Source organism: Chelon labrosus (genome assembly GCF_963514085.1).
Source record: "Chelon labrosus genome assembly, chromosome: 13".
NCBI lineage: Eukaryota > Metazoa > Chordata > Actinopteri > Mugiliformes > Mugilidae > Chelon > Chelon labrosus.
The window spans coordinates 20111686-20214421 of record NC_140346.1 but is presented as its reverse complement, the minus strand read 5'-3'; the positions used below and the strand labels follow the sequence as shown (position 1 = coordinate 20214421).

General features: G+C 40.9%; 5 protein-coding genes across 6 annotated transcripts; 3 read left to right on the top strand and 2 right to left on the bottom strand.

Moving 5' to 3' along the window:
- Window positions 1-3306: 3306 nt before the first annotated feature.
- On the top strand, window positions 3307-13428 carry jam3a (junctional adhesion molecule 3a; the record flags this gene model as incomplete). Its single annotated transcript, XM_084559542.1, has 9 exons — window positions 3307-3454; window positions 9113-9184; window positions 9297-9410; window positions 9594-9746; window positions 11001-11203; window positions 11659-11758; window positions 13024-13153; window positions 13255-13306; window positions 13393-13428. The coding sequence occupies 9 exons, from the start codon at window positions 3307-3309 to the stop codon at window positions 13426-13428; spliced, it is 1008 nt and encodes a 335-aa protein (XP_084415668.1).
- Window positions 13429-15214: 1786 nt separating this feature from the next.
- Window positions 15215-20735, top strand: vps26b (VPS26, retromer complex component B). The gene is made up of 6 exons (XM_084558296.1): window positions 15215-16083; window positions 17727-17883; window positions 17987-18151; window positions 18683-18858; window positions 18952-19094; window positions 19594-20735. The coding sequence occupies exons 1-6, from the start codon at window positions 15861-15863 to the stop codon at window positions 19729-19731; spliced, it is 1002 nt and encodes a 333-aa protein (XP_084414422.1). The 5' UTR covers window positions 15215-15860; the 3' UTR covers window positions 19732-20735.
- Window positions 20736-20871: 136 nt separating this feature from the next.
- thyn1 (thymocyte nuclear protein 1) lies at window positions 20872-24548 on the bottom strand. Of its 2 annotated transcripts, XM_084558297.1 has the most exons (8): window positions 24290-24548; window positions 22820-22878; window positions 22577-22746; window positions 22420-22488; window positions 22205-22297; window positions 22035-22130; window positions 21807-21957; window positions 20872-21723 (listed from the first exon to the last, which is right to left on the bottom strand). In XM_084558297.1, exons 2-8 carry the CDS (start codon window positions 22866-22868, stop codon window positions 21677-21679), a joined length of 675 nt encoding a protein of 224 aa, XP_084414423.1. In that variant the 5' UTR covers window positions 22869-22878; window positions 24290-24548; the 3' UTR covers window positions 20872-21676. The 2 variants fall into 2 exon arrangements, with proteins under 2 accessions (XP_084414423.1, XP_084414424.1); XM_084558298.1 differs by lacking the exon at window positions 24290-24548 and having other exon boundaries at window positions 22820-23297.
- Window positions 24549-24668: 120 nt separating this feature from the next.
- acad8 (acyl-CoA dehydrogenase family, member 8) lies at window positions 24669-29194 on the top strand. The gene is made up of 11 exons (XM_084559114.1): window positions 24669-24787; window positions 25283-25383; window positions 25968-26137; window positions 26517-26626; window positions 26763-26839; window positions 26920-27057; window positions 27177-27312; window positions 27713-27810; window positions 27899-28051; window positions 28139-28241; window positions 28326-29194. The coding sequence occupies exons 1-11, from the start codon at window positions 24670-24672 to the stop codon at window positions 28379-28381; spliced, it is 1260 nt and encodes a 419-aa protein (XP_084415240.1). The 5' UTR covers window position 24669; the 3' UTR covers window positions 28382-29194.
- Window positions 29195-29347: 153 nt separating this feature from the next.
- Window positions 29348-80462, bottom strand: esamb (endothelial cell adhesion molecule b; the record flags this gene model as incomplete). The annotated part of the gene is made up of 8 exons (XM_084559115.1): window positions 29348-30663; window positions 32201-32330; window positions 32437-32559; window positions 35710-35754; window positions 37367-37522; window positions 37899-38100; window positions 38720-38865; window positions 80405-80462. 8 exons carry the CDS (start codon window positions 80460-80462, stop codon window positions 30192-30194), a joined length of 1332 nt encoding a protein of 443 aa, XP_084415241.1. The 3' UTR covers window positions 29348-30191.
- Window positions 80463-102736: the final 22274 nt, after the last annotated feature.

Genomic DNA, 102736 nt, shown 5'->3' with positions numbered 1-102736 from the left:
AAACGGGAGGGAGAATGATACAGCAGTGAAAAATGTTGGCGAGGATCTTGAAATCAGAGGGAGAGCTGCCTCCTCTGGATTTGGACACCTGCGCCAGATCGACTCTACGACCAAGGAGACGCTGCACTTCATTCTTTGGAGATATGGTGCACCTTCTTGTTTGAATGTTTGCGGAGAAGGATTCACACCGCAACAAGATAACGAACCCAAACACACACACCAAAGACCTTCAGGAACAACTCGCCACAGGACAAAAGAAGACCAGGGGGATCAGCTGACCGCAATGCTACTGAACACTGATGAAGCACTTAAATCCAAAGTAACTCTTTGGATCTGATCATGCCTGGATAGCACGATTTATCAGGTTTGAACAAACTTATGGAGTCCGTGCAGCTGCCACTGAAGCAAAGAGGGGGCCAAACAAAAACCATTAACATATTCTGAAATTGATGGATGTTTTTCAGAGACAACTCTGCTCAGTTAAACTAATATTTGCATCTGTAATTTAAAAATGTATTACATTTCAAACAAATGCACAGTAGCTTGGTGGTCTCAGACGTCATAGGCCTGTATAAAATATACACTCACTTGCTAGTTCATTAGGTCCACTAGTGAAAATAAATGCATACTAACGCAGCAGTCCTGCACTAAATCTTAGCTTCATGAAGGTTGTGGTATTCAGCATTAGTTTTAAATAACTTCTGTAGTACTATTGAATAGTGTTGTGTTGTGTTGTACTGGCGCGTTTCTATTATTTTGACACCCCATTTTAGTTAGTGGGCTAAATAACAGAAACAGCACCACAAACTACATCTTTCTAAATGATCACAAAGTTGATTTACCATCCGTCTGATGCTGTTCCAACATAAACTGAACATTATAACCTTCAGGAAGCTCAGATTTAGTGCAAAACTGTTTACCTAAATGAAGTCCCAAGTGAGTGTTTATGCATATTTTTATACAATATATCTGCACAAAAAATAGCATGTCCATGTTTTGATCTCAAATTCAAACTCAAATGCCACATATATTCGGATGCTCCTCTCCAGTGTCAATAACGCACATGCGGGTCTCATTCTGATAGATGGACGGATACTTTATTGATCCCGTGGGAAATTCAGTATCCAGTAGCGTCAGTACACAGAGACAAGGAGGAGATCACGAGTCAGCACGCCCTTGAATACAGTATTAAGTACAAAAAGATTATATATAAAAAAAAAGATTATATTACATAAAATCTTTATCTCAAAAAAATTAGATTACATCTAATCTTTTTAGACACCACCCCCACTATCAGCCATATAAACACTGTTCATACTCTGTAAATATCATGTAAACATCCTGTTAACGCTGCACATTATGTAGGACAAAGCATCACTTAAGCTCTAATACCGTCACCTCTGTATACTGTATACCCGCAATTTCTGAAACTAAAACACTTCTAATTTGCATCTGTGGTTAGACGCTAACTGTATTTCATTGGCTCTGCACCTGTTCCTTGCACAATGGCAGTGAAGGTGAATCTATGTGGAGGGCACTGCAATATTCATTCATTAATACACAGGACTAGATGTTACAATCCCTTGTGCCAAAATCCCAGGCAAAACACATTTAGAGGCCCTGTCCAACTGAGAAACCCAAACAAACCTACAGTCATGAGATATGACGATTAACCTACAATCTAAATGAACTAAGTAAAGGCTGCTGGCTTGTATGGCCCGCTCAGCAGCAGATGCTAACTCAAACCTTGTGAAATATAAGCTAACCAAATGCTGCTGGCTAGCTTAACCTGCAATCTAAATGAACCAAGTAAATGCTGCTGGCTTGTCGGCCCACAGAGCAGCAGAGGATAATTCAAACCTTGTGAAATATAAGCTAACCTAACGCTGCTGGCTTGTATGGCCCGCTCAGCAGCTTACCAAACAAAGAAATATCGCAACCAACCAACATGAAGACATCAAGATACCTGGCCTAGTCAACAGCAGTATGCAGCATGTCATTGGGGTTTTCAAGTGGGCACCTCCCTTCTCCGATGTTTCGTTAACATAAACATAACACATAACTAGCTCCACCTTGAACAGCTTCATGTTGCAACATTTTCCTGCAGAACTTAAGCAATTAAACTTAGAGTCACTGACTGGTAGGTTACACCAGTAGGACGTCATCCTGGTCAGACAGTAACTCCCTGGAGAGGGTGGAATATTCTTGCCTGGTCTGTGGAAGATGCTAAAGGCATGTCTCTTGAGTTGGAATAACATCTTCTGAAGTAGGACAGACACCTTTAACGGTGAGGAGACAGTTTCTTACCAGGGTTAGCAAGAGCCACCGCTCGTTGAGGCAAATTCTACCAAAGAAAACAATGTGTTGGGCAGATTTCCAACTATAGTCTCTAAACACCATAGCTTTGTTGTCGTGTGCAATATACAGACGTACGACTTTTCTATTGTATTTAATTTTCTATTTTTAGTACTTATTTATCTCCTGTGTACACTGTCCATAAATTATCTTCTGTTGCAACTCTGCAAATGTCTCCATTCTGGGATAAATAAAAAAGGCTTATCTTATCTTAAGAAGGGGTTTGTTTACTGAAAATTGAATACTCTTTAAATTTCCACAGAGAAGCCTAACCACTAGAGGCTTCTCTGCCACTAGCCACTTTCCCACGATAACATACACTGATCAGGCATAACATTATGACCACCTTCTTGATATTGTGTAGGTCTCCCTTGTGTTGTGGCTCATCAGAGAATGGACATGGACCTTCTGAGGGTGTCCTGTGGTGTCTGGAAACAGGATGTTGTCAGTGGGGGGGGGGTTAAGGGGATAAGGGGAGAGGTCTCTGTGGATCAGGCTTGTTCCAGTGTATCCCACAGACAGATAGTTTGGGATCTAGTGAATTTGGAGCTCGGGTCATGTTTTTTCAGTTGTTCCTGAACGATTTTTGTGTGTGTGCCTGTGTCAGGCTGCAGCCTTCTGGGGATGGCTGTTGTCATTAAGGAGTGTCATTACTATGGGGTGGGGGTGCCTGGGCTGGTCTGGTCTGGTCTAGGTGGGTGGTACATGTCTAAGTAACATCCACATGACTGCCAGGTCCAAAAGTTTCCCAGCAGAACATTGCATTGTCACAAGATGTTCAAAGCTATTTGCTTCGCCTGTCAGTGTTTTGCCTGATCAGTGCACACATACGGTGTATGTGTGTGTTTCGGAGGAGGAGGAAGGCTTTATTCGGCTCCGCCTTCCTCCTGTCAGGCAGCGTTCAGGGCTGAACAATGGTGCCTCAGCCCTTGTAGCTATGGAAACTCGTCGATGGCAACATCCACCAGTCTGTTCTGCCCCCATCCTCATAGCTACCTCTCAGAGGTGCTGACTGTGTGCAGCTGGAGCCGACAAATCATACGCTGCAAGATGGCGATTGTGCGACTCGTAGCTTGTTTCGCTCTTTACACCAGCTTCGGTAAGTTAACTCACCGTACCCTTGTCTCGGGAAGCCGCTGTTAGTTAACGAGCTCCGGCGGCCGTTAGTTAAATCAAAGCTGTCGTTACGGAGCTAACGGTGCAGCGGACGTTAGTTAGCTTGACACAAACAGGCTGGCAAATGTCAAGAAAGCCTTATTGTTGTCTATTCTAGTCTTTTAACTGTCTTTGTTCTTTTTTTTATTTTTATTTTTATTATTTTTTTTACATTGAAGCAAGGGTCAACATAAAAGCAGAAACATTACGTCGCCGTAAAAGCAGCTTTTTAATCTGCCAACGTTTCAAAATAAAAGCGTCAACGGTTAATTGCTTCACAATAGAAACGCGTTAGCATTAGCTAGCGTGAGATTCACTTGTCAATTTAAAAACAACGACTTAAACAAAAGCTATAGTCACATGGTGGAGAACTGTGGGTTATTCGAAATAAAAAGGCCCGCAAGAGCATCAAATTTCAACCATCTACTACACATTTAAAACATGATTTATTACTCAGATATAGTTAAAAGTTGTAATTGACCTTTTCTCATCACGTGTTGCATGGTGATGGTGAGATAACAGGGAGGCAGGTGGAGGGTACCAGCTGCAGATGACGTCTTAACTATATCTGTATATTTGGTGCTGATTAGCTGACTGACATGTTGATATCCACCCTCCTCTGCATAAATTAGCAGTGTAAGAGAGTGCGTGAGTAAGTGTTGAACTTTTAAACCCAGGATCTGTGCTAAACATCAATCAAAACGACTAAGTGACCGAGTGTCAGAGCTCCATTTGTCAGTTTTGGTTGTACAAGTCATCGTGGATGCTCTGGGTAAAGTTTTACACGGCCCCTCAGGTTTGAATAATTGATAAAGAATGAGAATTAGCATTGTTTAATTCATGAGTCGTATAATTGGAGACACACTGGTGCATAAACCCGAATTATTTTTGCTAGAAATGAGACAAAATTAATGATTTCTGATGTTTGTTGTTCTCCTGGTTGTGATTTTGGACTAAGATCCTTTAATATTTCCCTTTTATGTAAGTTTCAGAGTGAAAAATTGACACTATTCCACAGTGAAAGCATCATATGCAGTGTTTAAATTGTCATAACTTGATTTAGTCTATAAAATGTATTCAGATTGGTTGTTTCAGTCGAACAACAGACAAAAAAAATACAAATTTGAGAAGCAGGAAAGGGTAAGGGGGTGTACTAGATATTTTAGATCAATAAATTGATCATCAAATTCATCATATTTCCACAAAATACAGTCTAACGCATTTTAAATAGACGGGAAAAAGCCAGACCGCCGGGGTAAAACAAACTGGAGCTGTGACGTTTTCCTTCATTTGTGTCGTACGTACGTGAGGCTTTCAACTCACGCGCGTGTCTCTTTCTTAGATTTCCCCCAAGCTTTTATGACAACGCGACTTTCTCAATCTAATCTATCTGAGTGGATTACTTGTTGTCCCACTGTCGCTCCAGTATGCCGCGAATCCCTGCGGTCCTCGCTTCATCCCTTTTGCCTTCGGCATATTTGCAGCGTCTGCACTGGAATGTCTGGGAAAAGGCTTTTTATAGATTCACTGGATCAACAACTTTTGTTTGCAGGGGGACGGGGGACGGGTGGTTGTTTTCATATTTAGCGCATAAGAGGATTGCAGAACGTGGCTATTTAAAAAGACGGGCTTCTCTCAGACGGAACGGGCTATAGACCTACTTTGTCTGTGCATTACAATAACAGAGGGATTAAAAAAAAATGAGCTTGAGCGCTGAGATTATTTTCACAATTTAGAAATATTGTCCTCTCTCTTCAGCCTACATTGTGTCACAAGAGGGGGACCAAGCATTGTTGTCTGGATGCTTTTATTCTAAGATTAGTAATTAGTTACTAACACATTGTCTTGTTAATTGGCTGTGGTTTATTCTTTTCCCACGGCCCTACTTTTTGTTTTGTTTCGGAAGAGACGAGAAGAACCTCTAACGGGTTAAAATTATGACTAAATTAAGCGTTGAGCAATGTTTAGTTTAGATTTTGTGACCTGCAGCCCCAAGTATCAGTAATTGTGTAATAATGTAAATAAAAAAAGGCTGAAAATGTTTTATTCGGTTTGTGTTTCGGCCAAATGAACGTGGGGGCAGGTGATGTGTAATAGAGGTCATCTCCAAGGACCTTTTGTCAGAGGGCTTATGAAACCAGCAAAAGTGTCTCCTGTTAACGTGGAACAACACATTACACGCAGGGACGTTGCCAAATTGTTGAAAAGGGAATTGCGAAAGCTGTTGTTGTAGGTGGTTTGATACAGATTTAATTAAATGTGTAATGTTTGATTTTCTGAAAACCGGTCCTCCTAGCTCAACGCTGTCTTAGCCCGTAGAAGAAACAAACTGAAAGGTCCGGTTCAAGCAGACACCGAGGGAGCGTTTGTTGGACGAGCTCTCCCTGTGTCTCTCAGGATGTCCAGTCACAGCTGGGGTAAAAATAGCCCCCCCGATGTTCAGGGTGGGAAAGTCAGCAACGGCCGACGGAAGCCGAGACCTGGGAGTCAGATCTGATCAACGTCCGCAGCTGCGCTTATGCGACCGGGATGCTTTGGCGTGGACCCACGTTTTCATCACGTTCAGGCCCAATGTCAGCGATACGCTCGCTCCCCTTGGTCGACAGTCACACTGTACATCTCAGGGTCACGGACAAAGGCTGCTTTTGAGTAGTGCGCAGTGCCTCAGGCAAACAGGAGGGGACATCTTGTGCGTTGGGTATTATTGTCTAATTTCAGCCTTTTCGTTTGAAAGCCTTTACACTGCCCCCACTGGGAGCAGGAATGCCTTTATTACTCAGCATGGGCACTGTTAGTTGCTCCAGTACCCAGCAATTACTGCATTTGGAAGAGGCACAGACACAAAGAGTTAAGTATAGGCTATGACTGGAAGGCAGAAACATGCTTATTTATCCACAGAGTTTTAAAACACACACTTTTCTATTATCCGTACGTTTGAAACAGCAATTTTCCTAATTTGTTGCCGCTCTGTTCTCCCCCCGCTCCCCCAAACTCACATGTTTTCTGCCTTAATTGCCATCGTAGTGGCACATATCTGACAAAAGTTGTGAATGGTGCCTCTTGCCATTAAAATCTGACATTTGCAAAATAACGCTGATCGCTTTAAGCAGTTCATTCAAGCGCAGAACTTAAACTAAGTGCATCTCATGTGTTGTGTTTGTGCCAGAGGGAAACCAAGATGGCCGATTAAATACGGTTCAAATGTAAACACATTCCCTCTGTTAAGTTATTTTTGTCCTTCCGATTTGGTTTGTTTAGGGATTTTAATAAATTATTTATTTTGTACTCTCAGTATAAATTAGCGTCCCACTAAACCTGAAAGAATGCGTGTGCTCTTTCAGGGTGCAAAGCTGCTAATTAACAGCGTTATTACGACTAAACGTCACGCATCTTCACCAAACCCGTCGTTTATTCTTGGGTGAGTAAATGTTTTAAAGCACATTGGCCCAAATTTGTCGGAGAAAAGAAACGAGAGCTCTCTGCTCTAATGGGTGACACATCATTGACCAACTGCAGCCTCCCCTCAGAGGCACGTCGTCATCCACACACTAGTGAGACGAAGGGAACTAGTGATGCAGACACTCGCATTTTAACAGCTGTGTTTTAGTGAAAACGGAGGATTTCTGCCCCCATTTGTATGCGTGGATGTAAACTTTTTTCTTTTTTGTCTTTACGTTCTGGTTCAACTTGGAACAAAATGACTAAAGTCTACGTGACGTTTACCTCTCCAGACCTGGCTGCACTGCAGTGTTGAGCACAAAACCTCTGGTTCTGTCTTGTCTTGAAATGGGACAATGTTACGCTACTTATCTGCCTTCATTTGCCAATTCGTTGGGTACACAAGTGAGAGTTTATTCCAATGTAACGGCCCCGCACTAAGGGCCCGTCCACACGGAGACGCGTTTTGGTCTAAACGCAGATGTTTTGCATCGTTTTGGCCTTTCGTCCACACGTATCCTGTAAACGCGTTGCCCTAAAACGCACTTTTCTGAAAACGGGTCCCAGGGTGGAAAAATTCGAAAACGCAGCTCTTGCGTTTTCATGTGGACGGCGAATACGGGGAAAACGATGACGTCATCGCCACACTCCCGAGCAGCCTTCCACATCCCGCGAGACGTCTCGTAACAACATCAACAACAATGGCGGACTACATGCTAGTTTTCATGCTGGAGACGATATTGAGCCTATTAGGGTTACTAGGGCAAAATATCATGCTCCTGTGCCACCACGCTGAGCAAAGAAGGCGATTTGTAAACAGCGCTCAAGATTTATGCGCATGCTCCGCATCTTCCTCTCCATTTTTGGTGAATTTCTGAAACCGAAACAGCGCCACTTATAGGCCTGGAATATGAAGTAGCGTTTTCGGTCGTGCTGAAACGGATCTGTGTGGACGCGGATATTTCTTGAAACGATGATCGAAAACGGAGAGGAAAAAGATCGTTTTCGTACGTGTGGACGGGCCCTAAAAACGGGTCCCAGGGTGGAAAAATTCGCACCTCTTGCATTTTCGTGTGGACGGCGAAAACGGAGAAGTGCGTTTCGATGATGTCATCGCCACACCCCTCGAGCAGCCTTCCACCTCTTATATCCCGCGAGACGTCTCATAGCAACGTCAACAACAATGGCGGACTACATGCTCGTGTTCCTGCTGGAGAAGATGTTGAGCCTATTATGGTTACCAGGGCAACATGTCATTTCTCCTTGAGTTTGGTTTCTTCTAAAGCCGATTTGTAAACGGCGCTCAAGCTTTGTGCGCGTGCTCCGCCTCTTCCTCTCCGTTTTTTGGTGAATTTCTGAAACTGAAACAGCGCCACCTATAGGCCTGGAATATGAAGTAGCGTTTTAAAACAGATCCGTGTGGACGCAGATATTTCTTGAAACGATGCCAGGGAAAACGGAGAGGGACGTGTGGACGTGGCCTAAATAAAGGTTACGGTGGTTTGTAGCACTATTGAATTGACTTGTGTTGTATCGGCACGTGTTCCTATTACTTTGAAAACCCCATTTCAGTCAGTAGGCTAGGCCAATTGCCACCTTTCTGATACTGGTTCAACATAAACTGAGCATTACACCAGCCATGAGGGGGGATTTAATAGAGGACTGTTATATTAAAATGTGTTAATTTACTGGTGTACCTAATGAAGTGGCAAGTGAGTGTATTTCAAAAGGCAACGAACTGGATTGAAGCCAAAACAATTAAAAAATGGGTCGCTCTCCGAATATTTACAGAACTTGCTCTTTCTTTTCATGATTCGTCGCCAGTTAATTATAATCTAATTAACCACCACAAAGGAGTTAAATAATAAATATTTCTTTTCATTTATTCCAAGAGCCTGTTCCGTGCAGGACACATGTTCATTAAACTGTTGGACGTTTTGGCTCCAGGCGTCAGTCTTCTTAAACAGAAATGGGAAGTAATTAATGGGATATATTCACCCCTGAATCACATCCCAAGGCTCTCTGTGTTTATCAGTCTAATCCACTGTTTATTAGGCAACGCGCCCGCTTGATAATGTCTGCTAATGAAAACGCTTGTGTGCAATCAGGGTTACTCTGTGTTCAGTGTCTTTCCTCTCTTGTGTGTTTTTTTTCTTCTCCACAGGCCACATTCCATCATCGCTCGCGGTAATCCTCCGAACCACAGACAAGATTGTGTGGGCAAATGAGTTTGAGCGTAAGTTTCTGGGAAATCACTCGATTTAACCAAAGCACCTTTTTTCTTTTCCTGATTTGGACTCTCTCTCTCTCTCTCTCTCCACCTCTCACGCGTTTCATTTTCTTCACAGCCATCGAACTGACCTGTTTAATAGAGTCCATCTCGACAAACAACCCAAGGATCGAGTGGAAAAAGATTAAAAACGGCGTCCCCAGTTATGTGTACTTTCAAAACAAGATATCAGGTAAACCTTTCTTTCTGAAAAAACCCACCAACCCGTAGACCACAGCACCGTCTCCGGACTTGCAGCTTAGCTTAATGAATGGCACCTTGAAAGAACTTGGCTCTGAATACTGTTTCTGAACTGTGAAGTCTCACTGTGTGTCTGAATGAGCTATTGTAAAGAGTTTTTTTCTTTCTCAAAAAGGGGACTTGGAGCACAGAGCTCAGCTCAGAGAGCCGGCCAACATTCTGATCTTCAACACCACTCGATCCGACACCGCAGAGTACCGCTGTGAGGTGGCCGCCATCGAAGATCAAAGGGACTTTGATGAGATACTTATTAGTCTTGCGGTTAGAGGTATGGAGAGCAAATACTGAGCTGTGATAGCACCCCATTGACCGGCCCATGACTGATTTAAGATTTTATAGACTTAATATAAAAGTATACTTGACTTTCTTTTCATGAGAAAGGGAAATACACTCATAGGATTCACTTTCTTACGGAAGGTCTGATGATAAGATCAATAACGCTCCTGTATCTATGCCTTAAAAAAAGCTTCAGTCAAAAGCTGTCATTGTCACTGTCGGGTTGCCAGGCAACCCGCTGTTTCCTCTGGATCTTGTGGTAGGTTAAGCTAAAGGCGGCTGGGACAGAAATCAGAGGACTTGAACGCATACTGCAGGCCAAGCAGGTTCTGTTTACCAGCTACTCTGAGCAAGGGGGCGAAAGGCAACATTACAGAGAGAGACTTTAAAACTCTGTTTACTGCTTTAGAAAAAGGTAGCGTGTCCCTGTCACGCAGAGCTTTGCAGATAAATGTCCGTCTACCTCCTGTAGCTGTCTGCTGCCACTTGGCTGACCTGCCACGCCAGATGGGTTGGTCGACAGAGCCACAACACTATCTGTTGCCTTGACAATCCACAGACAGAGTAGTCCTGAAACCTTGCAAGTAGTCAGTGTAGTCATGTAGTTAGTCAGTTCTGTCTTAGGAAAACAGTCATAGCTGCCAGAGCAGTAGTTCCTCACAGGACACTGACTGGTCTGCATCTCTGTGGATCACCAACCGGCACGCTCATGACTTTCTCAAGAAACCTTGCAAGGTGACCACCGGGTGGCAGTGTCACAAATATGCATGGGAACCTGAAACGTAGGGTGGTGGTGTGCTGCACTGCAGGTTTGCCTCATCGCAGTCAATAAAAATGTATTCGATGGCAGTACTCTGAGAAACACCACCATGGTCTGGCTGACAGGAAGAAACCCTGAAGGCTGCTGCATGTGGCCTAAATAGATCAGGTTGATGGCACACCCAGGCACATGGCCCTTCAGTTTAGCCACTGCCTCACAGCAAATGTAAAATACACAATGATGATACAGGTCGGTCCTCTTACAGAGGTACTAGTCTTCTCATATACAGTAACTGTGTGAAAGAAAGTACCTATAATTCTGGCTAATTAATGAAAAAACTCCACATGTCCTTGTTGCTGAAATGTTACCCCTTTAGTGTTAGTAGGAGTAGTACTAGTAGTAGCAGTAGTAGAAGTGATATCAGTAATAGACTGTGTAAATGTTTTTATACCTGGCGTAGAGTGATGTGAGCTTCTTTGTGTGCAGTGAAACCTGTTGTACCTCGGTGCAGCGTGCCAGAAGCAGTCACGGTAGGAACATCAACGGAGCTGCGATGTCTGGAGAACGAGGGCTTCCCCGCTTCCCAGTACCGCTGGTTCCACAACAGTGAAGAACTTCCTCAGGATCCCAAAAACAACCCCAGATTTGTCAACTCTTCCTACAGCATCAACCCCGACACCGGAGGCCTGGTAAGACAGACAGAACACAAGTTATTGTTACATCTCTTAGTTGGTTTTACTTTTCATCGCCAGCACAAAGTATCACTAGAAGAATTAGTATTTATTATGAATATACTATAAGGAACTGGTTGTAGCTGGGACTCTGTAGCATCATAAATACTCAGCCACAGCTTGTAAAATATAAATGTAAACAGCTTAACGTGAATAAATCCTATGACTGGTTGCAGGATTAATCCCTATATGTACAAGACAAACATATGGCTTATGAAAGGAGCATAATGCTGCATTTAAAGCCTAGCAGAGGTGTTTATGGTTTAAAGACATAGTAGCCAGGTAAAACAGTTTAAACCATGTTACAAAACACATTATCAAGTTCATAGAACAAGCTACACAACATGTTGCATTTGGTCGATAGTGCAGGTGTGTGTCAATGCACTGAAAGTTTTCTAAAAATGTCTCCCCAGAAATTTCGAAGGGTGAGGAAGGAGGACGCAGGCGAGTACTACTGCCAGGCAAAGAACGATGCAGGACATGCACAGTGTCCCCCACAAATAATGGAAGTCTGTGAGTGACATGCACACGTATGCACAGTCTTGTGGGCAATACTTGAACCTGAAAACAAAATCAGGATGGTGGAACAAAAAATACTTAAAAGTTTGGCAGGCAGATCTGGAAAACCAAAAAAAAGAGGAAACTGGTGATTAAGTCAAAAAGACAAATTTGGAAAATATAGAATTAAGGTTATTTTGTTCAAGGTCACAGAGAGAAGGAGAATATCCTCATATTACACCGTGGACAGGTTGATAGTGTGTCACAGGGCCAGCGGTGCATTCAAGTGTGGTAATGTTTAATGGGTAACAGTGAGAAGATTTCATCTAAACGTCTCACTGATGCGATATTTATGACTCTCACAAATTTGCCTCGAGGGGTTTTTACAGTCTGCACGCCGTATAACACCCTCTGTCCTCAGAGCCTCAACTTGGACAAGAAGAACTCATAAAAAAGAAATCTCTGGAAGAGCGACTGAGAAGGGATAACTCTTCTAGGACAGACATCTGTTCAGGAACACAACACAGACGAGCTGCAGTATAGAGCTGAACATATTTTAATTTGGAAAAATAAAGAATGTGATCTGAGAGAACATCAAGCAGCTTCGATGTTGCCAGACTGACAGAGGCTTAGACACATGACAAACACAAAGGAGGAGCGCGCACAGAAACACTTATCTGCAAAGTAAACAAGAAAGTATTTTTGTTGTCAGCTCCCAAGCAGCAGTGTTTCAACAGCTTGAACCGTTCGTGTGCTCATCCTCCCATATTAAAAATAACTTCCATTTGGAGGCAGCAGAGACACAGCTAATTCACCCAACCGACACAGCCCCAGCTGACCTTTAACTTCCCGCAGAGAAAGAACAGTTTTCTCTACTTAGCTTCTTAACTAACAAAATGTAGAAGCAGGAGCTGCACGCTGAGGAGGAACTGCAGAAGAGGAAGCAGTTGTCCCCACTGTCTCAGGTTATTTATCACTAAATAGTTCAAATGTATGAATCTGAAAAAGAATCATCCTGCTAATTAAATATTAAAACAAATTGCTCAGTATTTTTATCGTTTGTGTGCGTTACATTTGTTCTTTTTAGTAATATAGAATAGATATATATGTTTTTTTAATCCATGATATCAGTTTGTTTATTTATTTAAAGCTGCCTTATTCAATGAGATAGGCTGCCACTAAAAGGATTTATTTCAGTATTTGATATCTTGACTTTATAGCTGGCTGACATTTATTATGTCTTAGCTCATCTGTTAAGACTTCTTTGTGTCCCCTTCCAGATGATGTTGACATCCTTGGGATTTTCCTCAAGTCCTTTGGGGCAGTGCTTGTATTCTTCTGTTTGGCTGCTTCCATTTGTCACTCCTTTAGACGTGGATGCTTCCACAAAAAAGGGCACAATGAGAATAAGTGAGTACAGGCTGCGGTCCTGAATAAGGACAGGGGCAACTCTGTTCATCTGCATCAAGGATTTTGTATTTTATTCATTTTTATCTTTTTATTTCTTTCAGCTACAACTGGCCAGCACAGAATGATGGCGTTGAATATGGCGATGCAGATGAGGTGAACAACTGCAAAGCACACACGGCATTTATTTCACATCTTACTTGTTTCAAAGCAAATTATACTAATTCTCTACTTTTTCACAGGGCCATTTCCGCCACAAGTCTTCCTTCGTCATTTGACTGCTGACGTTAGAAACAAGGCAAACACTGTTGAGGTTAACTTGCAACAATGAGGCTCCAGGTGGTAAAGTCTGAGGTGTAACATGGCACATTTTTCTCTGATGCACATCAAAATCAAATCAACCAACTTGCCAAAGTAATTTGAATATTATTTTGTGGCACAGTTTCATTATTTTTGTAATGCCACAGATTTTTTTATTTACTTTTCTTTGTGTTGATTTTCATTAAATCGTTTTCCAACATGATTTTGTTCGTACAACAAAAACCCTTTGAAAGCTGTGAAATTTGATATCTGGCCAAGCGTCATCACAAAGGTTACTGTAAGCTACATCCCGACACCGTTTTTTGGACAAATCCTCTTTTATAACTCTTAAACTTTTTACTGTGTACACTGAACTTGTTTTACAAAACTCTTTTACGTTATCTTAGTTCATAAGATACACATATTCTGTGTTTGTTACATGCAGAAGAGTTCAAAACTTGTTTTGTATATACTGTAGTTATACAGGCAATAAGTAGCAGACTGCAAAAAGCTGATCAGCTCGGATTCATGAGGCACAATTTATCAGCCTTTTACTATATTTAGAGGTGATGATAACAAATATGTACAAGTACAAATTTAACCATGGATTTGAAAACCATATATGCTGCAGAGTCAATATGTACTAAAAAGGTGATGAAGTATGATATTTTAGAGTGCTGTTTCTGTGTATAAGTGACCTTTTGTGCTTTACTAATTATTTTGAGTATTGGACATATTGTCCAGGTCGGACTCAGTATTATATGTATATAAGTACATACATTTTTTTCGATCTTTTACTTTTCATTGCACTCATACCTTATTGTAAATACTGCATTAAACTGTTTGTTGGAGATATATTTACAGTATTTACCGTTCAGTGTGTATCTGCAGTGTTGAGCCTGTCCGTAACAACAGTATGTCATTTCAGACATTAGTGTCAATGATTTGTGTAACAACTCAGGAACTGTTGTTAAATGTCCACTGTTCATTTGATATTAATGCTGTATGTTAATGTTATTTTGTTACTATTAAATATGTTTGAACTGTTGTTCTGAGTCCCCGATGTTTTGTTATGAGAATTTATTGTCTGATTCCATCGATGTATGAGAAAGGATCAACTACATTAAAACAAGTATTTAATTATAAAAATATTGAGACTCCTCTAATAACTCGTCTCTGTGATGGAAGAAGTATTAAAATACTTAACTAACTGAAAAAAATATATATATCAGTGCCACACAGTAAAAATACTACATGAATGATTCATGAATTTAAAACTGTGCTAAAGTAAATACACATGCACGTAAATAATGTGTCATAAATTAGAAACATCCTTTTAATGTCGTTGCTGGTTGATCTGGACAGAGTTTAACTACTTTATCTGTTATTGGTTAGTTTAATCGCTAATCGTATTGTATACAGTAACTTCAAAGAAGTAGGTAGTAGACAGCAGAATAAAACAAAACGATAACGGTGGAGCTAATGCCATTGATTAATGTTTTTTTTTCTTTTATGCTGCTTTACACTTTTACTCCTCTATTTTTTCATATATATTTACATAATTAGATAATTAGATAAAATGTGACAAGTTTATAAAATTCGGCATTACAAAAATAAAACTACTACATACTATAAAGAATACTACTAGTATAGAAGTAATATTTACTCATCTGGGTACATTTACTTTTGATATTTTAAATATATTTGAATGCAGTTTTAGCAATGTGGTATTCTAATACTATTGCTTGAAGTGTCTAAACTATTTCTGCTCCAATATATTTTGCTATCTGAGTAAATTTACTTTCAACTACTGCTCTTTATTCGCGATAGAAAACTCAAAAACAACAACACGGACGTCTCACTTCCGGCTTTATTTTGAAAATCGCCACCCGGAAGCAGTTAAGCTAATGCAGGTAGCGTAAGCTAACGCTACATCCTGATCGATTGACAACATTCACCCGTTTTCTTTCAGAAAAACAAACATGTAATATATTTATTTGCGCAGCGAAAATCGTGTGTCAGTTTCAGACTAATTCGTCGCCGCTGTTGACAGTTTTTTGGCCGCATTAAGTTGAAGAGAGGACGAGAAAGGAGACGGCTAATTTGCTGATGGACATATTATTGTGCGTTTTCGTGCTGCTACAGTCCGTATTGCTAGTCTGAGCATGGACATGTAGCTAATGTGGAGTTTTTCTCTGATTTAATTCAAGACTTTTTTATGTCTGACTGTGTGCTTTGTGCTGTGAGAGGGAACTGAGCTCGCGTCAACGCCAGAGGCCTTAATGTGTGGCTGTTTTCTACTTTAAAAACACATTTGGCAGGGCTTTGAATTAGTTTGCGCTAACAAGTCAGAGGAAAGACAAGGGTCGACTTACATAAGATAAGAGTTAGCCCCAGACGTTGAGTTATCATGAGTTTCTTTAGTTTTGGACAAAGTGCTGAGATAGATGTGGTCCTGAATGACGCCGAGACGAGGAAGAAGGCTGAACACAAGACTGAGGATGGAAAGAAAGACAAATACTTTCTTTTCTACGACGGAGAAACTGTCAGTGGGAAGGTGAACGTCACACTGAAGAACCCCGGAAAGAGGCTGGAGCACCTGGGCATCAAAATTGAATTTGTCGGACAAATAGGTAACTATAAATACTCACACACAGACAAAGATGAAACATTTCTACATATAAATTCAGTTTATTATTGAACACCCAATGCAAACATCCTCTAACATGCAGATAATACATACATAAAAAATATATATATATTCTGTAGCACCTTTAAAAAAAGAGATACAGTGCTTTACATAAGACCTTAGAGGCATTAAAACGAGATTAAAAAAAATATGTAAAATACATATATATGGGGCTATAAACTATGCAAACAAATTGTTCCGAATTTTATTTAATCAATGGCAGCAGCAAATCCTTTAAAGGAACTGTGCTGGAATAGAGTTTGTTTCAGATATTTGGTGTGTAGAGAGAAATGTTTATTGGTGCTTGTTTAGAGGATACGCCAATTGAATCACACAACATCTCATTGAATCAAAAAGCACTCTCGACTGGTTGCCAGATTTTCTGTAAAAGCCTGTCTTGAGTTCGACAGCGTCTCACGTATCTCCCCACAGTTCAGTTCGCTTCCTGATTCCTGTGACAAATCAAATGTTCTTCTGGGATTTTCAAAACTTCAGAGTCAGTTTTCCTACTAGCAGTGCAGGTAGAGAGACGGTCTGGGCGTCATACCTGTCGTTGTCTCCACACGAAGAGCGCAGTTATGGGGGCAAATGAAATCTCTGCTTTTGAAAGCCTTTGGAAATTCAAATCAACTTGAGAAACCCAAAAAGATAGTAGCCTGTGATACTGGAGGAATATGTGAGATATCATCTGTTCAACTTTTGACAGCAAGCACAAAAGTCCCAGAGAGAAATGTCTGTTTGACTCTGAACCATTCAGGTCTTTATCGTTTTAATATTTTTTGATAAGCAGGCAGAACGAGACAGATGTGGTTCTTGTCCTGTATCAGCTGCTGCATCTTTATTCTGCGGAGGCTAAATTAAATGTACCAGTCCGGTGTTTTTTTTTAGTTTTTTTTATTGCCTTTCAATAATGAGGAGAAGGAGCTGTTTTATTTTGTCTTTATTGAGGGGACAGTCTAAAGAAAAAACTAATAAGCTGGAGAAGGCCTCTCATTTCTTATCGTCACATTCGAGTCACAAGTTGGGAGCTTTTTTCTAGGCATCTGAGAGGCGTCCGGAAAAAACGCTCTAAACACTTTAGACCACTGGAATAAATTGTGCTCACTGTGCTACATTATCAGTGATACCAACAGTCTGTTTTCTCTTGAACTGGCCGACCTCAAGCAGATGGCTCCCCCATACGAGCTACGTTCTGCTTAAAGTTTCTTCCTGTTAAAAAAAAAAATAATAATTTTCCATCACCATGACCTTGGGGTTTGTTGTGGGGGTTTGTTTTTGAACTCTGGGTTTTATAACAGTGAGACAGTTATTGGCACTATATAAAGTAAACTGAATACAAGTAGTGATAATAAATATGTTTTGGTCCTGATTTCTAAATATTAATTCAGCAAAACAACAAACAAATAACAGTTATCCTATATCTTGTTACCTAATAACTTTTGTACAGCTCCTGAGTGGAAAGCACAGAAAATGTTGACAGACCTTCCTGCCTCTCTGCCGCAGAATTTACACTTATTTATTAAAATCAGTGGTGTGTTAAATTTGTCTCTTAAATCAGCTCTTCTCTGTAACGTCTTTCTGTTGCAGAGCTGTATTACGACAGAGGAAACCATCATGAATTTGTTTCCCTGGTGAAAGATCTTGCAAGACCTGGCGAAATAACTCAGTCGCAGACTTTCGACTTTGAGTTCACTCACGTTGAGAAACCGTACGAGTCCTACACAGGCCAGAACGTCAAGCTAAGGTACGTTTGATCATTCACTCTCCTCTGCACGCGGCGCAATGAGTGACACTTTAACATGAATGGCTGCATTTAACCTGAGCTACCTTTCACTTGATTTTTTCAGATATTTTCTCCGTGCCACGGTGATAAGAAGACTAAATGACATCAGTAAAGAGTTGGACATCGTGGTCCACACACTGAGCACCTACCCCGAACTCAACTCCTCCATAAAGATGGAAGTTGGAATCGAGGACTGTCTCCACATTGAGTTTGAGTACAACAAATCCAAGTAAGACCTGCGGGGATGCAACAAACTTTTTCATTCACCGAGTTGTAAACAAACAACTGATGAGTTTAAAACAAAATCCGGAAATTGTCTTTCAACTCTTAAGCAACATGGCAGCATTAATATTTATCTGTCGGGGTAAACACACAGCACATATTTTTATAAGGACTGAAGTCATTAGTGGGAACTAATTTGTTGCAGAAACGAAGTACTGTAAAATAAACAGATGTACCAGAGTAACATAGTGCATCTATAAAGCAATCACATCATTATTTTACGCTCTCATTTAATTATTGAATATTATCGATGTGTAAAATATTAAGTGCCCTTAAAGTGTCTTATTTTCAAACATAAGCAGCATGTATTCACATTTAAAAAGATGAAACTAGTGATTCCTCACTCATTAATTCATTTCGACCAGTTGGATTAAAAATGCCCTGTTGCAGTGTCAAGCGACTTGACATTAAAAGATGTCCCTACTAACCTGCAGCCCTCATTCTCATGCTGTTTGTCTCATCTTTTGTTTTCCGACAGGTACCATCTCAAAGATGTCATCGTGGGGAAGATCTACTTCCTGCTGGTGAGGATTAAGATAAAACACATGGAGATCGACATCATCAAGCGTGAGACAACCGGCACCGGTCCGAGCGTGTACCACGAAAACGACACTATCGCCAAGTACGAGATCATGGACGGAGCTCCGGTCAGAGGTAAACGACTCGCGTTCACCGTTATTTCAAGCATTAAACAAATCAGTCGAGATAGAAGGTGCTTTAACATATTGTAATGTGTTTCATTTTCAGGAGAGTCCATCCCCATCCGATTATTCCTGGCTGGCTACGACCTGACTCCCACCATGAGAGACATCAACAAGAAGTTCTCGGTGCGCTACTACCTGAACCTGGTGCTGATCGACGAGGAGGAGAGACGCTACTTCAAACAACAGGTGGGATTAAAATAAATAAATAAAACACACGATCATTTTCCTGATAAATGAGACAAATCTTGTTTCTTTGTTCACATAAAATCGTAGTCATTGTCATTCTTTTGGCTGTGACGCACCAAGCCGACAGTCGGTCATTTGATGATGAGAGTCTGGTCATAGTTTTGCCACGAGCCGGACTCCTATTGGCGGCTTTTCAGCTGATTTAGCATCTTCAATAGGAACCTATATAACCTATGTGCCATCAGGCTGTTTGGTGTGTTCAAGTGCAACTTTTTGGTCCAGGCAACATGAGGCCTTTGTTGCCAGTAGTTGGTTTGCAAAGCTTTTTTCATTAAGTTGGCAAAATGCTTCATAAACTAAACTGAATATATAAACGTGTCCTTGGACAAGAGGTTACAGTGATTCACTTACAACAACAAAGGTTTTGTAGGCGATTAAAAAGCTTAAAAATGGTCTTTACCTCTCATAAACATAAATCTTGTTTTCTCCCCCTCTGCAGGAAATCACACTGTGGAGGAAAGGCGACGTGGTGAGGAAGAGCATGTCCCACCAGGCCGCCATCGCCTCTCAGCGGTTCGAGGGCTCGGCCGCCTCGGAGAGCGCGCTGGAGCAGGCCGCGAAGGAGGAGAGCGGGTAGAATCGCTGCCGCCGCTGCCCCCTCCGCTCACAAGACATCCGGAGAGGCAGCTGTTTTACTTGTAGCCGCTGCTGGTAAAAAAAAGGGAGGAAGAAGGCAGACCGACCGACCGACCGACACAACGGTAAAACTGAACAATGAAACAGTTTGCATGAGGCATTCAGAGTGGCTCCAGGCTGCTGGTCTTGTCCTTCCTCGCCCACGCTTTCTGTTTTTTCTTTATGGGAATCAAACTAATCACCTGTCGCTGATGTCCGCTGAGTAAAACCATGTGAAATTCTTAAAAGCCCTATTGTTTGTTACCTTCTAACTCTTTTTGGGATTCATTTGATTTCTAATCTGTTAATTATTGTAAATGACTCATCGTGACGTATATATATACATATATATATATAATTATATATCTCAGACATTCCACATTTAATGAATGCATTCCTAACATTGTTTATAAGGTCAAGACATCTGAGATAACTTTGCACTGCTTTATCTTGCTGAGCACATTTTGTTTTGTTTTGTTTTTTTTTCTTTGAGTGTTTGCACACACACAAAAAAATGGTGAAAGTGGAAACTGGAATCTCTTGCTGCTGTTTGAGCGAGAGGCCTAAAGTATTAACCCATGTGTTTTGTTTTTAAATGTGTAAATAAGACCAGTTGAACCTGTTCCAGCTTGTGTACACTGATTATCAACGACTACACGGCTGCAAAACGACCTCCCGCGTCCATGTGCTTTACCTCGGCATTCCAGTGGTGTTAGGGAAGGGTGTCAAAAGTGTTTGTATTAAGGTCCGGTAGTATGAAATCTTCTCTATCTTCTTCATTAGAGACCTACAAGTTGTGCCTACGTGTGTCGAGCAAATGGAGTCCTCCTGCCTCTAACATAATTTTAGTCTTTTAACCAGAGACATGTTGCAGTAGAACTATCTATCTTTTGCAAAATGCTAACCGATTACTCCTTGTCCCCGAAAGTCAAATAAACTGATGCCAAATGGAAAAAGAAAACGTGACTGTGTTGCAGAGAACGAGTGAATTTGTTGCACCGTAAACACACGCAGAACCTGGACACTACACTATATGAGATAACAAATGCTTTCCACTACAGCAGTACTGCAATAAATCCTTTGTTTGTTTTGAAACAGTGTAAGAAATGTGTTAATTGTAACCGTATGATGTATCACTTTTAACAGAAATGTGAAACTGGAGCTTATATCAGACCCTTTAAAACTAATTTCCATCTGAATAACAGACCAGATGTTCCCACACAAGACCTCACCGGGAATAAATTCATGACGATTTCTGTGTAATTGAATGGTTAAAACATGGTGTATTGTCTTTCATGCTCCGTTTCCTGTCACACTAGCACCACTCCTCATTTTTTTGCATTTATTTTATTGTTATTAAGGGGGAGAGATGGAAAGTGGAGGCTGGAATCACAAATAGGGTGAGGACTATAGCCTCAGATTTCTTTTGGGGGGTATCCACTCAACCAGGTGGGCTATTGAGCCACCCACAGTTCAGCAGTGTGGAAAGTAACCAGCATTTTTCATTATCCAGGACATGAAATGTTTCTGATGCAACACCTGAACGTCACTGAAAGGTTTTTCCTTATTTTCTTAAATGTGTAGCAACAGGCTAATCAAGTAACGCATTCCAGTTCCTCTTATGGGATACAAAGGCTGTCCCAGAGTTATTTTCATTGCATTGTAAAAACAAATGTCGCATTGAACAGGAGTAATAAAACAAACCCTGAAGTTATCTTGAGGAAAAAATGGCCACACTAACCAACACTTCAGATTATACTTTATATTCTTTGTTGCATCTACTTCTTACAAATGTGGGTGCCGTTTTCCAACAAAACGAAGCTCTCAGATTAATTTGATATTTAATATTATTAGCAAAAACATGACAACTGTTACATAATTACTGGTTAGCTCCTGGGCGACTCTCTTCACAGCGGCTCTTTGTCCTCCAGACTCAGGATAAACTCAAACTCCTCTGCAAAGAACCAAAAACCGTCAATAAAACAACTGCGCGATAAAACAGGACAATATAAGTGTATTGCTTTGGTTTGTATGTACCAGCGGTGAGGGGTTGGACAGAGAGTCTGGCCCTTGTAAAGAGCGCCATGTCCTTCAGGGGCCCTCCCTTAGCGCGGTGCTGCAGGTGGTACTTCTTCAGCTCCGACAGAGGAAGAAAGCGCTTCGTCATTCGTTGATACTTAACATCTACCTGAAAGAGAAGGAAACAAGTTCAACACTCACGCTTCATTATCATAATCAGTATCTGTACTTCCTAATTTAATTCACCATGCTCCACTTGGGGTTGTCTTTTTTGCTGCTTGCATCATAATGAACGTCTTTCTTGTCAAACTGAGTGTGGTCCACGTAAGCTTCCTTCACAATCTGGAAAAAGAGGAAATCCAGCTGAGCATCACGGCCGTCAGGAGTTTTTATTTAAAGAGAGAAGACGGACTCACTTTCATGACTCCTGCTATTCCTGGATCCTTGCAGTTGCTGTGGTAAAAGAAAGCCAGCTGCCCTTCTTTCATCTGCCTCATGAAATTGCGCGCCTGCACACGACACACAGAACTTATTCATTATTTTGTTGAGATGGTGAGAGTTGGCGCGCTGCTCCCTTTCTTCAGATAAACATCTTTTAATCGCCAGGAGTCGGGGTTTTTTGTGGCTCTACCTGATAATTGCGGACGCCATCCCAGCAGTCGGTCTGATCAGGCAGAGCCTTCAGATCCTCGATGCCAAACTGCAGATTGAACCAGGAGCGTTAGGCGAAGGCAGCCAACTCACATTTTACATTTTTTTTTTTTTCTTTTTCTAACGAGGCTTGGTACCTTCACGTCGATGCCGTTCTCAAAGCGGCTCTCGGGCTCAGACTTCATCAGCCAGCGAGAGAACTGCGGAGGACCAGACGCCTCTGAGCTCCCCTTATCTTTTCCACCAGAAGCTGCAGCTTTCCTCTTCTCGCCAGCCGAAGACACGGTCTCCCCGCCGTCATCTTTGCCTGTGTTGCAGAGGTGCTTGTTAGAAAACTACATCAGATAAGAGGTTTTTACATTGTGGTTCCAGTGGCTTACCTGAACTTGCAGTTATTTTGCTCACTCTGGCCTTTTTCTTTGGTGGCATCTCTCACAGTCTGTAAAGATTCATGATAGGTTTGGGTCATTTGATATTGCTTTGATAAGTTAAATTGTGGTCAACATAATTTCTTTCTTTTTTGTTTTGACAAGTCTTGTGGGAGACTTAGACTAGAGGTGGAAACACTGCACCATCCCCACTGTGTAGCATGGAGGTGGCAGCATCATGCTATGGGGATGCTTCTTAGCAAGAGGCCCTTGGCGGCTTGTAAAGGTAGAGGGTAAAATAAATAAATGCAGCAAAACATAAGGAGATCCTCGGGCATAGTCTGAATCAGAAAGACTTGGGAGAAGATTTATTTTCCAGTAAGACGATGGCATTAAACATTCAGCGAAACTCTCAGTCATCCAGGTCACGGTTTATCCAAAAAACAAAGACAAGTGGATTAGTTAAGTTTTTCTTGATATTGCAAAATTTAGACACTACAAGAGGATGCTTTCAATGCCAGTTAATGTCATGCAAAATGCAGTAAGCAAAGCACAGTTTCGCTTGTGCCATTTCTGTCTCTCAAAGTAATGCTTGACTGACTCCATCATGTTGAAATCAGGTTTCTGTGGGGTTCATACTAACTCAATTTTTTTTTTTTTCCTTTCTGTTACTTCTTTATGACTTTGGTTGTTTGTCTGGGGTCGTTGTCCTGCAGCGAAAAAAATAAAAAATATGGACAATCGACCAGATGATGCTGCACCTACTGTATGTGCACATCCTTAATGTTCTTATATATGTATATAGACACTGTAATGTGGAATTATATACACTGTGATATTAGAAATTAGATCTTACAAAAGAATAAGAATAAGAATTGTTTGCGCAGTCTGTATTTATAATTTAAGGATGAAATGAAGGCAGCTCAATGCAACAGTACAGAAGTTAATCCTGTGTGACATGACATTGACTATATATATATATATATATATATATATATATATATATATATATATATATATACATACATACATATACATATATTGAACATTTAGGTTACAATATTTGTTTTTTTATGAATGGACTTGACTTCATCATCATTTTAGTGTTTCTAATAATTTGTCCGAGCCATTAATCTCCATTAAAACAAACAAACAAACAAAAAAAAACATTAAACCATTAAAAAACACTACATTTTAACCGTCAATAAGATATTAATCTCTTAATTTGATATATTGTGCTTGAGTTACACAATTAATAATCTGTATTAGTATTATGAGAGGAAGTAAATGTGCACAAACCTGCGATTTCCAGTGTTAAATTATTATGTAAGTGTTCTTAATTCTGCGTATACTGAGCGTCTGAAAAGTGGCGCAGCTTATTAGCAGCAACACGTGTAAATTAAACGCACCTATCGTTATAATTATACGTCTAAATGCATATTTTGTCAGCAGATAAAATCCAGAAAGACTCTCAAGTCTTACCTTCAGTCGTGCAGCCAGTCGACCATTGAAACCCCGCGAAAAAACCCACCACACGTGATGTCAACAAACTCATCGGTGCACTTGATTTATTTACAAGCTACTGCCGTTAGCTTGCTGTTAGCTAACCGTTACCGTTGACTGTATATACGACCGTTACTTATCTTACGCAAGGTGGCATTTCACAAACCGGAAGCGGCGTTAAGTGTACTGTTAGTTATATTTTATAATTATAAATTATAGTAAATAAAAGTTATATAAAAAGAGAACTTCAGAGTGAGGAAGCGTCTACAGGCAGCATGCGCCCATCCCACGTTAATAAAACTACATTACCCAGCAGCATTAGCGGCTGAGTGACATAACGCACCAGTGTGGAGGAAAACATGGCGGCCATCAGACCTCTAGCAAGACTCTCCAGACTGGGCTCTAACATCTGCAGGAACCACTATTTATTATGTTACAAAAACTCACAGAGACGAGGGATAGCTTCGGGTATCGACCGTAAGTATCATAAAATAAAACTGTTATCTTTGATTTATGTGAGAAAACCGGAATGACAGCGTTAACTTTGTTAGCTAACAGGCTAACCACTGTTTACAGCTCTTTAGCACCAAAACCAAGCAGGTCAACTGTTATTAATACAAGATAAAATATATTTGAATTTTTTGGTGGTTTGATAAGATGTTTACCTCGGCTGTCCGTCATTGGCTGGCTTTGGCTCTGTGGTCCTCCAGTCGTGAAGCAGAGGAGGCTACACACCCCTTAACACCGCCCCTCTGGCCAGGAAGGATGTTTGATGTGTTATATAAAAGCTGAAGTTCATTATTTAATACTTTGAATCTTTTTTATACGTTATATAAGATATATTGAAGTCTGTTTCTTTATTTTAAATGCATCTATAGCCTATAGTTGCATAACTTTGCGTCTACTTGATTAAACGCACATGTAATCTGTATATCTGATTGTTCCTGTATGTCCTGTGCCCTTTGTTGACAGCTGCCTATGGACTCACAGATGAGCAGAAGGAGTTTCAGAAAGTGGCCTTTGACTTTGCAGCCAATGAAATGGCTCCGCACATGGCAGAGTGGGACCAAAAGGTACGCTGTGAGGAACGACTTTGCACCGATTAAGATCCATAATCTGTTATTCTCATTAAGTAATCACCCGGTGAGAGAGACTCATCTAAAGGCAGGTGTTCTTTGTAAGCACCTGTAGAAGATCTGGTGTTCGGACAGAGATTGTTTTTAAAACTGAACTGTTGTTGCTGTCATTTTAATATGTTTGGCCTATTTATCTTATCTTAACACATTAATGCATCAGTAAATAAAATCTAACACGTACTGCCATGCAAGAGGAGGCAGGAAAAAAATACTTTGAAGGATACTATAAAAACACAGCCTTAATTAATGTTAAAGAAGAAGTACTATTAGTTGATAATACGTCTGTAAAGACCCTAAGTCATAACAGTCGTGGTAAAAACAGAGCTAAAACTAAGGGAACTGGACTTGTTTGGCTTTTCTTGAAGATGTTTCATCACTTGTTTAAGTGTCTTCTTCAGTTCTAATTGATTGGCAGGGAGTTGTTTATTATATTTTTAACTCTTATATATATATATCAGCTGCTCAGGCATAAATCCAGCATTGAACTGGTTGTACTAATTGCTAATTTTTTTTTCTTCCAGGAAATCTTTCCGGTAGAGACGATGCGGAAAGCAGCCCAGTTGGGGTTTGGTGGCATCTACACTCAGACGGACGTTGGCGGGTCGGGCCTTTCTCGTCTGGACACGTCCATCATCTTTGAGGCCTTGTCCACAGGATGTGTGAGCACCACAGCCTACATCAGTATCCACAAGTACGGACCGCTTCATACGGCAATGAAGACACGTACCTGTATTTACGACTGAATGATTTATAAGTGGAGAAGATGGCTTTTTTTTTTTTTTTTCAGATGAAAGATTCAGGAAATACACCTAGATAACCACATTTGCCTGATCAGTCACCAGTTTTGTGACAAAAAGTGTCAATTAATTGACTATTTATACTTATAAAATAGAGAAATATTGTGTACTGCAATTCTGAAACTTGCTTTTTGTAAAGTAATCTCAGTCAAAAATCACAAAGGCTTCTTTCCATCTTTCAGTTTTTGGTTTAGTGAATTATTTTATATCCACAGATACACTATCGTAGTTTTTCTGTGCTTGCTAATCTGTAGCATGCTCCTTTCTTTGCAGCATGTGCGCCTGGATGATCGACACCTTTGGCAACAACGAGCAGAGGGAAAAGTTCTGTCCTGATCTCTGCTCCATGGAAAAGTTTGCGTCCTATTGTCTCACCGAACCAGGTCAGTCTGAAAGACCTTGCAAATTAAAGATATAGAGTAAAATTATTTGTAGTTGTTGATGTGAGGAGTTTGTCTCAGATACACAATTTGTTTAAGCTCCAGATAAGACACAATAAACCCGTGATCTTTGTTTCAGGAAGTGGCAGTGACGCTGCTTCACTTCTAACCACTGCACAGCGGAAAGGTGACCAGTACATCTTAAACGGCTCTAAGGTAATTTAAATCTCTCTCGTGTGGTTTTCTTCACTGTAAGTCGTTTCTCCAAACTAACTGGTCTCTTTATGACATTTCAGGCCTTCATCAGCGGAGGAGGAGACACAGACGTCTATGTTGTGATGTGCAGAACTGGCGGTAAAGGACCTAAAGGCATCTCATGTTTGGTGGTGGAGAAGGGAACGCCAGGTCTCAGTTTTGGCAAAAAAGAAAAGAAGGTAAGAGTTCACAGTTGATCCACTTTAACCGTTTGATGCCTGTGAGTGTCCGCAGGTAACCACTAGATGGCAGAATTAGGTCACAGTCACTCAGCTCGTCTGTTCAATCTGTTCTCCAGGTGGGCTGGAACTCCCAGCCGACCAGGGCGGTGATATTTGAGGATTGCGCGGTTCCAGTGAGCAACCGGCTCGGAGAGGAAGGGCAGGGCTTCAACATTGCTATGAAAGGCCTGAACGGAGGCAGGATTAATATCGGTGAGGAGGAAAACAGACAAGTCTCTTGAACGGTAGTCTCTGATGCACAAATATGACAGATATGCTCACAGTCCAAGCTGATAGAAATGTAAGTAATGGTAGCTAATCAGACTAAACTTTCAATGAACCTTTGAGCTACAAGTTTCAGCTTAAATTATGTGTATGAAAAGTTTAAAAATGATTGAATGGCATCCTTGCTCATATCAGAGCCTGTGCTGCTCCAGACTACATGTCTCCTGGTTTGCCTTTATCAAACATTACTGTCTCATATTATTCACAAAGTTCAGTATTTGGATAAAGAATGAAAAGCAAAATGGAAAAAAGTATCCTGGTGAGATTTTCTCTTCTGCTTGCCACGATGTCACTCATCAGGTTTCCTTTACACCCTCTCTACCATCAGCTTCCTGTTCTCTCGGGGCGGCGCATGCCTCCGTGCAGCTAGCGAGGGATCACCTGTTGGTACGCAAGCAATTTGGAGAAACGCTCTCCAACAACCAGGTAAGCCTCTCTCCTTTTCATTTTCAAAGACGTTTCTGAACCAGAGTGTTTAGATTGAATTTTGCGTCTCTCTGTGTGGCGTTGGTAGTTTCTTCAGTTCAAACTGGCAGAAATGGCCACCAAGCTGGTCACGTCCCGTCTTCTGGTGCGCGAAGCAGCGAAGGCGTTGCAGGAGAACCGACCCGAAGCCGTTTCCCTCTGCTCCATGGCCAAGCTCTTTGTCACCGATGAGTGCTTTAACGTGAGTTAACGCTGAGTGATAACAGCCGTAGTTATTTTCACAAAGCAGCTGTCAAGTCGTTCCTTATTGTTATCCCGTAATCAACAGATCTGCAACGAGGCTCTGCAGATGCACGGCGGGTACGGTTACCTCAAAGACTACGCGGTGCAGCAGTTTGTACGGGACATCAGAGTCCATCAGATCCTAGAGGGTGAGCTCTTCATCAGGTCTTTATCCGATTTGTTTTTGTTTTGTTTGTGTGATTTTTTTATTCCTCTTTTAATTTCTACAAAAGGAACCAACGAGGTGATGAGGATGATCATTTCCCGAAATCTACTGACGGAGTCGTGATAAATCTGTTCCTCCAGATCCCCAGCTGATCACGTTATTACGGGCTTCACGTCTGGTTTGTTACTGAATGACTGGTCCTGAATTTCCCTCTGAAGCCAGGTTTGCACAAAATGCGCAAAAAGTCATTAGAAAATTTAGGGAAACAGTCAGACATTATTATTTTTTCTAGTATTATATTAAAATAGTTGTTTCATTATGAGTCCAATTGCTGATTCTTGAAATCCCCTGAACGTTCATGTAGCACCACCTGCAACACTAAAATAAATAATGACAGAATTTCCATTCATAATTTAACATCAGTGCTAAAACAGGATGCTAAACACTAGCATGTTAGAACAGCATGCCAACATTAGTGTTCAGCTCGTAAGCACAACTTGGGTAAACTTTTTATTTATTAACTTCTACCAAAAGTCTCATCATTCTGAATTAATAATGCGGTATCAAGTCATGGCACTGAGCATAATGAAATAAACATTTTCTCTGCCTAAACCTCCAGTAGTGTTAAAGAATTTAAATATATATTCAAGTTGTGATTTTTCTTCCAGAAAACGTGGCTCCTGTGAAGCTGCTGGTGTGAATATAGAGTTTTATTTGAACAAAAGGCTGCTGTGTTACAACAGTTTCACTCGGAAAATCACTCAAACTCAAAAGAAGTTTGGATTTTTTCCTCCATCATTTTGACCAGCATGGTCGTTCTGTATCACCTGCAGTATCTCTGTCCTCTAAGTGTCCTTTCAGAACGTATTTATATCACGTTTACGTCATTGTTTTTGTGTTTTATGTTGTGTAGCTGCTTTTCAAACGTCACACTCCAAATAAAATGATCTCAGCTTTCCTAAAAGGAGTCCGCCGTCTGTTTGTCACCCTGAATCACACTCGCGCGGATGTTTTCTGTGTGAGTGTTTGTGTTTACGAGTAAATTAATTATAATTCACGTCAAACACTCCAGTACACTTTATTGAACACTCAGAACTCCATTACAAACGCTACCTGTAGCCTCTCAACACCAATAAACCACTTATTTCCAGAGTTCAACATCATCACAAGAAAACAAACAAACCACGAGCAGATTAATTCTAATCTGCTGGATTGTTTTTCTTGACAAATCTCAACCGAGACCCCTGAAACAACCAGAAGCCATCAACGTCATTATTATACTCACTATTTTGGTTACATTCCAGCTAGCATAACAGGCAAAATACTCATAAAGTATTAAAGTACTCTCAGTAGACACCTTGAAACCATACTGACACTGCAACAGCAGGGTAAATTAACAACCCTTAAGTGAACACGAAGCAAACGTGGGTCAAAGAAAGTGAAACACTTGACCTGAATTGTGGGTTTTTGCTCTGAACTGGTGCCTGAGAAAACGTGATCCTTACACAGCCAGGTAAAGTAAATAAAAACGTGTTTATATTTAAGTTATTCATATACAAACGTAGCCTAAATATTAACTGTACACTGTGTAAAACTGAACTCTTCATTATGGTTTATTATATCCAGACAGATCGCCGCCTGAAGCCACAACGCCGCTGGATATAATAATGAAGTTCTCTTTCTAAAGCATGTAATTAAAAATATATTCCTCTTTAGTGAGCTTGAACGCAGCATAAAAAAGAAACAAAATGAGGAACGCTGCACAGAGTCATTTAACGAACCCAAGAGGGAGTTTTGCGCAAGCACAAACGACGCGCGAGGCGTTTTTCCTCCCTCACAACTTTTCAAGTCTTCACGGAGAAAGTTCTTTCCACTTGAGGGCACGCTCCCTCTGTGTGTCTTTTTTATTTTCCGTCACAGGAGCTTCTGCTGGCTACACCAGAGAGCCAGCTTGGCTCTGAGCAGGCACCATGACCGCGACAGCTCCCATGCGCGTCAGCGTGGAGGAGCTGATTTGTGGGGACACAGTGAGTGGAGGTGGAACCTGAGGCTGAGCCCCATCAGTCCGTTTGGGGATGGCGACCACGGGGCTCCTGAGAAGCTGCGGAGGGGCCCCGTTGGTAGTGGGAGGCCGCTTGTGTTTACGAGTGGGCGTGCCTCCGATGTTGTAGCCGGGGAGACCCTGTAAAGGGTTGGCTTCTCCGGGTCGCAACTGGTAGGCGTTGATCACTGACCCCGTGTCTGACGCCGACGTCGGGGAGTAGGGGTAGTGGAAGTTGGGCTGATGGGGGTCTCGAGGTCGAGGGCTGGTAGTTATTGAGGACAGCGTGCCGTTCTTGGACACGTTGTCGGAGTTGGTGTTGCTCTTTGCCCACGACACTCGCTTTGGTGCCTGAGCGTCCTCCCTGTGGCAGATGGGAGAGGAATTTAATCCCTTAAATGCATCAACTCATGCAGAACACTTCTACGCTTTAGCATTTTGCACTAAAATACATCACGTTGTTAAGTTTTTAAATTATCCATACTGGCACTTGTGTAAAAATACAAAGCCATAATAATCCTTTTACTTCCACGTAAAAGTCCCTCGGATGAAAGTATTATAAGCAAAATGTTGGACTTGTAATTCATAAAGGATTTTGATGTCTTTCTTGAACAGGGTGGAGTAAGTTTTACAAGATGGACTTACAAATTTATGGTTCTTTTAATCTATAGTGGATTATATTTTACTACATGATCATATGGTTTATGCATAATCAGAACCCTTAAAGGGGAACTACTGTTTTTCACAACCTGGACCTTATTTCTGGCATAAAATACGGTTGTTTACTCAACTATATAACTTTGGTGTCATTCGTATTCCTTCAGAGATATTTAGATCTGCGTATATCCATATAGTGGGAGTGACTGGGGCACCGAAACACAGCCTCTAAATAACGCATTATCTGCCACAAGACTCGTTCATTTCACCAATATTCTGTTATTGTACACTAGTGCTATTCCCAGTTGAGTCCGGAGTTAGCTGTTATCATCATCCGGGGTCTGTAGGTTGACCCACTAACTTCTGACCTGTTTACCTGCAATCTGCTACTGATAATTTTTTAAAACAGGGCTGAATATTTTTTCGATTCTGAGGCTGTGGACGAACCATAAAGTCCGGAGTTACCTGAAGATAACAGGTAACTCCGGACTCAACAGGGAATAGCACTAGCGTACGATAACAAAATATTGCTGAAATGAACGAATTTCGCGGCAGATAATGCGTTATTTAGAGGCTGCGTTTCGGTGCCCCAGTCACTCCCACTATATGAATTTACGCAGATCTAAATATATCCCAAATGACTACAAATGACACCAAAGTTATATGGGTGAGTAAACGACCGTATTTTATGCCAGAAATAAGGTCCAGGTTGTGAAAAACAGTAGTTCCCCTTTAAAGCTCAGCTATGTATAGAAATATAAAATGTGAATATTTTTATTTCTTAATCTGTAATTTCCATGAGAAAACACGTCCAGGTTTAATATAGCGCAGTAAAGCGCTTATAACTTGCACTTGTTGATGTTTGAATGAATTGTGTCTTTTGCAGCGTGAGCAAAATATCCATTTTACAAACGTATAATAGTAACTGTGGTTATAATACTTTGAATATAAGGAAAGTATTATTTTTTCAGAAGTAAAATCACGCATGAAAGAATGGATTTTAATTTATAAAAATTAAACTGAGACATAGAGTACTCAAAATATAGTTATCAAGTATATATATAATGAAATCCAGCATTACAGCACCTACAATGTTCAGTTTTCTTAGTCGGAGCGCTGGATTTTATATTCTCAGGTGTTTCTAATATTCAGCATCTAACATGAGTAAACGGAGCATTATGCACTTTGCAAATGTAGGATTGCATTAGATGTTCCTAATGAAGTGGCCACAAAGTGAAACTCACTTGATCTCGTTGGCTATCTCCTCCTCAGTGTCCCGTTTCCGTCTCAGTATGAATATGAGGAAGAGGACCATGGCCACCAGTCCCACTACCGACCCCAGAGTAGCTGCTGCAATCATGCCCGTGTTGGAAGCTGGGAAACGCAGACACAGACGGTATTTACACTCAATGAGCGCCACACACGTGTGGTCGTATAAAAAAAAACACGGTGTTGGATAGAGATTCCTTCGTGTGCTTACAGGTGATAACCTCCAGGTTAATGGAGCAGCTGTCGGAGCCGGCGGTGTTGCTGGCTCGGCAGATGTACTTCCCTGACATGCTTTTAGTGAGGTTGCTCAGCTTGAGGGTGCCGTGTCTCTCATCTGCAAGACAACCACGGCGTTACTCACACTTCACCATCATTTATTCATGACGTCCAAGCGAGCGAAACGAGTCTACAACAACACGCACAAAAATACACGCTGGGGAACAAACACAAACCTACTGTAACGTTGTAATGTCATTATAATTTAAACTCAGAGCTGGAGGGGTAAGGTTTTATTTGCTTTTTCTTTATAATACCTGCTGCAGTAACTATACAACGATCAGCCGTAACATTATGACTGATCAATGTTATCGTCAGTGTGTGGGATTTATTGGGCAGCACGTGAAGGTTTTGTCTTCAAAGTGGAAGAATGTGAGTGACTTTGACAAGGACCAGGTGTTGACGACTGGACGAGCATCCCCAAAACATTTGAGGTCTTCCTGTTCTGCATTGGTCAGGACCAAAAGTGGTCCAAGAAAGGAAAAGTAGTGAACCAGCCACAGGGCCATGGGCGACCAAAAGCTCACTGATACACCAGAGTTAATGGTGTTTCTGATAGAGAGGTGCCACAACACACAGCACAACTCAGCTGTTTGGTATGAGGCCGCGTAGCTGCAGATCAGTCACGCTGCTCATGGTGACATCTGTCCACCGCTGAAAACAGAAACATGAATGACGTGTGCATCGCTTATCTGGGGAGCATATGGCGCCGGGATGCAACAAACACAGCCTTTCTGTTGCCATGGGAGTGTTGAGATCATGGTACGTATCAAAATAGCAGCCACACAGATGCCAGGAACCAGGCTTCCCAGAAGAACGTTAAATCTAAACAAGATTGAATCACTGTTATTCACTACTCCAGTTGGTGGTTTTAATGTTGTGGCTGGTTGGTGTATCTTACCAGCGTTAAATCATTAGTTGCCAATTCGTACTCCTAATCCAGAACATAATCCATCACTGGCTCATTTCCACTGCCTTGGTGCCGCTGCTCATGATTCTGCAGTGTTGCCATATAATGATGTTAGTCAGCAATTGTTGTTTTCTGACACCAAGGTCATGACACGAGTCAACAAGTGTGTGTGTGTGCATCTGCCTCACAATCTGCTCCTCCTCTTAGCACATCTGGCTTTAAAATGTTGTGTTGCAAACACAGGCCACTGTAAAATAAACAAACATTATGAGGGACTTATCACCACAAATCCTCTGAAATCCAATCTTGAGCGTCACACATTCAGCACGTCTTCATCTCAAGTGTCGCTGCTTTCGCGACAACACTAAGAAAATGCCTGCGGCGTTTTCTGTGGAATCGGACAGAACGGGCGGGCGTCTTGTTTTTGTGAATGTCGGAGTCAATCCCCGAAGAGAGAAAAGTAATGCAACCCAGGGACTCATCCAAATCATCCCAGATGAAATGTCAAGGTTCACATTATGCCCGCCAGAAACATAATGCGAGAGACCAGAAAATCCTTAACAATCATTGTGTCCAAACAGCTGCCTTCATCCCAGAACTTAGTGGAGCTTTGAGTTTTGTCTGCACCATCTGCTGCTGCACCACCGGCTCAGGCTAATGTAGGTACGTGAACACAACTGTGTAACTTTGGTAATTTAACAAAACGTCTGTTGACATGTTGGTATCACCTGCCTCTGTTGGCCGGGGGATCAAAATAAAAGCAAGTGCAAAATAAAACAGTTGCGGATGAGTGTGATATGCACCTGTCCCCCTCTGATTATTTAATCCCCAGGATAGAAAACCAGCTGTGAAGAAGCAAACCCAACTGTGGCAGATTAGCAGCATGTCAGCTGACTCTGAGCCTGGAGCGAGTTCAAACCCGATCAGGTCCCAGAGGCGGCAGAGCTGCAGGGGATCTGACGTTACAGTAGGTGCTGCTTCACATCGAGATGGAGGCATTACTCATATCATGCTGCCGTCACCGCAAGGTCAATGAGCAGCATTTGTCAAAGCCTTGATGCATGACATGTGATTAATGTAAATCAGCAGATTTTCTATATGCAGCTCATGGTATCGTCGTCTACCTCGCATGACACAGTAGGGGATCTCCTGCGCAGGATTAGTTTTCATAATTAATGACAAAAACCACACATATAGTTCACATGTCAGTAAGGCACATTATTTAACAAAGAGGAATTATTGACTACACTAACATGAATTCAGTTTTATGAGGCTACAGGACGAGGATTTAACAACTGGATTTCTATTTAAATCTGCATTCTAGAGGAATTTAAGAAACTAAACCTGGACCGTACGGGACACAGCTGCCTTTTGATTCATTCATTTATTTGTCTTCATTTAAACAATGCTCTAATTTTTACACCGTCTTCAAAAAGGTCAGTAAATAAAAACCTAAAAACACCAAGACATTCAGTTTACACTGATTTTAAAATCTATTTTGAAATAAAAACAGTTTAAAAAGCAAAATGAACTGAAATGATGGTTGAAACTCACATGTTAGCATACAGCTAGCAACTAATTAGCTTAGCACCACAATACTAACTAGCTTTATTCAAGTGTTAAAGCTGAACTCATCTCACTAATCAAAATATAATAGTTTGAACTCGCAAAAACCAAAGTGCGCACATGGTTTCATGACTTTCTTTATGAATTTAAATTAGCAAGTTGGTGAGCTCAAACTGCTAATGATAGCCTAGCTTTGTCCTACGCTAACAAACCTACAACTACATAAGCAGCATTAGTTAACTGGCTAGTTAGCTTGCTAATGACAACTTTGCTTTATTTATTTATTTATTTATTTTTAGATTTACCATGTGAGTGAGACTTAGCTGCTCAGCTAGCTGTTTCCTTTGCTAATGGGCTAAGCTAATTGTCTGCTGGGCTTCCAAAAATATAAAAACTATTCCTTTAAAGTTCATATTTTTAGCACACATGACAAAAATGAATGAATGCAACAAGGCAGCAAAATCTAAAACAGCACTATAAAGATTTAAAGGACAAATTCAACCCTTTATCATGAAATATCAATATATGCAAGTATGGAAATGAATAAATGCTTTTGTAGGTAATAGTGTTACTGGGTTGATTTTTATTTCTCCTTTAAAGCTTTTCTACAGCTCATGGAGCGCCATCTTTAATCCAGAAAATGCAACTCCTCAGGATGTGAAGGTTAGCAGGTAAAGGTGAGATGGATCTGGGGGGAAATAGGTGAAAAATGTATGAGTGTAAACCCCTTACCCATGAACCCAAGGACAAGCATGGGCTGGGGACAGGTTCTCCATTCTGGATTTGTTTTTTTTGCAGAAGGAAAGACGGCAGAGACAGTGAGCATGAATGAGAGGTGGCAAAGGAGTGTTACAAACTGATGAGGAGGGGGGTGGAAGAGAGGAAAGCGGTGCACTTTCAATCCCAAATCCAACTTATGCCTCTTAGGGGGGTTGATCAAGTAATGACATGGGGCTTGTTAGATCAGGCACCAAGGTCAACAGGAAATGAGGAGTGCCACGAGAGGATCAGCAGGGGGAGAAGACAGAGAGTGAGAGAGATTGCTGGAAGAGATAAGCAGCGACGGCAGATTTAAGTTCAAGTGTCATCCAGTTATCATACATCAGTGCAGATAAAAAGATGAGTGCAGCGTTTGAAGTCGACGGCATGTGAGAGAGTGAACGTACACATGCGACGTAGGAGCGTGCGCACGGCACAACCAAACCCAGGGTCAGTGCACAATCAGAGGGAGTAGTTTTCATTTTATGAGTCTGAGGACTTTTCTGCTATAAAGAGATGAGGACTAGAGATCAAAGCAGTTAAGTCAATACTCAATCAATCAGCCTAAGTCCTGTTGCTCAGAAACAGATGGTGTTTTCTCTTTGAAAACAACTATTTGAAAAATAATGCAAGAAATTATTTTTTATTTTTTTCTCTCTCTCCCTCTTGCACGGGCGGCGCTACGGGAGGACGCCGCTGCTGTGTGTTGTCTCTGTCTGTAAAGAGGATTTCACGCCGCATGTTATGGCAAGACCGAGTCTGACGTACATTTGGAAGATCTACAGCCGCAATCAGAATTATTCAAACCGCCTTATCCTGCAGGGCGCTCTGCTCTTGTGAGTGCAATTTCATAAAAACGTCAGCCAAAGCCTTGGGGACCATTCAAGGAAAGTCGGATATTTGGCTGATCTTTGGAAACATAAAGCGTATTAGTACTACTAAAGACGAGTCAAAATATAAGCTTGATCCACGAATTGACCTTTAAGCTTCTCACACCTCTTGTTTTAGTATTTCGGTGCGTTCCTCAGGTGCAAAAGCAGCCAGCGGGACTAATATTCTTTGGTTTATGATTTTCAGTGGGATTAAGGAACAAACTTCTTTAGCTAAAAAAAAAAAAAAAAAAAACTATTTTAGCCTTGGTTAGTTTCTTTAGTCTTCCTGTCAGGCTGCATACAGCCCCAACAAGGGAACATGTGTACAGCCTGAGAGGCAAAACAAAGGGCAAAAGTAAGCCATCAAAAAACTACCTGCATTGCTCTTTAACTCATCTGAAAAAGTACGGACACACCGAACCGACATCAGAGTCTGGACCGAAAAGTTAGAACACGCCGCAAAGACTGCAGCCAACTACTAGATGCCACATACGTTCTGCGCTTGCATGAAAGGAAGTAACTCTTCCTATCAGCTGGTAGCAGTAGTCATTCAAAAGGGAAAACCGTTATTCCTCCCTGCGAATAACGGTCCACAGTTTATTAACTCTAAATAATCATGTTGATGTGAAAGAGATGAAGATTTAAAATGAGAAGATCCATCTGCGTGACTTTAAACTTAAAAACTAGGGCCGTGGACGCTTATTGATGGCACAACACCGTCATCTTGGTGTGTCATGGCTGTACATGCAAGTACTCACTCTGCATCGGGGAGAAGAAGACCTCAGACATGGGTGCAGCCTTGGTCCATTTGTACTGCGGGGCTGGTTTTCCATGACTGGACTTACAGCTCAGAGTCACGTTGCCTTTCACCACCGGGTCCCCCGTCATGGTGCACACTGGTGGAGAAGGAGGGACTGGGCCCAGAGCAGACAGTGTCATCAAGTTAACACATGCGAAGATGAGAACGAAGGATCACTGACCCCTTCTTGAACTTGTACATATGTTAGATTTAATCTGCCGCAGTGGCTGCACTGCATGAGAATAAGTAGATGTTCTTCTGTTTCCATCTGCTGCTTGAGGATGACATAGTGACCTCAGAGACCAAGGAATCCCTTATAACAGCAGTTATATTTGGACGTCGCTTTCTCGTATAAATATATGATTATTTAACAGGCTGGTTCTGCTGCTTCTGCTTTGCCCCAAATCTTCAAATGAAATGCGCGAGCTGCACTGCAGACGGTCCTGATTAAATCTAACCTTTGAAATCCCTCTGAAGCTGCAGACCATTACCTTTGACATGAAGGCGCATCTCTCCGGAAAGGCCGGGAGCTTTGGGCACGATAACGCTGCAGAAGTAGAGACCCGAGTCAGATTCCTGGGTGTTGTTGATGTAGATGGAGAGGTTGGCCGAGGGCATGGTCGCGCTGAAGCCCACTCTTTTGGTGAACTCGTTCTGGCCGTGCCCCACCTCGCCTGAGCTGAAGTTTATCACCTGCCACGGGGAAAAAACAAAAAAACACTGGTTTATAAATTAAAAGACTTAAACGATATGGTTTTAATTTATTGGCTGCAGCCATATTAAGATGTGCAGATTAAGAACAGTCCTTCATAAAGATAATCCTGACATGTACAGATGGTGGACGTTGAATTTTAGGCTGATTTTCTGTTTGAGATAAGCTCGCCAGCGTCGGACACTGAAACAGTTTAGATTATATTAGTCATGAAGCGTGCTGTATATACATGCAACATATAGGAGGTAGAATCATCATTAGTGGCGTGTTTCCGTTACCTCCATTCCCGCTGTGACGAATTAGACGACAGCAGTGGCGTTAGCATTAATCCTAATCTCTACAGATCGTGTTTCACCTTAAAGATCATTAGATGAGTTTGTCACGATGTAACGGCGTCATGCAACACTAGACATGCTCTTAGAAGAAGAGAAGACAGCCTTGGTGCTTTATGTATTCAACCGATGGTGCGTGATGCTTCTGCTAGAGCAGCCAGAGGATCAGCCACACATTGAACTTCACTGTAATCCCTTTAGAGAAGCTCTCTGGTCTCCACAAGGGGTCAGAGCACGGTCAACTTTGGATCATTTCAGGCTTCCTCACCTGCTTCGACTCGTTCCCCGTGAAGTGCCAAATGACGGTGTTTTTGGATATGTCCGTCGTGGGGGTGTACCAGGCTTGCAACACCACCATCTGACCCTTCACCACCTCCATCTCTTTTCTGGGGAACTCCACCTTCTGGGTGTCACCTTGAACGACAGCGACAACAGAAGAGGACGCGTGGTTTTTAATACGTTACATCAACATTCAGTGTTTTTTTTGTCAGGGCTTCAACTAAAACTATTTTCCCAGTTAAAGGGTCAGACCACAGAGGAAAAGAAAAGGCATATTTACCGAAACCAAATGTGACATCTTGAAGCGTCATGTTTTGTCAGACCAACTGTTCGAAACAATTATATTAAGTAGGAAAAGACAGCAAATCCTCACATTTATGAAACTGAAAACAAACAAATGAATATCTGGCAATAACATCTTGAAAAATCAATTTTTTTTTGTTTGTTTTTTGTATCGCTTGATCTTTTCTGCTTCTTTTTCATTTCGTAAATGTGTGTTATGTACATCCTTCATTGCTGGAATCGGAAAAAAAATGGCACAGGGCTAAGACTGGGCTAAGAAGTACAAGAAATGTGGGAGAGTTGTGCGGAGTCAAAATGAGAACAAACAACGATTACTGAATTTTGTGGTCAATCTGGGTTTTATAACCCTCATCTGATCTGTTAACAACAGCCTCATTAACATCTCTTTAGCCTCCAAGACAAATGTGCGTGTGTCCTTTTGACTTCTGCACACTTTAGAGCAAGTCAAACATATCACATCATAAACCAGCAGAAGAAAAGGAAAGAAACTGGAGCAAACTTTCATAGTGCATCCAAGCAAAACACATAAATAAATCTAAGCTCTACGACTTTAGCAAACCAAAAATGATGATCTGAAACATCATCAATCAAGAGGCGTTCCCACAAAAGTCAAGAAACCACGAAGCAGCTGATGCATCCTGACCGCTCTCTTTTTCTCTCATCCTTCTCACTTCTCACTAAAGACGTTTTAGCCCCAAACTATGAAGAAATACAAACTTCAATGACTTCTCCCACCAGAAAACAAGCAGAAGAAAGCTGTGACAGAAAACCACCAGGATGAGCTGATGATCTGACAAATAAAGAGGGGGAAAAAAAGAAAAGCAAAAGATGGAAGAGGAATAAAAATAAAAATCAGAGGAGGAGGTCTAACTCACAGGGTGCCCAGTCACCCGAACTGGACAGCTGAAGCTGGATCAACTGATCCCAGCAGCCGATGTCCGTCTGTGTCTCCAGTTTGAAGCTTGGTTAAAAGAATAAAATAATAATAATAGCAATAATAAAACAAGAGCTACAGCTGCCACTAAATCCTGTAACTGCAGATGGTGAAAAGTGTCCCTCGTGTGCTGAACTGGAAAGATGGGAAATATAGGTAGGTGGAGAGAGAGAGAGAGAGAGAGAGAGAGAGAGAGAGAGAGAGAGAGAGAGAGAGAGAGAAAAATAGAGTGATGTGATCCACAGGCGGCCAGCTGAGATCTCCACATCTGTTCAGCCGGGCACGCCTTCCTCCTTTGGCAGGGCAGGAGAATTAGGCGATGGGTGGTGGTGGTGGTGGTGGTGTTGGGGGCTGGGTTGGAGGGGGTGCAGACGAGGAGAAAGATAGATAGAGCGTTTATGGAAGAGGCAGAAAGAAGAAGAAGATGAAGGAACTTATTTCTCTTCATGTAGCTGTGCTGCGGTGATTCAGTGCCGCCTTATTGATCCTGTGACAATGTGACCCGACCACTGCGGCGTTCCCGTCCCTTAATTTCTCAACCTCCGAGTCTGGTAAGTCCTGCTGACTAATCCCTAAACAATCCCAGGCTCAATCCTCTCACCTCACGTGAGCGAAAGAGCTCAGCTGGTCATGGATATGATGTAACACATGGTCACTTCTCTCAGCGCCGCGACCCCCATCCCAGCAGCTTTCATATTCTCTAATTTACAATTAGCAGATCACTCCGCTTCACTTTTAATCATTTCTGTCACGCAATATCTCTCTGGATAATATGTGGATTTCACATATTAAAGAGTTTGAAAATGAGGCACAGCGGTAAAAGAGAAGCACATAAGAGCATTTAATGACCTAGTCTAATAAAACATTGCATCTTGACAGTCGAATTTATCTTCTGCTCAACAAAATTGGGCAAAATGGACTATAAATAATCTGAACCAGAAACTTTTAAGATTTCAGAAAGCTTTATTTCACAGCATAGTTATTTTATTTACTTGTAAAGAAATCTTTAAGGATTTCATTGCTTTCAGATCTGCTTAGATGCTTTTTATTAACTGAATTTTGAATGTCTTGGTCTGTAAAGGTAAGTTTATATGGTACACGCACATTTTAACAAAGACCACAACTTCACTGTCTTTCAAGAAACCTCCTGTCCTTGTTAGTAAATCCAGATTTCACGTACAATGGAGAACACACGTCTAATTTATGAATGAGCAAATAGGTTTTACGTAGATTATATTAGAGTTGCAGATTACATTACATATATGTGTATGATTTTAAAAACAGAAAACTTCAAGGTCAACTCAATTCACCAAGAAATAAATTTAAGATGACATGAAGGTTGCGCAAATGATTAATCTGGCTCCACAACTTGGGTTTAATGTCGACGCTCTAAGGAAAACAAGAGCAAAGCAGAAAAGAAACACATTCTTTAACAATGACAATTTAATTTCAGTTAGTGTTTTAGTTTACTTCATCAACCAGGTTAATCTTGAGTGTTATTGTGCTGAAAAGAAAGAAAAAATAAAGACAGAACAGTCATTATCTTCTAGCATTTAATCAAATATGTATTGCAGATGTTAAAGTTTGCACCTGGTGACTGTAACACATGAAAGTGACCAAAGCTATCACAGTTTGTCCAACGTCGCCAGTGGCAATGTTGAACTCTGTGACGGTGCTTTTTCCTCAACACATGAAAGGATGTCAGGCCGTCTGATGTGTACTGCCGAGACGTAAAACGCAGAAATCCTCCTCCATCTAATCCTAAAGCGCGCCTTCCTATCTATCTCGTCTCGTCTCCAAGGTAAAGAGTAGTAAAGCCGTCTATTGAGCATGTACACTGCATGAGATTAATATATTTATCATTACCGTTCCTGCACATATCAGCCTGTGGTTGATTGAGAATGTACAGGAGCCCAGGGTGCAGAGAGAGAGAGAAAAAAAAAAAATCTATTTTAAGATTTAAAACATAGTTTTTTACCTCATAAATCCTGTTACAGCGCAGATTTCATCTCCACCAGCCATTGTCTCTGCAGCCAACCAATGAGGCGGCGTGTTATGACAATTACGTAACAATCCTGAGAAAAAAGTCTGGCCTGGTTGACATTACAGCACAGATAAATGTCTGGGGCATCTCGCCTCGTCTGATGTTATATGATGATTAATATATGTCGTATACAAGAGACACAATCAGAAAGGATTAGGGTTTATTTGTTTATTTATTTATTTATTTTTTCAGTAGGTGGATGAGACTCTGCTGCTTCTTGATGTGAATGAACGGCAGCTGCTGGGAGCCTGCAGCGACGCGTGCAGACAGTAATTCTGAATGATACACAGATATTTGGTGATGAAGTAGGATAATGCCCTGTAGCCTCCTAACTCCAGACTATTCTTGTGCTTCTTTGAGCAGGTTTATCCTCAGAACTGTGTCACTCAATTGTTTATTAAATGAAGGAAAATCTTCACTAATCCGTGGCAGTCTCCATCTGGGATGTGTGTGTGTGTGTGTGTGTGTGTGTGCGGCCGCAGGACACAGACAATTCAAAGATGTGGACATGGACACGAAGTCAATCCTTCACCAGAGGGTAAAAAATAAAAAATAAAAGAAATAAATCTGACAAAGCGGCTAATAAAGAGGATGCAGATATGATACTATAACCTCTGTAAACTCTGTCCTAATTATATTTTGCCAGAGGCTATTGTTCAGTCTAGCCACGCTTTATATCTGTTAATAGGATTCTTCTTTTAAGAATAAACAATGTTTTTACTTTTCCTGCGGGGCATCCTGGCTGTGAGATAGCGGCGGAGCCTCGGCTGCAAAAGCATTTAAGACGGCAGGAGTCTGGACTCGCAGGACGACACAGAGTAATCAAAGGCAAGTCAGCCGTGTCATGCATGTCTGAGCCGGGGCACAATTAACGGACCAAAAAGTGTGTCTCGTGCAGTAACATAAGTCGTCCGTAGGGGGAAGCACAGCCATATGAATAAAACCGATCATTTTATCATGACTTGAAGCCTCAGAGGAAATCATCATTTCACCAAAACTGATAAAATCTCTGAATTTAAGACTCAACACGTCAGTGAATGAAGTGTAATCTGATGCAGCAGCCGTGTAAACATGAGATTTTGAAAAGCAGACTGAGCAGGTGTCTAAAAATAAACAAGTAGGTGCCTCATTTATTTTTTGAAATACATGTAATTTGCATGTGTAACAAGGCAACCAAACCTAATTCTGCTGCGCTGTTATGATCAGGCGGAGGATAAAAAAAAAAAAAAGTCAGTCCCTCTCTGAAAACCCTCAGGGAGCCATGTAGGCCTGTGTGAAGATAAACTGATCCTCTTTAACCAGCCCCACTCTATCTCCCAGAGTAATCTCTGCTTCCACCCATGTCTTTCTCTCATGTGAGTCCCTCTCTGGAGCTAAAGCTTTAGCCGAGGCGCAGATTTACTCTGCATTTACACCTCTTCCCCTCTGCCCCCCCGTGTCGATACAACGGGGCGGATCTGTTTCCTTAAAAATGAACAATAATCTAAAGGAAACCTGAAACTTTATTAGTATTTTATGACTCTTGGTTTGACACCAATGTGCATTTTCGTAAATTCACACGAAACATTTTATTTGTTAGAGGGTGACATGTCTTTTACAGCCTTTCTTGTAACTAAATAAAAGTTGCAACAGATAATTATTTAAGTATTATAGGTTTTCTGATTTTATTTTTGTCCATTTATCCATTTAAAAATTCAAAAACACAATTTCTCAGAACTAAATACGACATGTGAATCTTAGAATTGCTCACTGTATTTAAATAAAAAGAGAAAAACACAAAAACATCGCTTCTTTTGCGAATGGAAAGTAGAGCTGCATTCATGCTAGCGACTCTGTGAGGCCAAGCTGCAATAACAATGCTAATATACGGATGCTACGGAGGAATGACGATAACTATTTTCACTGTCTTGGTTTTGTGTTAGCATGCTAACAGTTGCAAATTAGCATCAAAACCCACAAGTACAGCTGGAGTTGATACAAATATAATTAGCTTAGAGGGCATTTGTTTTCGGCTTCAGAGCAAAGTTGACGCCAGAACGCTGAGCTGTTGATGTTAGCGTAGCGGTCGAGTTAGAACTACAGTATGCAATATCGTGCCATCCACTGTGGGAGCTACCGTTTTGAAGCCTTGAGTTTGGTATTTGGCCGTCGCCATCTTTTTTTTTTTTTTTTTTTTTTTTCCAAGCTAGAGCTGACGACATTTTTACAAGACGGAGGAGCTGGGGTGGAGCGAGGGGTGGAACAGACGGAGAAAAATACAACTGTGAGTCTGACTCGTTTTATTGTTCTATCTGCTGAACCAATCACAATTCGAGACAACATGGAGTCGTCAAGCAGGGAGAATGTTTGCGGTGACTCGCTTGAAAGTACGAAAAAGAGAAAGAAAACATCGTTCAGCATTCAACCCTGAGAAGACATCAAGAGGAAGGAGAGTTTCACCTCCTTTTTAGGAACTGAAGTTTTAGTAGACTGTGATCCCATGCGAAAAACTGAAAGGCTAACCTGTTCTGAAAACTGAAATAATAAACGGGGGTTTTGGAGTCAGTGTTTAAATGTGATTGATAAAAGGAGATTTTTTTTTTCTATGTACAATCAATGTAATCTTCTCACAAATGTCTTTAGAGTCTTGAGGATGAATTGCATATGCAAAACATCACTATTAAACATTTTAAAGGTGTCAACACTGTTATATATGATGATCTTATACCCAATGAATGAGATGCAATAAACATATAAAATCTTTCTACGCTGCCATAGGCCTACGGATATTTGTCATAACAAAAATCTACATTATATAATTAAAAGTATTTATTTTATCCAACCATGTGCTGCATGAAAATAAAAAAGGAAATCCCAGTTTCGTGCTCTCGGCTGCTGTAGATGAATCGACGCCTGTTTGAGCTCTGCGGCATGTTTTGTCTGTGCTGAGCTGGGATCTGTGTCAGAGTGGCGATAACAAAGTATTAAAATGACCCATAAATGCTTGACAGGACAAGACAACGTGATCGTGAATTATTAAAGGATCAGATTCCTTTTACTCATTACAAATCGATCATTAGCCTGGCTGGTTAAGAAATCTGAATGACCCGGAGTTTTACTTTTAACACTGACTGCAGAGCGATTCAATAGATTTGTTGATGTCAAATGTGGACCAATGTGAACAAAGAACTGAGCCAGGAAAAAAAAAAAATGGGTTATTCTCCGACTTTTTGACAGGCAGGACCGGCAGGAATGTAGGACAACAAAATAGCCTTGTTGGTGTAAAACTGCCTATTGGACTGACCCTACAGGCTTCAAGCAGATGGTGCTTCAATAATAAATATTTGGGGAAGGCTCCTTTAAATTGGATTACATTAGTGTAATCTCTGCAGCTATTTTAAACCGTTTTGAGTGTGCTATCTCATCACACTAGCTTTAATCCCTCTTAACTTTTGATTGTGTTCAAATTGATTCTCCTCGCGCACGTGGCTCCAAACCCCTACAACCTCCTTCTGGTTCTCACTGCAAAGTCACACAGCTTTTACGCAAACAGACACATTGTGAAGTCATGCAAACGAAAAAAAAGAAAACACGTAAAAATGATTTTCTTTTAACATTATCACCTTCAGAGCTGTAGCAGATGCAGCAGCCCACTCACAAAAGAAATAGTGGCAGCTTAAGTTGTAAGTGGAAACAGTTTGAGTCTGCAAAGCTATTTTGGTCGTAGTGAACATTAACATGTCAAACCACAGAGCTGTGGTTTGACATGGACACTAATGCTCCAATACTCAGAATAAAATAATACAAAAACAACACAATCGGAAAAGACTGACTCGATCAGAAGGAATTTTCAATCGCAATGAGATGTCGTGGTGTAAACCTAATAAGTGCGATAGGAAAATTTTAGCACCTCATAAAAAGTAAACACTTGATCTGATCATTTCTGAGCATGTTTGTGTGTTGAGTTTCAATATGTCACATGTCAATAAACAGTTAGAAGCTCTAATCAATTTATCCATCCAGATAAAACGTGGGAAAACCTCTTTTATTTCGGGGATAAAAGAGACTGAGGTAGTTTCAGGTCAAAACCCAAGATCCTGCAACAAACAGTAAGCCTATCACAGCTCTTACGTAATCGCATGATCGCCGTCATCTTACTCGGCTGCTATCATTTTGCAAAATCATCAGAATTATTTCCATTCACTTGAATAAAAACTGTTTAACAGAAACTATTTCCACATTGTTTTCCGTAATTGAAAAATTAGATCAGTGCTCTTTGATTTAACGGCACCTTAACGGGAGAATGAGAACCACCATCTTTAGGCATTTTACTTCCAATGCAGTGACGATCGATACCCAAAGAAACGCAGCCATTTAATACATCCCTACAGTTATCAATAAATAACATTAACACCTGTAATAATAAACAATACAACAATAATGGCATGCTTAAAGCAAAGGTTTAGTAATGTTAGAAATTTGGTATCGCTCTCCTGAGTTTGCGTTAAAGGGAAATTACTGCTTTTTACAACCTGGACCTTATTTCTGGCATTAAATACGATCGTTTACTCACTCATATAACTTTGGTGTCATTTGGAGTCGTTCGGAAGATGTTTAGCTCCAGCGGAACGCCATGTATATCCATATAGTGGGAGTGACTGGGGCACCGAAACACAGCCTCTAAATAACGCATTATCTGCTGTGAAACTCGTTCATTTCGCCAATATTTTGTTATGATACGCTAGTGCTATTCGCCGTTGAGTCCGGAGTTACCTGTAGATTTGTAGATTGAAATGAACGAGTTTCGCGGCAGATAATGCGTTATTTAGAGGCTGCGTTTCGGTGCCCCAGTCACTCCCACTATATGGATATACGCGGAGCTCTGCGGGATCTAAATATCGTCCGAACGACTCCAAATGACACCAAAGTTATATGGGTGAGTAAACAATCATATTTTATGCCAGAAATAAGGTTCAGGTTGTAAAAAACGGTAATTCCCCTTTAAGAACAGACCCAAAGGCAGAAGGTGAGTTGTTCAGCTTAGCATAAACTATGAAACAGTTAGCATGGCTCTGTCCAAAGTTCCCAAATATGCTTAAAAGCAAAAGTAAAGCTCACTGAGTAACATGTCGACGTATTCTGTGCAAAAACAGAATTATTAATGTATTATTTTTGTGGTTTTATGTCATCAGCTGCTGGAACTTCATGATGGAAACATTTGCAGTGTATCCTTGATGCTCTGGTTGCTTGGCAACAATAACTGCACCAGGACATTGTTTGCCACAAAAAGAGTAAAAGCACGTTCTCCAAGACCACACACACGCTGACCTTTTTAGATTTCTTTCTGTAAGGACTAAACGAAGCTTCAGAGTTGTTGGTGGGCAGATCTCTGAAGTCAAGTCGTGATGTGAAGCTGAGCTAACCTCCAGGTTTACTGTGCACACACACGACAGCGCCATCAATCTTCCCGTTAAACCCTGGTAAATTCATTCATTCATCTTCTGTAGCCGCTTGTCCTGTGAAGGGTCGCGGGGGGGCTGGAGCCTATCCCAACTATCCTGGTATAGACATTTGACGATTCCTTTAGTTTAGCTATTTGGAAAGATTACTCTAATGTTTCTGGCTATTTTGGGAGCCTGGCCACTTCTTTTGCAATATATAATACTGGTGTACATTGAGAGGAAATGACTAAAACCGTCTTTGAAACTCTTCATTTCTTCTGACACCCGCCACATCCATGCTATTGTCTACATACACAATGGTGGACGGATGAGGCTTGGCCCAGATAAAAAGGACTGAGGCGGTGTGGTACATCGTGAGGTTCAATCAAATTTAAGATAACAGGGCTTGTTAATTGCTCAGTAACAATGATTTCATGGACATTAAATCATCAGAAACAAGATTACTGCAATCACAAATTCTGATAATCACCTTCAACTGTGTGTGTGTATGTGTGGGTGTTATACTCTCTCTCGCTACGGTCCGGCGGCCTTTTGAAGCTTTTTTACACACCACCAGTTTGTCCTCCGACTCGCCTTACGACGTTTATTTACATACATGATTATGCATTCGCAGCAGCAGAGGAATGCGTGCTTGTGTTTATGCTGGATGCCTCCAGTGTCTTCTCCTTACAGGTCTGATGTCTGACACATTTAACCACAAATGCCCTTTGAACGCAACACACAAGACGAGCAAAAGGGGAAACAGAGGAGCGGGTTTCTATAGCGGAGGAAGGAGGGTGCAGCGGGCTTTGATCACATGCAAATACCTCACGCACACAGGGGATATAGGTGTTTACGCAGGGAAAACAAAGACGACTGTTGTTGTGACTAATGCGACCTGAATAAAAGGTTTAGGTTTAAGTGCTGGAATTAATGTCAGAGCTGTGTAAATAATCTGAATCTCTTGGTTCTGGTGAGTTGGTCAGTCTGACTACTGGATGCCTTTTCATCCCAGCTGTCCATCACAAGTCCCACCGTGCCCTTCCTAACCCCTCTTCCAGGGTGCTCTTGGGTCCTAGTGGCAGGAAATGAAAGGCAAACTCCGAGCTTAAATGGGTCTGCAATGTAACACCACAACAGAGCCCATAACCACAACGCCACCCCTCGCGCCGTCTCGGGTCTTTGAAGGAGATATTTATAAACCATTAGTGTGGCAGCGAGGCGAGGCTTGGCCGTTTTATCTCCCAGATCTGTCATGTGTTACCACGCACGAGGCGAACTGTGCCGGCAAGAGTGACAGAGTGAGGGCTGATAGGGCCGCTGCCTCACAAGTCTGGGGTCGAAACGTGGCGGCTGAGGCCCCCCCACCCCCCTCAACTGCCTCTTTACCGCCTTTGGGACACGGGGAGGGCTTAATGCAGCGGGGCTGTAATTAAGAAGCTGAGTGATCTGATTTCAGATTTCCACTGAGCTCTCTTCTGAGAGGAATTACAGGATGAGGCTCATAATCTGTATACAACGTCAGATGAATCCCAAGTTCACGGGAGAGTTGTGGGGTGAGAAGTAATTTGGATGCATATTTAAACTTCTGGAAAGTGAAACTCTTTCTTTCTCTTGTTGATTTGGCAGCACGGGCAGATAGGAAACAGGTGGAAACAGCAAAAGTGGTTTAATAAGCATTTTTTTATTATTATTTATACAGTATATGGCTCTTAGAATAAGATCATGCGTTTTCAGTCCTTCTTTAGCGACAAATAATAGCAGCCTGCAATCAGTTCATATACAGGACTACTGTATAATGCTGTTGAGATGTGGCATTCTATGGGCAAGTGTATGTAAGATTAAATAAAGTATCAGCAAAGAAATCTAATTTATAATAAACTGTTGACCTCAATCTAACTTTGCTAGCTAGCGGTTATAAAGTTAAGCTAGTTAGCGTAACGTCTGGAGGCGTTTCCTTCGGGTTTTGAACAACTCTCTTAAAATAAATTTTAAATCTCCATGGTCTAAAAAAAATAAATAAATCAAGAACACGAACATGAGACGTGAGTCCTGTGCCGTTTTCTCCGTAAGGTTAAATTCAATTGAGTGACCGGTATGTGTGTAGAGACGCTTTCTGGGGCAATAGGAAAAACAAAGCAAGCACAACGTTGTTTGAGACATGCAAAAATGTTTTTGATTTATTACGAGACCCTGGCGGGCTGCCATAGTATTAACATTGTATGGGAAACCCTGATAAGGCAGAATTATGAGCGCATCAAAACTGTTGCTTCCAATTGGCCTTTTTCTATTATTTTCTGAACAAAAGGATGCCATGGTTACTGCTGCTCAGCTGAGATTCACCAATCGTGACAGACCAGTATTTTAACTTTCCCAATTTATTGCACTAGTTAAAGTCTAATAATGTGTTAAAATGTGCTGGACATTTTCTTTGACAAAGCATAGTAACTTCCAGTCTCTGCTAGTTTTATAGCAAGGGTAACAGCAAGTTTTATTTTACATAGTAGTCCCTTCTCTGTTCAGTGACACTAAAAGACTTCTTCTGAAAGTGTCTGAGCTATTCTACAATTCAAAGCTAATTCACGGTTCAGAAGTCCAGTAATTAGAAGAGATTGTCTCACTTCACCTTTTAAAAAGACACTCTACGGTGGGCTTAAGTCCCAGAGCCCAGGTATAGATTTTATGAAGTGAAATCCAATCCATATAACTCACTTTGAGGTTACTAATCAATATATATTCAGCTGGGTTTATTTTCATTGACTAAAGCTTCACTTCTGTGGAGAAAACACATTTAACCGAACCTATGGGTGCTACCTTACTGCTTATAGAAAACCTACCCGAGACTTTTAAATCTAGATTTGATTTTATGACTATTTGAGAAGAGCAATCAACATTTTATCACTATGGACGGTTAATATTGACGATATCTTAAATATAACAAATGTTAGTAGATGTGTTGTCTATTGCTTAACTGAAGTCCAGTGTTGTTTGAGCTCTGCTTTTGGTCTCTACGACTGAAATATCGTCCACTACATTCACCACTTTGTTGAGCTTTTTTTGCAGAAAACCTAAGGATTTAGAGTGCTTTGAGGACCAAAATGGTGCAAGTCGTGTGCGGTAAAACCATAACAATGAGCTAAAAGTCACCAAAAGTTGATGTGAACTGGAGAGTTAGCAAATAACTTGTCCCTACGCAGGCATCTGATCCACGTACATTGATTTCATGAGAAGCTCTTTAGTACATTTAATCCAAATTTTACTCTACATCAAAACAAATCAATAAAACTTCCAACTAATCTTTGACAAAACTCCAAATCATCACCAGAGTCCCTCCAGAACTCATTACTTTACATCTCGTCTTGGTCAAATTCAAACAAGACAAGACATTGAGGTCAAAGCTCACCACACCTCACGTCTCAATGTCTATCTTTACCTTGAGCAGAGAAATGAGAAGATTAATTATTAACGTCACCTGGTGCAGAAGCCATTATATAGGCTAAATCAATATTTAAAAATAATCCTAATTATAGCACATCATTTTAACATGTATTTAGGACATGAAGGCAGAGAGGATTCACTGCATCTCTCCTGATAGAAGTCCTAACAGGAAAATGCATGAGAGAGAAAAAAAGGAGTATGATTTAATTAAAATTAAAAAAAAAAGGAATATGTGAAGTATTCCAAACACGTGACCTTTATTGGTTTAAAATGCTATAATTAATAAAACTGAAAGCAAATATTTTCCATCCTTAAAGAGGCAGACGTGGAGGCGAGTCGGGCTCAGATGGTCATTAGTGATGGCTCTGCTGCCCTCATCCGCACTGTTTATTATACGCGACCATCTGATACATGCAGATGAACCCAAGCGACCCTCTGGCCCGCCCACCCACATGTCCACCTACAGGAGAACCGAGCGGTCCCGGACAAAGGTGAGTGCAGCAGCTCAGAGCCGAGAGACCACGGGAAATAACTCCCACCTGAGCCCAGCTCTCCTTCTGCTGCTCTGCTCTCCTGTTTAGTGCGCGGACATGTCGAAGGGTTTAAACATGTCACACAGAGACACGTTTTCCCATCATGAGGAGATTCAGATCGAAAATAGAACCACGTTATAACATTCACGGGGCTTTGTTTGTTTGTAGAAGATGTCTCGATGTGTATAGGTTTTACATTTAGGCTCTTCACAGCAGGTTAAGTATGAATTACGGCTGCGTTCCACTTATGGAGGGACGTTGCTAATACATTAGGGGTGTCAAACAAACGGTCCGGGGCCCAAAACCAGCCCGCCGGACTGTCCAATGTGGCCTGCGGGATGAATTTTGTAAAGTGCAAAAATTACATTGAAGATATTAACTGCAATTTTTCATTAAAAGTAATTGCTAGGGTTTACAACGAAATTGCACCTCTTTTTCTTAAAAAATGTCTGGTTGCTCATTACATTGAGATCAAATTGGGTTGTATGTGGCCCCTGAACTAAAATTAGATGAACTGAGCCGTCATTATACACCTCTGCTTTCCCTACTGTTACAAGTCAAAATGTCTGCCACTGCTGCTGCTGCTGCTTCAGGCCAACCTTTATCAAACGCTACAAAGGCTGCATATTTAACACAATCAGGAAACAGGTGGTGGATTGAAAGTTTAAAAAGCAGACAAAGCAAAAGCCCAGAAAAATCATAAGGAACGAAAAATAAAAGCACGACGCAAACTAGAAACAGGCTTGGACATTTCTGATATGAAGCACAAAGACGAACTGGCAAAGTGGAAACACGGTGGAGACTAAATACAAGGGGAACAACGAGGCACAGGTGAGACACATCAGGGCGGGGCAAACAATCAGGGACAAGTGAAGACGTCGGAAATGACGTAGAGTTTGTGACTTACAAAATAAAACAGGAAATGCCCGAAACACAGCGACACAGGTAACCATGACCAAGTGCCGCAGAGCTGGATGTGACATCATTATAAGGAGTGTTTCAGCCGCTACAGAGAAAAACAAAACAACCTATTGTACAACCAGAGCCAACAAATTCAACTCTGCAGCGCTCAGATGACGTGTATGACGTGTATGACTGCGTCGCCGTTACCCCTCGTCTCTAAATCACCTTGGACTCTTGTGGTAAAAACAGCTTGGTTTTCTGTTTTTGTTTTGAATATTTCTTCCTTGGCGTTTTGTGTGTCTTGCTTTACTTCCTGTGTTTCCCCTCCATTGATTGTTTGATTGGTTTCTTGTTGTGTGCTCCGCCCTCAGTAGCTTCACCTGTGCCTCATTAGTCTTGTTCTGTTCATTCAGCCGTTCTTCTCTGGATTACTTAGTCATGTCCCTTTGTCTTTCTGTTCAGCTCTTCACCGTTCCTTGTTTTCTCTGTTCTGTCTTTTGGTTTATTGGGTTACCCTGCCCCTGCACCGTAAATCTAAATATTTCTTCCAGTCCTTGGTTTCTTGTGTGTGTTTGGGTCCTACCCCCTAGCTACAAATTGTGATAGACCGGACAAGTACGAACCACTTTAAATGCCAAAAAAAACCCACTTTATTCTGCAGTGTAAGCACTGATATTACAAAGTAAGATGCTGCTATTGTTACTTTGGTCACTCACTCGGCGTAAATTCTGCATGTGGGGTAAACGGATCTTGGTGCAGATCTTTCCCTCTGGAGCACTCAAATAATTTCTATGTTAAACGAGGCTTGCGGCTGCAAGAACTCTAACTGAAAAATGTATTAATATGTTTAAATGTTCTTTTAATATAATCAGTTATTCTTGTATCTGTAAAATACTTTAACAGAATAGAAAACAATGGCTAAGAACCAAAGAGGCTCTGCTGCAGTAAATAAAACACTGTACATTAAAAGGTTAACTTGTCGTTTGCCACGTTGCGGTTGTAGTAAATCAGTAGTTTTTAGTCTCTGCAGCAGAGAGCACATGTGACAGCGGCTCGCACACCGTCCGTTTGACGCGCTCGCAAATCACAGGCATGATTAATGTTGCACGGTGATTTGTGCAGGTAATTTCAGTCTTGCTTTACTTCCATGCTATGCATTACTGTGCTAATGTGACACTTTATTGATCCCTGTAGGGAAATTTTCTCTCTGCAGCAAGGTCTAAGTGCGGGGTCAGTAATAGGAGAGCTGCCCCGCAGCTGGTAAAGATTCAGTGTCGTGTTGAAGGATGTTTGCCGACACGGGGGCTTAAACTCGTGGCCTGTGGTTGAAGGACGTTCACCAAACCCACTGTGCCAACAAAAGCTGCCTTATGTTTTAATTTGACCTTCTACCTATAACTAAAGGAAGAGATTTGTAAATTAATTGCTTTATAACACAAGTTAACACAAGCAAAATTCACTGCTAAATGTATGTAAATAAACTTATATGTAGTTAAATACATAACGGTTAAACAGAAACTCATGTTCATGTTTCCATGCTTTCAGGTTTAACATTTCCTGGTTGAAGTTTGACCCTCTGTACTTGCTGTAGACCACAGATTATAAGCGGTGCACGCTCATGAGCTAGCCAAGCCATTTGGACGTTATAACACACATGTTAAGAGCTTTTATTGCCCGATCTCCTCTGTGAAAACTCCACGTTTTTACATCTTTTAGTCCGCCAGCTTCAACAGCAATAAGAACAAGGCACCAGCAAATTGAGAGGTTAAGTGGGTGATGATTTATTCGACATACTGACGACCTTCTTTACTTTAAGCAATGAAGGAACAGGCAGCACAGACAGATCACGCCAAATAAAAGCCATTTAATTTGTACCAGCTGACTAAAACACCCTGTTCACTCATATAATTAAGATTTTTTTTTTTTTTTTTTTTTTTTTTTGCTGAAGCCAACGCAGGAACACTTAGTTCATCGATTATTCAATTATCTTTACAATTAACGGCTCATTTATTGTATAAATGAATGAAAACGGAAGCTAAACTTGACCTATTTCCCGCTTATCACTGGTGAAGATGTGCTGATTTGAGTGAATTTCAGTATTTCTTTTGGTTTTGGACTGATTGACTGGACAAAACTGACCAGCTGAAGATGACTGATGGACATTGTTCACTGTTTAATTGATTACCTGAGGAAAAAAAACGTATTAACTGACCATGAAAGTGATTTTTTTGTTGGAAATATACAGCCGCTGCAGGGTTGTAAATATTCTCTTGATGGTCTATGATTGTAAAAGAAAAAATAAATAAAATAAACTGTACATTTCGTTTAAATTGATGACAGGCAGATTGCTCACATAGAAGGATTATCAGTGAGTGATGGAAGGACGGATTCAGTGATTAAGTTCAAAGAGCTGAAAAAGGCTTTCCCCCCCAACCAATGATAGACTCCCAACAAATAACCAACAGATCCATAAACACGGAGCAGAGAGAAATTGTGGCAACATGATGGACCATATGATTCGGCTATAACTCACGCTTTCTATTTCCAAGAGAAATAAATGAAATGGTTTCTAGTGCACACCCAGAGAACGAGGAGAAAGGAGGGCACAGTCAATGTCTGCTTGCATTCAACACAATTAAGAGCAGCAGTAATTTAAGGGAGGTGAGAGGAGCGTAATCAACATGGATTATATCAAAGTGTAAAAGGATTCGATGGCTCCCGCACCCCGACATGATAGATTAAGCGAGAGAGGCTTTTAAGGCCTCTCGAGGGTCCGCTTGTGAATGCATTATAAACTGTGCTTTTGTAAAAGTGCTCCCTTCAGTGTTGGGATTAGATGGGGAACAGTTGCTCTCTGGAGACGGGCCGTGTGGTGTCTCAGGGTAATGGTCAAAGACATATGAAAGAGATTTATTCTGGTGTTTGTGTAATCCCCTTGAGCTACTTTTCTCCAAAGTTGAAAGATAAAAAGCTGGCGCCTTAATAGATGGCAGGTTGGCCAAGTGGCATTTACTCTAATGTGTGGGGGGAGAGAGAGGAGGGGGCAAGAGGAAGAAAAGGCTGAAACGTGTGAATGCTTCAATTTAAAGTTCATCTCATTTGTAATGTACAGCTAAAATAGCTTTTGGGTAACATCTATAATGAGCCAGTAACATTAAGAATGAAAATGGAAAGCAGTAAAAGAGAGAGAAGATGGATTTTTCGGGTATTTTTTCTTCAAAATAACTTATATAAGCTTTACTAGCTACAAAATCTAGATTATCTTTGATATTTTGACCTAATTTAGCAGAGAAAATACCAGAGATACAGACTTCTGGTGCTGTGTTATGCTTGTGTGTGTTTAGTACCTTTAAAGCTGTCCTCAATAAGTGCATGTTATCCATATTATTCATCAGGATCTTAGATAGGAGTCTGATTAATCAATTTCTCAATATAACGAAACACAAGGCGGCCATTGTTATCCCAAAATTCAAGGAAAAATAACACAAACGGATAAAAATGTACAGATCTTTAGTGACTAGAACTCATAAAACACTAAAGACGAGTTTAAGCTTAGAAAAAATTATAGTTTCGCTATTTACGCTCTAAAATACAGCAGAAAACTCACAAATAATGCAGTTTTCAACACTTTCTCTTAAATTATACTTTATAAATGGCTTTCAACTGGCCTCCGTTGGCGTCTGCATTACACACACGGTAAATACGGTTAATACATGAAATATTCTCAGTGATGAGAAGGTTCAAGATAACGTATGAGCGCTGCAATCTAAAAAATTCAAATGATGTCTACACCTTTGTGTCGATTACTGCTACCCACTTTCAAAGACGGATGAAATGGACATCTATGGACATCAATCTGAATAACCAGAATAAAAATCTAACCACCTGAATTAGAGCAGACTGGTTCGATCAGAAGGATTTTGTTTTTATTATTACATTGATAGGGGTGACAAACAGTTTCTACCCTCAAACCATCAGACTCGTATAACACCATCACTTCCACTGGCTATCTGTTGCACAAGGCACAGAGTGTTTTCTCAACTCAGGCTTTAAGCTTTTAATCTAATAGATTTCTCCTCCAGCCTTGTTTTAGTCAGCTGGTTTTGTGTTTCTTTCTCTTCATTAATTTACTGTTTTCAGAAAGTTATACTTGCAAAGAGGGAATTTCATTGTGTGGTCTAAACTGCTGTTTTAACTATCTATTCAGTAGGAAAATATAATAATAGCTCCTAATGACCATGTAAATGCTTGAAGTGATCATTTCTTTCTGGTCGGAATAAATCTATTCTTTCTGTGAGCATGTTATCTGGTAATAACTGTAAATATGATACTTATATATGTATATTGTATTATGTGTTTCGCTACCATTAGCAGCAAAGTCTGCAGCCGTATCAACGCAAACTTCTGCAACAGACGAGCTTTTTAAAATCAAAACAAACCGTGCAGCATAACTGATTCGTGGCCTAACTCCGAGTGTTTTCATGCGTTTCATGTTCACTTATTATGTTTCCCTCTTTAGCTCTCTGTAGACTGTTGGCAGTGAAAGGGTTAAGGCTTTAGTTCTGCCACAGTTCAACAGAGCATTGATTAGCTTGGATGGATGAAGCCACTGATGGAGGCGAAAGTTGTGTGTGTATTGCGGAGGAGGTGATTACGAATGGAGAAGTAAACAGATCATTTGTGTGCACGCGATAGTGCCTTTGTGTTGTTTTTGTTTGTTTTTGTGCGTCTTTCTCGTCGCACGTGCAAGTGCGTACGTGCAAGTGTTGTGACGTGTTCCCGAGGATAAATGCCAGCAGCTCTGGCAATTAAGTCCCAGACACACTGTGATTTTATAGACACATTTGTGCTGTGACTGAATGGCGCCTGCTGGCCTTTAACCTCGGCAGCCTCACACCCGCCCTCCGCTCACAGACCTATTTCCCCAGTCATGTCTATCTGCAGCAGCTTTACCGATAAACGATCACTGTTTCTTAGGCCAGGTCGCTAAGCTGCCTCTCCACGCTCTAATCTTATTATCGGCCCAAGCTGGCTTTAGCGGGGAGGGAGACGGGATAGACAAAAGTCGCACACAAGAAGACATCATAACATGACAACTGTCCTTTGACTCGAGAGACAATCGTATTAGAGACAGAGACAAACGAGGGAGAGAGGCTCCGTCTGGATGTCAAAGCTTTTCAGTAGCTATTCAATAAGGCCGCAGTGGATAGATAATCAGTTTCTTCAAAAGAGGGAGGGAAATCAATACTGTATAATGTCACATCATTCTTTGGATCATTGTATCTGTGTGGTCTACATGATGTCCTTTAATGTAGATGACTGACAGATTAAGGTTAGGGTTAGTATCCCATCTATAAAAAACAGGAACTATTCATAACTTTGTGCTCATTATTCTGTAATTTAAGCATTTTAGGGTTCTCAAACGACAGAAATCTAACAAAACTGGAAGTGTAAGCAAATACACAGGAGTAAATATGACCCTAAAGACTTTGACACACCAAGCCAATAACTGGCCAGTGGTGGGCAATTGGTAGAGCGTCTATGGACATAGTTTTTGTGGCATGTCCCGTATCGTTGGTCGAGAGTCAGCTCTGATTTGCTGTTCAGTTTCAAAAGGCATGGTTCAGGAGAGGCTAGCTCTGTACAATGGTAGCTATTCTTAGCCTCCCAGCTAACGGTAACTCTTGTGGTTTAACCTTTTGAATGACAAATACAGACAACTGCTTCCTGCTACGCATATGCGCCAATTGGCTGTTGACAGTACTGCTTTAGTTTAGACAAGGATGACGACAGACAACGTCACAGTCAACCTTTTTTTCCAGATACTTCATTGGTGTTGTTTTGGTGTGTCCAACCTTAAGACATCCCCACTCAACCGAGCAACCCCATTCACTCCAAACCTGGAGCTACATGGATCAACCACGACGTAATGGGAAAGTGGATTTCCACCAACCATAACTGGCCACAAAGCCAACAGCATTGTTAAATCATCTCTTAACAGAAAGTAGGAGCACATTTTTTTGTGTGTTGTTGATCAATCTACATGGACAGAGGGAAGCTTTTGTCATAAATAATCCTGTAAAATCTAATGCATGTTGTGGACACCTGTGGTGTATATTTCTATATATATATATATATATATATATATATATATATATTATTATTATTTTATATATAAATATATATATATATATATTTATATATAAAATAATTGTCCATCTGCTCAGGAATATCTTGGCTCTACTTAACAAACCGACAATAAATACAATTATCGCATAAATATTTAAGATTTTATATATCAAACAGTCGCCTTATTAGCTGAGCAGACCAACATAAGGCTAACGCACATTGTTTTTAATTTTATTCTGAGGGTAGAAACACAGTTACGCAGGCAACAAAGTATTGGCTTTCGGATTAATTTGGCGTTACTTTTTTTAATGCCGATTTGAAACAAAACCAAATGACATTTACTCCTTCCAAGACTACATGTATTGCTTTTATATTGAGGCACAATTAGGTTTTTCTGACCTCAAAGATTTGAGACACGCAGCTGCTCCCAGTGGGGTGTTTTTTTTCTTTCATACACCACTAACAGGTCAAACACAGTCTCTATAACCTTTGTTTTAAAGCCACTTCAAAGAAAACCTGCTACTAAGAAGTGAATAAAGCACCAGAGGGCACAAACCATTGTCCAGGCCTTCAGCTAAACCAATTAGGTCTAAGTGTTAGAAAACGGCTGCAGTCTCCTCGCGCTACCAAGCCGCCGCAAAAGAAATATAAATACACCTGTAACGAGGTAGAGAGCAACGCATGACACTTTAACCCACAATGTACGGTGTTTCTGAATAATCTGAATCCTCAGGTTGGTTTGGTGTCTCACAGTAAGGACTTAAGATATCATATTCACTGAATTAGCAAAGATACAGATGATACGACCAATACTACACTGTTTATTTATTCACTAAAGATGAATGATTTACTGTAGGGAGAGATGTTGAGCTACTGAGTAGACTATACATAGTCTGGCGAACAGCTTCAACTGGTTGAAGGTTGAATTTCAGAAAATAGACTGAGGCCAAGAAACACTACACTGGGGAAAACTCAAAAGTACATTTAATGTGTTATAAAATATAGGATTTCCTAAAAACTGACAACTATATGAACAAAAGTGTAATTAAAGTTTACCTATAAAAAATTTCTTTCTCTCTGCGGCTTTAGTATAAAAACATTTATAAATCCCGCAGCTCTATTTCTGTGACTGCACAGACCGTTAAGACTAATGTTCTCATTTCAAGGCGGTGAGGGCATACGAGTGCTCTGATTAGAAGATCGAAATGCACGACGGTCAACTCCACTCCAGGATTTAAACGGAGAACTCCAGCAGGATCTCCGTCCACACTCGCTTCATCTTTTGGGGTAATTAATCCCCTTCAGTGTGGAGGAGAACGGATGAATAATGAATGAATAAATGCCACAAAACCAGGAAATGTTTTAATGGGAATTATTGATTATCAGAAAATGCATATGAGTCCCTGCAGTATGAAAATGGAACAGCTGTATTTTTAAGCTTATGAAGGGATTTTTATTTTAAATAAATAAATTAATGAATCTCTGCAATAAAATTATTTGTAGCAACGTCTTGAAAGCAGCTGTTAATCTCCGCTTTGTTTTCAGTCAACACTGTGACTCTAAATGAAAGAGAAAAGAAGAGGGTGTAAATTTCAGGGTGACATCTTTCTAATTGCTCAAAGCCGAAGAGCTAAAAACAGAAGGTAACAAAATTATACACTTTTATCGTCTTAAAACTGAAAGCACAACAAACACCATGTCAGCTATATTTACTGAAAAACAATTTTTAGGATTAACTCCACAGTATGTATTCATGTGCAATGGCATATCAATAAAGAACGACACAAACAGAAAGACCAGAGGATCAGATGTAGACAACATATAGATTTAACTTACTTTTACAGCCTTTAGAAAAAGGCTTAAGTAATGTTTCATTTTAATATTGATTAGACTAATTGGTTAAATCAAACGGAACTAAATTTATGGTTATTCGATCAATAAAATGTCAAAAATCTGCACGTTTTTGACGTGTCAAAGCCTCCAGGTTTTAAATTGTTGATTTTGTCTGATGCAGCAAATCAACCTTATAAATTAAAGCCTAAACCCAACAAATGTTTCTTATTCTGACCCCAACTCTTGGCTCAAAATGGCAGTGTTGAACCGTCCACTACTTGGGTCCAGACTGAAACAGCTCAAAAACTACTAGATGATTTGTGTTGATATTTTGAATATTCATTAATGCCCCAAATGGAATGAATTTAAATAAGTTTGGTGCCAACACTTTTTTTTAAGAGACCTAAAAACTAATGGCTTTCCCATTAGCCTTAGCTGTAGCCTGCTTTGTTTTCAGTGCTGTTCACTGAGAATGAACCAACGTCACCAGTGTGTTTCCTGAAGAGGGGTTTTGAAGCTCAGTGTGGTGGCACTGCCCGTTGCCATCTTGGCAGAGCCTGACTCCGCCTCACTCCAAGGTAATTAAAAAATATTCAAAGAGGTGGAGCTGAGGTATGTGGGTGAAGGCTAGACAACAGCTGCCTCTAATTCTACCTTAAAGCCTGTATATAATTTATACGGATAAAGTATTTAAAAATTCACCAATGGATAAATTAGCTACAGAGACAAACATTTTCTTTTGAAACAGGCTGTAAACCTGTTTATTTCTGGAGGTCTTTGGATTGACTCACTCTTGGAGTTGACCTCAAGTGGCCATTTGATGAACTATAGATTTCTGTTTTTATTTTTCGTTTTCTCCGTTGACATTAGCACGTAGCTCAAAACACCAATGTACCAAAGCACAGCCTCAAAGCTGCCAGCATGGCTGAAAATCCCAACTGATTACAGAAAGACTGAAGCCATTAACGGCTGATGAATAAGTAAAATATTGATTGTTAACTTGTATGGACACTGAATTTATTTCAGGCTGCAGCTACAATTATTTTCACTGATTAATCTGCCATGTTTTAGAATAAAGTGATGTTTTAGCATCACAGTTTTTTAACTCCAAGTTTGCTATCGCATCTGGGTTTCTGGTTTATAGTAAAATTATCCATCCTTCTTTATTTGTACAGGCTATCTTTCTCTCTCCTTTCTCGAGTGTTTCTACAGTATCAGTCTATTTTTACTTTTTTAAACAAACACCAGCCCTCATTTCATACCCTGATGAAACTTCATGAAGAAATCGACGTGTCTCTTCACATCTCATACACACTTTAGACTCATTCTGTTTGCAGGTACCTTTACAGTTATTAAGGTCAGACTCTTCCCACTAGAATGATTTATTCGGCAGAGATTTTCTCCTGGACTGCTGAAGGCCCTCCGCGTACTCATTTGAAATTAATCAGTCCACCTCCTGGCCCATTTCACTGTGAATTGATGCTTCAGATTTGGACATGTCACCAGTCACTGTCAGAGAGCTCCTCCACAACCTTTTCAGTTTAACAAAATGTTCTCTTTGCACATAATTTCTGTCATTAGGTGTCCCCAAAATATAGTGCATATGGGGACGACTGGGGACTAACGGGGTGAAGAGCCTGCTGAGGTGAGTGCAACTTAGCGAGTCACAGTTAAAGGGGAACTACTGTTTTTTTACAACCTGAACCTTATTTCTGGCATAAAATACGATCATTTACTCACCCATATAACTTTGGTGTAATTTGTAGTCGTTCAGGAGATATTTAGCTCAGCGTATATCCATATAGTCGGAGTGACTGGGGCACCAAAACGCAGCCTCTAAATAACGCATTATCTGCTGCGAAACTCATTCATTTCACCAATATTTTGTTATCATATGCTAGTGCTATTCCCCGTTGAGTCTGGAGTTACCTGTTATCATCATGCGGGGTCTGTAGATTGACCTACAGCTTAAGCTTAAGCTTTTGCTTTATGTATCTGTTGTTTCTCTGAATGTAAGGTATTTCCACAAATGTGCAAAAAGAACAGGAATGGATATCTTGTGCTGTTATTTTCTCACAAAGCGATGATGTTCGACACATGTGGCAAGGATTGACACGTCGGGAAATGACTCCAAATATCTTGTGTGTAGCGTAAAAGCCAACACGTCTGAATAGGGCTGCAGCTATACTGTACTCAGCGAGGCGCAGTTCTGGGGCTGAATCGTTTCTCCTACGTCTCATCAGTTGCAAAATAACTTCTACATCTTTCGTGAGGAAGACTTGATACCTGAGAAAGTCTATGACTTCACCTTCCCATCTGAAATGAAGCATATTTGATGTCTGAGCTTTGCCGGCAAAGGTGCCATGGTTACTGGGCTTATCAGGTCTGAGCAGGTTTCTTAGAAGCAGCTGTGTTCGCCAGATCAATTTAGAGGACCAGCCAACCTCTGGGCTTGAAATAGAAATGAGCAAATTCCCCCTCATGGAAAAAAAAAAACTATATAGGTAAGACTCTATAGATCCAAATATATGTAATTTAATGCATGACTGCCTGCTGCCACTTTGCTGACAGAGACACAGCCGAGTGCCAAACAAAGGCGGCCATGTTTTCAGGCTAATTTAATTTCAGCGTCGCTAAATTATATGTTATTTATAAAAAGCTCCTCTCGTGTCTATTTCAGCGAGGGTATAAAAAGTGATGATTTAGCCACCCAGTTACTGTGTAAGCATATCGTCTGTTAGCACACTTCAGATGTATTGGACAGACTCTCAGGCATGCTCGGTGTCAGGGAAAGTACAGTGGAGCTAAAATAGGGCTGCACTTGTTAAATCACCCTGACGTGTTTATGTTCTGTGCAAACCATGTCGGTTATTAAATCAGTTCTCAGGAATTTGCAATGTTCCAGTTTAAAACTCAGCTGGTAATAATACGGCGGGTTTCAGGAAAATGTATTGCTATTATAATGATAAATGTCGGTTTTTGAAATTGTTTAAACTTTATTTCTCACGACTGTAGTTTTTGCACCTTGAACACAGCCCCCTAACATAAATAAGACCCGTCTGATTAAACTCCCATCACTATCAAATATCAACTGTTGAGTTTCTAGATGTCTAAGAATACAACCCAGCCACAAATCATCAAAGACACATGTCTGAACAAATTAGATGAAGTATTCATCATGAACTGTTCAGTACAGGACGTTTGGTTCGGTGTGAGCCTGTGATCCAAACTGTTAATATCATAAAAGAGTATTAATGTCTGCCGGGGGTGTTTTGACAGTGCACCAGCCATTACTAACAGCTCTAGCATGCTATCAGCTCACAGTGAGCACAAGACTTGTTCCATAAAGACACGTGACTGAATCCTTAGTGTCTATAATGGTTCATTTAAGTTAATGGAAATGTCCACTGTTTTTTTTTTTCTTCTTGTCCTGGGTGTACCCTGCCTCTCACCCAATGACAGCTGCGATAGGCTCTAACTCCAACCCTCTTGAGCAGGGGGTGTCAAACCCATTTTAGTTCAGGGGCCACATACAACCCAATTTGATTTATAGTGGTCTGGACCAGAAACATTATATCATGATAAACTATAAATAATGACAGCTCCAGATTTTTTCCCCATACTGTTTTAGTGTAAACATTTATCAAACAATACTTTAAGAAAATTAAGTGCAATTCCGGCACATTACATCCGTCTGTGTGTTTCCGCTACCGCCACCAGATTGGACCCAATGATGGGCAAAAACGTACCAAAACCTTAACTACACAAATGAACATACTGTGAGTTTTCATTTTCGTTTTACCTTAAGAATAAATACACCCATGAGAGATGAAGATTAGATGTTTTCACTATGTCTGTGAAGGTTCTCAGTCTTTTGGGTCATAGTATATGCAAAAAAAAAAAACAAGCTCAAACTAAGGTAAGTGGAGGTGTAGAGTTTAGACATTTTGCTGCTCGTGCAACGTCTCAACAAGTTGCCCTTGTTTCAGCTCGTTTTTGGAGGATGTGTGGATATTAACAATAGTGGAATATACTCTGTTACAGAGCCATTGAAACCATGACATCAGTTAATACCCGAGTCACCAAACTATCAAAAACAGGCACTCCTGGCATCAACACGTAACTTGTAGTAATGGTACCGCATCTGAATAACAGTTATAAATGATTTAGTTATGACCAGTAACCGTTGGACATGAGCTGTAAGAAACAATGATCAATATGGGAGCTGATGCAGCCTCATTATAAGTTTCTAACCCTTTATCAATTTGGAAGTAAAAACACTGTGAGTCCCCAGTCAACAGAAAAATAATTATCAACTGAACAACAGCAGATAATTGACTCAGAAATGAATACAGTGGTTGAGAGGGTAGAAATCACTGCTCTGCTCTGGGTTGACATTTAAAGAAATAGTTCAATTAAAATCCTCTTCCCACCCAAGAGAATCCATCCTCATTCAATTAGTTTGAATCTTGACACTGACACTAAATGGAGTGGAAGTCCAAGCAAAGTAATATTTAATTTCTGTGAACTTCCACGCCATCTACAAACTGTACCATCAAGTCATTTTTCATTTGATCTGAATGCTTCTCATTTGGATTCCTTCCTCCATGATGATATTTGCTTTGGGGGAGTGTAATATGTTTCTGCTCCTCACTAACTGTGAAATTAACAAACAGCAATTTTCTCCTGAAGTTGCCGGCGTGCAGGGGGAAAAGATTACTTGTTGTCCAGTAATAGGAGGCTCTTCTGGATGTAGGCGTCCTTCTTCCTGACGCTGCTGAGGAGAAATTCCACTTATCAAACCTCGCTGGTCATAGTAACGGCACCTAGAGAGGCTTACGGACATGAGTGTCACTTCAAGTGATGGTGAGGTCATTACTGTGCCCGACTTCAATTCTCTGTCATCCCAAAGAGAGCCAATTATTCCAGGGTTTGACAGATCTCTGAGATTATAAACTAGGGTCCAGCTTTGTATTCTGCTTGGTAGGTTGTTTCTATTTTGAGCGTCGCTGCCCCAAGGTATTAATTCTAATGGCAATTGCCTCGACACCACCAGAGGGGCCAAAGAGAGTGAAAATTTGATCCACAAACTAAATTGATGTTACAGCCGCAATAAACACTTGAGGGCTGGAAAGCCAGGAGAGAGAGATTTATGGAAACAACAAAGCTCATTTCAGGAGGATTTACTGTGGCATATGGTAAATGGAGAGCGGATTAGGTATAGCACAGTAACCTTACAATTAAAAGATCTGATAAAATTTTACAGTAGTAGTATGGGAGATATTATTTCAGAGGTTTCGTATTTTGTGTAGAGTAAACCAAACGAGTGAGGTTAAAAACACAAAGAAATCCTAAAATGTTGCTGAACATTAACGTCTTAAACCCTCAAATTAAACATTAGGAAAGACGCTGATATAAACTGAGATGAAGCAGAAAGTCATGTCATCTCATTTTGAAGCATTAACTTTTTTTTGTTTTCGGGAATTAAACTGATGTGTCTCCTACGCATGTTACTGTATGTCAGGCAACAAGTAACAAGAGGCTTTGGTTACATGAATCTAACGCTGATGATTCACCCGTGAAACAGCAGTTCCAATAACGTCCATTACTTTCCTTCACCATCCTCTTTCAATGCACAATGCACATACAGCAGCTAAAAATAAACTGTCAAGAGCTAACGCTTAAAGGGCAATTACCATTTTTACAACTTGGACCTTATTTCTGGCATAAAATACGATCGTTTACTCACCCATATAACTTTGGTGTCATTTGGAGTCATTCGGAAGATATTTAGATCCAGCCGAGCGCCGCGTATATCCATATTGCGGGAATGACTGGGGCACCACAACACAGCCTCTAAATAATGCATTATCTGCCGCAAAACTCGTTCATTTCACCAATATTTTGTTATGATACACTAGTGGTATTCCCAGTTGAGTCCAGAATACCACCAACAGCGCTCAGAGATGACGTCATCCAGGTCAGAAGACATCATCTGGGAATTGTAGGTCAATCTACAGACCCCGGATGATGATAACCGGTAACTCCGGACTCAACGGGGAATAGCACTAGCGTACGTTACAAAATATTGGTGAAATTAACAATTTTCGCGGCAGATAACGCGTTACTTAGAGGCTGCGTTTCGGTGCCCCAGTCACTCCCACTATATGGATATATACAAATGACACAAAAGTTATATGGGTGAGTAAACGATCGTATTTTATGCAAGAAATAAGGTCCAGGTTGTTTAAAAAAAAAAAAAAAGTTCCCCTTTAATAGACAGAAATGACCCTGTGTTTTGGACCGAGACTTTGTTTTTTTTATCAGTGTCCAACACGCCTGTTGATTTGTAGCTAAAGCTACAAGCTATAGAATAATTATACAAACATTACTGCACAATATTTAAAGAGCAGATCTGGTGTGCGTACAGTAGCTGCGGCTTAGCAGCATGCAACGTCGCTCCAGTTGGCGACAGCAGATAAACAAACACCTTCTGGCCTCAGATGGCTGTAATGTGTGAAGAGAAGGCCTTCAGTTTAAGCTAATAAGTGTGAAGGATTAAGAGCTGGGATAAATTACTCACTTACCATAATTATATCCGGCTGGTTTTAATGGAGCCTGACTATTGTCAGTGCAATAAGATGTATGAGATAATGTAGCAATAAGAAAAATGAGAATAAACTGGTCAGTTTTTTTTTTTGTTTTTGAAAAGATTTCACCAAATTAAGTGATGAAAACATTTTGAAACAAAATGGGCAAACAGAGGACAGAGTAAAACGCTCAGTTTTATCTAGTAGCTAATTTTATTGCACAACACTGAACTCCAGACATCAGCCTCACGGTGACGCTCGACAAGTTCGACGATCAACCTCATGTCTCCACAGTCACTAAATATTAAAGGGCAAGGGGGAAAAAAAAAAAGGCAAGCTTTCCTTGACGAGTGCATTACATGAGCATGAGTAACATTACAGAACCACGGAGTAATGCAGTTTTAATCTGTGGGGAGGAATAAGTGAGCGGCTGAGCTGAACCGTAGCTGCTGACCTGAGGCACCTCCTTTAGCCTCACATAACCACAGCCTGCAGCATGTACGGCCTGGTTACACCTCAAACCAGATGACAGCATTAATCTGGCCTCAACAACCCTCCCCACCATCTGGTGAGCAACAGGAGAAAGGAGCAAGGATGCCTCTCCCTCCTCAACGCACACTGCTCCTTTCTGATCAGACAAAAGAGTCTCCTTTTACATGTAAAAAAATTGCAGGTTTCACAGGGCTATCACCCACCATCTAAAAACTATTCTATCACCAAGACAGCTCAGCTGAAAACCCAACGCTATGACACCAAAGGGAGAAGGAAAAAAAAAAAAATCCCATCTCCTATTGCTTCCCTACAACAGCCAAACAGGACTATAATCTTCTTCTCTCATTGTGCAAAACTCATCTGCTGCCACCACATGACCCATTTCCTACCTGCACTACAAAGTTAAAAGAATAAAGGTGCTTTTATTTTATTTTTTTCTTTACAGACCAGCCCTTTTTACGCCTTTTACCACTTGAGAATCAACCTTCCTCTGGATATAAATGCAAATATTTCAAAATGCTGATGAAACATTTTTCTTACAAAAAAAGTTCCAATTATAGTTTTGTGGTATTTGTGATGAATTGCAGAAACTGCCTGAAAATGAATTTTTCTGTAGTTTAACGCTGCTGCTGTGAGCCATGAACATGAATGTCTTTCTCCGTCTCAAACTTCAACATAAATGTCCCAAAGCGATCCATTGCTGCGGACTACAGATAACTTTACGTCCTTTCTTGTGTGTGTTTGTGTTTGCACGCTGGACTCTCATGTTCACACGCTGCTTTCCACCCAGAGCTATGGTCTCATTTAAAGAGGGAAGCTACCTCATTAGTGTGTGCCATTTTCCCAGAGTGCCCCTGGTCTGAATCATCACGACCCCCGCCTACGTCTGGACCGTAAATGACACACTCCTCCAAGGTGCATCATTTACGGCCTACGATCAGCAGGCGGCCGCGCAAAAAAAATAAAATAAATAAATGTACGGCGAGCCCACCTGTCAGGCTTTACCACTCGCTCAGTCAGCCTGTGCTTCTCTGTGACTCACAGCGCTGCATATTTAAGTTTAATTACACGGCACACGGTGCTGGACTAAGTCACAACCTGTGGGTAGGTGGATTTAAATTAAGAAAATAAACAGACTGCACGCTGCACTTTACCACAGCCAGAGCAGCAGTCTGATCTAAGTGAGCAGTGGGAGCTAATGAGGTGAAACTCTTGACGGTCACCAAATGTGGCTGTAGTCACGCTAACTTATGTTTACTAATGATTCCTGCTAGGAGGATGAGCCATCATCTCTGATCTGCTACGGCCTACATCAATCTTCAGCGCATAAATAACTTTCACATATGTAAAACATTGTTTCTTTTATAAATATGAGATATACCTACTAGGGATGGGCGATATGGACTAAAAAATGTACCCCGGTAATTTCTGGTATTTATCACGGTAACAATAAAAATGACAATAAATAAACACCAATTCAGCCTAATCTTTTTGACTATGATGCATCGGCAAGTTTTGTCTGAGTTGTAGTTTTTACTGGACTCTTTGGATGAAGTCGACGCTGCTTCTGCATCCTTGCGCATTTTCTGGCTTTCTTCATATTCTGGTTTGTGCTTGTGTTTGAGGTGGTGGAACAAATTAGTGGTGTTACTGTCCTTTTTATGCACTATTTGTTTGCAAACCTTGCATGTTGTAATTTGCTGCTCCGCATCAGACTTTTTAACCCCTTCATGCCTAGTGTCGCGAATTCGCGACACACTGTTTCCGTTCAGACTGCAGCCGAAATAACGCATGTAATATCCAATGTCGGTTTGTGCACATTCAAAAAATTCCTAGGAACCTTTTGCAAGCACTAGTTTCTCGTAGGACCGGCCGGAATGGTAAGCAAAAATACCAATATTTAATTTCTTTATATAACTGAAAAATCAATTCAGGCGTTAAGGGGTTAAAACCAGTTCCAGAAAATGGAGGTGGAGCCTCGTTTAGGAACGAGCTCCTCGTTGCCCGGTGTATCTGCTCCGCCTTCTGCCATTGTCAATTTGTCAATATTCCATACGTGTTGGGCTCATTGGGCTGCGAGTGTGTCGCGCACATATATACGTCATCTATGGGAATTTATCGTTTTTATCGCGGGATGACATATTCTTACCGTGGGGAATGTTTTTGACGATATAGTAAAGAACGAAATATTGCACATCCCTAATACCTACTATAATAATAATAAAAATAAGTTATACTGGGCGATAGTTCAGGTAGACGTCTAGAGAATTAACACTTTTCTAGACAATTAACCCCAATTTTGTGGCTTGTAGTTTCTTTAAAAACTTTTCCATGATGCAAGATCCGGCTCCCCTTCGGAGCAATGGTCGTGCACATGCTCAGAAAGTGACACTGAAATTAGAGGCAATTTACAGGGAGTTTAAAGATTGTATATAAATCCATAGTCCATAATAATCTACATCTGTATGATGTGTCACAGAGACAAAATAGCTGCAGAAAAAGGTGGTATCTTTTTAGATGAACAAATTGGAGACTGCTGCGTTCACACACACAGTGGAAAATGTTGGAAAAACAGAGTGGAAACAATGCCAGTGGTACGACTGACCATCAGTCAACAGACATTGGAGCTAGATTTGTAATTTTGTGAATTACTGAATAAAAACTTGACAAGTTCCTATAGTCGAATGAAACTATTATTTAGCTGTAGTATCAATGAAAGGAAAGGTTTACATGACAGTGGTGAGACCAGCGATGTTGTATGGTTTAGAGACAGTGGCTTCGAGGAAAAGACAGGAGGAAGAGCAGTAAATGTTGAGGTTTTCTCTAGGCGTGACCAGGATGGACAGGATCGGGAATGAGTAGAGGGACTGCTCATGTTCGAGATGTTTCGGAGATAAAGTTAGAGAGGCCAGGTTGAGATGGTTTGGACGTGATTACAGAAGGGATAGTGAATACATTGGTCGAAGGAGGCTGAGGTTAGAGCTGCAGAGGCAGGAGTAGGGTTGCCACTCGTCCCGTAAAATACGAAATTGTCCTTTATTTGTCAATTGTTCCGTATTTCCCTAAATGTCCAACACACGCGGCACTGCTTACAAAACCCGGGCCTTTTAAAAATGTCCACTACACCCGATACTCAGCCACGTCAAAGCAAACAACTGCGAGCTCTGTTTAAGATCAGCGAGGACTCAACTGAGGAAAATGGAGACATTGTGGAGGTTTACCTTCTCTTCTACAATAACATCCTCTCTCTCTTTGGGGAAGTTGTAAAGAAGTTGGAGAGTGATGAAACCACCTGTGTTGAGTTACATTCCATCATGGATAACTTCAAGCAAAAGCCCACACAGAGACCAGTTCTTGGCTACTTAACTAAAGTGCAGCTGCAGTGTCTCTGTCCACGTGATGCAGAAGTAGCAAGGGCAGATTTTACTGCATTTCTCAATGGTTCTCAATGGTTGAGAAATGGTTCAAGTTTTCAGAAGACAACTGGCTCCTCTTCTTATTGCAACCTCTCTCTCTGCACCATGGCACCTTGACCTTTAGTGACATTGAGAGGGTGACTACCGAGCTCAACCTCATCCATAAAGTGAACATGGATGAACTTTATGATGAATGCTCCACAGCAAAACCCATTCTGATGAGGCTCAAAGAAGATGCTGAAGGTGAATGGAATTCCAAAGGTGTGGCTGTCAGGTGGGTGGCTCTCTTTCAAGTAGGTGACCTGCCTAACGTGCTGTCTATCATCAGCCACAATCCTGAGCATCCCAGCATCCACTGGATATTTTCCAGAATGGCCAACAAATGGAGTGACGGCAGGAACAGGTGCTCCATATGAGCTCCTGATCACTCTCAACTTTGAGCAGTCCTGTTCAGACTTTTACAACAGCGCTTTAAAAGACAATGAGTTACTCAGTGCTGCAAGGAGTAACAAGAAGTACACCTGGAAAAAAAGGAACAGTTTCTGATGAACCCAAGTGTTACGACTGTGGTCGTTGTGTATATGGGTTGCTGTGTTGCTGTTCTGTTTACATTATGTGTGGCAGGTGTGTGCCATGCCCAGGAGGTGATTGGTGGGAAGGTCCTGGTCCTGGCTCCTGACTGGCTGCAGCACGGAGCCCCGGTGTATATAAGAGGCCAGGATGGCGGGCCGGGGCTAGCAGCAGTAAATTCATCATCTTCTTCATCACCCAACCGGCCACAGCTTTTTCTTGTCCACTGCTTATTAGTTCTGTTACTTGTTACTTCCTTTGAGTAGTAGGGGTGGACTGCCAGTTTTGTTACCTTCTTTTCTCCTGTTTATTTAGTTAGGAAGGTAAGTGTTTTGTCATTTGTTTGTGTTTGTTAGGTTAGCCCATTTATTTCTAGGTAGGGTTGTTTTGTTTGTTATTTTGGCCTTAGTCCACCCCGAAGATACTAATCACACATTATTAAGTAGTTTCATTTTTGTAAATAAATTATCTTTCTTTATATTGGAACTATTTGTGTCTTGGTGGCTACTTGGGAAATATGGGGCCTTAAATCATGTTGTGTCCTAAACACCCCTAGATGGGGCATAACTCTGTTGAGGGAAGGAGTAACGTTTTGCACTTTCTTTGTTTTCCCTCATTGAATAAGCAGACATGTTTACAAGTGTTTTTTGTGTTTTGTTGTTCTGTTTTTTCCTCTTTAAGTAAAAATGTCCCCAGGGTTCAAAGAGAGTCCCTATATTTATGCACTTAAAAAGTTACGTTAAGTTCTCAATTAATTTTGTTTATATTTTAAAAGTTCACTGGTACAAATTTAATTTAACTGCACTTTATAAGAGAATGTGTTCATTAATAAAGTATTTTAAACTTTAAGTATGACTAATTACTTTCTTGATAACCCCGTTACTAAAAACACCAGCACAAAATAAAACACACCACCCCGCCCCACAGGAGTCGGGCCCATGGTGGTCATGGCCCAGAGGAGCCATGGTGGGCGACCCTAGGCAGGAGGCCTAGAGGAAGACCAAAGAGGTGTATGGGTTTGTGCATTATCATATCTGTATTGAATAATCAGACTGTGTCGGTGGAAAGAATCTCACAATACGATTGAATATTTTGCGATAAACAGCAATGCTGTTAGCAAAGCAGTGCACCTAATAAAGCCTATATTTTAAAACTTGGAAAATAGTTAATGGAGCGACTGTGTTTACATGGCGAATATTTCCTCGACACAACAGCACTAATTCTTTACTCGGACACTAAATAAAATGACCTGATCAGACACATGCAGGGACATGCGACACAACCTGAATATTACTTTTTTGACAAACAGAGCATTGAAACTGATCGAGTCTGCTTCTTAGAACAACTCATTGTTTTGCTACCTCTCTCCTGAAAACCCGTGTCCATGTAAACGCAGCAACTGAATCCATATTGTTTAGAAGAATCACACAGAAAAATTGCTTCAGTTTTCTCCTCTCGTGCGGGCTATTAAGCTGACAACATGTGTACGTGTCAGCAATCCTTCTTCCTGGTCAGCTGCTGAGGACACATCCTGATGCTGTACATCTTCTGAGACCCTTTTTATTGAGCTGAATTTACCTTTTCTGTCTCAGTCGGTTAAATTGCCACCAGTGTCATGCACGGCTACATTTGTTAGGCTGACACATACCTTAGTGTGGGTGTTCAATGAGGAAGCCTAATTGACCGGAGTCCACTCCGTGTACCGTGAACTCGCAGAGGACCCCTACAGAGGGTACAGGCGCTGATTGGAGGCAGAAAGAGCCGAAGCTACCTAAAGGATTCTCTCATGTAAAACTAGGTCGAATTAATTGGCTCATGCTCGCCACACAATAAAGAGGACACTGCTGAATGGTTTTTTTTTTCAAGTTAATACAGATAGCAGCTGCTGCATGCTGGACATCATACTGACATGGATGAATCAAATCATCACGTTATCCATGTGGACAGTTACAGTAGTGGAGGTTGACAGGTGTTGATTGGAGCTTTGTGTGCCGGCTCACTGAGCTAATGTGACTTTAAGGCAGGTGATCAAATAGTCTGAGTCAACTCTGACGGATGTGGAGGTTGAAGAAACGCTCATCAAAAAATAGTGTTTACATGTTACACTCAGTGGTGGGCCTTCAGGGCCATCAAAGCCTTCTCTGCTGGCCTAAACTTAATCAAAGTCGCTGACTTACATTTTAATATTTTCCATTAATGATATAAATTTTTTCCCAATAGACCATTCTTGTCATTTTATGGCATGTCTGTCTCTTAGCTACGGTGCTTCTGGCAGCGTAACTTTGCATTAGAGGTTTTATCCAATCATATTTCAGCCATCATGTGTTGCCGGAGTCAAAGAAATTTGCCTGGGCCTTCACAAGTAAAACTGCAGGCGGCTGACGCTTGAAATACAGTGTCCCCTCGTTTATCGCGGAGTTTACGTTCCAGTAAGTTCACACAACACCACACAGAACACTACGCGTAGCGAGATCAAGAGGTAAAATGTACAAGGCGAGATGCTGAATGCTTGGTGTATGTGCAGGATGATGCGATTTTATTGTCCGTATTATCCAACGAAATAACAAAATTTCCGCAATGTAAACTTGGATATGTATGAATTAAAAACCTGCGCAAAAAGTGAGCCGCAAAGTGGCAAGGGACGACTGTACACTGTAATGACACTGTTCATTTAACCAATCACATTTCAAGTGCGTATTCTTAGGCCTTCTCTGGGGCCTATGGTAGCATTTTCGCGTCCTCTGATTGGAGGGTCAGAGAGCCACTCCCGTTTAAGCCGAGCTAGCGGTTCATGTTCCTCTGTTGCAAGCTGCACAACCAAATCGTCCCTGTTAACGGTTGGATAGCTATTTTAAGGAGGAGTGGCTATTGACTTGGTTGCACGACTTAAAAAGCCATTTTCACGGCGGACTTTGAAGGAAAAGCTGGATGTTGTGAGGGAGGGAAGCCCGATCGCGGAGCTAGCTAGCCTGACCCAGCCGGGGAAAGGGTGTGTCAAAGGGTCCGCCACTTTCAGGGCAGCAACTAAGAGTGCTACGAGGAGAACTCTAAATTAAGTTTTGGTGAGTAAAATTGAAATTGAAACTGAAATACTGTGTTAATTGTGAATCGATTCATGAAATCAGCAGTGATACCCAGCCCTGGTTTACAGGTTGTGTTTTGTTTGCTGTCTTGAAGCTAATATCATACTTTGGTCATTCGCATTTTAGCTGATGCACATTAAATGGACGGTACGTGCTTCCTCCACATCAGACGGAAAAATATGACACACAACATTAAGCATTATGCTCACAATCTAATCAGCATTTTTGCTCGCTGAGTGACTCACTTTGATGTTTGGTTCACTGACTGCACGAGTGATTTGCTATCCACGGGACGGTCCAAGAATAAAGATCATTGTGCTGCCTAAAAAGAAAATTAATTATAACCTGCATGTTAGTTTCAAATGAATTGATGGAGAGGTTTCAGATTCAAAAACACAGAGCGTGAAGAATTTCTCAATATTAGTACAACTCAGTGAATTGATGTAAGAGATGATATAGACAGATGTTGATTCCTCTACTCAGATTGCACATAAATTAGTGCTTTGGTGTTGGATGAATGCAAATGCAATGAAAAAATGTTTTTATGCATATGTTGGTGCGTGGGCGACACAGTGGTGTGGTGGTTAGCACTGATGCCTCACAGCAAGATGGTTCTGGGCCATCAGCCGAAAGGGGCCTTTCTGTGTGGAGTTTGCATGTTCTCCCTGTGTCTGCGTGGGTTCTCTCCAGGTACTCCGGCTTCCTCCCACCGTCCAAAGACATGCTGGTTAGGTCAATGATTCTATATTGGCTGTAGGTGTGAGTCTCTTTGTGTTAGCCCTGCGATAGACTGACGACCTGTTCAGGATGTACCCTGACGCTTGCCAAATAACAGCTGGGATAGACTCCAGTTCCCCCGCGACCCTCCAGAGGACAAGCGGTTACAAAAAATGAATGAAGGTAGGTGCATTTTTACTCTGTTTAGACAGTTTAGATTAAAATAGTTCCAAAAACTGAGCCCAGGAAGTAATTTTGATTTAATCTTGATTTTAAATTTTTCCGATTTTTCTGACACAGAATTTATTTACCGAGTGTCGGTTGCTTTTGGGTGTGAATCGAGTAAAGAAGAAAACTCATATCTGCAAATTTAATTTTGAATTATTACTTGAAAATTGTTTGAGAACTTACTGTTTTAACTCACGTTTGGTCGATTTACAGAGACTGCACCTGCTTGAGAATTGGCTCCAACCTTTTCTGAGATGTGAGGTCCACTATCAGGACCCAGCATCCCTCGCCAGCTAGAGGCAGTCAGTGCTCATGGTATCTTTGGCGGTGAACAGCCTTATCTCAGGAAGTCGTTTTGAAATTTGCCACTGGCTCTGATGGTCTCTGCAGTGGTTAAAAATGAGGTATGGTTCATACTGGGTATATCTAAAGGGTAATCTGTGGTCTCAGAGTGTTAGTTTGTACCAGAGCCCTGACTTTGTACTTCTGGCTAAATTGTTTGATTTTCATAAGTTTATTCTCTGATGAACAACTTTTTTTGTTTTGTTTATAGTTTATTATAGTGTTAAAAAGTGGGGAACCACACTATTGGGACTGTCCTTAGTTTGGTTTTGTAATATACAAAATGCAGGTTCACAACTGTGAATGTCCACCACGCCCAGTAATGCTACTGCACCATTGCGTGACCGGACAGAAATAGATCATAGTCACCTACATGATCAACATTAATTTTCCAAAATCGTGTATAAATCCATGAATGACAAACTTTTTAGCAGCTATTTTGACAAGAATATTTGTCACTGTGCAGCAGCAACGAGTACTGGTGTGCAGATTCGAGCTTTTGCAAAGATACTGATATCTTTAACAAACTCTACGACTCTGTGTGATTCTTTGCCTCGAAGCAGAATATATTTACTCTGTAATATAAAGAGATCCGTAATGACTGAACAACCAACAGGAGGACTCAAAGGCACGACCCACAACCCCTGGAATCAGAAGGTCTTTACATCAGTTGAAGGTTCACTGCTCCGGTAAGCAGGCAGAAAATCAGGCAAAGGAATCCAAAAGGGCAAATAAGAGCAGAAACCCAATAAACAAACAGACAAGATTCAGTTCACAAGATAAAACCACGAAATGAGAATAGATTTGCTGGTGTAAAGCTACAAAGACAAACTGGCACAGGGGAAGGGAACCCACAGATTAGAGATAATGGGGAGTCTCAAAGGAGAGAAACACACAGACAGGAAGTTATCAGAAACGAGACAAGAGTAATTTTTACAAGCACACTGTTACTTATTGGTTATATAAATGTAAACCCATGAATCTTTCATATGCTCATTACAGAACATTACTTCAAGACTTTTTTACAGCATCATAACCAAACAATGATAAACTGATGACTCACGGTTCAATTAAATTCAAACCGTGTCACCGAACTTTCTGACTTCACAAAGGTCAAGCAATGTTTTACAGCATCTTCCACCATAACGACCAAACTTTGATTTGCAAAGAGAGAGATTACAACAAAACGCGATTCCTAATTTTGCCTGTTGACACCGACAGCAAGAATGCTTCAAGTTAAAATTACTGAATTATGTCTCATTGATATCATGATGTACACCGATCAGGCATAACATTATGGCCACCTTCCTAATATTGTGTAGGTCTCCCTTGTGCTGACTCATCAGAGAATGGACATGGGCCTCCTGAGGGTGTCCTGTGGTGTCTGGCAACAGAATGTTGATAGTGGGCGGCCTTTGGGTCCTATGGGTTGTGGATCCTCTGTGGATCAGACTTGTTCCAGTGCATCCCACAGATACTTGATCAGTTTGGGATCTAGTGAATTTGGAGGCCAGGTCAACACCTTGTGCTGTTCTTCATGTTTTTTTAGTTGTTCCTAAACCGTTTTTGTGTGTGTGCCTGTGTCAGGATGCATCCTGCTGGGGATGGCTGCTGCCATCAAGGAGTGTCATTTCTGTGGGGTGGGGGTGCCTGGTCTGGTCTAGGTGGGTGCTACATGACTAAGTAACATCCACATTAACGCCAGGTCCAAAAGTTTCCCAGCAGAACACTGAATTGTCACAAGATGGTCAGTGTTATTCACTTCTCCTGTCAGTGGTTTTAATGTTGTGGCTGATCGGTGTAGATACCATAATTAGCGTGAAATATGTTTTCCCCAATTATGGTGGCTACCACTGTTTGAAAGTGATTGAAACTCAAACCCTATGGTCAAAAGTGTGGGAATTCATTAAACAGCGACCCAGTCAGTTGCATCCTCAATAACCATGAAACAACCCAAACAACCTGATCGTTGGTTGGCTGTCAGTGCTTGGGAGTTGTCAGAAAGACCTCATCTGTTGATTGTCAGACAAGAACAAAGACTGCAGACTCCAGAGTAGACGCTAAAGGATAGCATGGTAACGCTGCTTCCCAGTGCATCTAGACCTATGAAACTAAACGACATAGACCTACTTAAATGTCACATTACCCTAAGTGGGTGTAAGCAACCCATAGCAGATAAATAATATAGCTGCATTTCCAGTTTTAATCATCACAAGTCACTGAAGTCCATTTATACTGAACTCATATATATACACACACACACACACTAATACTAAATAATACATTCCCTAATAAATACGGTAAAATCTGAACAAATCTGAACCTTTGTCATGAATAATATCATTTGGTAAAAGTTAGTTTGAAATGAGATAGATTATGTTTGAATAAAGGTTCAATAGGGGACGTTCTGTTTACTATTTAGTGGTCAGCCAAAGGATTGATGGACACACAATAAAGACTAATCAACCAATCAAATAATAATGATTTTATGTTGCAGCCCTAGTTAAAACCGATTTTATTAACCTCACTTTTTATCTCCAAGTACTTTGACTTCTGGATATCTTGCAGATTTCTAGTTGACTGAGACTACTGCCCCTCTCTGGTAGCTGCCAAGGCTTCATTCATCCTCATGCAGCCGCCTGCTGTTAGGACCACTCATTTCTTGTTTAGTTAATCATGCGATACATAATCAGAATTACCCTAAGCTCTGTGAGTTATTCTCTGAAAAGGGATCTAGCTGGCTTGCAAACATCAGCTTACACCACAGCCAAGTTGCTCCCATCTCATTATAAACCAGCCGTCAGTGAACACAATCAGCTGAGGACATGACAATATTTTAATAGCTGTGGCACAGAGAAAGGCATTTTTACGAGGGGAGGGGGGGTTGAGTTTGGCACGACAAGTCACCTTGTCACTGTCCTCAAGCCAATCTGATGGGCAGCAGCAATGTGTCTCAGCATGGAAACACTGATCCTACATCTAGGACGCGATTTACCGCTGTAAATGTTGTTCAAAACGCTCAATCCTGCAGACAGCGGCGCATTAACAGATTTATTTAGAAGCCAATTTTCTACGGATCTTCTCATGTGAAGCCAATGAGCTGCAGTGTCTCACCAATACAAACTTCTCAGCTCATTTAAGGTCATTTTGGGCAGACAAGTCTCTGACAGACAGCGCCGGATTTTGACGTGCAGCTTAGCCGAAAAGAAGGAAAAAAAAAATCTGTGGTGCAAATTAAGAAAACCATTTGATCATCGGAAGAGGCTGGAGTTGCTCGTCAGTGAGCCGCACTCTGAATTCATTCGTTTCATCCCATTTGGCTGTTACACAAATCAAAGCACGGCAGATGTAATGTCACGCCACAGCGATTTCCATTCAGAAGCCCCTTGTAAAAACCCATATTTTAAGTCAGGTGTCCTCTGTGTGGCTAAAGGACAACACAGAAGTTTTCCAAGTTCTTTTCAGCACTCGCAAGTAAGGTGAAGATGATATAATGTTCTCTAATGCTGTTCTTTAGTCAGATCTCTGGTTTGAAGCAAACACATCGTGACATGAAAGACTCAAGCTGTAACAATCTCCGATTTCCACGCTGGGAGGAAGACAACATCTGGTGGGAAACAACACAGCAGCAGCACAGTTGACAGGAACAAGATTGGCCGAGTCAGAAAAGCCTAAAGAGCTTTTAGGGGAAGCTTGAATGTGTTCTCTAAAAAAAAAAGAAGAGGGAAACGAGCTGTATTTAACTCATCTGTCAATATTATCGTGTGCTACGATCTCAGGTTTGGCTCCAACCTGATGATTAAACAAATTACTGATCATTTAAGCTGCAATTCATCCTTTTATCAAGTTATTTAAAAGGTATTCTGACTAATTATTGGCTTTTTATGCATTAGAAGCTAACTACATGCATGCACCAAAGTCTTAGCAGCAAAAAAAAAACCCAATGCAGGACTTTGAACTTGTTCATTATTAATCAACCCCATCTTAATTTGACAGCCGGGATTTCTTGTCCAGAATCTTTTTTAAACGACATCCGTGCTCCTCTTCAGGTAGGATCCAAGCTTTTATCTTATTTTTAACCACACAGGGGACAATAACCATCAAAAGAAAGCGTGGGGGGAAAAAAGAAACGACAACATTTGACTTTTGAATTTGAAATTCACTTCAGAGCATTCAACCGTGCAACAACATTATGCCCTCTTAAGATGAAGAGTACTCTGCTGTGAGCTTAAAATGGGACCTCTGGTAGAAAAAACACAAGCCGCTGCAGCCACAGTGGAATTCGCAGCAATAAAAATTACATATTTCATGAATTGTCTGTGTTCTGGCATTTAAATAATAAAAAAAGAGAAAATCCTTAAACATGGAAGAAGAGGAAGAAGAAGTTGGGATATCTGGGATCTGAGCAGGCTAATAACTGTTTATAACTTCTTCTGGGAATAATACATTTACACACCATCAAGGTTTAAAGGAACAAGAAATGAAAAGTGTGTGAATAAAGCTGCACTTTACTGACTAAATTCCCCATAGTTAACCATTAAAACACACTTTTCTCTGAGGAATAAGTTGAACATTTTCTAATTGCGTCCAAACAAGGTTAAAGTCTTGACTTTAAGTAGATAAAAAACAATATATTTAACACTCATCGCGGTGCTGAAGAGCTGCTGCAGCTGGTCTCACGGTGAATTAATTAGCCTACCTTGAAAGATCCATATGAACATGAACAGCATGGCTCGGAGTCTCGTCTTCATCTCCATGGCGCAACATCCACCGGCTCCTCCGAGCAGCTGCTTTAAAGCTGACAGCGAACACTCCCCCCTCTAACTGCTGCTCAAACTGTCTTCAGGTAGCAATTAACTGTCCGCTGCAAAAAAAAAAAAAAAAAAAAAAAAAACGCGGCGAGGCGACGTCTGCGAGCAAAGCTTCCCCTTGCGCTTCCCATGCCGCCTCCAAACAGCGGCTGACATGGCAGAGCGCACCGGCGGCTGCGCTCCTCTCCTCTCCGCGACACCCCCGGGACGCGGAGGCGCTTCAAGTTCCTCGGTCTTTGTTTCTTGTTGAGCTGGATCCAGGTTGAGAAGGATTTACTTCTTCTGTGCGTCTGTGCCCGAGTGAGTGGCTTCTTGTCCGGCTCACGCAGGAAACCGAAGAGGAGCTTATTCACCTGGCTGAGCTGCTCGGTGACGCCCCCTGGCAACGGTGGCAGCAAACACACTTCTGTCGTTTCTTTTTAATTCCAGCCTCCCACAGACTAAATCCATTTATTCATAGCAGTTGCATCTATAGTTTGTGGCATTAGAGCACAAAAAAATGCACCTTAAGGTCAAGGTGATAAGGTTTTAGCTCACTGATAAATCTGGATGATGCGCCAAGAATGTGATTTGTATTTGTGCAGTAAGCGTCCCACATCCACAGCAAAGACAACTCACTCCCCTAAAGCTAGACTAATTATTAGCCTTAGAAAGTTTTCTGTGACTAAAGCACATCCTCCATGCAGAGAGGGATCTTATCTTAGGAGCTGCAAACCACCACCTGTCTTTGTTCTCTGATATCACTACAAGAGGCTACAGTGATGGAGAAGGAACGCGTTGTGCAGGAAAGCAACAAACCCACATAAATACTATTAGATGAGCTTCATTATTCGTGTTTTCTCTCTTTACAGACGTGAAAATTGCACAAGATGCGCTGCAGCAGTAGGTAGGAGTTTGTGTCCTCCCCTTGTCTGCATGCGTTTCCTCCGGTTCATCTCCGCCTGCGTCCTCATGCCCAAAGAGATGCAGAAAGTGGATACGCTGACACAAATTTAGAAACAGCAGGACACGGCTTCTGTGTATTCTGCAACCTGAGCCTGACACAATTTTTTGTCGTTGTTGTTTTGCTGAATGTGTTCCTTCCGACACAGCATTTCTCATGGGTGCGTCAGGTGTGTGCTGCACCTAAAACCCCAGTTCAACTGGGACGTCGCAGACTTTTATGGAGCACATCACAGCGGCAAGAGCAGAAGTGCAAACACGGGAGGTCATGCGTGCTTTTTTTTTTTTTTTTTTTTTTTTACATATATACATGAAAACCTCATCCTAACTGTGCAATTTATATATATTTTTTAACTTCTGAAAGCTGCTGTTTTCTGGGCAATTACGCATAGAAGGACAATGAAATGTCAGCACAAACCGTTTTCCCTTATTGAGAAGAGATTTGGAGCGCCGCTATCCTTTATTCGGAGTGATGGAAATGTTTGCTCGAACACCATTTGCAGCTTGGTGCCGTTCCAGAGAGTTTTTTCAGTGTTTTATCAGTGAAAGCAGCTGAATGAGGACAAAATAATGAAAAATAATCACCTCAATTGTTCTGTCAGGTTGAAAAAAATGACATAATCTTTTGACAAGTCTGCAGCAACATAATCTCATCCACTGTAACTATTAAAAAAAACATGCATTCTTCTAGGTTTATCTAAATTCTGACCTTGAAAGGGGCAGAGTTTTTATATATATATATACACTGACTTGCCAATTCATTAGGTACGCTAGAGAAAACAAATGCATTCTAATATAACAGTCTAAATTGTTTGAAATAACCAGGTGAGCTGTTGATTCAACTGTGTTTTGAAGGCTGTGGTTTGTGTCGCGTTGTACCGACACGTTTCTATTATTTTGACAGCCCTGTTTTAGTCAGTGGGCTAGGCTGAGTAACAGAAACTCTTGAGTGTTTAATTCAGTCCAGTTTAACTGTATCACAAACTACATGCACCAAAATGATCATACGGTTAAATTACCAGCTTCCTGGTTTTCTGTAGTGTACCTAATGTTTTGGCAAGTGAATGTATGGCTGCACATGTAATGCCAGCGCGGTACAGTTCAGAGAAGAATCAAGTGTCAGAGGTCGGAGACACAGCGTGCAGCCACTTCTACAAGAGAACAGGAGCTGCTGAGGGATTTCATATCGTAATGTAAGTCTGACGTCCGGGGCTCAGCAAAAAAATGCGCTGTCAGGTGAAATATTAATGTAGGTGGGTCGATGTGTTGTATTTTTAATGGAATATAATGGATTTATTACATGATATAAGGCTTCACATGTTTTCTGGGAGCGTTTTTTTTTTCTTTCTGCAGCTTCGTGTTCGGGGTTAGGCATGTGCCACCGAGCCTCGTTCGCATGTCGACAGAAGTGTAAGCCTGTGTGTGTGTTGTTTTTGTTTTTGTTACATACTTGGAGAGTTGCTGTCAGACAGGCAGTTACACTCCTGACTTATTTATTGTGGCGCCTGCTGTCCCCTGTCTTCTTCTGTTGTCGTCACATTTTAAAGTTGGACCTGGTGAGGATCTTACGCTGTAAACACTGTCTCATGACTCGGTATGAATAAGTCAGGAGACCTTGTATGAATTATAGTGCAGGTGAAACATGTGCAGTATATATGTGAGAGCGAGCTGAGTGGTTAATGATTTATTCCATCGCCCGCAGTTTAATTAGTTCACACGTGCAGTTTTAAAACTTATTAAGTGGAGCAATATTTTTTATTTACAGTATATATGTAAGTGTTGTTGTGCTGTTCTTTTATGGAAGGATTATGGGGAAAAAAATGAAATAAAAACAAGGCAACACATAAGGGAGTAAAGAAAACCTGCTTTTTGTATGAAGGTGAAATTAAACCACTCAAAGTATTTTTAAATATATTTTTGTTAATCAGTAGGGACTGCAAGAGTTATATTAAAGGTAACGAGGCAGAAAATAATAAGGTAAAAATATATTTTAATTACAGTAGCTGCAGAATGTATTTTCTTAAAATAGATATTTTTATAATTCATTGTGTTATTACATCTTGAAACATCTTAAAATTATGAGAAGTTATTATTAACTCAGTAGCTAGTGTATTAAGTATGACTGACTGAAAGTACACCAATCAGCCACAACATTAAAACCACTGACAGGAAACTTCTGGGAAACTTTCGGACCTGGCATTCATTCATGTGGATGTTACTTAGACATGTAGCACCCACCTAGACCAGACCAGGCACCCCCACCCCATAGTAATGACACTCCTTGATGGCACCGCCATCCCCAGCAGGATGCAGTCTGACACAGGAACACTTACAAAAACAGTTTAGGATCAACTCAAAAAACATGAATGTTTTTGTGTGGGATGATCCACAGAGGCCCCTCCCCTCAATCCATAAGGACCCAAAGGCCCCCACTAACAGCATCCTGTTGCCAGACACCATAGGACACCCTCACAAGGCCCATGTCCATTCTCTGATGAGTCACAACTGTTTGGAGGCACAAGGGAGACCTACACAGTATTGGGAAGACAGTCATCCAAGGAGCTTCTTCATCTTGAAATGACTGGTGGGGACTTTAGGTTTTTCTTTGGATTTCTAACAGACCCTAGTCATGCGAGTTTCTCTAATAAAAACTTTCCACCAGTCAATTTGAACTGAAGAAACCACTCAGATCAGTGGTGAAACCTCTCCAAGGAACCCCAAACAAGTCCTACTGCCTTTGTTTGAGCTTTGATTTTCGATATACTGCAGATTAGTATGTTAACCCTGCAATAATGTGTGTTTCAGGTATTTTGTACGCACTTTTCTTTTAGTTCAAATTAAATTGCAAGTCAGAAATTCACTGCAGGATTTTGGCATCAGCCTGTTTTAGCTTGGCGTTCCTAAGAAATGTATGTTTTAATAACTGGCAGCAACATTTAATTACGCGATGGAAAAGGAATAAGGCAGGAGAATATTAAAGCCCTGCAGTCTCTTTCCTGTCAGGTGGAGGTAACTCAAATTACAGTCAGAGCTCCGAGGCAATGTCAGGTACATGACAAACTTTATTATTTGAATGTTTGTTCCTGTATAACTAAAAATGAAAGTGCCACTTAAGCAGTTTTTTTGTGTGTAGCAAAGAAATGAATATCAATAGAGCAGTTACAGGGTGCATAATGTCTCCCAAATGTCTTGAGTCACAAGATTTCCAACCTGATTTATTAGTTCAGCCCAGGATTTACGGTAGCATTGCTGACTGTACACATACTTATAGTTTAATTCATTTCTACAGCCACACATTAATGCAAACTTGTCTGATCTAATCAGTGTTTTCTGCATTTTTGTTGACTTGTGTGTCTCTATTCCTGTGTGAATGTGCGTGAAAAATGTGCAAATCATGTCCACGTACCCTCAGAAAATAGATGTCACTGCCACCTGTGAATAATTGATTGTGTAAGTGGGACTGAAGCTCTGATATGAAACTGCACCGCTTGCACGTCCAGGCCTTTTCCCCTTCAATAAGCCACATTTTCAGTGGGTCAGGTAGATTTTAGAAGTTAATTCAGCAAAAATGTTGACGACGACTCTCCGACAACTGTGCGTTCATGCGGCGCACACATGATAAATGGCTGCACAAAAGACGTTGGCATTTAGAAATGTTTCTTTGGTATATTTCTTCAGTATCTCTCAGATTTGTGACACTTTCAGTGGCTATCTGTACGAGGAACGACACTCCCCGCGGTTTTCCTGAATACGTCCATTGTTAAAGCCGGCTGAGATGGTGTTATCAGGCTGCCAGATGGTAGAAGGTGAGCTTAGCCTTGACAGTCAGCCTCTAGATAGCATGACTTGACTCTGGTGTGGAAATCATTTCCTCCTCGCTGCACTTGGTATTTTCCAGTGTCTGAAGACAACAAAATGATGGATCACTGGTATTTCCATGTTCACAGAGTTGTTAATTCTTTTGTGCCACCTAGTGGTGTGCACCAGAAGCACCACAGCAGTCTGTGTGTGTTCACTCATCACCTCTACCTGGCTGGTTTCTTTTTAGTGGGGGTGTAGTGCTTGTTTGGCTGCAGGTGAAAATCAGTGGACAGGTCAGCAGTCCCTTGTAGGTTTAATACAGATTGACAGACAATCTTTCACACTTACGCTTGTACCTGTTGGCTCTTTTTAGTCTCAGCTCCTGACCTGCATGTCTTTGGACAGAGGGAAGAAACACCCAGAGGAAATCCACGTGAGAGCACAGTGAGAACATGCAGTGTCCTTGTCGAAAAGGCCACATGGCAGGGAATTTAATTCAGTTCATTCAATTTTATTTATATAAAATCAATAAGAGGCAAATTTGTCTCAAGACGCTTCACACAACCCGGAGCCTTAAAACCCCTAGAGCAAGCTCTGAGGTGACGGCGGCAAAGAAAAACTCCCTTTTAACGGGATGAAACCTTGGACAGCTCATATGTGGGGACACAACCGCTGGAGGGCAGCCAGAGAGGCAGAAAAAAAGAGGGAGGTGGGACAGAAGCGAAGGGAGGACAGCAGCACATGCATTTCATCCAGACAGAGCACACATATATATTGGGTGATACATGGTACATGCAGTGGCTTTTCTTGGATCTGGGAGGGCTGCAGGCAAAGACGAAAATGCACCACGTTGCTGCACCATGACACGATGAGGTTTAATTTGCCGTTGCCAATGTTGCTTGTTTTGTCTGTCCTGACAGTGCACCCCTGTGAACATGGGGGGTAGATAATAGATGAAAGAATCGGCAAAAGCCTGCATTCAAACCTGTGACTTTGCTTCAGGTCTGTCTCTCTGTGTTGGCCCCCGTGACAGACTTGCGACGTGTGCAGGGTGTACCCCGCCCCTCGCCCAATGACGGCTGGGATATGCTCCAGCCCCTTGCAATCCTCCAGAGGACAAGTGGTTATGGAAAATTAATGAATAAGGCTTTGGTTAAGTAGTGCTAAATGTTTAGTCTTTGTATATGCTGTGTTATCAGGGGGTTGGTGATGCTACCTGTGTGACCACGTGGCCTAATGGATAAGGCGTCTGACTTCGGATCAGAAGATTGAGGGTTCGAGTCCCTTCGTGGTTGAAAGTAGTGAAGTTTGGGATTAAATAAACTATCTAGTTCAAAATACTTGCCTGTCCTTCCTGCAAAAGGCACAACTGTGAGGTTACTTCCTTTTAATATGGGTCACACACAAAGCCTTATGTATTTTTATAAAACTACTTTATTGGGAAAACCATTGAGCAAATGGCAGAAAAGCTCAATATATCTTCCTAACCAAGTACAGCCAAAGTGCGACTGAAAATTGATTATATTAATAATGAAACAAAGAAACAGAAGTGGCCCCAAATGTTGACTGTCAGCCTCAGATGGGACACAAACTCACCCCGGTCACATGTTTAATTCATTCTTCCACCTCAGCCTCCTGCATGTGTGAGTTTTGCTTTATTACTGAACCTCGCCAGACTTCCTAAAAGCCTTTCTGCTAAAGGGGACCGCAGGGTGAAGGTGTCGCTCTACAGCTCTGGGTGTAATATATCGAAAAAGCTGCCTTGAGACTCTTTTCACTCCTGTGTGAACAGATGTTCCTTTAAATGTTTTATTCAAACCGGACAGGCCTTGTGTAGATAAGATGAAACTTTATTGATCCCAGTGGGGACATTCAGGTGTTACAGCAGCAGGTCAACGCAAAATACAAGTTACATACAAAATAGAATAAGAGAAGAAAAGCTATCAAGGGTACAAAAAATATTTATCGACTGCTTCGTGTAGTCTCCAACTGTTATTAACTAAAACTATCATTTATCTTATTTAAACTAGTGTAATGTAGGCTGCACTCAAGCCCAGTGGTACCGTTAGCTAAATGCTAACGGTACCGTTAGCTAAATGATAATTTCAAAATGCTAGTAAGCTAAAGCTAATACAGTGGTGCTTTGGGATAAATTTTAGTGTGCTAACAAGTACAACTACACTGGCTTACATTTTTTATTTTATTTTGTAACACTAGTGTGTGTAGGTTTGAGCTAAATGTTGACTTCGGAAAGCTAATATATGTAAGTTAGCACAGCGGTACTTTTAGCAAAACAACACATTCAGCTTAGTATGCAAGTTAGAACAGTAGTATTGTGTGCTTTCATCACGCTAACATGGCTAAAACGGTGAGTGATGTTAAGCAGGTTAATGTTCACCATCTCGCTAATTAGCACAAAACAGAAAGTACAACTGAGGCTAATGTGAATTTCAAAGAATAACGAACAAAATAGTTGTTGAGACATTTCTGTGTAAAAATAATAAATCTATCAAACTGAGTTATGTGACATTTGCATGAAGTGGAGCAGAAAACATCTAGAGTGTTTCCAGTTGATATAACAGTGCAGTAAGGTGTAAATAAAATGCTGTTTTGGGTTTGCACATTTTATTTGAAATGATCATGCACGGAGCTGAAATCACCTGAATTATCTTCTAAATAATTCAAGGAGAAAACGGCGAGTTAAAGAGTCTAATTAATGTTTTTATAACGTTTCATATTTCACATTAACACGGGCCGCTAAACAGCGAGACAACATCAAAACAAATATGGCCGCAGAAATTCTCCCTGTATACACACATAATCAGTTTAGAATCACTGGTGATGGATTTCTTCTTTCACACTGTGTTATGATGCTGATTTGTTTTTCTCTTCCTTATTTTGCCTACTTTACTGACAGAGAATCTACTTTTTTTTTTTTACTGAGAAGTGCGTTTCCGACCAACTCTTCTATTTTGACAGAGAAAGAACAAATACAGATAACGATAAGAGCTTTTTGAGCGATGTGACATTTCAGTGAATGACATCAAAATCCACCTACACCAAATCTCTGCAAACACAGACCACAGTTACTCCAGTGACCTGCTCAATAAATCATGTCTCCACTGTGAAAACAGCAGCCGGGGCTTCATGAAATGGAAGTGACACTTTGAATTTGTGCTGCGTATGTAAACTTTTGCCGCCTGCTCACGTTAAACCATCAGAGGCATGGAAGCAACACACACACACACACGGGGATATTGCTGAAGTTATGAGCTATCTGAAGACTTAAATTAGAAAAATGCATTTGCATAAATGCCAAATAAAGAATGACTTCATGCTTGATTAAGTGAATTGGAATGAAATCTAAATTTTACCTGCCTATCTTATAATTGAATTCTTTCAATTTAATTCCTCTCTCCCTCTCCGCCTCTTCTCACACACATCAGTGTTTATAGTTTGAAGTATTCACACTGTGAAGGGGGAGCTATTAGTTTGCTCTGGACATTGACTGCTTCCCTCCAACATTTCCATTAAAAATTTAGGAGCCACGCTGACATGCTCAAATTGTGCAGCATGGACACAGCTCTGCAACAGTCAGCCGGTGAATAATCTCGGATGCTGTGTGCCGGCTGGATGTCTGCCACACGTTTGGTGATATGAGTCCTCTGTGTAAAGGGCCGTCTGTCATTTATCACTCTTTACCGTCATTACAGGGGAGATGAGATTTGCGACGAGCATGGTGAATATGAAAATGACTTCGTCTGAGCCATGCACTGAGATTTTTTATTTATTTTTTAAATCAGGATATAATGCAGTTCTGCACAATATAATGCATTCCAATCCTCTCTCCCTGAGTTTGAATGTATTTTGAATGCATTTCTCATTAATTTTAGTCAGAAAATGCTGTAATGTGATCCTGGAAGATCCTGCTGCGAGTGTGCTCCACACTCTCTGAAGGCTGAAAACATTCTGATTTAATCTTAATTGCCAATTTGCTTCATGCTAGCAGTGCATCTGTTTTATGCTCTTTCCATGATGCTGTACATGAAGACTGTTTCGAGCCTGAAACAAAATATGCGCTCTCCGAGACTTACCTCCACAAAACCGAACACGACTCGGCGTAGAAATAAAATACTTTCTTCTGCTGACAGACTAACTGGGTTAGGAAATGGAGAAATCGCAGCTGGGCCTTGACAATATCACTGTATATCACAGACAAGAGTTATATCTTCAGTTTTTAATAACAGCAGCCTGGAGACGGTGATCTGACTCAACCTCTCATGACGAATCTCGTTCAAAAGAAGCTGACAACAAGCTGAGAGAGATAATGAAAAAAATGGCGCAAATGTGCAAAAAGGTGAGATGATACTGGACAATATATGATTTAACCGAAGAAGCTTATTAGCATATGAGTACAGTGGTACTTTGAACTTAATGCTAATTTCTGCAGGTTAACAAGTTAGTACAGTGGTACTTTTGAACTACATACTAAATTCAGGACACAAGCAAGCGGAAGTTTGTACAGCGCAGTGTTTCCCACAAATTATGAAAACTGTTCGATCTGACTTTCCAAGATAAGTTAAGCTAGTACCCGTTACGTCAGGAGTAGTTTCCTCTGGTTTTGACCAACTCTCTTTAAATAATTGTAAATCTCCATAGTCTAAAGAATCAAGAGTTTTAAAAAGTCGCGGATAATGCGTTATTTTGAGGCTGCGTTTCGGTGCCCCAGGCACTCCCACTATACGGATACATGCGGCGCTACGCTGGATCTAAATATCTTCCGAACGACTCCAAATGACACCAAAGTTATATGGGTGAGTAAACGTATTTTATGAAAGAAATAAGGTCCAAGTTGTAAAAAAAAAAAAAAGAAGGAAATTCCCCTTTAATGCTAACAATCATGTTAGTACAGTATTAATATGTGGCCTAGAGCTAGATGCTAACTTAAGTATGCTAATAAGCTCTAGTTAGCACCATAGACTGTTAGCACAGTGTTACATGCAGAATGCTAACAACTTAATAGCTACATTGGTACTTTGAGCTAAATGTTAACCTCAGCATGGTTAACATTTAGTACAATGGTAATGGATGCCCAACCACTAATTTCAGTATGCTAACAATCTAAGTTAGTAAAGTAGTACTTTGAGCCAAATGCTAACTTCAGCATGGTAACAAGCTCAAGTTAGTACATTTCAGTTTTCAGCTAAATGCTAAACTCAGTGTGCTAACAGGAATACAGTAGGAACACTGCAGCCAGACTAACTGGATTGGGATTTACAGACAACAAAAAGGAGCATGAAAAGATGTTAGAAATATGAGGAACTGCAGCTGGATTCAACATCACTGTATATCACAAACAAGACATCTATCTTCAGTTTTTAATAACAGCCGCCTGGAGACGGTGGCCTGACTCAACCTTTCATGATGAATCTCATTCAAAAGGAGCTGACAACAAGCTGAGAGAGATAATGGAAAAAAAAAAGTGGAAAAGTACAAAAAGTTGATATGATCCTGGACAATATAATACAATGATACAGCACAGATGCCAGAAAGAGAGTCCAAATTATACATTTTTTCTTTTTATGGAGTGGAGTGACTGATAGAGGAAAGGGATGGGTGAAGATCTGTCAAAAAAGTACTCATAATGTCTCATTATTTCTTCAAGTAAGCCATTATGTGATTAATCATTTGGTCTGTAAAATGTCATAAAATAGCAAAAATGTCCACCCTAGAGAATCCAAAAACTTGTTTTGTCCAACCAAAAGAACCAACCAAAGATGTTCAGTATACTGTTGTAGGAATTAAAGAGAGCAGAACATATTCACATTTTTTGACACAAACAATTATTTGGTTATCCACATGGTTCTGTAATATTCAGAATAATTTTATTATTGCATGTATACTGCAGATAATTGATGCAAAAGTTTCTGCCGTATGTCTGGAATTGGATCCACATAGTAAATCTGAATGTGTATTAATCACAGAATGGTTGGTGTTTTATTGGCACCAGTATCCCAACGATATTCTCAAGTGTGTTAGCATGCTAAAGTCAGCATTTTGCTTAAAGTTGAACTGTGCTAACTTGCTCATACTAGCTTGCAAAATTTAGCACTTAGCTCAAATGCTAAAGCCCGGCAGACATCTGTACAATTATTTTCTAGATCTGGACAACAAGAGTTTAGGAGTGATTTAATTGCTGCTTCTCCAATGTGATTGTCTCACAGTTTTATAAAACTAAAACGAAACTTCAACAAAAAATGGAGACTTGAATATGCACTAGCATTACATTAATTACTCAAAATGACAGAAACCATCCTTGAAAAAAAATTGTTTGACGTACACTTTCCTATTTTATTTTGGTCCAAGTCCCATCCATTAACATGTTGGGGTGGAGCTTATGACCTATACTCCAGCCAGCCACCAGGGGGAGCTCTACGTGCTTTGGATTCACTTTTAAGGAGCACTGCGCCGTCCACCTTTTTACTATCTATGATGTAAACACAGATCTCCTAGATATGACGTCCAAACAACCTTGTAGTAACTCTAATGGCTGATTTTTGTAAATGACAAAAATGAAATCAATACTTTAGAATATTTATTTAAACTAATTAATGAGCCAATGACACAAGTAAACTTACTACCGGTGTGAAAATAACAAACTAAAAGAAAAAGCCGGCGCTTAATGTCAGTTTCACACACCATGTAACAGGCCTGATATAAACCCAGGTGGCGAAGGATTGGCGGTTCACTCACAGGAGCGAGGCAGGAAGAGGGTTACTCACCCAAGGCGAACAGTTCATCCGAGTGAGGAAAGGCAGGGTCCTCACTCAGTCGCGGGAACTGTGCAGAGGAAAACTCTACAGTCTCCACTTATCCAGATGCGACGTGTACTACTGCGGTCCCTCGCTGAGCTGTCTGTCACTCGGAGCTAGCTTCAAACAACATGCTGGTACAACGTTAGCTTGAGGCTAGCGTTTAGATAACTCACCACACTACTGTCTCAAGTGCAAAACCACACCTTCCTCAAATGAGTCTGGTCATAAACAGCATAGCAGGTGACAAAATCCCGTCACTAGAGTAGCCACTTCGCTATTTTTAAAAACAGAAAACTGAAACTTTCTCCATTATCTACACCAGGGGTATTCAACTAAAACGCAAAGAGGTCCAGTCAGAAAAAAATTATTCAAGCAAAGGTCCGGAACATCATGTCCTTGCATTAGTGTGTATCAATATCTGCGTGTAAATAACAGAGAAATAAACATTTTATAAAACATTAACATTTTGACAATATTTGTCAGTGCAGAGATACAGTATCCCTCTCAAGTGCTGCATTTCAAAAAAAAGAGAAAAAATAAATAAAATGGCTCTGGAAAAATTTGAATCTTCACATAGAGCTCTTAACTTAAGAGAAATAAAGTGTAGCAGCAGCTTTTATCATTCTTCTTTAACTGTCTCACACCTTGACAGAACAATGTCAACCACTTTAACAATACAAATCCTAACAATTAAGTGAATGAATGGGTCAAGATCCTGGTGGACTGGTCATACTGGGCTCTGAGATTGTTTATTTTCTGCGACCTCAGGTCAGACTTAAGAGGATATGCTCTGTCGAAATCTTTGTGTTTAGTATCATAGTGGCGCTTCACATTGCCACTTTTAATTAGCGCTACAGTCTCTGAGCATATCAGACACAGCGGTTTTGTGCTGCCTGAGGGAAGAATGAACAGAAACGAGTCCGTCCATTCCGGATTGAAAGCTCTATTTTCGGTATCAACTTTTCTTTTCTTTGACAGGGCCATTTGTGTGTGTGTGTTTTTTTTTCCGTCGTCCCCGACTCTGACCGTCTTCGTCTCTCTCCCCCCGTCTCACTCCCTGAGCGGCTGTTTCTCTCCCTGGTCCAGACTCTTCCAACCGTGTGTTAATCGTCTTTGTTCCTCTCCCTGTCTCCAAATCACTCCTCTGATCGTCTTCTCTCTGTGTATTGCTTTCTTTATCGTTCTTTCTGTCTCTCTATTGTCCTGTCATTTTTTTTTGACTTTGCCGCTGTCAACGGCCGGGAATGCCGAGAGTTGATTGGCTGAGAAGCATCACGTGGGATGACTTAACTTGTACGCGATTGGTCAATTCATTTCCTAGTGTTTACAACGGCATTGGTAGTAAAAAAAAAAAAAAAAAATTAAAAAAAAAAGCTGCGCTCGCTTGTTAAAACTATCCCGTAAAATGCATCTACCGTATAAAATAGATTATAGCTCCGGGTCCGTACAGGATTATCTCTGGGTCCGGACTCGGACCGCGGTCCGCCAGTTAATGACCTATGATCTACACCCACGATTGTTTTTCGCTCGCTTTCTGTCCCATTCCACTAACCAATCACAGTCCCTGCTAAAGTGACGTATCTACAAAGGAGCCAATCAGAAAACAGATAAACAAATAAACAAGACAGGTTGTCACATTTCAAGGTGCGGAGAGATACACTTCCACCAAACTATGAAAACCTTTAACTCTTTATATAGGTCTATTTATATAGCTATGTATTTAGCTATTATTTAGCTTAAAATCAGCTACTGGAATATTCTTAACATTTACACAGGGGTTACATTTATTCAAGTAGGCTATCATCAATCAATCATCACTTGGACAAGAGCATATTTTCTTGCAAACACACCATGTTTAAGATCTATAGACATATTTCCAGGTCACGTTCAGGTCAAAGGGACGTTCAAAACCCTCAATCTGCATTTCTCCGAGTAGTTCATGGTGGATGTTTTATCGCAGTAGCTCACCTCTTTTTGGTGCATTGTCTGACTGAAGAATTTTCTAGCATTTGGTGGGATCCATCATTCCCTCTTTGTGCTCAGTGTTTCCCGCTTGCAACAAAAACCCCAAAACAGAATATTGAAACATACCCTTGGTGACCGTAGCCAGACAGCTAAGTTTTAAGTGAATGTCTGATGTCTCTTCCTGTTTGTGCATCGGGGGTTCCTCAGAGGAACAGAGCACTCCCGTATCAGCTCAACCATCAGCTCCTTTTTTTTTTTCTTTTACCTTTCTGCCCACCAGGTGTATTTTCTTACTCATCCCAGTCTTGTCTTGACTTGACCCTGGTGTGCCGCTTCTTAATGGTAATTCAGACACTTGAAATTACAAGCACTTAGATGGCTTTTTATGTCCTTCACCTGCTTTGAAGGCATCAATTAGCTTCATTTTCAGATCCTCAGTCAGTTAGCGGCGGAGGCAACGTTTGTGGAGCTTTACAATGAGCTTTTGAAGAGTCAGATATTTTAACAAGGTGTGGAAAAGTCATCATCTGACTCCTAATGGAAGTTCATGACCTGCCTTACAAGTCCTAATGAGCCCATTAAAACCACACGAGCTTATATAAAGTTCTGAGTGTTTTACAAGTAGTTGGGTCCTCACACATCACAACATCACTGTTTAATTGTGCCTATTTTTAAGTTTGTGAGACATCCTTGAAAGCAGAATTGATAGAGTGGTAGTAGAGTGGTAAATTCACCACCTTACTACCTGCATCTTGTCAAATGTGAATATATTCCGGTTTCGTTTGTCTTCTTCGAAGGAATTTTATTTACTTTCTAAGAGGCTTTCGATGCTGGAAAAATTCTCTTTTTTGTTCTTGATATACACTAATCAGCCATAACATTGCGACCAGTCAAGAGAGTAATGCTGGTTATCTCCTTATCATGGCACTTCTCAGTGGATTTTGTCCTCAAAGTCAAGATGCAGGTAAAATGGCGAGACAGCTGGGTTATAGCATCTCCAGAACTGCACAAAGCACCTACAATGGGCATGTGAGCGTTCGTGTTGACAGACCGGCTGGCAGGTGGGTGAGGTTTCAACTGTAAAGGCCTCTGGTTCAAATTGTCGCACAAACTAAACAAGAAACATGTGCATATATAAGTTTATTTGAGCTTTCTGAGGAGAAAACCAATTAATCAAATCCATAAGGACATTAAGTATTATTAGAAGCATTGTGTCCAATCTTGTGCAGCCTCAATGTCTCTTTGGAAAGCCATGCAGTTATGACTTCCAGCCAGCAGAGGACTCCCCTGAGCCTCTGCTAGAATCAACTCATGCTTTGATCACCATGTTCCTTTTAAAATTTAAAATTTTTTTTCTCCCCATTGTTATTCATTCTTTTCAATAATTCTTTCATGAGGACAAGGTCATTGCTGTGGTGGACTACTTGCGGCTGTACAAATGAAACGAGGACATCTGCATTAAGGTATGGTAAGTGCAAAATCAAATGAGGACAGAAGCGCAGATGTAGAACATTTCTGATGCTTCTTTTTTCCCCCACAGAAACACGGACGAGAGGCAAGACTTGAAGTCTGTGACGTAATGTTTCAGAATAGATAAATGGGCTCTCAAGCGTAAGTGCCAATTACACGAGAGATCTATTTGTACCAAGCAATCAGCGGCTGGAGATGTGGAAACCGAGAAGACTTTTTCTTTCTTTTTAGTGCAAATATCAGAATCACTGGATGATGCTGTTGAGTGGAGCTCATCTCACCCAGTGTCTGTGTCTCACAATCCCACAAAACAAGTCATGTTTTAATTGCTTGTTTCGCGATAAGCAATTTTCCGCTAAACAACAGAAAAGCACTCGACAAGCACTGCTGTCTCAAACTACATCCATTTTCATGACACACATTACTGAGCCACATATCAGGACGGGACGTTCATGATAGATTAAGTAATTTAAAGCTGTAAATACGCATACATGCATAAATGAAGACAATCCTGATTTATTGTGGTTGATGTTACTGCTGCTGCATCGTAAAGAGAAGCACTAAACTTTAACTAAATGTAACTAAATGGCTGTCCATTACAGCCACAACATCAAAGAAATACATGATACATTAATTCTGAGTGAACATAAGAATGATTTGTTGCTTTCTCCTTTTATTTAAAGTGTATATAATTACATTTTAATCCACATGGATACCGAGACACACTTAAAGCACAATTAGAAAGCAGTTTTATTCACACTATTCTCCTGCTGTTCATATAAACTGATCTAATCAATGGTATCTATGATGATTGATTAGTCTGCCATGAGTTTACTTTCACTGCAGGTAGACGCAGCGGGCGAGGCACATCAGCATAATGAATGAATTGATATATAGAAAGAGACCGAGATGACGAAACAAGGCCAGAGCTTTTGTTGAGCGAACTGCAATAAACACACTGTGGCACAAGAATCCAGTGGAATCAATTCATCTTTTTATACACTTGCCTATGAAACTGGTCCTTGTTAATTATTTCTATATTTCTTCTTCAGACGTTCTGACTTTAAATCCTTCACCTTGAAATGAAGAGCTGATTGAATGAACCGCCGGTAGTTCACTCAAACCCAAATACAAGAAACAAAACTAGCAAATTTCCCGGCATGCATTGTGAGGTACAAACACAGCCAATGCTTTTTCTTTGTTCGCATTCAGCACGTTAAGTGTTGTTTCTTTTCATGGCGATGAAAACGATGCTAACCTTTTATTTATTCACCTTCCGGCCCCACGTGATGTGTTTCTACTCAGTGAGATTCTTCATTTAGTTTAGTTATTTAATTTGCAGCTAGAAAACTTCACCCATTAAGGTCACATCAGTTATGCTTAAATGGATGTTTACATTCTAACAACTAAAAAGAAGTGAAAGAAGTAATTTAAATCAAACTAATGAGACAATTACACAACAGATTATTTTAATTATGTTTTGTCTGAGTCCAGTTGGTGGAGAATTATTTATTTTTATTGTTAAAGCTGAAACAACAAAGCTTGGGCACTTAATTCAGAATATATGTGTTTATCTAATTAGTTTAGGTAAAACTAATGACACACTCCCATTCTCTGTACTTTTTATTTAAATTTAATTAGCGATTGTTAGCATGCTAACACGTAGCATGTTAGCATTGCTGTTAGCATGCTAATCTGTACTGGATTTGCGAGTAGCTAAGCAGTTAGATTAAAAGCGCAAATCTAAATTATTTACAAGACACTCAGTATTCATTTGAGTTAGAAGAACAATCTGTTCTTTATTGAAAGTAAGAGTTTAACACTAACTTTTCAATCATTTTTATGTAGAAAAAAGGGACATTTTTTTTAGCGTACTTCCATAGCACTGCTAACGTCCAACAGCTTTTAATGTCGATAACTCACAATTATGAGATGGTAACTCAAAACTGTGACATAAGCGTCAACTCTATTAGTAAGAAAGAAAAAATAAAGACATAATGAGCTAAGAAAAGTATGACTTAGTGGTATTAGCCTGACTTGATGGATGTAATGTGTTGGTAAAAGTTTGCCATAGGGTTTGTAGTAAAATTGAAATGTGTAGTAGACTCCCTGAGCTTGCAGTCTCTTTCAGTGAATGGTTCTGAAAACCTACAAAGAATATTTTACAACATTTGCTGTCTAACTGAGTCATTCTTGGACATTCACGTTTTTGGACGTGGTCATCTGTCAGAGTTTATTCATCACATCTTTCTGCTCTGGCAAGCGGCATCCACCGTCGACAATGATTCGACCAATCTACTGATCCTTTCCAGCCGACGCGAGCTTCTGTGATATCTATTTAATAAATGTATGCAAGGGCCACATTCTCATCTTTGGTTTTAATGAGTCCAGTGAGCTCCTCCACAGCTAAAGTAGGCTTTATGAAAGCTTCACCTCTAGGGCACCGATCATCAAATTACGTCTGTCTTTTTTTTTCTTTTTTTTTTATCAGTTGAATCATGCTGTCAACCTTCTGTACATCTTCTACTGTTTCTGTGCCGTTTTATCTTGTAGGGAAGTAGCAGTTTTAATGATGAGACGCTTCTTTGCAGGGGTACATTTGCCGCATCCTAGGCCTGGAGTCGCCCAAGAGGTTTGTGATTAGTTTGAAGAAATGAGAGGAGTCTGGGTCTGACATGGAGATGAAGTAGGTCTGGCGACGTGAGACAATCGCTGTGACAACTATTTAGGCATTTTTGGTGTGGTGACTATGAAGATCTGACGCATTAAAATAAAAGCGGCACTTCTTCTTCACTGGCAACCGAGCTCAATTGAATGATCCTTAATTTGTGGTAGAAATACAAGTCGAATGAGTGGAGAGATGAGCTGTAATATTTATCACACTGTGTACTGTGGTGCCAGCAGCCTCATACAGGCTCATTATATCGGTTTATCAGCTGCAGCAGGAGTCAGGGCTCCTCCAGGGCTCCATCAGCCGCATGCACAGCTCAGTACAAACAACTCTCCGACAATGTGACAGTGCCATTTAAGAGCATGAAAAAAGGCACGCTCTGTTGCCATGTATTGCTCCCTCTGCTGGCTGGGGTCCCTAAAGATTAAGGAAGAAGGAGAGAAAAAAAAAAAGAAGCTGAGCCTTTCAGCGAAACAGCAATAGTAGCTGCTTACCTTCGCATTCTGGTGCATTGAATGTAAATGACTTTCTGCTGTTGGCACGATGCCACTGTGACAGTCAGCCTATAAATAAACTCTGGAGTCCTCTCGGCTATCCGAAAGCCCTTTGCACCTCCTTACACACACACACACACACACACCGCAGGGAAACAAAACGCCTGCTCCCGTGGCTAATGAAATCCGCTGACGAGATATCTCAGCAGGTCAACAGCTAAAACCCTCGATCACGTCAAGATAGATAACAAGAGATCAATCGGAGACAGCGGACCCAGAATCCAAACGTCCTGAGAGAAGAGTCAGCTTTTATCAGAGGGTTTCGGGAGGGGCTTGGTAATTGTTGTGGCTGCGGTGTGAGAGTGAAACAGTATGGAGTTTGTCATAATGAGATGGAGCCAGACGGTGATCAGAGACACATAAGGTCAGAGCTGGGGGGGGGGGGGGGGGGGGTGGTGAGAGGCCGACAGCTGAATCTCACATTCTTCACCGCAGTCAGACAGACTGCCACATCCCACCATCTGTACCTCCCTGTACTGTCAGCACTTACAGCGAAGAGAAAAGGTGTCACCTTTAAATCTGGTTGAAACCTAAAACTCAAGACACAGAAAGTGAAAAAGAAACAAAAGAAAAGACTTGGATTGATTCAACTCTCAGACTAGAGGAGGTAAACACTCTAGTCCAAGAAATAATCCTGCACTCGACTCTTTGTATAATGCAGTGTGATGTTTTTATACATAAGTGTTTGGACGGATTAAGCAAATTACACATGAAATCTTAATCAGTGATCTTTATTGATACTGGTAGCTGTATTTTAATCCTGTTCTTTTAATTAAATTTGTTAAACTAAGCTAACCTAGCTCCAACTTCTTGAAAAAGCCCAAGAGGAAAAAAAAACTTTACAAAATGTTTTTATCCCTGGCAGGTGGAAAAGTTGATGTATTGATAAAAGTGTAAATGAAACAGATTTAATGAATCCAGACGTGCATAAAACATGAAACTTAAACGCCCTCTGAAGTATAAACAGCAGCGATGAGATCAAATCTACGCGCAGCGATGAAGGGGACTCTGATCTGAAAATCGATGCTTGAAGTAAACGCGAACGCCGCAGCACAGAAATGTTGGGTCGTGTGTGCTTGCAAAGGTTTTCATAAATCTACACGTTCTTTATGCGATGGTTCAGCATTTGGAAAAACACAATTATTGGCGTGTGACGGCATGTTAGGAGATCAATACAGCTTTCAGGCTGCCTCGAGAAAGCTGCCCGGTAAAGAAGTAGATCTGGACTTCTTTGACGAATTAAAGAAATCACACGTAGCTTGTCAAATACTGAGCTTTAGAAATAAAAGATCTTTTACCTTTGGACAGAGCTTAAGATAAGCTCATTCCAAATTTATGTAAAAAAGCCTGAGAGGAAAATTTAAATAAACATAAACCTTTAAATAATGATGAAAGTAAAATGTAAAGTCTCTTAAATTGTACCATAAACATCCAAGAACCTCAAATACAAGATGGCTGTCATTAATTAGGCTATGAATAGGGGACTTATCGTGATATAAATTCAGGATTTCTTCCTACGACTTGAAAATCTGTAAGCAATATAACCTCTAACCCACTGTTTTCCAACTTTTTCTTTGTGACTGCTTCCAATCAGCTAAAGTAAAACGCACAAAATACAATGGACACAGGCTTGCAAATTAATCTTGATGTACAGGAAGCACAAGACTTAAAGGTCACGTCAAGAATAAATGAAAAGTAGACATCTGATTAAATCTGTGTGGACCAATAAAGTGGACTCTAACAATCTGCAAATTAATGCTCTGAGCAAACATAAATGCCATATTTCCATCCAATTTTCTACACAGGTTTCAAACTCTTGAGGTTTGACTGACACCCCCTTTCTTCACCAATGTTTTTTTTCTTTTTCTTTTTTTTTTTTCCAGGAAATCAAGTTCGATCTGCTCCATATTCAGACAGAAACCTGGCTCGTGTGAAAGGATTCCTTTAAAATGGCCTTTGCTGAATTAATCCGAGGAATGGGCACAGGCTGATTGGCTGAAAGCAGCTGCTCCTTTAATTGAATTGTTGCGAACCTGCAGAGTTTTCCAGCAGAGAGGCTGTCTGTCCAAATGAGACAAAATCTCATGACTGGAAGGAGTTGACTGGATGTTTATTGACAACAAGTCTGCTTGTGTTGAAGCCAGACGAGAAACCGATCCATAAAATGCTTCAAGTTTGACACAAGACACAAAATATTTTGACAGTAAGGTGCTCTTGGAGGAAACCTGGTGCCCTCCAAAATTGTTAGTGCTGAAAACCTTTCATTTTTGTCTTTTGTTGTCCAAAGACATGGGTATAAAAACACACAGTGGGGGAAACTACCAGGCACAACTCTACCTACATCGAGGCAGAACTCCATTAAGAGGTTTTGAGTTGTCTTCTGATGATTTTGATTGAGGATTATGGTTAGAAGTAAGACCACCATTCCCATTTGACAAATCCAAGCCACTCTCCTGTTGAGATGCCTCTATTTTTTGCCCGTTTAGCCATTGTGGTCCATAATAAGGTCCACACTTCCACTGAAGCTGAGATTTAAACCATTGTCTGTGCCTCTTTGTGTCACGCCTCGTAACAGACATCTGGACTCCTCTTCTGTTGCCCAATTTCCAGTTCAATTCAAGGGGACAAAGGAGAGCAGGCGCCTGACCATCCAAAAGTCACTCTCCATCATGTTGGGCTCTCGCAGCCTGACATGGACACAATGAGGTGGAGGGAGAAGAAGCAACTGGTCTGGCCTGTGGTGGAGGAGGGGGAGTGACTGAAACTGAGTTTGTACCCCCCCAGGGAGCTGTTTGTGTCCGCGGCTCCCAGAGAGGAAGACCTCAGCCAGGCACTAGAGGCTGCAGCAGCAGCAGCGGGGCCAGATTGTGGAGGAGTGGGTGTGAAACAACAGCTGTTGAATAAATCACGGCACAATCAAGAGGGTGGATGCTAAACAGCAGGGCTGCGATGGTGTGGAGCGGTGAGGACGCAGGACACGTTGACGCGTTCTCCATCAGCAGCAGCAGTGACAATGACGGCAATTATGGCGAAACCGAGAAAGTGACCACGGCGATATTGAGGCGTTGCAGCGATTATGAATAAACAATGGCAATAACTCCAAATAGTCAAGTTTATTCATGCAGCACAGCTTCTATCATTAGACCCTTCATTAGGCAATAAAAGGAAAATATTATAGGCAATGAACGCTCATTAAAATGTGCAGATAGGTGCAGGTCTGGAGGTATTAAGCTTGGTTTATACTCCTGCAGCTGATCTCCACAGAGCCAACGCTGTAAGCATTTGTACTTGTGTGGTCAGCATTGTTCTGTAATTCCACTGCCAAAGTGCTCGTCTGCGACTAGTCAGCTGTGTGTACTTCAAACTGTGGCGTCTGCAACTTAGAGGCTCCTGTTTAAGTTAATAAATGTGGATCAACGCTTACTTTTACTGAAATCACAGCAACACAGAAAAAGGGAGAGGACGTCTGAGTAGACTGTCCACATTTCAGACCAGTCATAGTTGTTGAAGTCTGCCTTGGACCAAGTTGACTCTAAAATAGACGCAGACCCAAAAATATCTTGGGAAAAAACGAAAATGACAAAAAAAAACGTACAAAGTGAACGCAACTGCTGAAGAGAGAGATTTGAGATATAAGCTCAAACACGATCTAAGAATTCAAAAATTTGATTTTACTCGTTATACCACTGACACTGTTTTGGTGTTTCTTTCATATTAACACAAGAGGCAAGAAAATTAGGCAATAGACCCAAAAAAAAGATATGTACACAGATAAAAAAATTAGGCAGGGATGGCTCAAAATAGCTTCCTCATCTCTGAAAATGTGTCAAAGTGTTCTTCATTAGCTTTTTAAAAAAGAATCCCTCTTTTAAAAGTGTACACATCTGTTAAACAAAAGATTTTCAGCTTCCAACGACTTAAGCATATTTATTATATTCAAAAAAATCCAATTTAACCTCTAAGGCGGTGATTACCAGCCAGTTTATTTAACCTTTTGACCTC

Excerpts from the sequence above, each read along its gene's own strand:
- vps26b (XM_084558296.1), top strand. The coding sequence starts at position 15,861 with ATGAGTTTCTTTAGTTTTGGACAAAGTGCTGAGATAGATGTGGTCCTG. Across the intron at positions 17,884-17,986 it reads GGCCAGAACGTCAAGCTAAG|ATATTTTCTCCGTGCCACGG; the intron begins GTACGTTTGATC and ends TGATTTTTTCAG. Across the intron at positions 19,095-19,593 it reads GACGCTACTTCAAACAACAG|GAAATCACACTGTGGAGGAA; the intron begins GTGGGATTAAAA and ends CCCCCTCTGCAG.
- acad8 (XM_084559114.1), top strand. The coding sequence starts at position 24,670 with ATGGCGGCCATCAGACCTCTAGCAAGACTCTCCAGACTGGGCTCTAAC. Across the intron at positions 26,840-26,919 it reads ACATCTTAAACGGCTCTAAG|GCCTTCATCAGCGGAGGAGG; the intron begins GTAATTTAAATC and ends ATGACATTTCAG. Across the intron at positions 28,052-28,138 it reads TCACCGATGAGTGCTTTAAC|ATCTGCAACGAGGCTCTGCA; the intron begins GTGAGTTAACGC and ends CGTAATCAACAG.
- thyn1 (XM_084558297.1), bottom strand. The coding sequence starts at position 22,868 with ATGCCACCAAAGAAAAAGGCCAGAGTGAGCAAAATAACTGCAAGTTCA. Across the intron at positions 22,747-22,819 it reads CAAAATAACTGCAAGTTCAG|GCAAAGATGACGGCGGGGAG; the intron begins GTAAGCCACTGG and ends TCTGCAACACAG. Across the intron at positions 22,131-22,204 it reads GAATAGCAGGAGTCATGAAA|ATTGTGAAGGAAGCTTACGT; the intron begins GTGAGTCCGTCT and ends CTCTTTTTCCAG.